The sequence below is a fragment of the Bubalus kerabau genome, chromosome 7 (assembly GCF_029407905.1).
Source record: "Bubalus kerabau isolate K-KA32 ecotype Philippines breed swamp buffalo chromosome 7, PCC_UOA_SB_1v2, whole genome shotgun sequence".
In the NCBI taxonomy this organism is placed as follows: domain Eukaryota; kingdom Metazoa; phylum Chordata; class Mammalia; order Artiodactyla; family Bovidae; genus Bubalus; species Bubalus kerabau.
The window spans coordinates 3662274-3806452 of NC_073630.1; the positions used below are offsets into that span (position 1 = coordinate 3662274).

The window sequence follows — 144179 nt, forward strand, 5'->3', positions numbered from 1 at the left end:
GACAGGAGGGAAGACAGGTGTGGCTCCGGGAGATTCCAGACTTCCATCTCCTGTGCAGCACAGTGTTCACAAAACCGTTGAGCAGAGCAGCGTGTGAGCCTGAGCACGCTGAGCTGGTGGTCGGCCCTGGCCACTCTGCAGACGTATGGGGTGTCCTGTCCTCGGAGAAAGGCCCTGTCTCCCAGGTTTAGGGACTCCTGCACATGAAGGCACCACCCTCTTCCCAGAGACAAGCCTGAGCAAAGCCCGGGCGGTCCTGCAGTGCAGGTGGCTCACAGTCAAGGCGGGGCTGCCCTGCCTCCCAGCAGGCCCCTGCTGAGTGAGCTCCTGGCACCTGCAGACCCAGGCCTTAGTGCTCAGGGCCTGAGCATCTGTGCTGGGCCTTGTTCAGCCCAGAGTCTGGTGACACGCTCACCTCTGCTTTAATTGGAGACACCAATGGTGCTCAGCTCCGAGCTGTTGGTCTGAGGCCTTTCTGCTGCAGGTTGTCTGAGGTGCCTTTGAAAACACTGAGAGCGGTGCAGACAGTGTTCCAGGCAGACCGGTGATTGTGATCCATGGACTTTATGCGGGGGAGGGAGGTCAGAGCAGGCGCTGGCTGAAGGGGAGGTGGGGTGCCAAGGGGAAAGCAGAGCAGGTGCAGGCTCTGCCCTGGGACCTGAGAGTGGGCTCCAGGGGGACCCTGGACGCCCCAACCCCAGACAGCTGATCCTGTCCTAGTCAGCTCCACACCCTCGCGTCAGGACTGCCTTCCCCACATACAGGAGTTTTCCAGCTGCTGGGGATGAGCCCTGAGTGTCTGTGGAGCAGCGGGTGGCCTGTTGCTATTGGAGCCAGGAGGGCAGTGCCCTCCCAGGGGCCCTTTTGCTGTGAAATTGCAGATCTTCCAAATGGACAGGCTTTGGCTCAACTGACAGAGTGAGCTCTCTTTTCTTCTAACAGCACTCTTCTTCCCCGTGTGTTTCAGCCGACCCCACTTGGTCAGCACCCCGGACCTCAGGTTCCCTGTGGCGGACCGGCTGGCAGACTCCTTGGGCAACGGGGCGGTGCTGCGGTGCCCCAAGAAAAGCCATCTGGCAGCACTGCACGACAAGCCATCCGAGGCAAGGACCCCGCCGTCCCCTTCCCATCCCTGGTGGGCACCTTGTGAGGCACCTGCCCCCTCACACTGTGGTCCTGAGGTGGGTTTGGAGCAAAGCGCTGATAGATCGCTTTACATCTTCCCATTTTCCTTTTTCTGGCTAAGAGTTTAATTTTAAGGCATGCTTTTTTTTCTTAACCAATTTTGATAACTTGTGGCCTACTGTGAGGCCCAGCATGTTACTAATTAGCACAGTTTTGAAATTGTCTTACGAGTAAATGGATACACATATCCATCAGCTTATAGTGAGAAGAATTCTCATTGGAAGTTTAAGTGCCTTTATATTTTCACCTCACTCATGGCCATGTATTTTTTCATACATGTCTGTGTTTTGAGCTTCCATATTCAGTGAGCAGTTAGTTTGGGCCAGACATGGTCAGAAGTAGGACTCCAGCAGTGAATTAAAAACCAGGTGTATTCTTTATCCACTGCTACATAACGAATCATTGCAAAGTTTAGTGACTTCCCAGGGAGCAGCTCACAGTCCACAGTGCCTGTGCATTGTAGCAAGCGGGCCTGGTTCAGGGCCTCCTGAGGGCACAGACATGGGAAGGCACCCCAGGGCTGGATCGCAGGCTATTAGACTCACCTGGCTGCTGGGGACAGGCTGAGGTCCTTGCCGTGTGGCTTTCCCATAGCCTGGCTTTCCTCGGAACACCCTCTGAGAGCAAAAGCGTGGGGTTTAGCCTGGGGCCTTTTGTGCCCTGGTCTCGAGGCCGCACACCTTCACTTATGTTTGCAAGAGTGAGCTGCTAAGTCCTGCCTCGCTCAGGGGCTGAGCAGGAGTTGCCCCTTCTGCCTCTTGAAGGGAGGAGGATGGAAGAATTTGTGGACCCCTTTTTAAACCCGCGCAGCCTGTCAAACAGTAATGAGCAGGGAAAGGAGACCAGAGTGCCTGAGTTGTCCAAGGAGGAGGGGATGATTGTGTGTGAACAGGGTGGCCAGCAAGGTGTCACCAGGAGGGTGACCTTGAACCAGAGACCTGGAGGCAGGAAGAGAAGTAGCCACTCAGAGATAGAAAAAGGGTCATGTCAACCAGCGAGGACAAGGGAGAGAGTGGGCCGCATCAAGGCAGGAGCCTGGGCTCAGGCTTGAGCAGCTCGAGGCCAGAGCCTGTTTCCTGAGGTGAGGAGGGCTGCCGGGGTGGGGAGCTAAGAGCTGGGCCTCAGCCCTGTTGAGGTGGACAAGCCCATGGGGTGTCCTGGGGACGTGTCAGGAGAACAGCTGAGTGTTCCAACCTGCATCCGGGAGAGGACTCATTCAGCTCAGGGTGGACTTGGGGTCGTGGGCATACAGATGGCATTTAAAGGCACGAGCATGGTAAAGTCACCAGGTGGGTGCCGGTGGAGAGAGATGGGGTGCAAAGGTAGAGCTGTGGGGCATCCCGCATTCCAAGGTTGAGAAGGGGTGCAAGGGACTGAGGAATAACTGCAGGGAGGGCAGGGCCTGGAGCCCAGGGAGAGACATGCTGGGGGGAGGGCGTGGGAGAGGGCAAGGAAGGGATCGGGATTGGTAACATGGGTTCCTTGAGCCCCCGGGGAATTGCCCTGCAGGGCGGGGCTCACCACCTGCTGGCAGAGAATTGGAGACTGGGCGGGGAGGGGGACCATAGTGGCTGCTCCCAGGGAGCTTTCAGAGATCTGCAGTGGGCGCTGCAGGGAGCCCTGGAGGAGGAATCTGCTGGTTCCCCTTGTGCGATTGGAAGGCGAGAGAAGGGAGAGGACATGCCGACCAGGCTGATGGGGGTGAACCCATAGGCATCTGGTTCACTGGAGCAGAGCAGGAATGATGGCAGGTGGTCCTGGAGCCAGCGAATGGGGTAGCCCAGCCCTGGGGCGGGGTCGTGACGAAGACAGGAGGCGAGGGCACTGGCCACAGGGGACAGGGAGCCAGCAAGCCAGCACCTCGAGGTTGCCCTTCAGTTCCTTTGAGGTCATGTCTGGGAAAGAAGGCAGGACCTAGGTGACAGTGTGGCAGGGGGGACGTTTTCAGAGAGAAGGGTGTGAGGTGTGAGAGCGGGAGGGCGGCATGGGGCCCCGCGGGCACTCTCCCATGGGTCTCTGATGACAGAGCCACCCTTGCGGTGTGAGGAGCCATCCCCCAGGACAGCCCGAGGGCCTGTGTACCGAGAGGAGACCCGCGGGGGGGCTGGCCATCCCGTCTCCTGGCTGCCCCTGCTCGTGCCTCTCTGTGGGTGTTCAGACCAGCCTGGGAAATGGAGGACTGGGACCCTGCGAGGACGGCACACTCTGGTGAACTGGTACCAGTGATGACCGCTGATAGGGACCCAGCGGCTGCCAAGCTGAAGGGTTCTTTTTTCTTATTTTCCTGCAGCCTGGCTGATGGAGGCATGGATGTATTTTTGTAATTTTCGGTTTCTGTCTCTGACTCTATCAGCACACCCTTGTGAATAACCTCATAGGATTGCCTGCCGTCCACACTGAGACCTGAGTGTCACCAGGCCATCTAGGAACTGGATTTTCCCCCTGCCTGTTTCTTGAGTCCTGCTCGCTTAAGAGATGGCAGTGTCTCATGAGCATGGCCCATTTATCCACAGTCAGGGCTTCCATGTAAAATTGGGTTTAGTTCCTGATAGACTTGAGCTGCCCTGAATGTCACTGATGAGACATGGTCCTCTCGTGCCCAGGTGCAGACCCTGAAGGAGCAGGACTGGGAGTGCGTGCAGCAAGCCAGCATGCTGGCCGATGTGGCCCAGGTGTTTGAGAGTGACGAGGGCGTGTCTGACTTCAAGGGCGACAGGGTCACCCTCTTCAGCTCGGCCACTCAGCTGTCGCCCAGCAGGCAGACCGATGCCAAGAGTCTGACCGTGATGATGCAGGAGCAGCTGGATGCCATCAATGAAGAGATCCAGTGGGTGATCCCGAACTCAGCTCCCCAGAAACTCAGTTTCTCTGAGGAGCTGTCTTCTCCTAGGGACGTCTGAGTGTTCCATAGTAAGAAACCTGACCTCAGGTCTATTTCAAGAATTTTCAGTTTTGAGATGGCCCTTGATTATAGAGCTCAGTCAGCCGGGGCGTTCTGTCCATGGTGTGGTGTGAGCACTTTGTGTGTGGGGGGGGCGTTGTGGGGTGTCCCCCCTCAGCTCTGAGCCCCAAGGTTGGTGAGGTGCCGAGGCAGTGTCCCCTGCAGCCCGTGGACCCTCCTGTGTCCTTCAGAGCCCCCCACATTCTGGTGAAAAGACACCTGGTGAAAGCTGGGGTTTTGGGGTTGGCAAATTCCCACTCAGATCTGCATTTTCTTTTTTAACTTAATACAGTGTGAAGATTGGCTTGTTGTAAGACAGTGGTCCAAGGACATGTGTTTGAGTTTTTCTCATCTCATCAGTATATTTAAGATGTTTTCTTTAGACACCGTCTTGGCAGTTATAACAATTTACAAAACAGGATAGAATCCAAAGGCCTGACTCGTGGTGAGCAGGGGGCCTTGGGTCTTGGTGCAGCCAGGTGGCTGGGGGCCCCGAGGCCTGCCTGGTGCCACACCTGCACAGCTATGCTCGTGTCCCAAGTCCACATTCAGAGGGGCCGCAGGCCGGTGACCCTGCACAGGACCAGGCAGAGCTGCTGCTCAGACTGTTCTCGTCACGTCAGCCCAGGCTGAGATACCCGTTCCTGTCGGCCGAGCGCGGGGGGCTGGGGGAAAGGCAGGGGGTGAATGGGACAACCAGCAAACGCAGGTGGTGCCGCCTGCCCATTTGACGCCAAGACAGACAGCTTTGTGGGCCGTGTTTGAGCATAGACGAGCTCAGAAAAATGGTCTTTCTGCATCCCCAGAGGAAGTATGGAACGGTTATATATTAATATTTTTATTTTTATGGCAAGTTGTCAGGTAAAAGTGATTTTTCCTTATACGACACGTTGACTTGATATAAATGGTAAATTCTGCCCATCAACTTGTTATCAACAGTGAAAAACTTTCAAGATGTATAAGTAGAAGTGAAGCTGGAGAGTTTACTTTCTGTAAGAATCTTGTATTTTAATTTGAAAATCATTTTATTTGCATAATCGTGTATTTAAACTGCCATATAAAATCATCCATCACACATTAGGGGAGAAGAGCTGAAACTGTGAATTCTAGGTTAATGCAGCACATTTACATGAATCCAGAAACTCACACAAAGCTGGTGAAGAACTTCATTGAGTGATGCGTTTGTACATATACAGCCTTCAAAAAAAAAAAAAGATCAACTCAGCACTTCATCTGGTCTGGAGACTTGTGTTTAGAAACTCCAGCTTGTTCTTGAATCACTGTTTTGATTGTACAGAGTTCCCGATTCCCAGTGGAAAAGACTTGAGACACTGATGTGCATCTCTGCCCTGAGAGCAGAGGAGGTAAAGGTTGTCAACTTGAGGTATCTCCTCACAGGGAGAGAGTCTCCACCAGGGCCCCTTCAGAATGTTAGAGTAAATAAGTGAAATCAAGCATGAATGATCAGGGGCCAGTAAGACTCAACGCTAAGTTATTCTAAGTTTGAGAATATTCAAAATAGGAAAAGTAGAACCTTTTGGCTGAGATGTTAATTGAGCAACTGTTTCTGGAATTTGCTAATCATGACACAGAATGCTAGCCCAAATTTGTTATCCAGACACATTCCTCTGCTGACAAAGGCAGGTGATGGGTTTTATTCTATTTTAGGTTGATAGAAGAAGAGAAGGAGAACACGGAGCAGCGGGCCGCGGAGACTGAGAGCAGGGAGGGCAGGGGGAGCTCAGGCAGCCTCCGTCGTTTTAAATCAGTGAGCTCCCTCAACCTGTTTCCTGCCTCCTCGCATGCCGGCTCCTGCCCGCCCCGCAGTGGGCACTCCATGCCCCGAAGGAGGCAGCACAGCCCAGCCCAGGAGGGAGACCGGCTGGGCATCATGACTTTGGTATGTGTCTGCCTCCTCCCTGCCGCATCCTTCCCCCAGGACACTGGTTTTCTTTTCTTTGTTTGTTTTTTTGGTTTTTCTCTTTTTACCCAGAAGAAAATCAGGTACATTTGCTATGCTCAGAGGTCTAAAATTTTTTAAACTACCTAGTCTTTAATCATTCTACAATGGCACAGTGACAAATTAGTCTGGATATTTGGACCACTACTTAGCACGTCATCATGAACTCAGCCAGAGCCTGCCTCTGTAACGTTGGGCCTGGCCTGTGCTGGGCACAGCAGCTGCAGGGAAGTTTCTGTTCTCAGGGAGCAGACAGCTTTGTGAAAGTAACCATAGGCAGCTCTCATGGCATGGGAAAGCCGTGCAGCACATTTTCCATTGGGGATGCCTGGCTGCAGGGTGCAGGGCATGCGGTGGGAACAAAACCAAGAATCTACACTGGTCTGCTTGCTGATGGACCTGGCCACGCGCTCAGGCCAGCTCTGCATGTGAAACCAGGTTAAAAGCCCAGGGCCCCAGGGCCCCAGGGAAGACGTCAGGCTGCCTCACTTTTCCGAGTCTAAAACTGGGATGACGACCTAGGTCTTTTGGTGACAGAGTGTGCAGCTCTAAAGCACATGTTCCAGCTTTCTTTTGTGCTTAGCTTAGGTTTTGTGAGTGCATTGATATTTACCCCATGAAATCATATGTACAACACTCTGCTTTGTAACTGGACTTGTATTATCTCTTTTTTCTGTTACCACCCATTTCATGTTAGCTGCATTGTTAGTCAGCTTAAAATTAAATTAACCGTGAATCATTTTAGCAGCCTGTGAAGTGGTAACTAGTCCATTTTGTGGTCTTTTGACACACTGTTTTTATAATTTGCATTATTAGCTAATTAGCTGATATTTAAAATTCTTTGACGATTTCTCTGTGGTTTCATGCTTGATTTCTTTCTGAATATTTGTAAAAGAACAGTTCTGTATGTTTTCCTTGCTGTTGAAGTTCTCTGACAGTGTGTCTGCTTTCATCATTGGTTTTGATTTCCTCTCTCATCCTGTTGTCTGCTTAGTCGTCATGAATCCAGATCTGCCCTCCCCCCAGCCCCCGAGGCTGTAGTTTACCCATCCATCTCCCCTCCCCCGTCCCCCCACTTGCTCTGGTCATAGCCGTGCTGTGGTCCACAGCGTGTGTCCCCTTAGTTGGGTTTGTGCTTTGTCTTCATGTCTCATTAAATGGTGTTTTTGCCCCATAGCAGTAAGTTGAATTGGTGTATCACTATGCAGTTACAGGAGAAGGCAATGGCAACCCACTCCAGTACTCTTGCCTGGAAAATCCCATGGACGGAGGAACCTGGTAGGCTGCAGTCCATGGGGTGGCACAGAGTCGGACAGGACTGAAGCGACTTAGCAGCAGCAGCATGCAGTTATAAGCATAATGTATGTAGATGGATCCTAAACTACATATCATGTGTAATTCATAAATGAGACTGTGCTTACATACAGAAATGATCCTCTTAAGTGTAGAATTAATGGACTTTTAGATATGCAGATGACATCACCCTTACAGCAGAAAGTGAGAGGAACTAACTAGAAAGCCTCTTGATGAAAGTGAAAGAGGAGAATGAAAAAGTTGGCTTAAAGCTCAACATTCAGAAAACAAAGATCATGGCATCTGGTCCCATCACTTCATAGGAAATAGATGGGGAAACAGTGTCAGACTTTATTTTTTTGGGCTCCAAAATCACTGCAGATGGTGACTGCAGCCATGAAATTAAAAGACGCTTACTCCTTGGAAGGAAAGTTATGACCAACCTAGATAGCGTATTCAAAAGCAGAGACATTACTTTGCCAACAAAGGTCCGTCTAGTCAAGGCTATGGTTTTTCCAGTTGTCATGTATGGATATGAAAGTTGGATTGTGAAGAAAGCTGAGCACCAAAGAACTGATGCTTTTGAGCTGTGGTGTTGGAGAAGACTCTTGATAGTGAGTCCCTTGGACTGCAAGAAGATGCAACTAGTCCATTCTAAAGGAGATCAGCCATGGGTGTTCATTGGAAGGACTGATGCTAAAGCTGAAACTCCAGCACTTTGGCCACCTCAGGTGAAGAGTTGACTTATTGGAAAAGACTCTCATGCTGGGAGGAATTGGGGGCAGGAGGAGAAGGGGACGGCAGAGAATGAGATGGCTGGATGGCATCACCAACTCGATGGACATGAGTTTGGGTGAATTCCAAAAGTTGGTGATGGACAGGGGGTCCTGGCATGCTGCGATTCATGGGGCCACAAAGAGTGAGCGACTGAACTGAACTGACACAATATCCTTTCTGTGTTGGTGCTTGTATTTAAGACTGTAAATCTCAACAGCTTTTGCACAGATAATGACTCTATTAGACTCGTTAAAAAAGTATCTTCTATGGTTAATAAAATGTAAAGACTGAACCTGCTATTATGCTAGCTTTCATTCTTACATATTTTCACAGGGAACTTGCTTTAATGAATTTATTTTGAGAAGTTTTAAATCAAATTCTATGTCAGGATTTTACATTAATGTCCAATAGGTGATTAGATTTGTTCAGTGTTAAAATAGCTATTATGGTAACTTCCTCATCAGTTAAATTACTAATTTAAAGTATAACATGTTTTTGTTAAGAGAAACTCACTTATAGAGAAATTTGGCTGGGAATAGACACCCACCTGTTAAGGCCGTTTGTTGTACAGAATGCTGTGCTTTAATAAATCATGATGTTGTAATAGAATGGTATCTTCCTGAGTAATAATTTATAGTGTTTCTCTAGTAAATCTTGAATAGCTTATTTAACTTCTGTGGTCAAAAAAAAAAATGTTCTGTTTCCAGTCACATGTTCTCTAAATCTTCATGTCACTTATATGTTTGTCATCATTTTTGCTTTACTGTATTTGCCTATACGGATTCTTGAAATTTTAGCTTCAAAGTCACAATAAATCTGGTTTCTCTTCATTTCTTTGCATGCATCTATCAGCCTAGTGATTTAAGGAAGCAGTGTCAAAAGGTAAACTATTTAGTAATTTAGCAGGCCTTTGTTTCTCTGTGAAGTATTGAAGAGTCCTTATCATTTAGCGTGAATGAACACTGTGTGGTTATATCCTGGTGAATAATTGATGTTTTAATGGAAGTAATGAAACTCTTCCACCACTTAAAATGTGCTGATGGTTCTGTTGGAAATAGGTCATTCGTTGGGACAATTGTAACAGTTTGCCTTTCTCCCACTTGTTTGCCTTCTGATCATCTCATGCTTGTTTATAATAGACATAGTATTATTTATTATTTTTAAAATTTTCTTTACTTATTTTTTTGGCCATGCTGCACAGCTTATGGGATCTTAGTTCCCCAACCAGGGATCAGACCAGTGTCCCGGCAGTGAAAGTGCCAAGTCTTAATCTTTGGACCACCATGGAATTTCTGCTTAGTGTTTTCAGATAAGAAATGACTGAATCAGAGCCATAGATGTTAGATTTGTGGGAAGCCAATTTAATGATGGTGGCTAGCAGTGTGCAGGAGACTCTGTGCGCCGGGCACGTGCTTTCTGAGTCTGTCATCTCATCCCCAAGTGAGGTCCAGTCTACTGCTATCCCCATTCAGCAGACATAGACACTGAGGCTTAGCGAGGCCGGGCACCCTGCCCAGGATCTCACACCCAGCAGCGCGGCACGGACTGGTCTGATCAGAGCCTGGACCTTGGTGCTGTCCAGCCCGCTTTCCTCCAGAGGCTCTCGTGTCCGTCACAGCATCCCTCATGGAGGGAGCATCAGAAGGGAGCTCTCTGCCTCTCCCCTCGGATCACTTGGATGAGCCCCTGTTGTTGGAGTCCAGTGCCCCAAGGGCTGGCCTTCCTTGTCCCTCTCCTACTCCCAGCCCACTGACCGAGCACTCCTGGGCCTTCCCACAGGACTGGGGTGGCCGTGCTCTAGTTCAGGCAGCTCAGTGCCCGGGAGCCCTTCTGCTGGGCACAGCAGAGCAGCACTGTCCCCCTGGAGTTGGTGACCTGGGTGTGCCGCTTGCCCGCTCTGTGGCCTGCTTTGCCCTCCTGTTCAGTGAGGACACAGCACTGCCCTTCCTAGCCACATGTGGCACCAGTGGGGCAGCTCCCATCCTGGGGGAGGGCAGCCAGGCTGCAGACCCAGAGGCCTTCCTCAGGAGGAGGCCTGGGGGAAGGGGCTGGCCTGGGCCCTGACTCTGAGGCAGGTGTTTGTCTCCACTGAGTCCTTAGTCAACCCAGGTGTGTCACTTCCCTGCTCTGTTCGTTGTTGTTTTCTGATTTTTATAAATGCTTATTTTAACTTGAATTTGAGATTGATCCTTGTTCAGTTCCATGTGGATAATTTCTAGCCTTTTTAGCCTTCTGTTGTCTGAGGATTCTTGTTAGAGCTCAGGGGAGGGTGCCCAGTTTATCCAGCTGCTGTTAAATGAGTTCAGCTGTATTTTGCACTAAGTTACTTTGTTGTCACCAAGCTCCTGTGGGGCTGCATGGGATCAGTATTCTTTACAGAATCCCACCAAAAAGGCACAGGTTAGTTGGTTAAAACAATACATTCATTGTTTATAACAATACATGTCATGCATGTTTCCTAAAACCTCCCCTGGTTTAACCACACACCAAAATGTATCAGTGAGACCTGTTTGGACCCTGCGGGGTTAATCTGTTCCCACATTGTCTTTCCTTTCCTCACATCCAGGACCAGCGGAAACGCTGGGAGTCCAAGAGAGATCATCTTCGTTTTTTTTTTGTTTTTTGTTTTTTTTTTTAATTAGTTTATTTTTAAATTGAAAGATAATTGCTTTACAGAATTTTCTTTTCTGTCAAACCTCAACATGAATCAGCCATAGGTACCCATATATCTCCTCCCTTTTGAACCTCCTACCGCTCTAGGGTGATACAAGATCATCTCTTAGTGAAGACCTGGGGGTGCCTTATGGAAACCACTGTGAGTGAATGACACTCGAACTGCGTGTAAGTACTTCAGTGGGTAGTCCGCAGTCTGTATGTTACCGAGAAATACGATCCAGGCACATGGTGTTCGCATGGAGGGGTTAGGTGCCTTTTCTGTGTTTCTCTTGTTGGCATGGGTTCCAGTAACCTGCATCATCACTACAAATGATCTTGGATGGTGGCACAAGCTGTGTCTTTTTCTCCTTCAAACAGAAAGGTCTGGACGGCTTTGCTGAGAGGTTTCATACTCTAGCTGTGGTGCTTCTGAGCAGCATCTGGCAATGAGCACAGTCCTTTCATCAGGGCAGTTCATGCCATGCAGGATTCATGGTGCCAGCATCGCTCTGCTGTCCTGCCCAGCAGGGCCATCTGGTCGCTGGATTCCAGGGAGGGCGGAGGCCGGCTGCAGGGAGGCTCCCGTTCGGGGTCTCTGCACTCAGTCAGATGCTCTCACTGCCCCATAGCCCCGCTTTTTTTGAACAAGACAGTCCTTTAAGATAGCATTAAGCTATAACAAGGGTTTTTTTTGTACTTGGGGGAAATCATAGCTAATAGATTTTCAAATAAGTTTCTGGTTATAATGTAAAGTCTGTGTGATTGCCTTTTTCAGAACAGTCTATTGTTAGCCAATTTGACACTTACCTCACTCCCTCAGCTGCCAGATTTACGAGAAGAGGTAGGAGATGACAAGACCGCCATCAAATGTGAAACCTCGACCCTCGCCTGGCCGCGGTCCCTTCAGCTGGGCCGCCTGCACACGGGGGCGCTGCGCACAGCCACCCATGAGGACCTCAGGGACGCCCACAAGTAAGCGGCCTGTGTGCATGTCGTCAGTTTCAGGAGCCCTGTGCCTCTTGAAAGAGTTGCAAGGATGATTTTTAAGGAATACCACTGGGTTCGGTGCCTGTGTTTAGTGGTGAACTTCAGGTGCTGGGGAAGAAGAGCTCAGTGACCTCAGTGATTTTAGAAAGCGTCCATCTCTACAGATTGACTCCTGTGGGAGCTTTCTTCCTGCTCTTGGTAGAGGTCTGCCCGGCCTGGGGCACGTTCCTGACAGTGACAGCCCCGTGCCTCTCGGGTTCGCTCTTGAGGGTCCCTCCCTTTTCCACAGGGATCTCCTCTCAAGAGACTCTGTCCCCTCCTGTGACTGACACTGTCCTCATTCAGACCACCACCTGCTGATCTCCCATCCTGAGCCAGGCAGCACTCGATGGAGGGCACGTGTGGTCACCTGACCAGCAGCCCTGCACGGTGACCGTTGCTCTCCTGCCAAGACTGGGGATGGTCACCCTGTGGGAGGCGGGGGAACTACCCAGAGCAGGGGAGCTCATCTTCTTCTGGAGCGTCATCACCTGCCGAGCAGCGACCCTAAGGGGGGGTCGGAGCGCCCTCTACACCAGCTGGCCGGGAGTCAAGCCCTCCTCAGGGGAGAGCTCAAGGCAGAGAATCTCAGCTTCCCTGTGCGGTTGTCTGAGGCCGGGAGCCTGCATTGCTCGTGTAGAGTGTGGTTGGTGAAGGAGACTCCAACTGTCAGCTGCGAGGTTGAGGCGCGGGTGTTGCTGGGTGCACGTTTCTATCAGTAGCTCTTGTGGAGGGGTGTGTGTTTGCACAAGCGTGCCAGTTAAAGGTCGTTTTCTCTCCCCGAAGCTCCACAGGCTCTCAGGACAGCCCCGAGAACAACCCCAGCAGCAGCACCAGCAGCCAGGGCTCGCTGCACAAAGCCCCAAAGAAAAAGGGCATCAAGTCCTCCATCAGCCGCTTGTTTTGCAAGAAGGAAAAGGGCCGGCCTGAACACCCCAGCAAGGAGGCGTTAGGACCAGGTGGGTGCTTCACCGTTCAGAGGGAGGATGGCCTGCAGGCATCTCCCTTCTGTGTCTCCCCTGTTGTCCCCACGAGGCTCCTGTCACTCACGCTGGGGGTCCTCCTAGGAGCAGGAGTGGAGGAGGCGTCTGTCTTCTCAATGGGTCTGAGATGATCAGATGAGTTAATGAGTGGACGGGTGGATGGATGGATGAATTAAGAGTGGAGGGATGGATTGATTAGTGAGTGGTGGATGGATGAACAGATGGCTGGCTGGATGGGTGGATGAACGGAGCATGGAATGAATAAAGCAGATGATTGTACTCCAGTGCTAGAAACATATTCTACGAAATTGATTGAGTAGGAGCTGGGCAATGATTGTTTCATCCTAACAGTGACATGTGTTTGGAAATGGCCTAAGTGCTCATCAGTGAGGGGTGAGGTACAATCTGTGGACACCCCACAAGGAACAGCCCACCCTCCTTCCTGCCACCTTCCCCATCCCCAGGAGCTCATCAGGGGTTCTGCCAATGCCCCCCACCCCACCCCACAGCCACACAGGTCCTCCTGGGGTCCCCTTATCACACAGGGTTATCATCAGGCCCCCATATCACTCAGCTTCCTCTCCTTGAGGACAGCATATGTTCCTGCCTCTTCAGCCACAAATTTGTTGAGTCTTGTTTGTGCTGGGTATGGGATTTACAGGGGTAAGTAAAGCAGATGTGGTCTGGAGCACAGCTAAGTGACAAGAGAGCAAAAGGAGCAGATTATTAAATGCTATCCCTATTATTAGTAAATACAATGCTGAGATGGATGGTGCATTGATTATATACCAGATGCTGTGTGTGCCCACTACCAAGCAGGTGCTGCCCCCTCCCGATTTACAGAGGAGGACACAGTGACAGTCACGTGGTTAGGGAGCGGTGAGGGCAGGTTCACACCCACCCAGTGGGACCAGGCACTTTGCCGAGCCCCAGCCACCTCTCTCGTGGATGAAACAGGAATGAGATGGCTCTATGGCATGATGATTCAATGGACATGAATTGGAGCAAACTCCAGGAGATAGTGAAGGACAGGAAAGCCTGGAGTGCTGCAATCCAAGGAGTGACAAGAGTCGGACACAACTGAGAGACTGAACTAAAACCTGAGTGTGTGCTAATCTGCTTCAGTCGTGTCTGAATCTGCAACCCCAGGGACTGTAGCCCACTAGCTCCTCTGTCCATGGGATTCTCCAGGCAAGAAGACTGGAGTAGGTTGCCATGCTCTCTTCCAGGGCATCTTCTCAACCCAGGGATCGAACCCACATCTCTCGTTATCTATTGCATTGGCAGGCATGATCTTTACCCCTAGTGCCACCTGGAAAGCCCCAGTGAACGCTGACAACTAGAAATGCAGAAAATAAGGGCCTCTCCTAAGTTAAACTGGAAGAGCAGCAAGCACAGGTTGTAAAGAGGAAAACACACGATGAGCGCCAACAGCACCAACAGAAACAAGGGATGTGTTCACCCACATAAAGAAAATATCTGTGCCATTCAGAAGAGGAGCCCGTCAGCCCTTGGAGGGAACAGTTGGAACCAGAATGAAAACCGAGGCCATGGTCAGCAGTGCCCACCACACGGCCTGGGTGGCGTGGTGTCACTCACCGGGCTTCCTGCATCCCTAGAGCTGCTGGCAGTAACATCTCTGAGTGCCAGGCCGGGCAGCGTCCCCGAGTGAGCTAAGGCATCACTGCTCTCATTCCAGTGCTGCTCCGGGGCCCTCTGTGGGTGGCCACCCTCATCCCCTGCCCTGCCACTCGCTGGGGCCCTGCTGTCCCCCTGGGATCCTTTCAGCCCTTGAGCTTGGGTGTTCCCAGCTCTCTGCCACACCAGACTGGGATGCAACTCAGGACTTGGGCTTGAGATATCAAGGAGAACGTGAATCTGGAAGGACACTGCCCTGGGGCCCATGAGAGAGCAGGAGAGCAAAGCCCCCACGGGGAGGAAGCAGAGCTGGGGAACGTGCCCACAGCCTCCACTGCCTCCTGCACAAGTGCCTTTTCTTTGTCTCTCCTTGACCTGAAACAAACCCCAGCTGCTGCTGCTCGGCAGGTGATTCCTAAAGATGCACCTCCTGCCAGAGCTATTGTCCTGCTGCTCTGGGGCTGCCTGAGTGTGCTCAGGAGTATCAGACAAGTAGGGCTGCCACACCTCATACTGGAGGTGGGAGGCCTGATATTGGGGAAGGGTTGGAGGTGGGGGGAGGGTTTGAGGGTGGGGGAGGGCCTGATGCTGGACTAGGGCCGAGACGCTGGACTGGGGTCTGATGCTGGACTAGGGTCTGATGCTGGAGGAGGACCTGATGCTGGACTAGGGTGCATCATTCGGGTCCCCATCAGGGTTGCCCTCGGACACCCCACCCTGTGACCGATGGCGAGCCTCGACACCTGCACTTTGTTCCCACCCTCGGCCCACTGCCCACGCCTCAGCAGCAGAGGGGCCCTGTCCCCGCAGATGCTGAAGTGATGGAGCCTCTTGTCTCCGGAGCCAAGGGCATGAACACACCATCGGTCATCCTCTAGGAACACCTATGCTTCCGCCTTCTGGCCTTTCCATTGTATCCATCCGTTTCTCTTAACAGAATGTCCATGTGATGACATGGGCTCCCATTACCAGCTCTGGTCTGTTCTCAGTGAGAGTACAGCTTACCCTTAGCACTCTTTATTGGCCCTGGGAAATTTTGCTTCAGTACTTTATTGAAAGAAAGCAATAAATAATACTGTGATAAAAAAATAGTTCAAAAGTAGACTGTACATACTTTGTCACATATTCGGGAAGTTCACAAAAGATTAATAGGAAAATAGAATGATAACAATGAATTGTACAAGTAAATTAAAGGCGGAACCCACATGTAAAGAGACATGCTGTCTCTGTGTACCAAGATACCAGCTGCATAATAAATATCACACTGTGACCTGAACGCATCTCTTGCTGGCTTTTTTAATGTGCCTCTGAAAAAGTAAAAGTTACATTTGCTACTTATACAATCCAGAATGGCTATGTCATCACAATCTAAAAATGTACGCCTAGGTCCATTCTTTAAACATGTTTACAAACAGATGTAAAAAGATGATTTACATAAAAATAAGGCCTTTGTCAGAGCTGCACTACCCTGTCTGTCTGGGAAGTGACACCTTCACTGTCCAGCTCGATGGCTCTGCAGCGGGTGCAGGGCATCATGATTGGTCCCCAAAGAATCTCACCGGAGAGGAGGGATCTGGGTCCACAGAGACTAGGTTACGGGAGAGATTTTCATAGTCTTCTTCTAGTCATCCTTTCAGCCCAAATTTCATTAGCAGCTCACATTTAACACCCAGTACTTTTAAATCACTTCACGCTGTGGACAAAAAGCATTTCTTGCTAGAAAAAGTACAGTTTAGGCCAGTCGTTAACATCCAAAATTGGTTGAAATTAAGTTTGCTTATTTCAGAGTGATTGTTGGAGAGCTTGGTTACATTCTGGAAGGATAATAATGCACACTGTGTCATGATGATTTTACAATCGCAGGAAAACCCCTTCTCTCATGGTTTAACATTTAAAAATTAAACAAGAATAATTACAATAAATGCATCATTTACAAAAGCCCTGTGTTTGTTCATAGGATTTATACAGACAAGCACTGCAGTACATTCATTTGAAAGACTGAAATCAGGTATCAGAACATGAATTGATCTGAAAGGATATTCATAGCCTGAATAGACAAGAAAAAGGAAGTAATTATATAAATGAAGTCATAAGTTTACATAAATATAAGAAACATTAAATTCTAAAATATTTTCTCTATGGTATTCATGAATTTTTCACTAATTAAAAACCCTGTAATATCTTCGGGTCCATGTAACAAGTATTAACAGAGTAAAGATTACATCGAGTTCAAAATGTAGTCTTTGTTGTATACTGGATGCTGTATAAACATCTGGAGAATTAGTGCAGGTAAACTGGAAACAAACACACAGACAAGTCAGTCCTGGGTTGGCAGCTGGTGCCCCAGCCCCTGCCCCTCCTGACACCCCCACCCCCCACCCCATTCGGGGCTTCAGCTGCTTTGAGAATTCAGAGAAACATGGAGGACCAAGCAGATCAAGGAGAGAACTCTGTGGCTGACTTTATTCTGACATATAGCTAAAAGCTGCTGGTAAAAAAAAAAAACAACCTCAAAAGCCCAATCCAGCTTTCTAGCTGACATGTGAACAGGACAGAGCAGACAGCCTCCTGCCCTCAGAGCTGCTCGAGCAGGGCTGGGCCCCAGGACCGGACCCACCAGAGGGCCACCCAGAGCAGCACCTGCATGGGAGGGTGGCCCCTCAGCAGCGGCCGAGCCCCAGATGCCAGTGCACCTCCGTGTGAAACGCTGGCACGGAGAGGCCCAGGGCAGGGCAGCCTCCTGAACCCTGATGCTCTGGGCCCTGTTCCCTCCGAGAATGTGCACACGGGGCGTGGCCGGCAGCACTGCTGCTGTGGGAGGGATACCCATGCATCCCTATGCGAGGGGCCTCGGCCATGCTCTGACCACTCTGGCGGCAGTGAGGCGCCAAGGTCACGTTCTATGCTGTGAGGGCTCTCCCAGGCTAACCTCCGGAGACCCGCTGACCCTCCACTCCCTGGGGCACGGGCTCCGAGCCCCCGCGGGACCAGGCCGGCCTGTACTCACCCCGATGCTCATCAGGAGCAAGTCCTGACTAGCGGAATCCAGCCCCTGCATTTCCATCACGCTGCCTGGTCCCATGAGCGCGGGAGGAAGGGTGCAAATACAGAGTGTGGTTAGTCATGCAACGTCACATGGGGCACGAGGACACACAACACACACCCTCAGCAGCACCCACTCCTACTGAGGGTCTGGGGAAACTTCTAGAAGGTGGATGAGCTGGAGAGAGCGAGCCTGGGGGCTGCCACGTGGGGGTCCCTGCCACGCAGTGGGGGGAGGGCAGTCAGTGGCACATTTGATGACGTAAATGCCATCGTGGGGACAGATACTCCACGTCAACAGCTGCCAGTCTCTCCTTAGACCTACGGATTCACAGAGCTCCAGATTCACAGATTGCACACAGTCTATTGTTATTCCGTTTTACACTTACCTCATTCCCTCAGCTGCCAGCTTTATGAGAAAGAGGTACAAGATGACAAGACCACCATCAAATATGATACCTCGAGATCAGACAAGATCAGGCGCGTTCAGGGTGGTATGGCCATTGAAGGAGGCGGCTGCCACCGGGCGCCCTAAGAGCCGTGCGCTGTGCCTCCCTTTCGCTCAGACCTGCCGGTCGGGCCAGCGGGCCGCACCTCTCCACGGGGGCGCGCGCTGTACTTGAGCCTAACGACCCGCGACCAGACTCCGGCCAGCCAATGCCGCCACGCCCCCGAACACCGCCACCCCGCGGCCAGCAAACGCCTGGCCAGGTTCGGCCGCCCGGAGGGCTTCCGGGACCCCCAGCGGCATGCCGGACGTGCGTGCCTGCAGGGCCTGGGGGGTGAGCTGAGGGGCGCGGAGGTCTCGGCGCCCTCCCACCCCCGGCCTCTCCGGGCCTCCCCCGATCCCGTTCTCTGCTCAGGGCCATGCGGCCCGGAGGTGTCTGGCTTTCGGCCCCGCCGCCTGCCGACCCCCGAGCGGCCTGCGGGCCTCTGAGCCTCCTGCGGGCCTAGGCGCAGCCCAGCCAGGGTCCTGAGCGCCCATCCTGCCCGACACCTGCCCAGTGCCCAAACCCACCGGGAGCCACGGAGGCGCGGTCCACCCAAGCGCCTCAGCCCCTCCCCTTCGCCCTACCAAGGTCCCCCCTCCCTTTCCCCCATGCCGCCGGCCAAGCCAAGCACACGACCTTCCTGAGAGAGCAGACGAGCGACAGGCAGGCTCACGGACAGACACACAGACAGTTGACAGCCCGCCCTCGCAAGCTCGTCAGCCAGAGCCATAGCACCTGTGAGAGGCCGGGGCCAGAGGAATGGAGGGGCTGCCGGGTGTCAGGAGACACAGAGGCAGAAAGAGATGAAAGTTCAGAGACAGACTCCAAGACTGCGAGAGGGAGAGACAGATGCGCGTGCGCGCGCGCACACACACACACACACACACACACACACACACACACACATACACGGAGGCAGAGACAGAGGGAGACACAGAACGAGTGACAGAGAGACAGCAAACAGGAGACAGGGGAGAGAGGATGGCATCAGATCTGAGACAGACACACTGGTACAGTCCGTGACGCACCTCAGAGGAAGGCCACGTGGAAGAAGCAGCTTCCCCAAGGGAGGGGGCGTCAGCTTGGGCCAGGCCCCGACCCGTGGGGACTCCAAGACTTCCTCCAAGCTGAGGTCTCAAAGGTCACCTTAGGCCTGGCTACCTAAGGCGAGACCCAGCCCCCACCCCCAGGCCAGAGGGTGAGTGTGTGAGAGTGTGTGTGAGTGTGTCGGTGGGTGAGGGTGGGGTCGGGTCGACTTGGGGTCGGGTGGATACCCAGAGTGGAGGGGGGAGGGTGTGGAGGCCGGGGGTTGGGAAGCTTTCATGTCCTCTTGCTGTCTCTCTCGCCCTCTTTCTCCGTCTCCCTTACATGTGGTTTCTAGCTTTTGACCTGTCTCTGTGGCAGGGTGTGTGTGTGTGTGTGTGTGTGTGTGTGTGTGTGTGTGTACCTCCAAACCCAAAGCAACTTTCTATGGAGACATAGTGAAGGGTAAATGCACTCTTACTCATCTGATATATCCTAAAACACTGGACATGTCTGGACTCAAACTTTCAGGGCCGCCTTCCTGCCACCTCTGGCAAGCATTGATGGTGCAACTGTAATCCTCTAAAGGACCAAAAGTCCTGTACAAGTCCAGACATCTGCTCTGTACAGTCACTTCCTATAGTACAGAAAAGTATAGAACAGAATGACACATTCTTTTTTAATTGTACAGATGAATCAGCTGCTATCTGCTGCCTAGTCAACATGGTCAACACGAGGGAGTCAAGCAGGAGTTCCAAATCTCTTGAATGTGGTCCTTGGAAATACTTCTGTTCTTAGTTGTTCAGTTGTGCCCAACTTTTATGCTACCCATGGACTGTGGCCCATCAGGCTCCTCTGTCCGTGGCATTTCCCAGTCAAGAATACTGGAGTGGTTTGCCATTTCTTTCTCCAGGGGATCTTCCCGACCCAGGGATCAAACCTGAGTCTCCTGTAGGCAGATGCCTTCCCATCTGAGTCACGATACAGCTAATTGCCTAGTCAAAATACAAAGAAAAGAGCTAGTGTCCTACTAAATGGAAAGATGATTTAAGAAACAGAAGCTTTCCTTTGTTGGTATATTTGAATCTTTATTTAGTTTTATTTTTACAATTAAGGCTACTTGAACAAGGCAATGGAGAAACCCCAGAGTTGAAAAGCAATTGACTTTTTAAAAGAAACATGTGGCAGGTGAAACTTTCTTCATTTTTTAGAGTTGGTTCAATGCAAAATCTTTATTCAACAAATATGACTCTTGTGAACTTTATTTCAAATCTCCACAATGAATCACTAAGGCATCAAGAAGAAAGGAGTAGAGGTGGAGAAAAAAAGAGCAACCTTTCCCCTTGGCTCCATCTCAACCAGCTGCTTAGTTCCTTCATCTCATAGACTACGATCTGGGATTATCTTGTTTGTCTGATTTTTGTTTGGGGACCGTTTCTAGTCACAAGGCTAGAAACAGTGGAGGGGGGAAGCCCTTCTTTCCATTCCACATCAGACCCAATGGACAGTCCAGGCCCTGCCCACTTCATTGAGTCTGTAGCAACAGAATCACCAGTGATGCTGGTTAACAATGCATATTCCTGGAATCCACTCCATTCGCTACTGATTCTTTGAGGTGGTGGTCTGGAACCTATATCTGGAAACTTTATTGATGATTCCAAATCACACCAAAGTCTGAGGACTATGGAAGATCTTCACATTTCTGGAAGAGCCACACACCTACAGAAGGAACCACAAGAGTTACCTGAAATGGTAAAGGTATAAGTATTGGACTGAAAGTTGGAAGGTCTCCACCTTTGCTATGTGAGTAAAATGATCTTTCTTTGAAATGAAAATGGATAATACTAAAAGTTCACATTGTTCTAGAGCATTAAAAAAAAAAAAAAACTAAATTACAGAAATCTGATGTACGAGTTCCTGGAAAGCAAGAACCTATATTTATTGATATGTCTTCATGCCTTAGATCGTGCCTTGAATATAGTGTGCACATCAACAGAAGAAAGAAAAGAACTGAATCAACAAAGATACAAAGAGATCAAAAGTGCTGAGCCAAGTGAAAAGTTGAGGCTTCACAGAACTTTTCTGTCTTTCACACACTGAATAAATATTAAGCACCTACTAAGAGCTAGTAGGCATGTAATATGTTTCTGGAAATAGAATGCTGAGAGAAGAAGACACACAGTTCCTTCTTTCACTGAGACTAATCTAATGATAAATAACAGGCAGATACTTTGAGAACTTCTATAGGGGCCTCTTCCCTCACCAAAAACTGGATGTCAGAGAAGGCTTTTCAGACTAATAATTGAGTTGAGATCCATAGGTTGAACCAACGTAAACCAGGGTTGAGATGCAGGAAGAATTTCAGGCAGGTAAAATAGCATCTTGGAAGGCTACGTGACAAGGGAACCTTAGTACATTCAAGAAATGAAAAATGTCCTATGGGATGGAACCAAAAGAGTGCAGAGGGCAATTCAGTGAAAAGAAATCAGAGAAGAAAGAGGGGACCAAGCAATGAAGGGATTTGGTCATATATTAAATATGATGGGAAAATACAAGAGCAGTTGGAGCAGGGAGGTGATAGAATTGGATCTGCATTTTAAAAGGGTCATCTTGCTCAACATCACTCATGATTGGACAGACTCAACTCCAAACTACAACGAGGTACCACTTCACATTAGTCAGAATGGTCCTCATGGAAAAGTCTGTAGATAACAAACGCTGGAGAGGATGTGGAGAAAAGGGAACTCGCCTCCACCATTAGTAGGAATGTGAGTTGGTAGAGCCACTATGGAAAAGAGTATGGAGGTTCCTGAAGGAACTAAAACTAGAAGTACCATATGATTCAGCAGTCCCACTCCCAGGCATATATCCACCAAAAGTATAACTGAACAAGATACATGCACCGCCTGTGCACATATATCTGTGTGTGCGCTCGGGCATTCGCCTGCGAGGATGGGGGTGGGGCTGGGGGTAGGGCTGGGGCTGGGGCTGGAGCTGGTGCAGCCCTGGGGATTGCCTGAGGCACGCCAAGGGAGTCACAGACGGAGACCTTGGTTTCCTGGAAGCCAAATGCGGAGGGGCTCGCGGGCTGCGCGGAGGCAACCCAGGTCTCCAGCGGGAGTCGGTGCCCCGGCCACCCACCCTCCAGGAGGGGTTGGGGCTGCGGGAGCCCAAGAGTTGGGACGTGGGGCGGGGGCTAAAGGAGAGGGAAGGCAAAGAGCCTACAGCACCTGGTATTCCCAGGCGGTCTCCCACCCAAGTACTAACCAGGCCCGACCCTGCTTAGCTTCCGAGATCAGACGAGATAGGGCGCGTTCAGGGTGCTATGGCCTTAGAGGCTGCTGCCGCCCGGCGCCCTAAGAGCCCTGCGCTGCACCTCCCTTTCGCTCCGACCTGCCGGTCAGCCATTCTGTCTACAAGTAATTTTACTCCCTCCGCTTTCTCTCCCTGCTCACTAAGAGTCTCTCTCCTTCCGTACTTGATGGTGTAATGAACGGATGCCTTAGATCATTTTCCCTCAACATTTTTTTCTCTTTATTTTTACATTGATTTCTATGAATTCATCTTCAAATTTATGGATTATTTCTGCTAGCATCTCAAATGTGCTATTGAACCTATCAATTTTTCATTTCAATTATTTTAGTTTTCAAATCCAGAATTTATGTTAGTTTCCTTTAAAAAAAAATAATTTGTAGCTCTTCATTGAGTCTCTCTGTTTGTTGACTTAGTATCATACTTTCATCTAATTCTTCAAACATGGTTCCATTATTTCATTTTGTAGTTATCATTATTTTGATATTTTATCTTTTGACCTTCATACTGAATTTATAAGTGATATACTTATATGAGTTATCAGTGGTATGTTATACAAATGCTTTACTCACCACCATTACAACATTAGAGTTTTCTGATTTTAACTGTATACTTCCCTGTCCCAGCAGGTTGATAAAGAGTCCAAGCCTAAAGCCCCTTTAAGGAGGAGGCAAGCTTGCTTTCTTTTTCACATTCTTTTGCCTAAGACAAGTAGGCATTGTAGGGAGCAGTATATCAGGTTCAAGGACATTCCTCTTTTTGAGCTTTGGATGTATGTTATAGGAAAGGGTCTGGGAAAAATGCTCACATCCTTGAATTTTTTTTTTGTCTATTTTCAGAGGCTAGTTGAGAAGTATATATGGCCCCACTTAAATTAGTGAGGTGGGTACACTCCTACCCCCTTCTGATGTCTGTGTCAGAAGCTTTTTCTGTCACCTTCACTTTAAATAAAATATACACAAAGCTCTGAGTGACTGAGACTGTCTTTGGCCCCAGAGTAATATCTTCTTCTTCAGACACCATGAATCCAGTGGCATCGGTCACTGTTGACTGCTAGGTTATCATCTTGGGGGCTTGTCCAAGATCTTCAAGACAAGATAAGAACACTCAGAGTTGAGATTCTTTTGCTCTTTTACTGTGGTCTCTACTTTACTACGGAGAATGCAATGGCACCCCACTCCAGTACTCTTGCCTGGAAAATCCCATGGGCAGAGGAGCCTGGTAGGCTGCAGTCCATGGGGTCGCTAAGAGTTGGACATGACTGAGTGACTTCACTTTCCCTTTTCACTTTCATGCATTGGAGAAGGAAAGGGCAGCCCACTACAGTACTCTTGCCTGGAGAATCCCAGGGGCGGGGGAGCCTGGTGGGCTGCCAACTCTGGGGTCTCACAGAGTCAGACACGACTGAAGCGACAGCAGCAGCAGCAGCAGCTACTTTACTAAATCAGAAGCATGTGGACTGAACTTCTTTTCCCCAGTCAGCTTTTCCTGGTCCCTCTGACCATTTCATATCTGCTTGGGGAATTAAAGTTATTAACCTTGTGTGTCGGATTGTAGACTTTCAAGGGACTTGCAATCCATGCTGTTATTGTGTTTTTCTAGCCAGGCCCCCGTTCCAAGTTTTACAGGACACTGCAGACAGGAGCACTTTAGTGAGCTAGCTGGAGCTCTAGCTCCAGGGACATCTCTCACACTGGAAATCACCATCCTGACCCCACAGACACACAGGCAAGTTCTTGTCATGGCTATGCCTCTGGACTATATGGATTGAGGCATTGCTGGTGAGCATGAGATTCCTGAGGACACAGATTGTGACACCCCAGATTTGGGCAGATTGAAAATGCATCAGGCTTCTTCCCTTAGTAGCGCTAGCTCTTAGCAGAGCAGACAAAGCCCTCCAGTGGCTCTTGTCTCAACTCCTTAGGTATTCTTTTTGTATAGTCTGATGGACAGGAATAAAAGGGATGATGTTGGCACTCCATGAATATGAAGGATTAGTTTTTCCTCACAGGCGGGCCCTCCATCCCTCCTTTGTTATTAAATAGACTCGTGTGGCCACTCTCAGGAGGATGTCTTGGGTTTTCTGTTCATCCCTTTATGACTTGCCACTTATACTGTTATGAGGAATGTGTGCAGGTACACAGAAGTTGGGTGCTTCCCCTAGTGGTCTTGGCTTGGCAAGCATCTGGAAAACTACTCTGTTCCACCCCAGGTGGTGCCAGAATAAAAGGGAAATCAAACCAAGGTTTTAATGGTGAGGACCTGGACATCAATCTGGGATGCCATCAGGTCTAACCCTGGTGCATCTCCACCATGCCCGAGTGGTAGAACGAGGGGGGTTGGGAGTAGGACACCTTCATCTGTAAGAGACAGGTTAGCTCTGGCCAGGGAAGGAAGCTTAGGTGGAAAATCAGTCTCCAACCCCGTCTAGAGCAGGGCAGACACCTTTGGTAGAAAAAAGCCATCGCACTGGGCACTGCTTTTTTCTCTCTTACAGATGGGGCCTAACAGTCCAGAACCACCCCCCTTGAATAATATCTTGAAAAACTGGGATAATTTTGATCCTCAAGGCCTAAAAATCCCTTATATATGGGGTTTCTTTGCTTTAAGAGAAGACCTCACCTGCCCAGGGAGATAATCCCTGCTGGGACATCTTATCAATCAGTCTACTGCTGTCATCAGAGCCAATTTGAGGACACTCTGGTTTAAATTTTAGCTATGAAGCTATGACTACATGAAGGAGAAATGACATTTTAAACCCTGAATGGCCATGTGTATTCTTTAGACTCCGGAGAAAACTAGTTAAAATGGAATCTTTTTGAAATTGCAAAACTGGTTCTTTTTGCACATGTAATTACTAAAAGTTTGACTTGTGAAAATACTCTTTTGGGGAGCTCTGATCCTGCCTGAGAAACAGAAACATGCCTGGGGAAAAACCTGAGTTAACTCTTATCATGTCCTTGAGATACACAGCCCACTCTATCTGGGACTCCAGCCATGAGCTGGAACTCAAGCCAAAAAAATAAAAGGGACAAAGAGACATTTTAAATTTCAGGTGGAAAAGTGTGAGGTTTCTGTCTGCCCAGATTTGTGTGTGTCTCGGTGTATGTCTCCATCCTTGGAAAAAATTGCTAAAGGCTAAGTGGTTCAATGAGCTGTAATTAATTGGCCTAAAGAGAAGTAAGTGCTTACAAATCAAACAATTCTAAATTCAAGAAAATTAAAGTAAATGAATTTGAGGCTTGTGTGAACTGGGAAATAATCATTATTGAATTGATACATTGCCGGGAGCCGGCGAAAGACATGCCACTCGTGACAAAGGTCATGAGGAAGGAGGCTTGGCATACACAAAGGCGGGATCGAGCCTCGGGAGTGCCCCCGGATATTCTTGAGCATCTACCCCCAAAAACCAGAGTCTGCCTACTTTATTGCTTTGTGCTCTCACCTCTGACTTTACTGGGGGCTGTCCCCCACCACCATCTCACTCTCTCTGTCAAAGAGTTAACTTACAGCTCCAATTAATAAAGTTCCTGGGCAATTAGGAGTGTTTAAATCCAAACCCCTCAGATGGCTCTCTAACTCACCTGACAAGTTTATCCAGACACCTACAGCTATGCATACGATTGTTTACAGTCTCCCAGCCTCGAGAGGCACGGGAAGCTTAAGATATTCAAATAGCTTAGAGCCTTTCAGAGAGTTAGAAACTGTCAGAATAAAACTAGTAAAAGATTTAATTGATGAGCCAATGTTTGTTGCCAAGTTTCCACATCCCCTGAATTGTATCCTTGAATGTGTATTAATTAATATAGTTGGTATGTAGAAAAAATTAGTAGTGGCCTTGGTGTTAGTAACTTTAGACCCTTAAGGTAATAAATTCTTTCCTTTGTAAACCCATTACACATCCGCCCTATAGGAATACAATTTTATCTTCGAAAGATAGTGCCAAACTTTAAAATAATTACTCTTAGAGAAAATAAGTCTTTGTTGATAAGTCCTTGCCAAGAGTCATAAAATGTTAATAGGCCTTCTGGCCAGAAGATGATGTAAATCACCTAAACCATTTGTATACAATAAATTTGCAGGAAAGAAACCCTGCTTTTTGATAAGCATCAAAGACTGTTGACTTTGCATCCCCTATTATCCACTATGTGTAACTTAGGGTATAAAAGCCCCTGTTAAAAATAAAGCTATGGGCCTTGCTCACCAACGCTTGGTCTCCCCATGTCATTCTTCCCCTCAATTTTCAGCTGAGTGTCCATCTGGAGCGCGGATATCCTCTGTGATCATTTATTTGCTTGGGCTTCTAAGGCCCACTCAAGAAGGTGTCTAAGGTGGGGCACCTTCCACTATTCGAGAGGGCGCCTGTGGCCTCCGTGGTCAGAGCTAACCTGGTGTCATGGGTTATATTGATTTTCTGTGTAAACCAAGCCACTCAGCTTCTTTTCTCCACTGAATTTTCCTACTGAGCTATCCTCTTTTTATTACTCTTTATATCTCTAATTAACATTTGAATAGGTTGCCTAGCCGTCTCTCCTTCGAATACCCTGGATCAGCCAGGGCTGGACCTTGGCAATACATGATATTGATGTTTGTTTATTGATCTAATTAACAGAGACATTGTGAAGATACTTTTATAAATGACATAACTTAGGGTGATTTATCCTTACCAATCTACAGAATGATGATGTAAAGTTCAAGTCATGGTTTCTGAAGAAAAATAAGATGTGTGTTTTTAATAAAAAGTAATAAGGAATGGAATTACATTCTATTAAGGAAAAGCAAAATAAGTCTAAACGTACAGGTGGCTGTCCTCTAAATGGACAAATGAAGTGATGAATACAGAAAGTGTAAAAAGGTGTGTTGCAAGTGAAAGAAGAGTTTTGTACATGGTACAAGTTTGTTAAGACATTAAGCTGCCTTTGAAGTCTTATTGTTACTATGACTAAGTGAATAACTATTGTTTCACAGTGAATATAAGCTGTTACCAAACAGGAATTTGGTTTTCTCTCACTGATTAAAAGAACAAAGTTTTCTTGGAATGTGGCTTTTGATAACAGACTACAGCACATATGAACAAAGCTCATTCTGCTTCTACAAAAGTTAACACCTCTTCAGGGAATTTAAAATGGATTAAAAATGGCCATAAACCAAAGATTTGGGGCTATGAGAGGTCCAAGATGGCCACTTGGCTTTTCCTGGCTCCCTGACAAACCTCATTTTTATTTGATAATGCCTTTCCTGGCTTCAGGATTAATACCTCAGAATAGAAAAAATGGTTAAAAGGTGCTTTCCACAATCTCCAGTGATCAGGGCACCCACTTTGCTGGACAGGTCATACAGACATTCACAAAAACTTCATGAGTTTCTTCGAGACTATTGCTTTCACTGCAGTCCTTGGTCATTGGGCAAGACAGCAGAACAAAGGGATCAATTGCATGGGATGGAGTAGACTGCTAAATATGACCACAATTTTCACGACTTTTTGTCTGACATATTGTTGACTTTTAATCTGTGTTTTCAGATATAAAGAAGCATTTCTCCTCGAGTTACTGATCATTTAAAACAATCTAGTGATTTACTCCTATGGGTAAAATTATACCTTTTTTCTCTCTGCCTCATCCCTCCAGAAACTGGAGACACTTGGGTTCTGAACAGCCTTATCAGGTAAATAAAAAGACTGTCTGCCAACATATACAGAAATCTCAACGTATACTGGGGAGCTCTAAAAGAAAAATCCACCTAACTGATGTCAGGCCTATGGCATCTATTATGTTTCACTGAATATTAAGTTCCAGTTTTTTTAATTAAGGTCTGTATTTACTAAGACTCACTCCTTAGATAGTTCCTTGTGGTTATGTTACATTGCTAAGAGGTTTAATTAAGTTGTTAAAAAGGACATTCTGAGTTTGTTTCTAAAGCTTATCTCAATAACCAGTCTTTGAATAAAGATCAGATGCTCAGGATCTACAACCAGGAGATCAACAGCAAGCTATAGTCATTTAGCAAACTAAGTCAGATGACATGGAGATGTCACTGGGCTACACCTAATAGAAGTTCTTGACTTAACTTCTTACTTATGATTCTACTATTACTGCTATTGTTTTCTATATTGCCTGTTTCAAGAAGTGTTGTTCCTTACATTATCAAGTGTGTGACTGAGCCACTAAGTGAGTCACTGTATGACTTAGCTGTAAAAAGAAGAGAAGTGAAAAGCAAAGGAGATAAGGAAAGATATAAGCATATGAATGCAGAGTTCCAAAGAACAGAAAGGAGCGATAAGAAAACCTTCCTCAGTGATGAATGCAAAGAAATAGAGGAAAACAACAGAATGGGAAAGACTAGAGATCTCTTCAAGAAAACTAGAGATACCAAGGGGACGTTTCATGCAAAGATGGGCTCGATAATGGACAGAAATGGTATGGACCTAACAGAAGCAGCAGATATTAAGAAGAGGTGGCAAGAATACACAGAAGAACTGTACAAAAAAAGATCTTCACGACCCAGCTAATCACAACGGTGTGATCACTGAACTAGAGCCAGATATCCTGGAATGTGAAGTCAAGTGGGCCTTAGAAAGCATCACTACGAACAAAGCTAGTGGAGGTTATGGAATTCCAGAGGAGATATTTCAAATCCTGAAAGATGATGCTGTGGAAGTGCTGCACTCAATGTGTCAGCAAATTTGGAAAACTCAGCAGTGGCCACAGGACTGGAAAAGGTCAGTTTTCATTCCAATCCCAAAGAAAGGCAATGCCAAAGAATGCTCAAACTACTGCACAATTGCACTCATCTCACATGCTAATAAAGTAATGCTCAAAATTCTCCAAGCCAGGCTTCAGCAATACATGAACCGTGAGCTTCAAGATGTTCAAGCTGGTTTTAGAAAAGGCAGAGGAATCAGAGATCAAATTGCCAACATCTGCTGGATCATGGAAAAAGCAAGAGAGCTCCAGAAAAACATCTATTTCTGCTTTATTGACTATGCCAAAGCCTTTGACTTAATGGATCACAATAAACTGTGGAAAATTCTGAAAGAGATGGGAATACCAGACCACCTGACCTGCCTCTTGAGAAATCTGTATGCAGGTCAGGAAGCAACAGTTAGAACTGGACATGGAAAAACAGACTGGTTCCAAATAGGAAAAGGAGTACATCAAGGCTGTATATTGTCACCCTGCTTATTTAATTTCTATGCAGAGTACATCATGAGAAACGCTGGACTGGAAGAAACACAAGCTGGAATCAAGATTGCCAGGATATCAATCACCTCAGATATGCAGATGACACCACCCTTATGGCAGAAAGTGAAGAGAAACTAAAAAGCCTCTTGATGAAAGTGAAAGTGGAGAGTGAAAAAGTTGGCTTAAAGCTTGACACTCAGAAAACGAAGATCATGGCATCTGGTCCCATCACTTCATGGAAAATAGATGGGGAAATAGTGGAAACAGTATCAGACTTTATTTTTCTGGGCTCCAAAATTACTGCAGATGGTGAGTGCAGCCATGAAATTAAAAGACTGTTACTCTTTGGAAGAAAAGTTATGAACAATCTAGATAGCATATTCAAAAGCAGAGACATTACTTTGCCAACAAAGTCCATGTAGTCAAGGCTATGGTTTTTCCTTTAGTCATGTATGGATGTGAGAGTTGGACCATGAAGAAGGCTGAGCACTGAAGAATTGATGCTTTTGAACTGTGATGTTGGAGAAGACTCTTGAGAGTCCCTTGGACTGCAAGGAGATCCAACCAGTCCATTGTGAAGGAGATCAGCCCTGGGATTTCTTTGGAAGGAATGATGCTAAAGCTGAAACTCCAGTACTTTGGCCACCTCATGGGAATAGTTGACTGATTGGAAAAGACTCTGATGCTGGGAGGAATTGGGGGCAAGAGGAGAAGGGAACGACAGAGGATGAGATGGCTGGATGGCATCACTGACTCGATGGACATGAGTCTGAGTGAAGTCCAGGAGTTGGTGTTGCAGAGGGAGGCCTGGCGTGCTGGGATTCATGGGGTCACAAAGAGTCGGACACGACTGAGCAACTGAACTGAACTGAACTGAACTGACATAACATAAGAAATCCCCACGTAATAGGAATTAAAATCAATATATGAGTTTTCTCATACAGTGTGATTTACTAGCGAAAAGCAACCACCACCCCACAACCTGAACTGCTCATGAATCCAGACTGAATAAGGCAGGCAGAATAATGTCTTATTTTAAGCCTCATTCAGACAGAGAGAGATTTGTATGAATGATGTCTCTGTGAAAAGAAGCAATATGTTCTGGCCTCTTTATTTCCTAGTACTTGTATTTATTAACAAGAGAGATAAGAATTGCATATATTGTAAGCATCTTTTTTAAATATTCCTCACCCAACATATCTGGTATTAAACTCTGTAGTTCATGGCTGAAGGTCATGGATTATGGTTTATGCTTAATTTACACACAAAGGCAGAGCTGAGGTCTCTATGGAAGGCTATTAAACACTATAAGCAAACACAGAGATGGGGATATTGAAAAATATCAGTTATTACCAGATATTCGCAACTACCTGGGAAGATTAATGGATGATCTTTATGAAAATGTAATTCCAAACAACTGATCCACTTGAGGAGATAATTCAATTGGGAAAATAAGTAAGATTTGGTTAATTTACATTATTTACAACATATTCATTCAGTTACTTTGATAACTTCTGCCTCCTTAAGATTATTATTTACAATTCTGAAACACCATTCTTTTTTGACATTTAAATATTAAGCAAATATGCAAAATAATATTTGAAAAGTATCTTGCAAGTACAAAAATAAGACACATACATATTCAGTTCAGTCCCTCAGTCGTGTCTGACTCTTTGAGACCCCATGTACTGCAGCATACCAGGCCTCCCCGTCCATCACCAACTCCCGGAATCCACCCAAACCCATGTCCATTGAGTCAGTGATGCCATCCAGCTATCTCATCCTCTGTTGTCCCCTTCTCCTCCTCCCCTCAACCTTTCCAAGCATCAGGGTCTTTTCAAATGTGTCAGCTCTTCTCATCAGGTGGCCAAAGTGTTGGAGTTTCAGCTTCAACATCAGTCCTTCCAATGAACACACAGGACTGATCTCCTTTAGGATGGACTGGTTGTATCTCCTTGCAGTCCAAGGGGCTCTCAAGAGTCTTCTCCAACACCACAGTTCAAAAAGCATAAATTCTTCAGCACTCAGCTTTCTTTATAGTCTAACTCTCACATCCATACATGACTGCTGGAAAAACTATAGCTTTGACTAGACAGATCTTTGTTGCTAGTAAAGTAATGCTCAAAATTCTCCAAGCCAGGCTTCAGCAATACGTGTACCATGAACTTCCAGATGCTCAAGCTGGTTTTAGAAAAGGCAGAGGAACCCGAGATCAAATTGCCAACATCTGCTGGATCATCGAAAAAGCAAGAGAGTTCGAGAAAACTTCTATTTCTGCTTAATTGACTATGCCATAGCCTTTGACTGTGTGGATTACAATAAACTGTGGAAAATTCTGCAGGACACACACACATAATATAGCCAAATATTAATATGGCCTATCTTTGTGTGGAGAACAGTTAACAAAATTTTTATGACATATTAATAATATGATTCTTTAAAATTCATAATCTGTCCTATTAATTATAAAAAATATTACATTATTTGAGAGAGAAAGATTAGAAAATATCCTATTACCTAAAGTAAATCTATAGTATTAAATATAGTTTAACTCATTATATAGAATACAAATCTATACTATTAATAGTTACATTTTATATCCAAAACTATGCACATTTTCATAAGAAAATGTAGCAATCTTAAAAATGTATTTCAAACAAAATGTATATTTTGCACTAGAAAACCATGAAAATCCTATAGGTATGGATGTATACACATTAGATTTCCCTGGTAGCTCAACTGGTAAAGAATCCACCTGCAATGGGAGACCCCTGGTTGATTCCTGGGTCAGGAAAATCCCCTGGAGAAGAGATAGGCTACCCACTCCAGTATACTTGGGCTTTCCTGATGGCTCAGTTGATAAAGAGTCTGCCTGCAATGTGGGAGACCTGGGTTCAGTCCCTGGCTTGGGAAGATCCCCTGGAGGAGAACATGGCAACCCACTCCGATATTTGTGCCTGGAGAATCCCCATGGACAGAGAAGCCTGGTGGTCTACAGTCCATGTGGCCACAGAGTCAGAAACACCTAAACACAGCAGCAGAATATATATATATTCCCATCACTGAGTCTGATCTATATTTTGTCAAATGTTATTTTAGGATTATTCTACACTTGAATTTAGATAGTAAGTGAAAGTCTTTTACTTTGAGATAAATCATCTATTTTGAGGAACTAAAGGATTTATATTTTCTTCTTTTTTGTAGCAAAGTCAGTTGTAGTTTATTTATTCCTTGATCATATATACTTAATGTCAAACCCAGTTAAAATAGCATGAGTTTGTATATATATATAAACACATATATTTTCCCCAATACTTACAATGTTACTTCACAAACAGATCACGCAGTGACTTGCTTTTCAGACTGTAAGACTTGCGAGGTAGACTATAAGGCTGGACTTTACACTATGTTGTATTTAGATCTATATATTCTTTTCACTTAAGTAAAATAATAGCAGTTCACAAATACACACAAAAAATCTCTAGTTACTTGATTAAAAGAAATCTAGAGTTGTAGAATACGAGGCTAGGTATATAGTTCTGAAAGGAGCTTGCAGTATGTGATTGTTCTTATTTTCCTATAACTTTTTTTTTTTTTTTTTTTAATTTTATTTTATTTTTAAACTTTACATAACTGTATTAGATTTGCCAAATATCAAAATGAATCCGCCACAGGTATACATGTGTTCCCCATCCTGAACCCTCCTCCCTCCTCCCTCCCCATTCCATCCCTCTGGGTCGTCCCAGTGCACCAGCCCCAAGCATCCAGTATCGTGCATCGAACCTGGACTGGCAACTCATTTCATACATGATATTTACATGTTTCAATGCCTTTTTGTTTTTGTTTAGTTACTGAATCATGTCCAGCTGTTTTGCATCCCCATGGGCTGTAGCCCACCAGATTCCTCTCTCCATGGGATTTCCCAGGCAAAAACACTGGAGTGGGTAGCCATTTTCTTCTCCAGAGGATCGTCCTGGCCCAAGGATTGAACATGTGTCTCCTGCATTAGCAGGTGGATTCTTTAACTGTCTTTTACCTTTTAACATATTATTACCTTTTATACCTTGAGGCCAAGTATTTTGAGAGCTAGGTCTCCCCCAGGTTTAGCCTTCAATACAGGCAGGATTGTATTCTATTGTATTGTATTGTATCCAGATTTTTCAGTGTGTTTTTACTCTGTAAAAAGTTTTTTCTTTTTTTTTTTAACAAAGGGGATTATTAGTGAAAAGTGAAATCAAGGAAAACTCATTGAGAGGAAAATAAAGAAGGAATGACTGAAGGCAAGCTGTTGTTGGAGGCTTGGCTTTTACACATTCTGACTGATTTTCCCATTAGCAGGAGAGAATCAGCAACAGAGGGAGTGATGAGAAGACAGTCACTGGTGTCAGAGACGAATGACCTTCAGATCATTAACCTCTCTTCCCAGAACCTTTTATTGCACCAAACTCTTCTTATGGAATGTTTCATCTCCATGTTTCTAAGTGTGTAGATAAGCAGGTTGAGCATAGGGACAATAATTGTGTAGAACAGCATAAACACTTTATCTTCTGGTAATGTTGTGGCAGGTCTAATGTAAACAAAGATGACAGGTGTGAAAAAGAGGGTCATGGACTGTGATGTGGGAACTACAGGTGGAAAGTGCTTTATGGTGGCTTTCTGCAGAATATGTGCACACATTATACAGAATCAAAATGTAGGAAGCCATCAAAACCACAAAGAGCACCAGTCCCATCAAGCCAGAATTGGCAATGATAAAAAAGCCAATTTTGTGTGTATCAGTGCAGGCTAGTTTCAACAAAAGATATGCATCACAGAAATAGTGATCTATTTCACTGGGGCCACAGAAAGGTAAAACAATCGCAAGAAGAAAGAGACCTAGAGAATGAAGAAGTCCCCCTGCACACAATGCTATGAGAATTGAGTGACGTTTTTGCCTGTTCATGGTGATGGCGTCGTAGGTTTGCTGACGGCCACATAGTGGTCACAGGCCATCCCTGTGAGGATGAAGACCTCAATTCCCCCTCCAAAGAAGTGGGTGGTGAAAAGCTGTGTCATGCAGTTTTTATAGGAAATGGCCTTTTTCTCCATCAGTAAGTCAGTCATGAGTTTGGGTGTCACAGTGGAGGTGTAGAAGAGATCTGAGAGTGCAAGGCAGTTAAGGAAGAAGTACATGGGCTGGATGATTAGCTGACTGCATGTAATAGAAATCACAATGATCAAATTCCCCAACCAAATAGCCAGGTAACAGAATAAGAAAAATAAAAAGCAGAGGATTTGGACTTTCTTGTCCATAGAAAGTTCTAAGAGGATAAATTCAGTAACATTATTTCTATCTTCCATGATCTGATGTTCAAGAAAGTTATCTGAAATGACAAAACCAATGAAAGGAATCATTGATGAGAAAATGGAAACCTAATATCTACTTAAAATGGCACCAATGCCTTTTAAAGACAAGTTATTTTGAGACCCACTGAAATCATTTTCATTTAATACGAGTCTTTTGAATATCTAGTACTGATATTCTTCTAAGAGCTAAGAATACAGTGATAAATTAGACAAAGTTCCAGTTTTTATATAATTTTAAATTATTTTGTGAGGAAGCAAGGAATTATATTTGTCAAGAATTAAAAAAAAAGAGATAATCTTAATAGTGTTAAGTAGGGTGACATATAATGTGCCAATTTAGGATGTAAAATAGAGGTAACTATAGAATTTGCTTGATTAAGTGGTTTCTAATGAAATCACAAAATTGGTATAGGGTGTGTGGGTGGGTTTTGCAGTGCTGGCACAGAGTCAATGTTAAATAAATATCAATTAAGTAAAAATCTGGAAAGTGGACAATGTGCTATAATTTTGAAGGAATAATACAATAAATAATCATCCTTTAGTCAGGTAATTCATGATAAAACTGAAGAACAAATCATTTTTATGAGTGGACTCATAATCCTTTTTGACTTTTAAGTTAGTTAGGTTGCTCAGTAGTGTCTGACTCTTTGCGACCCCGTGGACTATAGCCCACCAGGCTCCTCCGTCCATGGGATTCTCCAGGCAAGAATACTGGAGTGGGTTGCCATTTCCTTCTCCAGGGGATCTTCCTGACTCAGGGATCTTCTGCAAAAAGAAAACCCAGGTCTTCTGCATTGCAGGCAGATGCTTTAACCTCTGAGCCGCCAGGGAAGCCCTTTTGGCTTTTAAGAGGAAATAATTCCTTCATGTGAAATACTCCATGAAACTTTCATATTTCTTAAACTTTATTTGTAGCATCTCTAGGTTAATATATTTACAACTCTGCTTTTCCTATTTGTCTATATTTATCTTGCAAGATTATTTCCTCTTTCAAAATAAATTAACATTCAGAAGTTATTTGAGTTACATCTTATCAGACTGTAATTATAGTTGCCTAGTTTGGAAATAATATACTGAGAAATGGGCTCCTCTAATTCCAAAATAGTTCCCCCAAACACAATACAATAAACAAGATGTAGCACTTCTTCCCTTAATTTCTTAGAGAATTCACCTACACTATCTGCATGACTATATAGAGGAATCTCTTCGGTTCTCTAAAATAGAAGCAGTTATACCTGTATTCATGTAATCATCTGGTAAATACACTATGTAAGTAGGCAAAATAGCTAGTTTTTTTCCTCCCACTTTGTTGCTTAATTGCTCATTCCCTGGGATCCCAGGCTCCCATTCATAAAATAAAAGTGATTAGATAATCTCTGAAGATCTCCCCAGATTCCAATAATGTGTGACTTCTGATTCTCCATTAATTTGGGGAAGACATCTGTTTACCTCTCTCCTGCCTTCCCTTCTCTGCTTGATACATTGAAACTATAAAAAGTAACAAATACAGTGGCAATTTCATTACAATTCCTGTGCCTCAGTTTACTTCTCTGTAAAATCAAGGTAAAGATAATATCTCTTTATATGGTGATTTTTTGAATAATTAGTTTCTAAATATGAAATTTCTTAAAGCAATATCTGGAAAGTACTATATATTTAATAGTTATTGGCCATCCTCAACAATTACTAAGGGCTTCTGTGGTAGCTCCGATGGTAAAAATCTGCTTGCCATGAAGGAGACCAGGGTTCAATCCCTGGGTTGGGAAGATCTCCTGGAGAAGGGAATGGCTACACACTTCAACAAATATTTTTGCCTGGTGAATTCCATGGACAGAGGAGCCTGGTAGGCTACAGTCCACGGGGTCACAAAGAGTCAGATACAACTGAGCAAATAACACACACATGATTACTAACTGTAAGATCAAGGCCCCAGAGAAAATATAAGTACTCCATCTCAGGAACTGTACCTTGTACTATCCTTCCCTGAACAAGATAGGAAATATTATTAATATTAATATCAGAAACTTCAGAAATAAGAGTTGTGTTCAGACACAGCTCTGATACTCAAATGCAAGAGCCTTCACCTCCTTAAATACTTTTTCCTTCTTCCTTAAAATAAGCATGCAGTGCCTAATTTACAGGATTACTGTGGAATGTAAATAAGCTTACATATACAGAACTTGATGCTCAAAAACATGTTAGTTTCCCCTCCTTCCTCTTGGAACCCCCATAGTGTTATACATTTAGGAGGTCCTCACACTATTTGAGTGGTAGTAGATTCTAGTAATTAAGGTTATGAGTTCTGGACCTACATAGAATGAGATACTGGCTCCAAAATTCACTTGGAGCATAATCACAGATAAAATATATAACCTCAGCTTCTTCATCTATAAAATGAATAATACTGTAATTAACTCTGAGATCTGCTGTAAAGATATGATGAGTTCACTTATATAACAGCTTAAGACAGAAACTGGTATATATTAAGATAAAACATTTAGTAAATATTCATTGTCATTGACATTATATTTGTCCTATCAATGGGTACACTGTATTATTCTTACTATATATTTTGAATCGCTTATTTAAAATATGTAATATTGTAACATGGGATAAATATGGATAAGACATAGCAGAGTTTCCCTGCCATAAACAATCTGCTCTTTCTTACCTGAAGGCTGGGGTTGCTCACTGTGGGGAAACATCCTGTCATTAAGCCAAATCGTTCTCTTTGGTCTGGGTTGAGCTGACTTTCCACATTTCTGAAGATAAATATACTGCTTATTTCAGCCAGTTAATACTTTTGTATTCTTTCTTTTGAATTAATTAACCTTATTGATGGACAGGGAGGCCTGGCGTGCTGCGATTCATGGCGTCCTAGAGTCGGGCACGACTGAGAGACTGAACTGAACTGAACTGATCTGAATTAGACAGATAATTATGTTCCCCTTTGATAATTTTTCTTCATCTCAACTAAGGAAAAAGAAACCTACCACTTAAATACTATCCATCCAAATAGCTTCTTTGAAAATTTCATCATATATTTTTGCTTCTGCATAATCTTAGAAGCATACTTGTGTTTTGATTTTAATTTTTTTAATATATCTTCAGTTCCTTCACTGCAATACTGTCCACTTATCTGCTGGGCCAGTGCATTCTTCTTCATATTAAATTTTTTTCCATAATGGAATCCAAAGAGCTAATAATATGATTAAATTTTTGAAATATGAAAAGACAAATAAATCTAGCAATATTTTGAGAGCTGCTGAGAGACATGGCACTGATAATTTTAAGAGCTCATGTACAAATCACAAGTCATGATAGTTGAAGCCAGGTTTTCCCAAATAGTAAAAATGGCATTTTAAAGTTTCTGGAATTTTTCAAAGGTTAGTGAGAAGGCTTAGATCATAAATACAATCAGAATGATTCAAATATTCATTTTAAGGAAAATCACTATTATAATTACGAACTGGATTTAACTTACCAGCTGCTTAACTCATCAGACAGATTTCTTATAAGATGAGGCTTCACACCTAAGATAAAGTCAGAATTTTAAAAACTGGAATTTCCATGCAGTAATCCATCTCTAATTGCATAAAATCTTACAAGAGAACTTGTGAGTTCCACTGTTACAGATATGTTTGGTAAATTGAACTAATTTTGAGATTTTTTTTTAGCATGCAGTTTTTCCACTTCTAAAAAATAAATATGTGTCTCTCTGATATTTTGCCTTTGTCTCTATAGAAAAGTGACATATATACATATATATGTATCAGTTCAGTTCAGTTCAGTTGCTCAGTCGTGTCTGATTCTGCCACCCCATGAATCGCAGCACGCCAGGCTTCCCTGTCCATCACCAACTCCCGGAGTTCACTCAGACTCACGTCCATCGAGTCAGTGATGCCATCCAGCCATCTCATCCTCTGTCGTTCCCTTCTCCTCCTGCCCCCAATCCCTCCCAGCATCAGAGTCTTTTCCAATGAATCAACTCTTCTCATGAGGTGGCCAAAGTACTGGAGTTTCAGCTTTAACATCATTCCTTCCAAAGAAATCCCAGGGCTGATCTCCTTCAGAATGGACTGGTTGGATCTCCTTGCAGTCCAAGGGACTCTCAAGAGTCTTCTCCAACACCACAGTTCAAAAGCATCAATTCTTCGGCACTCAGCCTTCTTCACAGCCCAAGTCTCACATCCATACATGACCACAGGAAAAACCATAGCCTTGACTAGACGGACCTTTGTTGGCAAAGTAATGTCTCTGCTTTGGAATATTCTGCTTGATGTTAAATTGGCATTTAAGGAGAATTCTGACACAATGTGTAATATAGAAAAGGTCTCAATATCTCTAAAAATATAGAAATTTCCCATCAGTATACTTTGCTAAAGATGTAAATCATAGCTTCAATTTCTCAATTTCTACCTAATAAATAAATATGCCAAAGTTCTTAATTATATTTCCCTATTGCATCAACATCCAAAGCACTGAGATCAGACATGGGACATGGAGACTATGAGGAAGTGGAGTATATAATGACTATGGACATGGAGTATATAATGCTCATTTGTCAGGACAGGGCAGAATCAGTTAGCTAAGGGAGACTGAAGTGAGCTGCCATGGGAAATATTGAGAACCCTACAGCTAGAATTAAAAGTTCAGCGAGTAGACCCAGGATTTAAGACAATTCTTCCTGGGGAGGAAAAAAATAAGCTTGTTAGGGTATTATAATTTCTGGCTGATGCCTGGAAAAGACTCCTATGCTTTTTTTTTTCTTTTTCCAGGAAGCTCACATAACCCCATGGAGCATCTGTGCATCTCTTGCAGATGTGCAGACAATTTCCCAATTTATCTTTATAAGGCGAACTCCTTTGTAAAAAGATATGCTTTTTTTCTGATTGAATTTTCCATATGTATATTTCAGAAAATATATTTTAGAAAGAACTATAACAAAAATAAAATGGTCTCATAAATTTATTCATATAAAAATATTTACTATGTCCTAATTCTAAAAGGTCTGACTTGGACAAAACTTACTATGGAGAATGCATATGTTGTTGTTTAGTCGCTAAGTTATGACCCACTCTTTGGCAAACCCACAGAATGTAGCCTGCCAGGCTCCTCTGTACATGGAATTTTCCAGCAAAAATATTGGAGTGGGTTTCTGCAATATGTTTCGTTCTCCAAGGGAACTTCTTGACACTGGGATCAAACTCACATCCCTTGCATTGGCAAGTGGGTTCTTTACCGTAGAGCCACCAGGGAAGCCCTTGAGAATGTATTTAGTGGTGAACAAAACAGCCTTTGTCCTCAGTGAGGCTGGAGACTAAGGAAAGAGACAGACAATGAAATAAACAAGAAAATAAGCAAATGTATAATTACAAATAGTATATTTTAAATAAAGGATACATTTTAAAAGAGAATATTATTGAATTTTTATGCAAATGATGAATGGACACATGTCAAAGATTCTATTGAATTTATTATTAATATTTAATATAGAAACCAGTAAGATGTTACCATCAGTTCAGGCAACAGTTCACCACATATTTATCGTCAGTAAGGGGTGCTAAAATGAATTTATAAGTTGATGCAAAACTAGTCAAATATCCAAAGGGCTATCATTACTTGCATTTCACCTGACACAATTTGAATTTCTATGGCCAGACATTGTTGACATTGATATTATTTTGTGTGAGTCAACTTCTCTATTTTGAGTTTTAAAATGTCTTAGCCAAAAATAATGAAAGATAGGTAATAACCTGAATGCAAGAACTAGTAAAGTCACTCACTAAATTACAGAGAATCTCACTGTTCTTTCTTGATATTATATGTGCTATTAATGACCCAACTGAAGAGAGAAATATGGCTGATGCTCTTGAGAAGCTGAGAAGGGAGGAGATCACAGTGCAAAAGTGAAGGAGTTAAATCATAACTCCCTAGTTAATGATTAATATTGACAATGAAGTGTTTGCTTGCTTATCTTATTAAACTATAGTTTATTTACAATGTTGTATTGGTTTTGGGTCATGTGATTCAGTTCATATATATGTGTGTTCATATGTATGTATATTTTCCATCTCAGATTACTTTTCATTATAGGTTATTATAAGATATTGAGTATAGTTTCCTGTGCTATACAATAGATCATTGTTGTTTATCTATTTTATATTTGGTAGTCTGTATCTGTTAGTCCCAAACTCCCAATTTATCCCTCCCCTCCCCCTTTTTCTTTTGGTAACCATAAGTTTGTTTTCTGTGTCTGTGAGTCTTTTTCTGTTTTGTAAATAAGTCCATCTGTGTAATTTTTTTTATAAACCACATATAAGTGATTATATATATTTGTTTTTCTCTGTCTGACTTACTTTACTTAGTAAGATAATTTATTGGTCCATCCATGTTGCTGCAGACTCCACGTATTTTAATAATCCACATTCACAACTTTTGTTCCAAGAATAAAAGTAAAACAGAAACATTTGTGTTAATTTTTGAAGTTTTATTTGTCAATAATACAAGTCTGGTTGGTTGGAGGATAGGGCTTCTGTCGCAGAGGGAAACTTTGAGGGTTGGCTGGTCTTATTAAAAACCCTGCTTATTTCACACCAGAAAGTGATCTTTCACTTTCCTGCTCTGTTATGTTCTCTGACATGTATACTGTGCATGCCCTATCCAGGAGTTTTCAGAGAGCTGTCAAGAAGTAGGTTTAAAACAACAACAAGCAAATATGTTAGGATCTTTCTATAAGAATTTCTAGCACATAATATTTTTAGGTTTATTTGTTGGGCACTTTCAACTGAGTCATAGAACTATGCTATTTTTCTTTTTTATATTATGAACACATTTTAAGAATCCTCAACATTGACAACTCATTTTTATCTAACCTGCCTCTCTCTACAACTTGAAAATAAATTCTCATGCAAGTACATCATATCCACGAAGTTTTTTAAAGACTTTTGAGATTCTACCCATTCCTAATCAGTTATCTAGTGGCCTGATCTTACTCCTAGTCATATCTGACATTGGGCAAAGGTGCTCCAGGATGACCTTAAATTCCTACTGGAAAAACTGCTATTGACTTGAACAGTGCCAAAGATGTGATCATTGACTTTGTGTGATATTCTCCACTTGCCCACTCTAAGAAAAGATTAATTTCAAGAGTAATAGGTGCCCATTGCACACTGTGCTGTGCTTAGTCACTCAGTCATGCCCTACTCTTTGTGACTCCCTGGACTGTAGCCTGCCAGGTACCTCTTTTCATGGGGATTCTCCAGGCAAGAATACTGGAACAGATTGTCATGAGCTCCTCCAAAGTATCTTCCCACCCAGGGATTGAGCCCAGATCTCCCACATTGCAGGTGGATTGTTTACTGTCTGAGCCACCAGGGAAGCCTAGTAATAGGAGCATGACATTAATATGAGCCCCATTCTCACACCCTCACTGCTGCAAAGGAAAGTTATTATCAGAAGGGTTACATTTCTGATTCATAACAGGAGACTGGGCAATAAAATAGCTCATACGTGTTGAGCACTTACTGTGTGACCAAGCAGTGTTTCAGTCCTGCACATATCCTCACTAGACTGTGTGCTGGGCTATTATTATCACTTGATGGATGGTTTGTTGAGCATATGTCCTAGTCCTCATAGTTAGTAAGCAATTCTGGGTCCAGAACACATGCCCATAACAAATATACACTATCAGGTGCTAGAATTAGCTAGAGTTGCAGTTCACATTTACATGGACAGAGTTGGGAAACACGGTTCCTTTGAACAAAAGAAAAGAGATTGCTGTGGGACTTAGGTAAGAATACTGGTGTTGGACATATGAGAAGCTCCAGATCACCGTTGGCTACAAAATTATCAGAGTAGAAAGCTATATTTTTAAGAAATATAGTTGCAGGCCCAAAATTTGGTCTTTTAGAATACTTTTTAAATCATGCAAGTAAAATGTTGGAATTATCTTCTAAATCATTGCTACCTGGGATTGGCTTTATTGACTAAAGTCACATACAAGAATGGGCTGTATAGGTTCTCAGTGTTGATTTGTATTACATGATGTCTTTGATAGTCTACTGCTAAATATCTAAATTGATTACACAGCCAAAAGATCAGAGGGGAAGAGGAGATATAAATAAGAAAACAAGAAAACTAGAAAAGAGCACAGCAGAGTCTGGATAAATCCAGGGAGTTGTAAGCTTTCGCTCGTACTTAAATCTATATATTGCTAAAACAAAATGAAACAAAAAGAAACATATAAGGCAAGCGTTATACATTTTAAAGTCTTCATTGTAGAAAATCCATATATTCAACCAAGTTCAGCGGTGAAAATCAGAGGTATCTTTTAGTTCATTTCCTTTCTTACTGCGATATGGCACCAGAATTTCTTTATGTCATTCTTTATCTCCAAGTTTCTCAGTGTGTAGATTAGAGGATTGAGCATGGGAGCAATGATAGTATAAAAAAGAGCGGACACTTTGTCTTCTGGTAAAGTAATTGCTGGTCAAATGTAAATGAAGAATAAAGGAGCAAAAAAGAGGACCACCGCAGTGCTGTGGGAACTGAAGGTGGAGAGAGTTTTGCGGCGATTCTCTACAGAGTAGGACCTGACAGTGGACAAGATCACAGTGTAGGATATCAACAAGTCCACAGAAGTCACCAGGCCCATGAGGCCCGAGTTGGCAATGACAAGGAGACCAATTCTGATGGTGTCAGTGCAGGCCAATTTCAGCAAAGGATACACATGGGCCACAGTAGGGTAAAAAGATGGCCAGGAGAAACTGACCGAAGGAACGCAGGAAACCCCCAGCGCAGCAAGCAGCGATCATGGCAACGCACTTCTGTCTGGTCATGATCAGAGTGTAGAGTAGAGGTTTGCAGATGGCCACATAGCGGTCATAGGCCATCCCTGTGAGGATGAAGACCTCAATCCCCCCAAAGAAGTGCATGGTGAAGAGCTGTGTCATGCAACCGTGGTAGGAAATGATCTTCTTTGCTGCCAGCAAGTCAGCAATCAACTTGGGGGTCACAGTGGAGGTGTAACAAAGGTCTGCGAGGGAGAGGTGACTCAGAAAGAAATACATGGGCTGCTTCACAAGTTGACTGGAGGCAATAGAAATCATGACAAGTAGGTTTCTGATCAGAATTGCAATGTAACAAAGTAAGAACAGTAAAAACCAGAGAATTTTTCTGAGAAAGTCCTAAGAGAATAAATTCTGTGATGTTATTCCTATTTTCTATGACTCAGAGCAGTTTGTAGCCACTTGAAATTAAATAGTTATCAATCTTTACAAATATGTAAATACAATGATGTATATTATTCCTTGTCATGGGCATTTTAAAATGGAAAGCATTCAAAACTTGAAGAAAAAGATTTGATTTTTATTTTGAAAGGCTTTCCTTGCATTCTTTTTGTCCCTCTCTGGAAAATATTAATTCCTGATAAACAACTTTGATACCTGATTTAAAAACTAACCCTGTAGAATGCAGCATATTTATGCAACCATTCTATTAGCATGTATTATCAAACATAACTGGATAATATGCCCTGGTTGAATTCAAGAAATGGTACTGTAGAAAAAAATCAGTCATCCCTTTCCTATTCTATTTGTTATTGAGAAAATAGACACAGAAATGAAACCTTGAGAGAAAATAAAAAAGCACTAATATGTGGATAATGTTATGTGAGAAATTTCCTTCCATCTATCCTAGGTGGAAATGTGATAAATAGAAAAAATCAACCAATTTGGAATCATGAGGTATATCAGTTCAGTTCAGTTCAGTCGCTCAGTCGTGTCTGACTCTTTGAGACCCCATGAATCACAGCACGCCAGGCCTCCCTGTCCATCACCAACTCCCAGAGCTCACTCAAACTCACGTCCATCAAGTCAGTGATGCCATCCAGCCATCTCATCCTCTGTCATCCCCTTCTCCTCCTGCCCCAAATCCCTCCCAGCATCAGAGTCTTTTCCAATGAGTCAACTCTTCGCATGAGGTGGCCAAAGTACTATATACATGGCCAAAATCAGCTATATATCTGTTGTACCTAACTTACAAATATTATTAATTTACAAATGTGCTTAATTTACAGATAGAATATTATATTTTATAGTCAAACAAAAGGATAACAAGCAAAGTATAATTACCTCTATTTTTTCAAAAGGTATCACCTCAAACTTTAAAAATATTTGTTTTTTACGTTCAGTAAGGCATTTGAGGTTAATAGTAGGTTTCACTTGAATTTTAGTCTCATACAGTGTCTTACTCACTTGCATAAATTGGCTTATTTCTAAGCGATGTCCTCAAGCTGTTCAACTCTTCCTAATAATCAGTCATCCTGAAAACGTTTGCTTCTTTCTGTTCCTATATCACATGTCTTAGTATCCCAGGCTGGCTTTTCTCTCTTCCATTCCTATTATTTTTACCTCCTCCTCCTTCTAGTCACTGCTGTAAAGTAATGTAAAACCAGCTCTAATAATATGCTCATAACTATTATGCCTTTGAACAAACCAATACCTTTCTCCTGGCAGAAGTTCAAGAAGCATAGACTAGGGAGAACTACTGAGAATTAATCATTCCACTAAATCACACCAAAATTCTCTATTTCAACTATATAAAACACAAGGCCTTAGTATTTAAAATATTTTATTTCATTTACTCCAAACTTCAGAACCAATATAGTCACAATTTATTTTCAAATCTGTAATGCTCCTCTCCTTATTTTTCATTTTCAGTGAAATTGCCATTCAAATCTGTGTACCAAAAGTAGGGTTTGGAAGAGAAAAACTGCAAATCTATCTAGTATATGAGAGTCAACATCAGTGGCCACAAAATGACGTTTAAGTATGTAACAACTGAATAGTGAAGAGAGGATATTTGTAGTGGTCAAATAAACCATCTCATTCAACTAACAATTACATTTTAGGCTTTTAAAATAATTCCTAATAATTTAAAAGAATGCAGGGCTCTATTCTAACTTCTCCCCTAAATTATATTCTTCTGATTTGGTGGGAAACACTGTAAGTTATATATTCAATCACAGATTATTCTTTATTTAATACTTGACTTACTGCATGAATTGATCAATTAACTTATATCTTCTCAGCGTCTTTTCCCTTACTATTTGTCTAAAATCCTACCTCTGAGATTCTTTATCAGATAGCAGGTCAAATCATATTTGAAAAAGACAATGTAAATGCCATTTTGGTAAGTGCATTTGCAGACTAAAAGTGGAAAATCAATGAAATGATCATGAATTACCAAGAAAATAAACAAAAGCTTTTAAAATGCAGATTCTTTTGTCTTACCAATACTTGAATATTTCAGACAAATTGAAAATTATTTTAAAAATTTTAATCTTGAAAATGCACTCAGCCTAGGCCATTAGAAAGAGAGGGAATATGTGAAAAATACCTACAAATTAATTTGCATTTAAAATATAAAAACTGCTTAATGCATGACTCAAAACCATAATCTATATTCCTGAACAACTTGAAAGCATTTTCCCTATTTTCAGGTATTTCTATGGAAGATAAGAAAGCGTGCCTCATATGTCTATAAGCGTCATTTTCATATTTAAAAAAATTAATAATTATATCAACAGAAGGTATTCTTTAAAATACTGGACTATTTGGAAAATGAAGCAAAATATTGTCTCCTTCATCTCGTTGTACTATTTTCTAACTTGTTGGCACGAGTATACCACATCCCTTTTTTGTATTTCAGTTTAGGCATCAATAAGCAATGGGAGTTAAACTATATGTTTAAAGATCTCTGCTGGACCCTAACTCCTTGTCCATGGTTCCGACGTAAATTTTGAGGAGTCAATAGCTGGATGTTGATGACTATTATTTTCCAAACAAATTAGAATAAATTTACAACTCCCTTCCAGGTTATTGTTTCTCATTTCCTTTCAGATTAACTGATCCAGTCTCAGAAAGAAACACAACTCCTCCAGCTTTCCTTTTCTTTGGATCCTTTATAGCCTGATATTTTAGATTCCTTTTATCCAATCCAGGTATATAGAAGGCTCCATCATCTATAGTTCAAACTTAAGTATTCTTCTCTGGAATCCCTAATGATTCCCTGAAGTAGTGAACCTGGACTAGCAGTTTCAAACCAATCTTTGCTCAGTACTATCACAGTGTATTAAACTCTGTGAAATCTACTACTTCCAGGTAGATTTCACTAACTACAGCCCACCATGCTATGGTTATTCAAATATTCTAAGTCTTGTGGTTCTTAGAACTATCTACCTTGCTTCGTATTTTTTTTTCTAATAATTACCAGATACTGTTAAGTGCTTTAGCTTATCTCTCTAAAACAATCTTATCTTGGTGAGAGTTAGGGCCAATGCCTCATTTTCTCCCTAACCTGGACATAATGAAAAACAAAACCAAACAAAATTTATGCCATTCAAATCTATGTTGAACAGTGAATGTTTGACTTTGGAACAGATTATATAAACTTTCTGAGCCATCTTACTTGTTTAATCTCTAAAGAAAGGAAAATAAAACTCATCTCTTTTGGATGAAGGTTCGTCAAGTCAAGGCTATGGTTTTTCCTGTGGCCATGTATGGATGTGAGAGTTGGACTGTGAAGAAGGCTGAGCGCCGAAGAATTGATGCTTTTGAACTGTGGTGTTGGAGAAGACTCTTGAGAGTCCCTTGGACTGCAAGGAGATCCAACCAGTCCATTCTAAAGGAGATCAGCCCTGGGATTTTTTTGGAAGGAATGATGTTAAAGCTGAAACTCCAGTACTTTGTCCACCTCATGCTAAGAGTTGATTCATTGGAAAAGACTGTGATGCTGGGAGGGATTGGGGGCAAGAGGAGAAGGGGATGACAGAGGGTGAGATGGCTGAATGGCATCACTGACTCGATGGACGTGAGTCTGAGTGAACTCCGGGAGTTGGTGATTCACAGCGAGGCCTGGTGTGCTGCGATTCATGGGGTTGCAAAGAGTCAAACATGACTGAGTGACTGATCTTGGATGTGGGAAAAGTTATTAACCAGTTATTAATTACCATGTGTCAAGAATTGTGCGAGGTGAAAAAAAGACTAAAATCATCCAGGAGGCTTTATTGAATTTCTCATTTAGTAAGTTAGTTATCTAGTTCTCCCATAATAAGATTGTGACTGGATAATGACAAATTATGAAGGATATGATGAATTAGATTATACAATACATTCCTCATTTAATCAATTATATGGGAGTGTGTCTCATCATGAATTAAATTATTAATTCTGTTGGCTTTCCCATTATATCCTCACTCTATACTTTGATTATTTTAAGTATTCAGTATGCATTTGTCAAATAAATTTTATTTCAATATTTGATAGAATGAAATGAAAATTCATTTTAATTACATGTCATTATCATTATAATTATTTTGTCATGTATTTAAGAGACATAAAAACACAGAATGCTTATAATAAAATTTACTTCAGAATGATAGAGACTCTGAAAGATCATCTTAGATTTGCTCTCTAATTTTTCCTAGTATTCTATTAGAAAAAATCATTTGAAGGTCACATAAATCCATCCCTGTAACCTTCCCCCACTTCTCACTCCCTTGGCTTACTGTGGAGACTAGACCTTTAAGAGTAGTCTTATATATTAAAACTCAGTCACTTGCCCTAAAACCCTGGTTGTCTCCAACCTGGGTGGTCTCCAAACTGTACAGAACTAAATCTTACCATGCACTATTAGCCTCTTTCATTTATTCTGAATATTTATTCAGATCATCTTCATTAACCTCCTCTTTTAATAGACAGCCCTGTCTTGGCCAACTTGTAATAGAATAAGTGGTGTTTTTAAATACAGGAGTGAGAAACTCAAGCTACAAATATGGCACATTCAGGCAATTACTAGTAAGTAAGTGCAGAGTGATTTAACATACTTTGTACTTCTTGAGTTTTTCCTTAACAGATTTTCTGTATCCTTTACTGGAATTTAAGTCACAGACTTTCTGCTTTACTAGCTTCCCTTTAACATTCCCCAAGTTATGAAAAAATGTTTATCACTGCCATTTTTATTACTTTATGCAATTGACATAGGAAGGGTAAGTTATCACACATGAGTTGTACAAAAAATGTGTAGCCATGAAAGAGATGCTCTGTGTTACCAGGTAGATAGAGCAATAGTTTCAAATGTTGACTGTATGAAAATGTGGTTAAAGTCTCCTAACAAACATTAGCCAAGGGGCAAATGATCATTAAATTATATTTAAATAATAAATTCTAAAATAATATTGATCTGATTAATTGTGGATTGATTAAAGAAAAGTTAATTCATGTCCAACTCACTTGGCTTAAATCTCAGGTACATGTAATATTTCACAGTACCATAATGTAAATTAACCAGTAAATTCTATGACTATGAAGTAATACATCTCATTATACAAATAATTCTGTAGAAATCTGAAAATAGAAGTTACCTGCTCTCTAAGGTAACGTGTCCAGTTTTTTTCTTAAGCAAATTCAAAAGGCTTTTCCCAGTTTTATTTTAATGTTTAAGAGAACAAAATGGTGCCATCATTTATGTTGGCAACTATTCTTTATTTCTCTTTAAATAGCACTTTTATTATATTCTATGGTGAACATTAAAACAAAGACAACATAAGGTTCCTATCTGATTTCTAAGCAACTTTACCAGGGAGATATTTAACTTGCAGACATTTATTGAAGTATCTCTGTGAGTTTGGTAATTCCCTTTGGAATAATGTGACCAAAGTGAAGCTGAACTTTTCTGAACATTATTCAAAGACCTAAAAATAATTATATTGACTAAATTATATTTTCCCTATGTGTATATGGAAACTAAGTACAACTTTCATTGGGGGACTATTGTGAGAAAACTCAGATGACCTGGAAAGAAAGCTCATAATACGCACACCTCAGAAAGAAGAGGCAAAGAAAGAGAAGGAAACTCTTTCTTTGTTGCAGGTAAAAGGAAAACATTGATGCTGCCTCAATTCAGTTTGTGGAGCGTGCTGGCTATTCCAGCCTGCATATCCTGTAGTCTATCAATAATAAAACCACTTTGAAAAGTTACCACAATCTGTTGTCCATTTTTCCTCAATGTCTTTCACGGTTGATTTTTCTGTCCACAGTTTACCCAAATTGCTCCCTTATATACCTCATCCCTGTAATGGAAGGTAACACCAAGTCTTTTTGTGGTTACTTACGTTTTTCTTATTTCTCAGTAACATTTGGAGACAATATTTTCTCTTCTCTGACAGCATTTTATTCAAGCTCCAGAGACCATATTCCTCAAATGTTCACATTTTTTAAAAATGACACTTGTAACAACTTTAAGTGCACAACTCAGTGGCATTGTTTATATTTACAATATTGTTTAATTGCTATATATTTCCAAAACATTTTCATCACTCCAAACAGAAACTTAGCACCCATTAAGTAATAACTCCTCATCCTCCTTTCCCTCTGCCACTGATATCCTTTAGTATACTCTGCCTCTGTGAATCTTCTTCTTCTATTTCATGTAAGGGAAATCATGCAATGTTTGTTTCTCCTATCTTTTTTTTTTAATTACTTAGTTACCTTGGCTGTATCAGGTCTCAGCTGTGGCACAGGGATATCTCATTGCACTGCCTGGGCTCTTCACTGCAGTGGGGGGTGTCAGTTGCTCCTCCACAGGTGGGATCTTAGTTTCCAACAAGGGATTGAACCTGTGTTCCCAGTGTTGCAAGGTGGATTCTTAACCATTGAACCACCAAGGAAGTCCCCTATCCCTTTTTTTCTACATTGCAATTTAACCTTGATTTCTCACAAAATTCTTTCTTTTTTTTTTTTTTTTTTACAATCTCTTTCTTGAGTCCAACCAACTCTTTTTTGGCATAATCTCTTTTTTATATTCATGTCTTATTTTATATTTATGACATATTTTTAATATTTCCAAATAATATTTAAGGAGATTTTCATGCAAAGATGGGCTTGATAAAGGACAGAAATGGTATGGACCTAACAGAAGCAGCAGATATTAAGAAGAGGTGGCAAGAATATACAGAAGAACTGTACAAAAAAGATCTTCATGACCAAGATAATCATGATGGTATGATCACTGACCTAGAGCCAGACATTCTGGAATGTGAATTCAAGTGGGCCTTAGAAAGCATCACCACAAACAAAGCTAGTGGAGGTGATGGAATTCCAGTTGAGCTGTTTCAAATGCTGAAAGATGATACTGTGAAAGTGCTGCACTCAACATGACAGCAAATTTGGAAAACTCAGCAGTGGCCACAGGACTGGAAAAGGTCAGTTTTCATTCAATCCCAAAGAAAGGCAATGCCAGAGAATGCTCAAACTACCACACAATTGCACTCAATTCACACGCTAGTAAAGTAATGCTCAAAATTCTCCAAGCCAGGCTTCAGCAATATGTAAACCGTGAACCTCCTGATGTTCAAGCTGGTTTTAGAAAAGGCAGAGGAACCAGAGATCAAATTGCCAACATCTGCTGGATCATGGAAAAAGCAAGAGAGCTCCAGAAAAACATCTATTTCTGCTTTATTGGCTATGCCAAAGCCTTTGACTGTGTGGATCACAATAAACTGTGGAAAATTCTGAAAGAGATGGGAATACCAGACCACCTGACCTGCCTCTTGAGAAATCTGTATGCAGGTCAGGAAGCAACAGTTAGAACTGGACATGGAACAACAGACTGGTTCCAAATAGGAAAAGGAGTACGTCAAGGCTGTATACTGTCACCCTGCTTATTTAACTTATATTCAGAGTACATCATGAGAAATACTGGGCTGCAAGAAGCACAAGCTGGAATCAAGATTGCCGGGAGAAATATCAATAACCTCAGGTATGCAGATGACACCACCCTTATGGCAGAAAGTGAAGAGGAACTAAAAAGCCTCTTGATGAAAGTGGAAGAGGAGAGTGAAAAAGTTGGCTTAAAGCTCAACAGTCAGAAAACGAAGATCATGGCATCTGGCCCCATCACTTCATGGGAAATAGATGGGGAAACAGTGGAAACAATGTCAGACTCTAATTTTTTGGGCTCCAGTATCGCTGCAGATGGTGACTGCAGCCATGGAATTAAAAGACACTCCTTGGAAGGAAAGTTATGACCAACCTAGACAGCATATTGAAAAGCAGAGACATTATTTTGCCAACAAAGGCCCATCTAGTCATTCCAATGGTCATGTATGGATGTGAGAGTTGGACTGTGAAGAAAACTGAGCACCGAAGAATTGATGCTTTTGAACTGTGATGTTGGAGAAGACTCTTGAGAGTCCCTTGGACTGCAAGGAGATCCAACCAGTCCATTCTAAAGGAGATCCAACCAGTCAATTCTAAAGGAGATCAGTCCTGGGTGTTCATCGGAAGAACTGATGCAAAGCTGAAACTCCAATACTTTGGCCACCTCATGCGAAGAGTTGACTCATTGGAAAAGACTCTGATGCTGGGAAGGATTGGGGGCAGGAGGAGATGGGGATGACAGAGGATGAGATGGCTGGATGGCATCACCAACTCAATGGACATGAGTTTGAGTGAACTCCGGGAGTTGCTGATGGACAGGGAGGCCTGGCGTGTTGCAATTCATGAGGTCTCAAAAAGTCGAATATGACTGAGGGACTGAACTGAATAAATGATAATTTTATTATTAAAATTATTGTGTTTTACTTATGGGCTAAGACATAGTCAATTTTTAAAACTTCTTAAGAAAGATTGGAAAAAATTCTATTCCTTATTAGTAGATTTCTGTGATATAATGTAATTGTGTCATTTGGGATTATAACAGAAACACAATCATATATATATATATATAAATATATAATATATTGTTTTTAGTTTGAATTTAGAGTCTTTTTATTTCTCCTCTCATCTCTTATAGTTTATGGCTTGTTAATATTTTTGCTTTGTCACTGAATTATATATATGTTAATAACATTATAAATTCATTATGCATTCTTGTTTTTGTAATATATTAATAGTATTTGCTTCTGTAAGGATTTTAATATTTATACTAATATTTGCACATATTATTAACCCTGTTTTTGTGTATTTACTTCTTATAAAATTAATTGAGATGAAGTGTTAACACTCTTCATTACCTAAACTATGTGATTATATATCACTCCTAGTTCAAAAATGAAAATTGGAAAAACAAAGATAAAAATCAAAGGTGAATTGCTGCTTGAATGTGATCTAGTAAATTGCCATCTTTGAACACTGGTTTCCTTATTCCTAAAAGAGACATGAAATTACTAATGGGCCAAAAAAAAAAACAAACAACAACAACAAAAAACAAAAACCTAAAAACAAAATTATTTTTTATTCTATGGACTTAAACCTAGAAAATAAGTGGCTTCCCTGGTGGCTCAGATAATAAATAATTCACCTGTAATGTAGGAGACCCAGGTTCAATCCCTAGGTCAGGAAGATCCCCTGGAGGAGGAATTGGCTACCCACTCCAATACTCTTGCCTGGAGAATCCCATGGACAAAGGAGCCTCGTGGGCTACAGTCCATCGGGTCACAAGAGTCGGACATGACTGAGTGGCCACGCACACACAAACCTGGAAGACAACTTCTCAGTTAGTTCAGAGAAACTGCTCTGAAAAGGGAAGGGAGGAGTCAGGATGTATATGCATTTTTGCAACAAAATCCAGGTAGTCAGACCATCAGAAGATTATCAGAAATTAAAACCATAAAGCTCACGTTAATGAATTTAGGGCTTTCTGTGCCTGGGAGAGGGAACAGTCTGGGCTCCTTGAAATCATCCCTTTGAGCTGAACCTTGACTACTTAGGGCCAGTGCCCTGCTCTTTTCTATCCTGTGCTCCCTCAGGGTGCAGCTGTGCTCCAGAGTTCCTCAGGGCTCAGCAGCCTGAGCGGGAGGTGGGGGTGCAGGAGCCGTGCTGATGGCCTGGTGGCCTCAGCATCCTCTGTCGGTCGACATGACAGAGCACATTTTTCCTTCATGGAATAAAATGTTTTCAAAGTTATATTTAAACCACGAACATCTTGCTTTCTATCAGTTTCTGCTACTTTCTCTAAAGCAATCAATCAATGCACATTATTTGTGCCTTGATTTAAATTACAGTGTCACTCTGCCATCTAGTGGATATGCTATTTGTATCACTTGTTGCTGCTGCTGCTAAGTCGCTTAAGTCGCTTCAGTCATGTCCGACTCTATGCGACCCCATAGACTGGGCTATGCAGCCCACCAGACTCCCCCGTCCCTGGGATTCTCCAGGCAAGAACACCGGAGTGGGCTGCCATTTCCTTCTCCAATGCATGAAAGTGAAAAGTGGAAGTGAAGTCGCTCGGTCGTATCTGACTCTTAGCGACCCCATGGACTGCAGCCTACGAGGCTCCTCCAGCCATGGGATTTTCCAGGCAAGAGTACTGGAGTGGGGTGCCATTGCATCACTTGTTAGGGAAAGACAAATTCATACTCTTTGCTACTAATTTGCAGAGGGATTTTATGCTACTTAGGGCTCAGAAGGTAAAGGATCCGTCTAGAATGTGAGAGATTCTGGGTTCGATTCCTGGATTGGGAAGATACCCCGGGGAAGGGAACGGCAACCCACTCCAGTATTCTTGCCAGGAGAATTCCAGGCAGAGAGGAGCCTAGCGGGCTACAGTCCACAGGGTTGCAAAGAGTCAACCATGACTGAGCTATTAGCACTTTATACTCTTAGATCCTATGAAAAAATTCTACCAATTACTATGTAATTTTGTGAGAATGAGACCACAGATAGATAATGTAGGGTCAAACTGGGAATGTTGGGGAAAATAAAACCAACATTTCCTTCCCATTGTGTCAAACTAGTATTTAAACTGTATATAAACTTAAGTGGAAAAAATAACCTCTTGTGTAATAAGAAATAATACTGCACTGAGACTATCAGATTTACTTTAATTCTTTAATCTTTTCTGAATATGTGCCAGACTGGAGCCCCAGACCAGATCAAAGAAAGATAAATAAAACTGCCTGTGTGCACACTAGACACCAGGGTGCCCGTGATGGCCTGCACTTCATACTTGCCATTCTCAGAGGTATCTACACATAAATACATGCAGGGGAAAAAAGTGCAAGCACTAGTTGCTCTGTCGTGTCTGACTCTTCATGACCTCATGGACTATAGCCCAACAGGCTCCTCCATTCATGGAATTCTCCAGGCAAGAATACTGGAGTGAGTAGCCATTCCCTTCTCCAGGGGATCTTCCCAATCTAGGGATAGAAGCCAGGTCTCCTGCATTGCAGGTCAAATCTTCACCATCCGACCCACCAGGGATCTATCTAAAATTATGTATTTACATGTCATACTGAATTTAGGAGGCTCTTTTGAATTGAATTTCTTATTTTTTTTAAGCATGCTTTCCATATATACACTTATAGGAATGATCTCTTCAGTTATGTGCTGTGCTCAGTCACTCAGTTGTGTCTGACTCTTTGCAACCTCATGGACTAGAGCCCACCAAGCTCCTCTGTCAGTGGGAATTCTCTAGGCAAAAACACTGGAGTGAGTTGCCATTCCCTCCTCCAGAGGATCTTCCCAACCCAGGGATCAAATCTGGGTCTTCTGCATTGCAAGAGGATTCTTAACCATCTGAGTCACCAGGGAAGCCCCTCCTCAGTTATAGACAAAGATTAATAAAGTTTGTATTTAATTCAATCCTTATGTATTAAGGTGGTTAGAATGTACTACTTAGTTATAGTAATAGATTTTTTATCAGATGGAGTAGTTAAGCCAACCTGTTACAGATGTGTAAATTATGGATTTTGAGAATTATACAGATAATTTTAAAACAGTATTTTGGGAACACCAAGCAAAAAGTGATCTTAGTGAAAGCTCTAGGCCATTGTGAGGACCAGTCACAGAACATGGGAAAGGTAGAGAGACACTGTGGAGTTTAATATCTTGTCTGCATTCTTCCAGAAGAGTATCCCCCTTCCTTTTGTTTAAATAAAGTTTCTGTCTCTAGAGCCCCTTCTTATATACTTTTAGTGAAACTGGGCAACCCAGAGACTCTGAGTCATTCACACTATTCTGTTCATTGACACTGGAGAAAAAAAAAGAAAATTATTTTATTGTTGTTGGTCTGAAATTAGCTTCCTGCAGCTTTTAAAAGTTAATTCATTTAAAATTAAATTTCTGCCCTTAGGACACAGAAAAAAGGTCAGTGTTTCTTTCATATTGTAGCCTTGAAATATTTGAAGACAGTGGTAAGAGTCTCCTTTTGTTTTCCCTCCGTGTTCCAGATGTCTTCAGGCCTTTGGTTTATCAGATGCTCTAGCTCCCACATTACACCTCACTGTTTACTACTTCTCATTGTAGGTGCCTGTGTAATTATTACTAGCTTCCAGGAATCACTGACTCGTCTGCAATGAGATGCTGTCAAGAACATAATGTTTGTTTCTAAAACAAAATTAAAGTGGGAGAAACAAAATGAAAGTGGGAGTTACTTCTTTCTGTTTACATCAACTACTAATGCAACTGCATTGAATGCCATGATTATAATATTGAAACTGAGTCCATTTCATTCCCATTGTCAACACTGTTTTACAACCACATTCTCTTCATTACTACATACGTGTCCTGTGGGCATAGAACTCTATTTCAACTCTATTCAGCAATCAGTTTAGTTCAGTCTAGTTCAGTTGCTCAGTCATGTCCGACTCTGCGACCCCATGAATCCCAGCACGCCAGACCTCCCTGTCCATCACCAGCTCCCGGAGTTCACCCAGACTCATGTCCATCGAGTCAGTGATGCCATCCAGCCATCTCATCCTCTGTCGTCCCCTTCTCCTCCTGCCCCCAATCCCTCCCAGCATCAGTACTAATCCTAATTGCATTGTTTACACGATTTAGATTCTCTGGTCCTTTGATCGTATCTCATACTTTTTGTTGTTGTTCAGTCTCACAGTCATGTAAGACTCTTTGCAACCCCATGTCCTGCAGCATGCCAGGCTTCTCTGTCCCTTGCCATTTCCCAAAGTTTGCCCTGCATAAACTCTACTTCTAATTGAAAACAATTTGAACATTCAAATTCCTACCTTGGTTCAGACTGTCTTCTCTGCTTAAAATGTCTTTTGTTTTTCTTTCTTATCCCTTCAATCTATCTTAACACTATAGTTTGACTCAAAGTTCAAAGTCCTATTGTGATTTTATTGATCAGAAAATATCTTGATCATTATTCAAGTATCTCAACATGTGAAGAACACTCTTAATATGCTTGACAAAAGCTTAATGAAAAATAAATAAGCAAAACACAAAAATATGCACAGTGGCAATGCAGAAAAGTGTAGTATTTTTTAAAGCAAATTATTATTTCTCTCACTACATTATAATTATACCATAACAATCCCACTGTTGAACTTCCCAGGTGGCGCTAGTGGTAAACAACCCAACTGTCAATCCAAGAGAGACAGGTTTTATCCCTGGGCTGGGAAGTTTCCCTGGAGGAGAGCACTGCAACGCACTCCAGAGTTCTGCCTGGAGAATCCCATGGACAGAGGAGCCTGGTGGGCTTCAGTCCATACCCTCTCACAGAGTCAGACACCACGAAAGTGATTTAACACACATGCACCTAGTCACATTATCATAAGCCATAATTGAGAACAAGCTTAAGTCTCTGCATTGCCACTCAGAGGACATCTGCCTACTGATCTGGAAATAATTTTAGACTTGGAACAATCACTAAATGCCTTCTATTGCATACGTTGACAAGATGTGATCTGCAAACCAAATCTGTCCTACTGTCTTTTATAAATAAAATTTTATTGGAACAGAGTCATGCCTATTGATTTATATATTGCCTACAGGTGAATCCATGCTGCGAGATACAAAAGTGCATAGCTGAAATTGAGACTATGTGGCCCACAAAGGCTAAAGTATTTACTGTACAGCTTTTTCCAGAAAAAAGTGCTGCTCCCTGTTCTGTTAAACTGTTATTGGAGTTGAGATGTTTATATGTTAAGATATGGCAGCTTCTTAAATAATAAATATACTATACTTCCCATAAACCTAGACTATAAACTGAAAAATAGAATACCAGCTTTTTTGCAATTTCAATAATAAATGTAAGAATAAAAAAGAATTGTGCTCATATTTGTAATAGTAATGCAAGTTGTATTATCTTAAGAAAACCAATGGTTTTTACAGAAAATGAAACTCACAATGCAATGTTAAAGAAAGGGTAAAAAACACTATAATATGATTCATATTGTATAAGTTTTACATCCAAACACATCAATATGTCCCTCAGATACAGAGAAAGTGAAAGTCGCTCAGTTGTGACAGACTCTTTGTGACCCCATGGCCTGTACAGTCCATGGACTTCTCCAGGCCAGAATAATGGAGTGGGTAGCCTTTCCCTTCTCCACCGGGTCTTCCCAACCCAGGGATCAAACCCAGGTCTTCTGCATTGCAGGCGGATTCTTTACCAGCTGAGCCACAAGGGAAGCCCAAGAATACTGAAGTGGGTAGCCTATCCTTTCTCCAGGGGATCTGCCTGACCAGGAATTGAACCGGGGTGTCCTGAATTGCAAGAGGATTCTTTATCAACTGAGCTATGAGGGAAGCCCACAGATACAAGGGAACAACCAGAAATTCAACAAAAATTAAGAATCTTTGGATTGTTACCCAATAGTTGATTTTGCTTTTGTGTATTTCTGCATTTTGCAAGTATTTAAAGGCAAAAATGTAGTGTCTAGTTCAACATTTTTAAAAGATCAATGGACTAGAGTGCATGATGAAATTGTTCCCCAAACTTTGGAAAAAAATGCATATGCAACCAAAGTATCACAAGGGCATTATTTCATCTAATTGCCCCATTTGTGGTCTCAAGGCAATAGCTAAATAATATTCTCTAAGGTTAACCTCCTTGGGGTTTTGGTGGCATATATATGTTATAGTTTGATGTTAGGGTTCAGCTTTTTTGGTTTCCTTTTTTGGTGTCCTTTTCTCAGTCCTTTTCAAGCCTGAATATATTTTTAATACATTATAAGAGAAATTCATTTTCTGAAATATTCATTGCAATATACTCTAGATTCCTGTTAACTATTTTTAAGACTTATTACTATATTAAAAAAAAATGACTTCTAAGCATAAATTTTTCTGGAATCCATTGAACTTAGAAAAGAAGCTTTATTAAATGAGCCAGTCAAATTCTTCTACACTCAGGTGAGTTGATTTTTATTTCACTTTAAAAGGAATATAATATATTCCTAATATACTTCATTAATCTTTGCAGGAGGCAAACAAGCATGTGCATAAATCTAACTGCCAGGTTACCTGTTTAGTTGACTAGAAGTCTTTGATTATTTATCTTTCACCACATTTATTATTGTTCACCATGCTACATCACAAGGAAATTTTTTTTTCTGGATCACAATATTTTCATTACCTTTATACATACAAACTTTAATAATAAACAAGAACTATAAGTTGTCATTTGTGCTTATATGGATTATATCCTGGAATAATGCTCTAAGAAACAAATTAAGGCTGAGATTTTATAATTTTATAGTTTCTAAAATGCCTGTTACAGGACTGAGCACATAGTGGGTCTGCAATGGGAAAATTATTCCAGGGTAATTGCACAGAAAAGAAGATAAATACTATGCACAGCACCTGTGCTCACAGCTGAGCATGGCTGACACTTCCTGGACTACATGGGTGATTGGGAACATTGGCCACAAGCCTGCTGACAAGTACAGAGTGTGGGAGGTGGAGTGAAAAGCTACACGTGTGGAGAAGGAGTGTGGGGAAGAAGGAACAAGTGTGCATAAGAAATTGTATTCATCTTTGGTGAAGATTTCCCTTTCAACCCTGGACTATTCAAACTTTGTTACCATAGACATAGGGAACACATCCTGACTTTTTGAAAAAGTGTTTTCAGTTAGAGAATATGTGCTCTATGATTTGCATGTTAAATTGAAACAAATTTCAGGGAATCAGGAATTAATCACATATTTAAGAATGTAAAGGAATAACTGAAGAAAAGAGTGGGGGAATATGTGAATGACATAGTTATACATGTACAGGAAATCTTGAAGTGTTATATGTGTTCTCAGAGTATAAAGTTATAAAACCTGAGTGAGAATAACAGAGTGTTTACTGTCAACTCCTAATGAGATATAGAATTTTTAGAGAAGTCTATGTGGAATGACTTCCCTTTATACTGAGTACCATTTCAGGTTTTGCTAAGAATTTAGGAAGTAGCTTTGAAAAGAATGAATTTAATGTCAGAAAACGACAGTACAGGCATTTTGGAGGGAAAGAGGCTAATTAAAAAAATAATAATTCAATGCACTCTTTTTCCCCATAAGTACTCTCATTCTATGCCTAGGTCAGGAAGATCCCCTGGAGGAGGGCATGACAACCCTTCCAGTGTTCTTGCCCAGAGAATCTCATGGACAGAGGAACCTGGCAGGCTACAGTCCATGGAGTCACAAAAACGTCCTACAATACTGAGGGAATAACATTACATTTCATTCAAATTTTGCTTCAGATTTCTCTGAATCAACTTTTATATTTTGTCCACAGGAACCAAGAAAATCAGAGTGCTGAAGTCACTTTCATTCTCTTGGGCTTCTCAGAATATCCAGAACTCCAGATACCCCTTGTCCTGTTATTCTTAACCATCTACTCTGTCACTGTGCTGGGGAACCTGGGCATGATCCCAAGATAAATGATATCAAGATAAATCCCAAACTCGACACCCCTGTGTACTACTTCCTCAGACATTTGTCCTTCGTTGATCTTTGTTACTCAAACAGTAGTTAACACCCAAGCTACTAGAAAACTTGATTGTGGAAGACAGAACCATCTCCTTCACAGGATGCATCATACAGTTCTTCTTTGCCTCCATATTTGTGGTGACAGAGACATTCCTGTTGGCACTGATGGCATATGACCGATTTGTAGCCATTTGCAACCCTCTTCTCTACACAGCTGTCATGTCCCAGAAGCTTTGTTCCTTATTGGTGGGTGCATCATACTCTTGGGGTACAGTCTGTTCCCTGACTCTTACCCACTTTTTATCTGAATTGTCCTTTAGAGGAAATAATATCATAAATAACTTTGTGAACACGTGGCCATTGTTGCTGTTTACTGCTCTGACCCCTACATTACCCAGGAGATCATTTTAGTCCCTGCCACGTTTAATGAAATAAGCAGCCTGATAATTATTCTCACCTCCTATGTTTTCATTTTTATCACTGTCCTGAAGATGCCTTCAACTGGGGAGCGCCACAAAGCCTTCTCCACCTGTGCCTCCCACCTGACTGCCATTACCGTCTTCCACGGGACCATCCTTTTCCTCTACTGTGTTTCTAACTCCAGGAGTTCATGGCTCATGGTCAAGGTGGCCTCTGTCTTTTACACAGTGGTCATCACCATGCTGAACCCAGTGATCTACAGCCTCGGGAACAAAGATGTGAAAGAGACTGCTAGGAAGCTCATCAATACCAAATTATTATGTCAATGATTGTAAAACGGCTTAGGTTTGCTTTTTCATTTACAAGAGTACTGTGGAGAACTGTCCAAGTTTTGTAGCATTTTTAATACCATTTCAAATTCCAATTTTTAGGAAGGAAAACAGTGCACACATTTAACGTAATTCCCTTGTTGATACATCGTTCAACCACTTTAGTAAACTGTAGAGACTTAGCAATAAAATAATAAATAACACCTGATTAAAGCCTAGACTATTTAAGTCTCTAGATAAAGTGTTTGTCATGTAAAGATTTCTGAGTAAAGACACATTACCATTTGGCTGTTCAGGTGAGTCTTCTTTATTTCTTTTCTTTAAGTCATAAGTCATGAAAGAATAGATTTGAGTTGTCATGAAAGTTTATAGTTAACCATGAGGGAGTTACATGAGTTGAATCATAGTAACTAAGAATTGTTCAACACTAAGACACTAAAGTTAAAAGACATTCCTGTGCTTAGTTGCTCAGTTATGTCTGACTCTTTACAATTCTATGGGCTTTAGCCTGCCAGGCTCCTGTGTCCATGGAAAGAATACTGGAGTGGGTAGCCATTTTCTTCTCCAGGGGATCTGCATGACCAGTAATCAAACGTATGTCTCCTGCATTGCAGGCAGATACCATCTAAGGTACCAGGGAAGTCTAAATTTAAAGGATATATTTATTTAACACCACACAGAAAGAATTGGTACATTATAAATGCAAAGATGGAGAAGGCAATGGTACCCCACTCCAGTACTCTTGCCTGGAAAATCCCATGGACGGAGGAGCCTGGTAGGCTGCAGTCCATGGGTCGCTAAGAGTCGGACACAACTGAGCGACTTCACTTTCACTTTTCACTTTCATGCATTGGAGAAAGAAATGGCAACCCACTCCAGTGTTCTTGACTGGAGAATCCCAGGGATAGGGGAACTTGGTGGGCTGCCGTCTATGGGGTCACACAGAGTCGGACATGACTGAAGCGACTTAGCAGTAGCAGCACTAAGTGCAAAGAAGTCATGTCTCTGCCCCCACAAAGTCCTGAATAAGATTTGGTAAAATTCTACTTGTTAATATAAAATTTATTTGTTCTTTGTACATAAATCATCAAAAATAAAATTAAGAAATGCACACTTCAGAAATAGTTCCAGCTAAATCTAAAATAGTCTTTCATGTCAGTCAAATTACATATAAAATAGCTATTGCTGTACAATGATAACATAACAGAGAACTTCGTTGGTAAATAACATTAATGGATTGAATGGGGGCCCTGCTGATACCAATTAGAGCATCTTGGTTAACTTGATTTAATTTTGCCCAACTAGTAAACTCATGGACTTCCCTGGTGGCTCAGATAATAAAGAATCTGCTTGCAATGCAGGAGACTTTGGTTCTATCCCTGGGTGGGGAAGATCCCCTGGAGAAACTGAGGGCAACCCATTCCAGTATCCTTGCCTGGAGAATCCCATGACAGAGGAGCCTGGTGGGCTTCAGTCCATGGAGTTACAAAGATTCAGACACGACTGAGCAACTAACACACTTCACAGTAAACTCACATCCAGTCTAAGGAGTGAATTCTATATGCTGTGGTGCTTCCCAGGTGGCACTAGTGGTAAAGAACCTGCCTACCAGTGCAGGAGATGTAGGAGACATGGGTTCAATCCCTGGGTTGGGAGGATCCTCTGGAGGAGGGCATGGCAACCCATTCCAGTATTCTTGCCTGGAGAATTCCGTAGACAGTGAAGCCTGGTGGGCTACAGTCCATAGAGTGGCAAGGAATCAAACACCACTGAAGTGACTTAGCATGCACACACCTTGATATCAGGTCTACCCAGACCCTCCTCCCTAAATAGACTCTACTATCACATAAGATATATATTATCTGCCAGAAATTGGGGGAAAAGCCTAACACCTCTATGTGAAAAACTATTTTTTCCCCTGCTAAGCATTTTGTCTAATAGTAATTCTATGTTCATCCATGTGAGAAGAACCGCCAAACTTATTCTGTACGTCTGTAGCAATTCCCTGGTGGCTCAGACGGTAAAGCGTCCGCCCGCAATGCAGGAGACGCGGGTTCGATCCCTGGGTTGGGAAGATCCCATGGAGAAGGAAATGGCAACCCACTCCAGTACTCTTGCCTAGAAAATTTCATGGATAGGGGAGCCCACTGGGTCATGAAAAGTTGGACACGACTTCAATAACTAAATATGTTGAGAATATTTTCACATGCTTGTTGGACATTTGTAAATTTTGTGTTGTATCTGATGTGACTTTTTGTCTTTATTGTTTCTTTTCTGTACCTTTTCTTTTCACTTTATTGATAATGTTTTTAATATACAAATATTTTAAATTTTGAGGAAGTTCAATTTAGCAATTTATTTATTTTTGTTGCTTATGTTTTTGTTCCCCTATCTAAGAATCTACTGCCAAATTCAAGGGCATTAAATGTAAGGCCTGTGTTTTTCTTGTAAGAGTTTTATAGTTTATGCTCTTTCATTCAGGACCTTGTTCACTTTCTGAGTTAACTGTTGTATATAATATGAGGCAAGTGTCCAATCCCAGAATTTTACTTGTGAATGCCCAATTGTCCTGGCATCATTTATTTGAAGAAGAATCTATTCTTTCTCCAGTGAATATTAAGAGAATCATAACCTCAGAAGCACCATGATGATGGTGAGGTACAAGTTGGGAGAAATCAGAGCCCGTATAGGGCACAACTACCCAGTTAAATGTATTTTGAATCTTCCACTAGTGAGAAATAAGCTTGTTGTTATTGTTGTTCAATCACTAAGTCGTGTCCGAGTCTTTGCCACCCCATGGACTGCAGCACGCCAGGCTTCCCTGCCCTTCACTGTCTCCTGGAGTTTGCTCACACTCATGTCCATTGAGTCGGTGATGCCATCTGACCACCTCATCCTCTGCTGCCCTCTTCTCCACTAGCCTTCAATCATTTCCAGCATCAGGGTCTTTTCCAGTGAGTTATCGCTTCATGTCAGGCAGCCAAAGTACTGGATTTCAGCTTCAGCATCAGTCCTTCCAATGAATATTTGGGTTTGATTTTCTTCAGGATTGACTGGTTGGATCTTGCTGTCTGAAGGACTCTCAGGAGTCTTCCCCAGAACCACACTTTGAAAGAACAATTCCTTGGCATTTTGTCTTCTTTATGGTCCAACTGTCACATCCATACTTGGATACTGGAAACACCATGGCTTTGACTATATGGACTTTTGTTGGCAAAGTGATGTCTCTGGTTTTGAATATGCTGCCTAGTTTTGTCATAACTTTCCTCCCATGGATCAAGTGCATTTTAATTTCATGGGTGCAGTCACCATAAAGCAATGATTTTGGAGCCCAAGAATGTAAAATCTTTCACTGCTTCCACTTCAGCTCCTTCTGCATCAAGTTATTATTATTCTTAACCTGTGTCCTTAAAGCCAAGATGGGTAGTTACCAAAATTAGTGAAAATATAATCCTTTTCATAAACAGATTTTTTAGAAAACATATCATCCAAAATTTCATTTTAGATTCAGTAATAAATATAAACATCTGAGAACATTCTATATTTTAAAATCCAATGGAAGCTGTTTTCTATCAATAGAATCAATAGTGTAAATATAAAATAAAGTTTATAGTACAAATATTGTAAAGTACAAAATAAACAGTATAATTATAGTTTAGCAGCCATATGTTTAGAAACATAAGAATATATATATACCTTCATAAGAAAATTTTAAAAATTAAATATGGATTAATAAAAGATAAATCTATTGGTGTATAATTTCCCTTTGTGGATTTATGTATTTTATATCTACATAGATTTTTTTTAATGGTGTTTTTTATTTTTTAAGATTAAATGAGTAAAGTTGATAATACAAATGCCTTAAGGCTTTAGGGAAATAATATACAATCAATATACCACCTGGGACAGAGTTCAGAGTTAAAATGTAATTAGTTGAATTGCAGTCATCAAGGCAGTGCCTCAGTTACATTCTCTAGGTTTCACATCCCTAAGGTCATGATGGCATATATTTGTGATACAGTTTGGTGCCAGGATTTACTTTTCAGGCTTGATCTTATCTTTGGTATCTCTGAGTTTTATTAACAGGTTGGAGAATTGTGAAGTATGAAATAATTAATGAAAAATACTGGGCACTTTTACTACCCTTTTCAGGTGTGTTTCTACTAAGTCCTAAGCAGCAGCATTGCTGGAGTTTATTAATGTTAGCAAAGAGTTCTTCACTAAATGACTCATTCAAGTTCTTCTGTATTTAGGTGAGTTGACTCATGTCTCTCTTGTTTTACTTAAAAAAGAAAATACAAAGATCCAGTAATATCTGTAGGAGACAGACACACGTGTAGAACAAGGTGTGCACAAAGAACCACGTTTTGGCTGAGAAGGTTTATGGAGTCATATTCCAATTCTTTCTTTCAAATAATTTGTATCCTAGTTTTCTCATTAGGTATCAACCATAAAGTCGGAAATGGAGAATTCTCCTTTTGGCAAAAGGAGGAGGCCCACAAAGTGGGCCTTGTCTTCAAGATTTTCCTGTAATTTTCTAGAAATAAAGTGACAGTAACTACCATATTTATAAATAATAGGGATATAACCTACAGTAATTGTGAGTGATAAATATGCAAGTTTGTCTGTATACAGAGGGGATGAAACAATGAGTCATGTCTATAAAAGAAGGTGGTAAAATAAAGTAAACATCATAAGAAAGAATAAAATGGGGAAATAAATTATAAAGAAATAGGCATGTACTATATAGCAGAGGTTGATAAATCCACCTTCACTAAGAAGGATGTATTAAGTGATAAAGAGGTTGAATGTATAGATCCAAGCAGTTTTTGGAAAAGTCATACTGAATAATGTTAATGTCCTACATTTGCTATTAACATTTATTTGGAATCTTAAAGTCACTGTTATATTAAACAATCATGGAAAATTATTCTCATAACTTGCACAGAGCATTTTAAATCGAAGGAATGTGGATGGAATAACAGTCATAATCAATCTTTGCTGTGCTGAGACCTTACAAAGTTTGTTACAGAAGATCCGTTGTGGACATGGTCTTTGGAAGATATCTTTCTTACAAGTTCATCATGTGGGAATCAGAGAGAGCTATAGTGTGGTGAGAAAACCTAGAGGAAAACAAGGAAACATGCATCTTAAACCAAGTGTTCTAATGAAATTCTAATATATAAAAAAGTAAATATCTGTTCTACCATGTCTTACAGCTTTTAAATTCATTATTGAAGTATCTAGTTCCAATCTAGTGATTTAAAATTTATATTACTATTCTTATCTTACTATAGAGGAAATGCATTGTGATCAGTAATAATAAAGAAATATTCTGGTGTCCCATTTGAAATAGGTGTTTTCCAGCCACTTTTCTTTGGAAGAATTAAAAACTTAATTCAAAATGGCAGAGTATATATTTGATCCATTCTGAAGCCTATATGCTTTCTCCAGTACTTTCACCGTTCTTATTTTTGTCACCCAAACTCCAAAATCTGCTACTATGGAAAAAAAAATTAAGAGTTTTCTGTTCAGTATCGTTTCAACTATTATCACAGGAAGCATATCACATATTTTGTTTTGAAACTTCTGATAAATAATACAATTTGCTATGGAGAATACATTTAAACATTTTCAAAATTAATTCAACATAAGTGAAAAATTTTAGTATGTCTTATAGCATAGCTCCAGAATGGGTTGAGAATTTGGAATAACTAGGAATAAGAAAGGAATTGAAAGGAGGTACAACAACCAAGAAAATATTATATTAACTGTTTTGCAGAGATGTTGCCATTATACAAATTAGCATATAAGTTAATTGTCTCATAGCTCAGGAGGTGAGGCAGGTAAGAAACTGTGGAACCTAATGACATGTTTTTCTCCAATACATGTAATTGGATTGTCATATCAGGTGTTTTCACAAAGCTCAGAGTTACACAAAGACAATGTCTCCTGAAAGCAGCTGATAATAATGAGTTTTATTATTTGAAATAAGGCAGGACCTAATCTGTTTTAGTTCTTTGTTTCTGAATATCATACACAATGAAAATTATTACTGGCTGTATAATTGACATACAAGTGAACATTAGCATTTGAAATAAAGCAGAAGTATAGCATTTACAGAAACACTGTAAACAGAGACCCAGTGAGCTTCTCATCACATTTTCTATTCTCTTGTCTATTTCAAAGTTTAGTTTTTACTCTTCTGGATCAACATTGATATTTTTTCCACAGGAACCAAGCAAACCAGAGTGCTGAGGTCACTTTCATTCTCTTGGGCTTCTCAGCATATCCTCAGCTCCAGCTGCCCCTGTTCCTGGTCTTCCTGACCATCTACATAGTCACTCTGCTGGGGAACCTGGGCATGATCCTGATCATCAAGTCCAGTTCCAGGCTCCACACACCCATGTACTTCTTTCTCAGCCACTTATCCTTCGTTGATTTCTGTTACTCAACAGTAGTTACACCCAAGCTACTAGAAAACTTGGTTGTGGAAGACAGAACCATCTCCTTCACAGGATGCCTCATACAATTCTTCTTTGTCTGCATATTTGTGGTGACAGAGACATTCCTGTTGGCAGTGATGACATATGACTGATTCGTGGCCATTTGTACCCTATTCTCTATACTGTTGTGATGTCCCAGAAGCTTTGTTCCTTGTGGTGTCTGCATTATACTCTTGGAGTATAGCCTGTTCCTTAATATACACATACTTTTTATCAACGTTATCCTTTTGTGGGATTAAGTTCATAAATAACTTTGTCTGTGAGCATGCGGCCATTGTTGCTGTTTCCTGCTCTGACCCCTACATTAACCAGGAGATCATTTTAGTCTCTGCCACATTCAATGAAGTAAGCAGCCTGATGATTATTCACACCTCCTGTGTTTTCATTTTTATCACTGTCTTAAGGATGCTTGCGACTGGGGGGGGGGGTGCCACAAAGTCTTCTCCACCTGTGCCTCCCATCTGACCACCATTACCATCTTCCACGGGACCATCCTTTTCCTCTGCTGCTGCTGCTGTTAAGTCACTTCAGTCATGTCTGACTCTATGTGACCCCATAGACTGGACTATGCAGCCCACCAGGCTCCGCCATTCCTGGGATTCTGCAGGCAAGAACACTGGAGTGGGTTACCATTTCCTTCTCCAATACATGAAAGTGAAAAGTGAAAGTGAAGTCGCTCAGTCGTGGCCAACTCTTATCGACCCCATGGACTGCAGCCCACCAGGCTCCTCCGTCCATGAGATTTTCCAGGCAAGAGTACTGAAGTGGGGTGCCATTGCCTTCTCCATCCTTTTCCTCTATTGTGTTCCTAACTCCAGAAGTTCATGGCTCATGGTCAAGGTGGCCTCTGTCTTTTACACAGTGGTCATCCCCATGCTGAACCCAGTGATCTACAGCCTCAGGAACAAAGATGTGAAAAAGTCAGTGAAGAAATTAATCAATATTAAATTTTTCTGTGATAAAATGTAAAGCTAGAAAGATTTTTTGAGAGTAAGAGTTTCTCAATAACAAATCGAATCATAAACCTATTTTAACCTTGCAATTGACAGGCCAATTTCTGTTCACTCTTTTATTTTATTAAAGTAACTTTAAAATTACAAATAAAAATAGAAATAAAAGACTACTTCAACTAGAAGTTTGATACAAACACTGAATTGTAATTTTTTGTGTGTATAGTATCTGACCTTGTATTTGTCCTGGTTAAATTTCAGTTTAATTCAAGTCATGTGAACTGAAGGACTTTTAAAAGGATTTGAAGAGTTATAGCCTACAGTAAGGAAGTTTACGTCTTAATGTAAAAGTAGTACATTGAGAGCTGCTTAGCATAAAACTCTAAGTATCTTAAGACTTTATTAATTCCATAAGAAACACTTTGGCTTTGGAAGATTCCCAGGCAAACAAAGATGAATTTGAAATATATCTAACTTAAATAGTTCATAATATGGTATAGTTTAAATATAATTGATAATATAACCAGATATAGATTATTTTCTATGTGCTAGTTGACTGTGTGGGTCACAATAAACTGTGGAAAATTCTGAAAGAGATGGGAATACCAAACCACCTGATCTGCCTCTTGAGAAATATGTATGCAGGTCAGAAAGCAACAGTTAGAACTGGACATGGAACAACAGACTGGTTCCAAATAGGAAAAGGAGTACATTAAGGCTGTATATTGTCACCCTGCTTATTTAACTTATATGCAGAGTACATCATGAGAAACTCTGGGCTGGAAGAAACACAAGCTGGAATCAAGATTGCCAGGAGAAATATCAATAACCTCAGATATGGCAGAAAGTGAAGAGGATCTCAAAAGCCTCTTGATGAAAGTGAAAGTGGAGAGTGAAAATGTTGGCTTAAAGCTCAACATTCAGAAAATGAAGATCATGGCATCCGGTCCCATTACTTCATGAGAAATAGATGGGGAAACAGTGCAAACGGTGTCAGACTTTATTTTGGGGGGCTCCAAAATCACTGCAGATGGTGACTTTAGCCATGAAATTAAAAGACTCTTACTCCTTGGAAGGAAAGTTGTGACCAACCTAGATAGTATATTCAAAAGCAGAGACATTACTTTGCCAACAAAGGTTCATCTAGTCAAGGCTATGGTTTTTCCTGTGGTCATGTATGGATGTGAGAGTTGGACTGTGAAGAAGGCTGAGTGCTGAAGAATTGATGCTTTTGAACTGTGGTGCTGGAGAAGACTCTTGAGAGTCCCTTGGACTGCAAGGAGATCCAACCAGTCCATTCTGAAGGAGATTAGCCCTGGGCTTTCTTTGGAAGGAATGATGCTAGAGCTGAAACTCCAGTACTTTGTCCACCTCATATGAAGAGTTGACTCATTGGAAAAGACTGTGATGCTGGGAGGGATTGGGGGCAAGAGGAGAAGGGGACAACAGAGGTCTCTTTTACTAGAAATTTTACTTAGGTAATTTTCAATTCATTTTAAGTTACAGTATCTTTAAACCAGTTCTCCCATGATAGTATAATATACCAACCAACAAATTGATTGATTTAGTGTACAGATTTCAGTAAAGCATTAGCCATTTTTTCATGAAAATGAAACATTTATGAACTCCAGTAGGTTGCAACAACAGCTATTTTTGAAATAGTGACTTTACTGAGGCAGCTCTGCTGATATGAGGCAGGACACTCGAGCTTCAAGTCTGAGCTAATGGACCAACTTATCTTCAGTCTACAGACCTGTATGTAAATCATCCTCCTTGGACCATTCTTATGTTGGAAGCAATCAAGTCCCCGTTTGGGTCTCATCTATGTTTCGGTCAAAGTTAAAAAAAAAAAAAAGGCTAAACTCAAAGGCAAGGTTTGAAAATTTTTGCTTCTTGTAGAGCTGTTATGTTTTAGGTCAGGGGTATAGGGTGACATGAAGAAGCTGGCTCAATATTTGTGCATGTGTGATGCATGCCTTCTCAGTCAGGTCTGACATTGTGATGCCATAGACTGTAGCCCCTCACGTTCCTCTGTTCATGGAATTTTCCAGGCAAGAATACTGGAGTGGGTCTCCATTTCCTCCTCCAGGGGAACTTCCCAATACATGAATCTAATCCAGGCCTCTCAGGATTGAACCAGAGTCTCTGGCATTTCCTTCATTGGCAGGCAGATTCTTTACCACTAGCGCCACCTGGAAAGCCCTGGCTGAATATTCACTAAATATTAATTAAAACATTTACCTCATCAAAGATATTCTTTCTTGATAATTCCAGGTAATTCTATAGCAAATAGCAGAGAATCCATGACTATGACTGATTTTACCAAAGGTTTTAATAATTGATGGGTCATTGGATTGCTTTAGGGAAATGACTGATTGAGATTAAATATAAGAACTTGCCTTTCCTATTTGTGTCTTACTAATGGGCTTCCCTGGCTTCCCTGGTGGCTCAGACGGTAAAGTGTCTGAATGCAATGTGGGAGATCTGGGTTCGATCCCTGGGTCAGTAAGATCCCCTGGAGAAGGAAATGGTAACCCACTCCAGTATTCTTGCCTGAGAATCCCATGGACCGAGGAGCCTGGTGGGCTACAGTCCACCGGGTTGCTAAGAATCGGAAATGACTGAGCAACTTCACTCACTTCACTTAACGGGCTTCCCTGGTGGCTCAGATGGTAAAGTGTCTGACTCCAATGCGGGAGCCCAGGGTTCAATCCCTGGGTTGGGAATATCCCGTGGAGGAAGAAATGGCAAACCACTCCAGTACTCTTGCCTGGAGAATCCCATGGACCGAGGAGCCTGGTGGGCTACAGTCCATAGGGTCGCAAAGAGTCGGACACGACTGAGCGACTTCACTTCAATCATGATTAAGGTTTATAAGCAGAAAGTAGGGAGGGGCCGTGTGTTATAGTTATAATTCAACATATTAAATATTACATTTCCTTCCATGATTTAGAGCTTTCCATGAAAATTAAATATTTACCATAGTGCTTTAAATGCACTAAATCATATGTCTTTTATTGTTTAAGAATATACAGCAAAATTCCCGACCCTCTTTACGCATGGCAATAGAGATAGGAATTTAACTTCTGTTTGTCATCCAAGGGTCATAACCAAATGTTCCTATCCAGTACAGGGAGCCCAGTCTGGTGGTCTGTGATTAGTGGGAGGAATGGAATGAGGAGAGGGAAGGGAGCCTAGGAAGGGAGGGGATGCATGTATAATAAGCATTGTTGTATGGAAGAAACCAACACAGCATTGCAAAAATTAAAAAAAAAAAAAAATCAGAAACAAAAATAGTGTGCTGTGTGTTTGTAGTTTAATAAAGATCTGTTACTAACACAAAAATGATTTAGAAAATTTGAGAATGCATCATGTAATATCTGACATATTCAGTAATATTTTAAGATAAGAATTAAAATATACTGTTTTAAATATCAAATTTGAAGTTATGTAACTTATTATTTGGTTCTCATTAGATTTTATATTAAGTAGAAAAGAAAACAAAAGAGAAAGGATCAAATAGTTGCAAAATCCTTTTAGTATAGATTATTTTTGCTTGGTAAATGCTCTTGAATAGGCAATTTATTTATATAAATGCAGTGCAAAGTCTTTTCCAAAAATTCTTAGGTTGCACTTTCAATCTAAAAGTAAACATTTTAACTACGAAGCTCAATGCATTGATATGTTAGATAACATAGGTTAGTTCACTAATGGTTATATTAAGTAACATTTATGAACTACTGTTTCTATAGATGGATTTATATGCTACTTATCTTTAAAACTTTTGGATGTAGCAAGTATATATATAACTTTTCTTCCTTGAAAGACTATGACAAAACGGTTGCTGAGGATACATACAATACTGCTAAGAACTGTACAGTTCAATGTTCACTTCTTTCTGGAGCAATAATTACAGAACCTGGATCTGGTGCATGATGTATATATGCCAATATTAATATGTTGACTAACTAAAGAAGGCAACAGCCAATATACTGATTGGGCACATATCTTACTATATTATTCTATTACAAGACATTTTCCTTATATAACTAAAGCCAAAGTGTGTTAGTTGCTCAGTCATGTCCAGCTGTTTGTGAGTCCATAGACTGTAGCTTGGGCTTCCTCTGGTGGCCTGGTGGCAAAGAATCTGCCTGCTACACAGAGGACACAGGAGACCTGGGTTCAATCCCTGGGTGGAGAAGATCCCCTGGAGGAGGACATGGCAAGCCATTCCAGTCTTCTTGCCTGGAGAATCCCATGGACAAAGGAGCCTGGTGGGCTACAGTCCACAGGTACACAGAGTCATATACGACTGAAGCGACTGAGCACGCATACATGGACTGTAGCCCGCCAGGCTCCTCTGTCCATGGAATTCTCCAGGCAAGTACACTGGAGTGGGTAGCCATTCTCTTCTCCAGGTGATCTTCCCCATCCAGGGGTCAAACCCACATCTCCTGCATTGAAGGTAAATTCTTTACGTTCTGAGCCACAAGGGAAGCCCTTACATAAGGGAAATTCAGAATCAAAAAATGTAAAAAGTTTAAAAATATAAAATCTACTAGATTTAGTGAGAAATTATTAAAAGAGCTTTTGATTCACGTTTATGAAAAGATAGTTTCTTGATCTGTAATACCTATCTGCATTCTTCCATATTCTACTAACACAGCATCTCCAGTCCTGAACATGGTACTCTTCCAGTGTGATCATTATTGTGCAATATCTTGATTCAATTTTTTCTTTTTTTTTTTAAATCAATTCTTCAATACTTTAAAAGAAGCATTTTCCTCTTATAACCTTCTAGTGAGGTTTATGTTTTCCCAAAGAAATTCAAGCAAGAAGTGGTAAATTGGGGGAAGACTTTCAAAGATGAGTTTTTGGACAATATCTTTAGCCTTAAACACAGACCAAACATCATGTGAATAGAAAATTGGATTCCAATAATCAATGGTCTGTAGTAATGTTATGGTTTATAAATTATCCTTTGTGGATGACTGTAATAGAATGTTAACTGAAACAAATGTCTTGAAAAATTGGGTGTCTGCTGAAGAATACTGTCATGAAACAAGTTGTGGTGATCACAGGAAATGGGAGAAAATGAGGTATGGGTTCTTTTGATTGTCCTGGGGAGCTTGCAATAGGAAATGACAAAATTCTGGGTATCAACACTTGGGCAAAAATTACTTTGAAAGAAGTTGAAATATCTTATGGTAGCCCTAAAAGAATTTTCTTTTTTATTAAGCCACTAGGAAAGTTCCCTAAATTTCTCAGTGGGAAAAATTTCTAAATTTCTCAGTCCCTGTGTCAGGGACTATATAGTCCTCAACATAATAAAATAATTTTCTTTATCACATGATCTGTGGCATTCTGCAATATTGTTGGCATTCCAGTCTATTTTGATATTTTCCCCCAGTTTCTTGTTGGTGTCTGTTAAGATACAGTCTGATTTTGTATCAGACAAATGAAACACTTCTCCCTTTGAAAAAGTTTTTTCAACAATCTGTCTGGGTCCATTAACAATTTATGTTAATATTTCTCTGGCTTAGACTCTTGAACCTTAACATTTCTCCTGACAAACATTTTCCTGTAGTTTAACTTGTCTTTCTTCTAATTTTTCTTTTGTTTTTCTTTCTCACTGTACTTGTTGTAGTTGTTTAAAAAATAACAAATTCTGTAAATAAAACCATTTAGTTATTTATTCCTTAAATGAGTATTTGGCACTTACCACTTTCACAAATCTTTAAATCTGAATTTGAAATAATTCTGTTTTTTTAACAAAAAAGATGCCATATCACAAATAATTAAGACATCCATTTTTTAAAATGTATTTACATAATGCAATCCTGACCTCTCTGTGGGAGCATGCACAATCTGGGCTTCTCTGTCTAGAAGCACTGTCAAAGCTTATGAAATTAAGGTCTTCAAGCTTTAACTAAACTACATATTGGAGGATAAATACACTGTTTCGATCCCTGGTCTGGGAAGATCCCACATGTCACGTGGCAACTAAGCCTGTGCACCATGACTACCGAGCCTGTGTTCTGGAGCCATGAGCCAAAAATAAATAAATAAATATTTTAAAAAAGAAACAAGTTAGTATCATATACACAGTCCTCGCTTTAACTAAAACTAGCATGCAATTCTGAACAAAATTTGGAAGAAAGGAATTTAGAATTACAAAGAATTACAAAAAAAATTCTATAGAATTAATAAACTTGTTGCACTAATTATCTTTGGTCTACATGGACTTCAACTATCTTTATCATTTATATTTGATTTACTAATAAAAAGCATACTAAGAAATCTGTAAAATAGCAAAAAAGTAAAAAACCAAAAACCTTCTATTTCAAGTGATTCTCTTTTAGAATGCTCCTTTGATTGGATTTACAAGCATGTCTGTTGATTCCATCCCTGACAAAGCTTCAGTGGAAATATCAGGCCAACAGCATTGATGTCGTGACAATATATGCTCAAACAAGTAAGCAGATATTTTCTTTATTTCTTAACCCTATATTAAAAATAGCTTACACTTGTTAATGGGAACCTCAATTAGCTGCTGAGTTATAGGTTGTCCATTTGGCTAAATCTTCCAAAATTAGCTGCACCAGAATTGTCAATCACACAAGAGAAGACTCTATACATGGACATCACCAGATGGTCAACACTGAAATCAGATTGATTATATTCTTTGCAGCCAAAGATGGAGAAGCTCTATACAATCAGCAAAAACAAGACCAGGAGCTGACTGTGGCTCAGACCATGAACTCCTTATTGCCAAATTGAGACTTAAAATGAAGAAAGTAGGGAAAACCACTAGACCTTTCAGGTATGACCTAAATCAAATCCCTTATGATTATACAGTGGAAGTGAGAAATAGATTTAAGGGCCTAGATTTGCTAGAGTGCCTGATAAACTATGGAATGAGGTTCGTGACATTGTACAGGAGACGAGGATTAAGATCATCCCCATGGAGAAGAAATGCAAAAAAACAAAATGGCTGTCTGGGGAGGCCTTACAAATAGCTGTGAAAACAAGAGAAGAGAAAAGCAAAGGAGAAAAGGAAAGATATAAACATCTGAATGCAGAGTTCCAAAGAATAGCAAGAAGAGATAAGAAAGCCTTCTTTAGCGATCAATGCAAAGAAATAGAGGAAAACAACAGAATGGGAAAGACTAGAGATCTCTTCAAGAAAATCAGAGATACCAAAGGAACATTTCAAGCAAAGATGGGCTCGATAAAGGACAGAAATGGTATGGACCTAACAGAAGCAGAAGATATTAAGAAGAGATGGCAAGAATACACAGAACAACTGTACAAAAAAGATCTTTATGACAAAGATAATCACAATGGTGTGATCACTGACCCAGAGCCAGACATCCTGGAATGTGAAGTCAAGTAGGCCTTAGAAAAATCACTACGAACAAAGCTAGTGGAGGTGACAGAATTCCAGTTGAGCTATTCCAAATCCTGAAAGATGATGCTGTGAAAATGCTGCACTCAATATGCCAGCAAATTTGGAAAACTCAGCAGTGGCCACAGGACTGGAAAAGGTCAGTTTTCATTCCAATCCCAAAGAAAGGCAATGCCAAAGAATGCTCAAACTACCGCACAATTGCACTCATCTCACATGCTAGTAAAGTAATGCTCAAACTTCTCCAAGCCAGGCTTCAGCAATATGTGAACCATGAACTTCCTGATGTTCAAGCTGGTTTTAGAAAAGGCAGAGGAACCAGAGATCAAATTGCCAACATCCGCTGGATCATGGAAAAAGCAAGAGAGTTCCAGAAAAACATCTATTTCTGCTTTATTGACTATGCCAAAGCCTTTGACTGTGTGGATCACAATAAACTGTGGAAAATTCTGAAAGATATGGGAATACCAGACCACCTGACCTGCCTCTAGAGAAATTTGTATGGAAGTCAGGAAGCAACAGTTAAAACTGGACATGGAACAACAGACTGGTTCCAAATAGGAAAAGGAGTACGTCAAGGCTGTATATTGACACCTTGTTTATTTAACTTATATGCAGAGTACATCATGAGAAACGCTGGACTGGAAGAAACACAAGCTGGAATCAAGATTTCCGGGAGAAATATCAATAAACTCAGATATGCAGATGACACCACCTTTATGGCAGAAAGTGAAGAGGAACTCAAAAGCCTCTTGATGAAAGTGAAAGTGGAGAGTGAAAAAGTTGGCTTAAAGCTCAACATTCAGAAAACGAAGATCATGGCATCTGGTCCCATCACTTCATGGGAAATAGATGGGGAAACAGTGGAAACAGTGTCAGACTTTATTTTTTTGGCGGGGAGGGGGGGGGCTCCAAAATCACTGCAGATGGTGATTGCAGCCATGAAATTAAAAGACGCTTACTCCTTGGAAGGAAAGTTATGATCAACCTAGATAGTATATTCAAAAGCAGAGACATTACTTTGCCAGCAGAGGTCCATCTAGTCAAAGCTATGGTTTTTCCTGTGGTCATGTATGGATGTGAGAGTTGGACTGTGAAGAAGGCTGAGCGCCGAAGAATTGATGCTTTTGAACTGTGGTGTTGGAGAAGACTCTTGAGAGTCCCTTGGACTGCAAGGAGATCCAACCAGTCCATTCTAAAGGACATCAGCCCTGGGATTTCTTTGGAAGGAATGATGCTAAAGTGAAACTCCAGTACTTTGGCCACCTCATGAGAAGAGTTGACTCATTGGAAAAGACTCTGATGCAGGGAGGGATTGGGGGCAAGAGGAGAAGGGGACGACAGAGGATGAGATGGCTGGATGGTATCATTGACTCGATGGACATGAGTCTGAGTGAACTCCGGGAGTTGGTGATGGACAGGGAGGCCTGTCATGCTGCAATTCATGAGGTTGCAAAGAGTCGGACACGACTGAGCAACTGATTTGATCTTGAATAATTTGTGTAATCTTTGTTTCCAACACCCCTTCATATGTGTATATCATTTCCTACACAGGAAACTATGTGTATGTGTGTGTGTGTGTGTGTGTGTGTGTGTGTGTGTTCAGCTGTGTCTGACTTTTTGAGACCCCCTAGACTGTAGCCCTCCAGGCTCCTCTGTCCATTGAATTGTCCTGGCAAGAATACTGGAGTGGTTGCAATTTCTTCCTCCAAAGAAACTATGTAGTATCATCTTATTGGGTCAATATTTTATATGCCCTTTTTTTTCTTTCTTGATATGTGACATAAAGGAGTAGGTGCAGGGATCACATGGATGAATTAAAAATATTCGTGCTATGACCTCTGTGACTGTAGTACAGAACTATAGCTGGATCTATGGGAAACAGTAGAAAGAGTGTCAGACTTTATTTTGGGGGGGGGCTCCAAAATCACTGCAGATGGTGATTGCAGCCATGAAATTAAAAGACGCTTACTCCTTGGAAGGAAAGTTATGACCAACTTAACATATTCAAAAGCAGAGACATTACTTTGCCAACAAAGGTCCATCTATGGTCAAGGCTATGGTTTTTCCAGTGGTCATGTATGGATGTGAGAGTTGGACTGTGAAGAAGGTGAGCGCTGAAGAATTGATGCTTTTGAACTGTGGTGTTGGAGAAGACTCTTGAGAGTCCCTTGGACTGCAAGGAGATCCAACCAGTCCATTCTAAAGGAGATCAGTCCTGGGTGTTCTGAACTGATCAGCAGTATCATCAATCAGTCAGTCAGTTCAGCTGCTCAGTCATGTCTGCCTCTTTGTGACCCCATGGGCTGAAGAATACCAGACTTCTCTGTCCATCACCAACTTCCGGAGCTTACTCAAACTCATGTCCATCGAGTCAATGATGCCATTCAACCATCTCATCCTCTGTTGGCCCCTTGTCCTCCTGCCTTCAATCTTTCCCAACTTCAGGGTCTTTTCCAATGAGTCAGTTCTTTGCATCAGTTGGCCAAAATATTGGAGCTTCAGCTTCAGCATCAGTCCTTCCAATGAATATTCAGGACTGATTTCCTTTAGGATGGATTGGTTGGATCTCCTTGCTGTCCAAGCTAAGATCATGACATCTAATCAATATCCACTCTACCAACCCATAGCTGATGGTACTCATACTCAGGGCATGAATAATAAGCCTAACTGGCTAAATGCAAAAAATATGTATAGTATAATGTGCTGTGTTTTGTACAGTGTAATGTTGTGTGTTTTCATATCAATGTATGTAGAGATATGTAAGACTAAAAAGCACATTGTATCAGCCATAATTTGGGTTAGGTTCATTGGAAAATATACTAATGTAATTTTTCATGATTTTAAGAAGTATAGCCTCTGTATGGTCTTCCCAGTTGGCACTAGTGGTAAAGAACCCTCCTGCCAATGCAGGAGACATAAGGAGACAGGGGTTCAATTCCTGAGTCAGGAAGATCCCCTGGAGGAGAGCATGGCAACCTGCTCCAGTATTCTTGCCTGGAGAATCCCATGGACAGAGGAACTTGGTGGGCTACAGTCCATGGGGTCACAAAGAGTCCAACACGACTGAAGCGACTTAGCATGCACAAACACAGCCTCTGTATGGAGGTGAATTATTTTTAAAAGCTTCTTCACTATGGTTTTTCCAGTAGCTGTGTATGGATATGACAGCCGGACAATAAAAAAAGGCTGAGTGCCGAAGAATTGATGCTTTTGAACTGTAATGTTGGAGAAGACTCTTGAGAGTCCCTTGGACAGCAAGGAAATCAAACCAGTCCATCCTAAAGGAAATCAGTCCTGAATATTCATTGGAAGGAGTGATGCTGAAGCTGAAATTCCAATACTTTGGCTTCCTGACTCAAAGAGCCGACTCATTGGCAAATATTCTGATGCTGGGAAAGTTTGAAGGCAGGAGGTGAAGGAGATGACAGAGGATAAGATGGTTGGATGGCATCACCAACTCGTTGGACATGAGTTTGAGCACACACTGGGAGTTGGTGATGGACAGGGAAGCCTGGCATGCTGCAGTCCATGGGGTCGCAAAGAGTCAGACACAAGTGAGTCACTGAACTGAACTGATATATAAAATAGATAACTAATAAAAACCTACTGTATAGAGCAGGCAATTTTATTCAGTATTCTGAAATGACCTATATGGGGAAATAATCTAAAAAAAAGTTGATATATGTATAACTGATTCACTTTGCTGTACAGTAGAAACTAACACAACATTGTAAATGAATGATACTCCAATAAAAATTTTAAAAGGAAAAAAAAAAGCATCAGCAATAGGTCAATGACAAAAGAAATCATACTCTAAATTACAGAAGAGGAATTTTCCTTTAGTTATTCTGTCTATAGCTCATGACAATAAACTCTGTAAGAATTCTTCAAGGTTTTAGTCCCTAGGGTTAGGTAGTTAGATATAAAACAAATTAAAACACCATCATGAAGTATAATTTTTAAGTCTGCCTATTACTCAAAGACATGTTCATTCTGCAATTTCTTGACTGTTGCAAAAATAACAGATTATATTTCTTGCTATAATTATTAACTATATTTTGCAAGAATCATCAACTTTCTGATTAAAGGACTGGAAACATTTAAACAAAAATTTCAATTTTGATACAAAATGTGTATGCAGCATATTAGTGTTAGCAAGGAATCCATCATAGAAATACACCAAAGATATGTGGCATTTGGTGAGTTGATTTAACCTAGGATCATCCTTTCACTCTGATCTGAGGGATATGGAATCCAGAAGATTTTTGGCAGAGGAAACCTATATGAACTGAAAACAGCAATATACAGGCTAAATTCCACTTTTATTAGTCTCAGGACCATCGTGCCTGTGCAGTTATATGTTTAACCCCAGAGAAATTTACTATTATATTTTTCTTTATGTGTTAAAAATGTTTAATCTTTCCTAGGCCAATTCTGCTGTTATCATATGACTGCCATAACCCAATGAATGATTTGTTTAGTTTTCTTTTCTTTTTTTAATTTTCTTCTATGTAGCCTGTGTTCTCATATAATTATATTCTATTTTGGGGATATTTAGTACTCTAAGCATTATATTCATTCAGGAATCATTTATATATAATACTACTGTTGATATATACTATCCTTTCTTATTTTCCAGATAAAGAAACTAAAGTTCTAAAGGATAAAGCTAATTTCCCATAATCAAATTTACTCAAGTTGTCAAGCAAAGACTTCAGCCCGACACTTCAGAACATTCCTGCTTCACTAGCTTAGGTTGAGCAATCTTGAGATTCTTTCACTCCACCTTCTCATGTTTCATTGCTCAATTTTTAATTCTTTAATTTTATCTTTTAAATCAAGATCCATGGTTCTGAGTGAAGGAGATCAGAGCGCTGTGATCATGTTCATCCTCTTGGGCTTCTCAGAATACCCGCACCTCCTGGCACCCCTTTTCCTGGTGTTCTTGACCATTTACACAGTCACTCTGGTGGGGAACCTTGGCATAATAGTGATCATAAGGACAAGTCTCAAACTCCACACACCCATGTACTTTTTTCTTAGCCATCTATCCTTTTTGGATATTTGTTCTTCCAGTGTATTTACACCCAAACTCCTAGGTATCTTGGTAGTGGAAGACAGAATTTTCTCTTTCAAATGATGCATGGCACAGTTTTTCTTTGGCTGTGCATTTGTGATTATGGAGATGTCCATGCTAGCAGCGACAGCCTATGACCAGTTTGTGGCTGTTTGTAACCCCCTGCTCTACACAGTTGCTGTGTCTCCTAAGCTCTGCAGCCTCCTGGTCGCTGGGACTTACACGTGGGGTATAATGTGTTCCTTGACAATCACATGTTCTCTTTTGGAGCTGTCCTTCTGCAGTTCTATGTCATACATCACTTTGGCTGTGAGTATTCTGCCATCACCTCTGCTTCCTGTTCTGACACCCATTTCAGTCAACTGATGTGTTTCATTTCTACACTCAATGAGGTGTGTGTAGCCTCCTGATTATCTTCACCTCCTACGTTTTCACAGTTGTCACAATCATCAAGATGCCTTCAGCTGCTGGACTCCCCAAAGCCTTCTCCACCTGTGCCTCCCACCTGACCGCCATCACCATTTTCCATGGGACTGTCCTGTTCCTTTATTGTGTACCAAACTCCAAAAGCTCATGGCTCCTTGTCAAAGTAGCCACTGTGTTTTTTACTGTCATGATTCCTATGCTGAGCCCCCTTATCTATAGCCTTAGGAATAAAGGTGTGAAAGAGACAGTCAGGAGTTTGAGAACTATGAAACTGCTTTCTCCATCAATATAATTCAGAAGTCCAATAGGACTGAAAAACCACTTGAATTAAAGTCAAGATGTGTATAACTCAAATAAATATGTTTATGTTCATATTATGCCTAATAATTTTCTTACATATTTCTGATGCTAGTTTACCTTTATTTTAAGTAAATGTATAACTATGTTTCAAATAAATTGTATGTTGCATTTTACATTTTTTTAATGGTCAGGATGAGCTACAATTATTTCTGAGTTAATATAGAAATAATATATTATGGAAGTCAGAGTGACAAAAAGATATATATTGTTAGAGACTCACTCCTTATGCTATTGTTTATGTTGAGATTTGTAACACTGCTGCAAACACAGATGATGACTCTGTTTAGTGTCAGGGTTAAGGTTAGGGTTAGGGTTAAATTTGCACTCAGGTTCTCATAACTAACTCTTTTGATTCAGTTCTATAAAATGCAACTTTTAGTTTTTCTCAGAACTTTATTTTACTCCAGGTAAAATTAGGACTTTTGAGTTTGCATTATAAAAATATTACCTGATTTTAAGCAAGAAGATCCTGAAAATAGCTAGTCTCTGTATGCATCAGTAAGTTTTTGAATACCAGTATAATATAGTTCAATAAAAGGTGTTTAAGATAATACTGAATACTGAGAAAAAGTTAAATGTATTTCTAAGGCGATATAATGATTACCCAGTGATAAAGCCCAAGTTAAGAACTGCTCTTTTTTCTCTTCTTCTGACATATATACTCGTTCATGTCTCAGGTTTGCACTCATAACCCAAAGAAGAAATGCTTTTTATCAATAATGAAGTATGAAAAAATTATAATAGATTAACAGAGATGTTTTTGAATAACTGGACCTAATCATGAATCTACCTCATTCGGTTTAATAAATCTGTCTTATATTCCTTTGAAGTACCTGCCATTACCACATATTCTTTATGATAACTTTGAAGTAAATCTCACTATCCATTAGAGCAACTTCTGACATCTTTTCTTCCCTGTAAGTGGATCCTGTTTGTCCTTGACTGTTTCATTTTCATACAGACTTCAGTATTTATTTTGTTCATTCTTTTAAACCCTGAGACTCTTAGGGGCTCTAAAATTTACATCACCTGTTCTTTAGCTCTGTGTGTTAAAGCATGCTTGACTGTAGCCATGCCCTCTCTGCTTCTTCATCTATACTCCTTCATAATGATAAGATCATATTAGCTGTTTTTTATTTTACCATTGTTTTAATTTATTTATTTTTATTTTTGGCTGTGCTTCACAGCATGTGAGATCTTAGCTTCCCAACCAGGGATAAAGTCTGTGCTCCCTGCAGTGGAAGCAAAGGATCTTGACCCCTGGACCACCAGGGAAATCCCACCATTGTTTTTATTGATGTGACTTTGCCATTTGATTTATTTCTCTTTATCATTACTATGATTGATTCGGTTTCTGAGGGAAAAGAGAGACAACAAAGGCATGTTATATATTGAATTTGACATACTGAGTTAAAAATAATCCAAACTTTATCTCTTTCTTTACTGATTAGGGAGAAAAATGGGCATAGGTAAAATTCTACAGGCATGGCAGATAAGAATATATTGTGAAGAATCATTATTAAGAGATTATAAATCTTAGTGAAATAAACACCTTCCTTGAAAAAACATAGCATTCAATCTTATACAATAAAAATAGAAAATCTAGGTAAAGTCTTATCTATTAAAGTAATGAATGTCTGTGTGTGCTTGGACATGTCTGACTATTTGTGACCCCATGGACTTTAGCCTGCCAGGCTTCTCTGTCCATGGGATTTTCCTGGCAAGAATACTGGAGTGGGTGGCCATGCTCTTCTCCAAGAGATATCCCTGACCCACGATCGAACCCCCATCTCCTGTGTCTTCTGTATTGCAGGTGGATTCTTTACCACTGAGTAACTGGGGAAGCCCAAAGTAATGGAATTTGTTTTCAAAAACTTCCTAACAAAGAAATCCTATTCCCTGTTTATTATGTTGGTGAATTTCTCGAAACATTAAGAAATATTGTCAATCATGCACAAATCTTTCTAGAGAATAGATTGAGAGGATACTTAATAATGCATTATATTCACTGAGTTTTTAACAATCAATTCAAACAAAGCTATTATAAGAAATAAATTTATAGATCAATCTTTCTCATGAGGTTAGGTAATGAATATTCAAGACAGAATATTAACACACTGGGTTTTATTCCAGAAACTGAAAAGTGGTTTAACAGTCATGAATTAATAGCCACAAATCAAGATATTAAAGCAAAAGGAAAGATATATCATTCTTGCAATTTACAGTTCTAGAAAAATAATTTGGTTAAATACAAAACTCATTCCATTCTGAATGGATGACTTTTCTCAACTCACATTTAATAAAATTGTTATTAGCTATAAGAAACTTTAAGTAATCCTCATATTAACTACTGAAATTACTGTGATTAATTTTAAAATACTTTGGCTGTAATACTATGTATATATCTAAACCTGCATCTCCCCAAGAATGTACAAATCCAAAGGCAGTCCCCTAGAGTTTTAATTGAAAAGTTCATACTTCCTTGATGGCTGTGACAAATATTTCTAGTATCCATGTGTTGAATAGAAATTAACCTCTTCCTGATAAGAGTGTGGGCTTCTCTGGTGGCTCAAATGGTAAAGAATCCACCTGCAATGCAGGGGACCTGGGTTCAGTCCCTAGATTGGGAAGACTCCCTGGAGAAGGGAATGGTCAGCCATTACAGCAGTCTTGCCTGGAGAATTCCATGGACAGAGGAGCCTGGCAGACTACAGTCCATGGGGTCCCAAAGAATCAGGCATGGCTGAGTGATTAACACTTTCACTTTCTTGTTAGAGTATAGAATGTCAGAAATAGGCTATCATTGTGAAAAATACGGCCTGGTGACCATGAATACTAGAAATGGCTTGCCTTTGGTGTAATTAAGGTATTCAGGGATTACAGCTTAGCTATCAACAGTTTATTGATAATCCTTATGCTTGCAGGAGACCTGCATTCGATCCCCGGGCCAGGAAGATCCCCTGGAGAAGGAAATGGCAACCCACTTCAGTATTCTTGACTGGAGAATTCCATGGACAGAGGAGCCTGGTGGGCTACAGCCCATGGGGTCGCAAAGAGTTGGACATGACCGAGAAACTAACACACACACTTACATGCATGCATGAATAAGTCTTGCAAATTATACTTTAAAAAGTCATTTCTATTTGCTCACCATTAGAATACAATGATGCAATTGATATTTTTATATATATCATTTATGCACCACCACTGCATTCTGTTATTATTTTTTCATATTTTGGGTGCAGTTTCCTTAGAACTTTCTATATACAGAATCTAGCTGGCAAATAAAGACAGTTTTACTTTCTACTTTCCAGTAATTATAATTTTATTTCCTTATTCAGCAAAAATTTAAAATAAGCTGTTGAATAAAAGTGGTTGAGGACATTAGTTTTTTGGTTGTTTTTATACACAGGGTTAGGAGAAAATCAAGTTATTTTACTTTATGTGGGATTTCTTTTGTTTTCTGTTTTTACATTAAACATAATGCTAGCTAGAGGTACTTTTGTAGATGATCTTTATCAGATTGAAGGAATTTTCTTATATATCTTGTTTGCTGCTATACAGGTAATTATTTTGGTTCCTCCCCTCCCCCCCCCTTGAGTCATTATTTATTTTCCTATCATATACTGTGATATTTTATTTTCTAATATTTTATTCAGTATTTCTGTAATGAAGTACATTAGTTATCTTGATCTTTTTTCTTTATTTTTACAACATCTTTGTCTGGTTTTGTTGTTGATGGTTGTTAGTTAGTTACTAAGTCGTATCTCTTTTACAACCCCATGGATGGTAGCCTTTCAAGCTCCTCTATCCATGGGATTCACCAGGCAAGAATACTGGGGTGGATTGCCATTTCCTTCTCCAGGGGATCTTCCTGATACAGGAATAAAACATGTTTACTCTGCCTGTCAGATGGATTCTTTACCTCTGAACCACCAGGGAAACCCATGAAACACCAGAGATGTCCAAAAGCTCAGAAAATGATCAGAAATATGGGTGGTGGCTCCTCCTCACTGTAGGGGACACCCACACCCTTTCTTTCCTGGTGTCCCTCTCTGCCTTGCTTCAACCTTAACTAACAGTTTCTCTGCCTGCTCTCCCACTTGTTGTGCTATGTCTCTAAAAATAAACTCCGTACCATCATTTACAATTTTTGCCTCCTTGAGAAATGCATTTTTTTACTGGGGACAAAAAATATATATATATATATATATACTGATGGTTGCCAGTAACCCCGGAGAAGGCAATGGCACCCCACTCCAGTACTCTTGCCTGGAAAATACCATGGATGGAGGAGCCTGGTAGGCTGCAGTCCATGGGGTCGCACAGAGTCAGACACGACTGAAGTGACTTAGCAGCAGCAGCAGCAGCAGCCAGTGACCTGCATGTCAGCTATCAGTTTTTAAACTATAGAGTTATGATTCACACATTCTAAATTAATTAATCATTTTCAGGTTTTGCACTTTGTTCATTGAATTGTCTTTACCTCTTCAACCAAATCCTGAGCTCCCGAAGGTCAGGAAGCAGGCCAAAGAATTCTATCATTGTACTTGCACAGCGCTGGGTTCTAGATATTTGTAGCTGAAAATCAAATCCAGAAATCTTTGGTTTCTACCATAGAGGTCTCTTAGAACCTCTGTCAGAATCACCTGGGAAATCAGTTGAACTCACAGATAGTTGGCAGAGAAACCCAGCAATGTTCATTTTAAACAAGCCTCTTGGAATATTCTTATGTACATGGATGTTTGGGAATTAGTACGCTGTCACATACAAATAAACACAATTCTAAGTACATGTTTCACACAAGGTATAGGCAAAATAGTAACAGCATCAAGTTTAAATAACATTTCCAGTCTTATTTCCTCCTCTAGCACCTCCTCCCCTTCCTGTCTGAATCCTCCTCCTGGAGGATGATTCTAATCAAGTCCTTCCTTCAACCAAAACCTTCCCAATTGTGAGACTATAAAACCCATGACCATAAGCTTATGCTTTAAGAATCTTTATGGCCCAGTTGCAATCAAATGACATAACTTTTTAACTAAGAGCACAAATTCTGGGGCCAAACTGACTGAATTCAAATCCCAATGCCTCCAGTTTGAGTATGAGCTATATTAATGGGATGAATAAAAAGTTTGCATATATCTCTTATTGCTCTGTTTATTCAAATATCCATGCATGTTTTTTGGTGCTATTTGTTACTTAAATGCTTCACAGAATTTACCATTTAATAATATGGGCCTGGGGTTCTCCTTGTGGGAAGATTTTTAACTGAAAATTCAATTTCATAAGAAGATAGAGGCTATTCATATTTTGTATTTCATCTTTGGTAAGTTTATTTGTATGGTTCAAATTATTTTCTACATCAACTAAGTAGTCAAATTTTTTGGAAGAAAATTATACATAATACTCCCTAATTATTTTTTCTACATTGACAGCATATGTAATGAAGTCCAATTTTTTTTTCTTGAGTAGCAATTGTGTTATGATCTGTTATTTTTAATCAATTTATCTATCAGATGATTGATTTTATGTATCATTTTAAACATCAGAATTTTAGTTTTGCTCAATCCCTTATTTCTATTTCACTATTTTCTATTTTTGATCACCATTCTCATCTTTTCCTCCTTCTATTTATTGTGAGATTAAAAACTATGTTTGCTTTCTTATCTTCTTGTAATGGAATCACAAATCATCAAGATTCTTCTCTTAAGTAAAACATTCAGGCAAGTAGGTACTATTTTAAATAGAATGAGACATAATGGAAAGATTACAAAGATGTTGACCTCATGAGTGACAAGTAGAAGTCTAAACTAGTCCTTAAGATTCCCCACCATTTGGTGCACACATATCTTCAACTAGCCATTCAACTACACATTAATCTTGGAGCTGCTGGCAAATAATTTCAAATTATAACTAGTTTTAAATCAGTTGATCATGAGAAAAGAAGACTATCCTGATTGGTGAGTCTCATATAATCCGATGATTTGTTAAAAATGCTTGAATCCCTCTTTAAAGAGATGTATGAATTATAAGAGGGTGTTGAAAGAGAGATTTGAAGTGTGAGAGTGACTTGAGAGGAGAAAACAAAGCAGACACCTAGGAGTGGATTCTAGGAACTGTGAATAACCCCAAAACAGATATCAAGGAAACAAGACCTTATTCCTACAACTTCAAGGAACTGCATTATTCCAACAACATGAAATGAGCTTGGAAGAGAACCAGTTTCTAGATGAGAAACTTGATAACACTTTGATTTCAGCCTTGTGGTAACTTGAAAAGAGGGACCAGGTGTATTGTGCCTAACTTTGGGCATACAAAATTGTGAATTAATAAATGAGTATTTTTCAAGCCACTGAATCTGCAGCAGTTTATTATGATGAAATAGACCATTAATATACCACACAATTCAGCAAACCTATCAATTGCATTATTGAAAAATGTATATTCAACAAGTTTTAATAAAACAGGAAAACATTGAGATACAATAATAACTGAAAATGCCAGAATATCATATTTCTATTCAGTGTGATATTGAATATGTTTTTTACAAATATAGATGTTCAAATAAGAAAACTTAGAGGAAAGACTTGAAATAAACATAACACTATGCTTGGTCTATGGGAACAACACTATGCTTGGTCTATTGGACAGTAATTGTGATTTTCTCTTTCTGAATTTTGGAATTCACGTCTTCCATGATAAATATAAACAGGTTGATTGCTAGTGTTATTTTTCTAAGATGAGAAGATAAACATGCTCAAGCTTCCTATATGATTTAATGATTTAAAATAAATTATATTTGAAATAATAAAATACAGGAATACAGGATTTTCTTTAACTTGTCTTGTTTGTAGCTCATGGAAAACACCCCAATCAAAATTCTCTGGGGCGTGAATCCCCAGGTCACTCAGGTAGACATAAATATACAGCATGGTCCCTAAGTTTAGTTTGCAAGTATTGCTTACCCTTGAGAGTGTCTCTATTTTTTAATGAGAAAAAAATGTAATTTTCTTGATGACTTTACTGAAATATACTTTGGAAGAAGTTACAATACTCTTATTACAAGCTACCACAATTTTAATTAAATGTAAGTATTTTTTAAAATACTTTTCAAGATTCTTATTTAAATTAAAGAAGTCTTCAGTAAATCAGTCTATAAAGACTATATGGCTTCTGGTGAGTTGTGTGAGTGATTTACTTTAATTCTGATGTGGGAAACTCTGAAATTAACCATAATTTTGGCAGAGAAGTACCTATGCAACCCCAGTAGCAATGAAATGGTACTCATTTAATTTATTAAAGGGTAAGAATACAAGATATTGAACTTATTTCTTATATCTTTAATATTCATGGGATGCATTTAGTTTTGAACTTTGCTTATATAGCTGAATGATGTCCTTGGTGGACATTCAAGTAGTAGTATTTGTTTTCAATTAAAAATAATTAAAAAAATAGGGAAATATTAAAAAGAAATCTGTAAAACTGTAGAGGAATATGCCAGACTTTGCATTAATTTTTTTGAGTTTAAAATCATTCAGGTGAAAGCAAGTTGGAGCAGTACAGCAAATTTGAGTTCTGAATTAAACCCCAAAATAGTCTGAAATATGTTGCCTGGTATTTGATATTAAAAGGTAATTATGCTTTTATATACCAAAATGTGTGTATTTTGTGCACAAAAATAAAAATTCCTGTGTGAGTAAAATGAACAAAGTAGCTATCAAGCAGTCTAGGTAATGCAGTGATACTGTGCATGCTAAGTCGCTTCAGTCCTTTCTGACTCTTTATAAACCACCCTATGGACTATAGCCCGCCAGGCTCCTCTGTCCATGGGATTCTCCAAGCAAGAATACATATACTCCTCCAGGGGATTTTCCCAACCCAGGGATAGAACCCGTGTCTCTTATGTCTGCTGCATTGGTAGTTTAGTTCTTTTAGAGACCACAGAAATCCAGACAGAAGCATTCAGTTTGCAGGTAATTTGTATGGAGATGATTTTGAATATGGGTAAGCATTTGAGCATGATTTTAAACTAAAATTGAATGAAAATTAGTCCTGAAGGATGGCTGTAGGTAGGCTAAATAAAGATAGCTGCTGAGTAGATGGGTGGTAGCTAGCAATAAAGATGGGAGTGTATTTTGAAGAATATGTTCATTTTGCCCTAATTACATTTTTCACAGCCTTAACCTTGGATGGAAAAGAAATCATAGAGATACAGACAAGGACAGGGAAAAATGGACAAAACGAAGCTTATCCCTTGATGGCTTGAGACATTAATGGAAATGTGCAGAAATTAGAAATTAGAAAATAATTAAGTAAGAAAAAGATTTCCTCTGTGTATGCATTTTTTTCTACTTCTTAGTCACTATTTGCACCATTTCAGACTTTGTAAAATTATAGGTACTGCTACATTGTAGAATATTTTGAGGTCAAATATTTCAAATTAAAAGCAAACATGAAAAACAGCATTAGAAATACAAGAGAGGAAACTAAATTTGGTGGGGGCCATTTATTACATGTGAAATTAAAGTCTTAAATGTTTTAGAAAATAATTAAAGTTGAACTCCCCTGATAGCTCAGCTGGTAAAAAATCCGCCTGCAATGCATGGGACCCCAGTTCGATTTCTGGGTCGGGAAGATCTGCTGGAGAAGGGATAGGCTACCCACTCAAGTATTTCTGGTCTTCTCTTGTGACTCAGCTGGTAAAGAATCTGCCTGTAATGTGGAAGACCTGGGTCCAATCCCTGGGTTGGGAAGATCCCCTGGAGAAGGGAATGGCTACCCACTCCAGTATTCTAAACTAAATTTGGTGGGAGGCATTTATTACGTGTAAAATTAAAGTCTTAAATGTTTTAGAAAATAATTCACTAATTTAAGTTATATTTTATACATAACTGTGTAGTAAAAACAAATTCTTAGAATTATATTCTATAGGTAAGGTTTCAGAGAGCTTAACTTGTCAGAGACATATTAATAAGTGACTGCGGTTAAATTTGAAGGCAAGTTGACTTGATTAAACAGTCTAGATTGTTAACAAGACATCATTCATATTCTCTAGGAGATACAATATGTGACTTTTTACCAAGGTTTGGCCAGTTGGTGAAATCATTAAGGGAATGTAAACCTGAGGCTTCTCTGATGAGGTGGGTGCTGAATCTCTCAGTTGTGTGACTGGCGACTCCATGGCATATAGCCCTCCAGGCTCCTCTGTCATCAGATTTCACCAGCAAGGATACTGGAGTGGGTTGCCAGTTCTTTCTCCTGGGGATATTCCTGACCCAAGGATTGAACTCATGTCCCTTGCATCTCCTGCACTCTCAGGAGGATTCTTTACCACCGCACTACCTGGGAAGCCTCTCTCTGATTGGAGAGCACTAAGGAAAAGTGAGAGGAAAACAGAGGACATCTTGAACAGTTAGAATGGCCTGAACAAACATAAGAATTTGCAAGTGCAATCAACAAGTTCAATTAAATGAAGCTAAAGAAAGGAATTCTCCAAGTGGAGAAAAGGGAGACAGAGCTGAGAAGGTTGAGAAAATTCAAACAAGGACATATTCTGAGTCACCGTGACACTCATCTCTTCCCAGTCCATCCTCTCCTTGCCCCTCCATCAGAAGCTGACTTGCACTCTCCACACCTGTAGACACACAGTATACCATTTGGGCTCCAACTGTGTCTTATTCGTATTCCTGGGAAATCCCAGACTTCACCACTGCAGACCAGTCCCCTGTTCAGGCTGGGGGAAAAAAAATACCCTCTATTTCTGTCATGTCTGGTTGCTTAGGGTGAACTCTGGTTTTCTCTGGCAGAAACCATAGTGATGGATGAGAGAAATCAGAATCACCTTCATCCTCTCAGGCTTCTCAGAATACCCACAGCTCCAGGTGCCCCTATTCTTGGTCTTCTTCACTGTCTATACAGTCTCTGTGGTGGGGAACCTGGGTATGATTGTGACCATCAGAATCAATCCCAAACTTCACACCCCCATGTAATTCTTTCTCAGCCATCTCTCCTTTCTTGATTTTTGTTACTCTTCTATAACCACACCCAAACTCTTAGAGATCTTGGTTGTGGACACAAGGACTATCTCCTACATGGGTTGCATGCTGCAGTTCTTCTTTGATTGCACACTTGTAATTACGGAGATGTTCATGTTAGCAGTGATGGCCTATGACCAGTTTGTGGCTATTTGTAACCCCCTGCTCTACACAGTTGCTGTGTCTCCTAAGCTCTGCAGCCTGCTGGTCACTGGAACCTACACATAGGGTGGAACGTGGTCCTTGACAATCACATGTTCTCTTTTGGAGCTGTCCTTCTATGGTTCTAACATCATACATCACTTTGGCTGTGAGCATTCTGCAATCGTCTCTGCCTCTTGCTCTGACTCTTACTTCAGTCAGATGACATGTTTTATCATTTCTACTCTCAATGAGGTGTGTTGCCTCCTGATTATTCTCACCTCCTATGTTTTCATAATTGTCACATCATCAAGATGCCTTCAGCTGGTGGGCTCCAAAAAGCCTTCTCCACCTGTGCCTCCCACCTGACTGCCATCACCATTTTCCATGGGGTCATCCTTCTTCTCTACTGGGTACCCAACTCCAGAAGCTCATGGCTCTTCATCAAAGTAGTTGCTGTGCTTTTCACAGTAGTCATCCCCATGCTAAATCCCCTATCTACAGCCTTAGAAATAATGATGTGAAGGAGACCATCAGAAAATTAGTCAACACCAAAATCTTTTCTCACCTAATGTAATTTTGAACGAGAAGAGAGATAGAGGAGAGCACTTTCTTAAATGTACTTTATACAGTGTGTTGATGGTTATTACATTTTTCTTCAAATGTGTGCTTATTTGCTGATTAGTGTGATCTTTGAGACCCCTTCTCTGTCCATGGGGAATCTCCAGGGAAGAATACTGGAGTGGGAAGAGTGCCATGCTCTCTTCCAGGGGATCTTCCCAAGCCATGGATGGAACTCATGTCTCCTGAAGTGCGTGTTGATTCTTTAGTGACTGAGACACAATGGGATACAATCTCTTGTGTGTGTGTGTGTGTGTGTGTGTGTGTGTGTGTGTATAATATGAATACAATGTGATTTTTACACTGCAATGTGATTTTAAAATATCACCTTCAGTTTAAAAGAAAATAAGAAATAAAATTATGTTTATGTCTCACTTTTAGAGTGTTATAGGCTAAATAACGATCATCTAACACTGTCCATGGGCTTCCCTCGTGGCTCAGATGGTAAAGAATCCCCCTGCAGTATGGGAGACCTGGGTTCTTTCCCTGGGTAAGGAAGATCACCTAGAGGAGGGCATGACAACCCACTCCAGTATTCTTGCCTGAAAAATCCCCATGGACAGAGGAGCCTGGTGGGCTATAGTCCATGGGGTCACAAAGAGTCAGATAAGACTGAGCAACTAAGCACAGCACAGCAAAAGGCTGCCCACATCCTAAAATCCTCAGAAAGAATTCGCAAATGATTTCTGTTCCATGTCTTCTTTTTTTTTTTTTCCTCTTCCTTTCCTTTCTCTTTTTCTCACTCTCAAATTATGAAATGTGATAAATAGATAGACAGGTAATTCTGTGTAATCATCCTGTATGTTGCTTTCTCCAAGAAATTAAAGACATTATCAGCTCTTTACAGCATTTCTGTAAGCATTTTTCTAGTCACTGTGCCTCTCTGATGCCTCTAGGAGCAAACTTCATTGCTGTGTTCAAAACTTTTTCTTCTAAACAGAGAATAGGTTATGAGAGTTGAAAGTTAACTTTGTCGCTTTTGAAATTTGTATCATTAAAATTTTGGAGTATATTCCCTTACAGCATTTTTTTTTCAAAAGAATTTTTAAGTGATTGACTGTAACAGTAGTTCCATTTTTGTTGCTGAAGGATGTTCCACAAAATAAATATATTGATATGATAATATGTTTATTCATACTACTACTACAAATGGAATTTGGCTATTTACTCTTCTTTATTGAAGTATTATTTATTTACAGTGTTATAATAATTTTATATGCACAATATAGTGATTCATTATGTTTTTAGACTATACACTATTAAAACTTAGTGGCTCAGTGGGTAAAGAACCTGCCTGTAATGCAGGTGATGCCAGAGATATGGGTTTGATTCCCGGGTGGGGAAGATCCCCTGGAGGAGGGCATGGCAACCCAATCTCATGAGCAGAGGAGCTTGGTGGGCTACAGTCCATGGGGTCACAAAGAGTTGGACACAACTGAAGTGACTGAGCACAGCACAGCACACAAAGGATAATAGCTAGAACTTATGGCACTAGACAGTGATATCCTTGTTGCTTATCTATTTTATACAGAGTATTTTGTAGACTTTATACTCCTAAATTGCCCCTCCTCCTTTCCTTATAAAGTCTGCAAATAACAATTTTTGGAGAGAATTAGAATAAAAAGAAACCTTGTGCATTGTGGGTGAGAATGTAAATTGGTAGAACCAATTGCATACTGTATGGAAAACAGTATGGAGTTTTGCACACACATGCACACAAACACACACACACAAGCTAAAAATAGAACTACCATATGAGCCAGCAATTTCACTCCTGGTTATTTCACCTTTTTTGTCTTTAATGTAAATGCTGCATGAACATTCTTACACAAGTATGTGCTGCATTGCACATGAGCACTCACTGGGTGAGGTATGCCCTATCTCTGAATGTTCTGGATCAAAGGCGCTTGTTTCTGATCTTTTGCTAGGTGCCATCAAATAATTTTCCAAAATAGATGTATTAGTTTAAATTCCAACTATATTGCATGTGGATTCTAATTATTGTCCATTCTTGCCAACATTTAATACTGTCATAACAGACATTTTAATATTTTCAGGTTGGTGGGTGAGTAGGGGTACTTCATTTTGGTTATGAATTCAATTCCACTTTACTAATGTGGTTGAATTCTTATAATTTAGTTATTAGTTATTTGACTAATTATATAATTTTTAATTTAAAAAATAAATTGCAAAGATTTTTCAGAGTTTTCTTCACACCTCACTGTACATTGTTAGTAGGAATGCAAAATGTTGAAGCTGATGTGGAAAATGGTATAGAGGTTCTTTATTAAGTTGAAAGCACATTGAATTGTACATGATCCAGAAATCTTGCTTATGGGTATTATCCTACAAATTTGAGGTCAAGCTTTCAAAAATATGTTAGTGTTCCCACACTCACTGTAGAACGACTCACAATAGCCAGGGAGTGGAAACAACTGAAATATCTATGGACAGATAGTTGGATAAAAGGATGCTGTGCATATGTGAACAGTGGAATACAACCTGACCTTTAAAAAGAAGAAAATTGTGTAATATGTGACTACATGGATGAAACTTGAGGATATTATGCTAAATGAAAATGTCAGTCATAGAAAGACAAATACTGCAGGATTCCACTTATGTGATATATCAGAATCAAGGACTGGAATGGTAGCTACCAGAAGCTAGTGAAGAGGGAAGCAGGAATTTACAAATCAATGGTCAAGAAGTTTCAGTTTAGCAAGACACACACAGCTGTACTGTACAAAATTATATGTGTAGTCAACAGTACTGTATTGTACACTTAAAAATATCTTAAGAGGGTAGATCTCATATTGCGTTTTTACCACAGTAAAATAAAATTTAAGAGAGAATTAATGGTACATTATGATGACTAAAATTTAAATTTTATTTGGATTCTATCCAGTTTGTTTTTTCCCATTAATACATTCTTTTCTTTCTGAGATATAATCCGGGTACCACATTGGATTAGTTTTCACATCTTCGCAGTATCCTCTGGTCTGAAACAGTGTTTCACTCCTTTCTTGTTTTTTCTTGACTTTGACAATTCTAAGGAATATTGGTGAGGTATCCTGAAAAATGTTTCCGGATATGGGTTTACCTAATGATTCTCTCACATTAAACTGGGATTGTAGATTTTCGGTATGGTTTTATCACAGAAGTGAAGCTTTTCTCACGACATCGTCTCAGGGTGAATGATATCCACATTACATCACTGGAGAAGACCATCTTTATCTTTTGCCTAAGGCAGAGCTGGCCAAGTTTCTCTACTCCAAACTTGAATGCTGGATTTGAAATGCAGTTAATAACAATTATTTCTATATTTTTTTCCATATTCCAAAGTCTATATTTCATGTTTATTCAATGAATACCTATTATTTTAAAAGTTCAATATCAAACAAGTAATTAATGGGATAAATGTGGTTATGTAATTATCTTTAATGATGTAGAAGAAAATGCATCTACTAAAATGACACAAGAGACAGTGTTTCACATAATTAAATGGTTTGTGGTCCACTGAGTAATACTCCAATTACAATTCTGTGTACTTCATATATTCATGATCATGGGGGGAAATATAAGACCCAGGGTTTGGCAGAATTTAGACTGTGAATTCAGCTTTAAAATTTTTCTTTGTATTTTTTGATATTTCTAATGTCCCTGGAAATAAAATACCATTTTACTTGCATGCTTATTGAAATATACTATCATTTTTGCAAGCCTAAAGTCTTTTAATATCTTAAAGAATGTTTGAATACTGAGAAGAAATATACTGAAGGTTCATTAATCCTAAAAAGAAATTCTCAGTAAATTAATCAAGAACATCTGGTTTCAGGTCAGTTCATGTTTCTTTCTGTATCTTGCAAATTAAGTGGAAAAGATGGAGCTACCACTTGTATAGATTATTCCACAAACTATAGATGATCCCTTTCTATGATCAGAAACATTTTAATTTGCACTAATATGGCATGAAGTGGTTTTCACAATTAAGATTTGTATTACTGAAATTGGCAGCAATGAGCAATAGGGAAATTGAAAAAATACAGAGAATTCTGTAATTCCATAAACCTAGTTCCAATTTACAGAGAAGGCAATGGCACCCCACTCCAGTACTCTTGCCTGGAAAATCCCATGGATGGAGAAGCCTGGTAGGCTGCGGTCTATGGGGTTGCACAGAGTCAGAGACGACTGAAGCGACTTGGCAGCAGCAGCAGTTTCAATTTGAATATAAACCTACCATTAATCCACTGATTTTGTCCAAAATCATTTGAAATTGCTAACGTTGAACACCAAATCAATTTTCGGTCTCTTTTGTTATTGATATGAGTATTGCATCAATAAACTAAAACAGTGGTTCCAGTCTTCCTAGTATACCAGGATGTTGGTAATATTTTCAAATGTTGAAGGAAAGCCATTTGTTAAAATAGCCTGAATAATAATGGATATTTACAATGTATCTGCCCAGTCCCTCCTGCTATTGGAAAAAATATTCTGATGGCATATTATTTACATCTAGGGTTGTTTGTTGTAGATATCAAGTAGGCCTTCATGGAGCTGAGCCTGACACTTGATCTGGACAAAACTAAAATGAAGCAGACCATCCATCTAATTTTACTAAAGTTTTATGTCTGTATCTAGGGGCTACTCATTTTAAGGCATTGAAGCTCTTGCTTCCCCATCGTCTCCAAGTTTGCCTCATCATAACAGAGGTTTACTCATTGGTAGAAAAAATTTGTAATTTTCGCTGTATCTTGAATGCATTTTGTATAAAATTATTGTTGGTAAATATAATAATTAATTATATATAACTATATATATTTTACCCACTCCAGTGTTCTTGCCTGGAGAATCCCATGGACGGAGAAGCCTGGTAGGCTGCAATCCATGGGGTCGCACAGAGTCGGACACGACTGAAGCGACTTGGCAGCAGCATATATAATTTATAAATATAAATTATATCATTTTGTTTCTCATAACATTATATATAACTTATATTATATATTTAATTATATATTGGTGGCTGAAACAGTAAAGAATCTGTCTTCAATAAACCTGGGTTTGATCTCTGTGTTGGGAAGATCCCCTGGAGAAGGCAATGGCAATCCACTCCAGTATTCTTACCTGGAGAATCACATGGACAGAGAAACCTGGTGAGCTACAGTCCATGGTTTTTCAAAGAGTCAGACAAGAGAAAGCAACTAACACTTACTTATAATTTTAGATATATATCAAAAAACTTTAGCTGCTAAGTCATACTGGAGTGGGTTGCCATCTCCTTCTCCAGGGGATCTTCCTGACCTAGGGATTGAACTCAGGTCTCCTGCATTGCAGGTGGTCTCCTGCATTGCAGGTGGATTATTTACTGACTCAGCCACCAAAGAGGCCCACAGCAATATTGAGGTGGGTTGTCATTTCCTTCTCCAGGGACTCTTCCCCACCCAGGAATTGAACCTGTGTCTCCTATGTCTCCTACATTGAAGATAGATTATTTACCATTAAGCCACTATGGAAGCCTTATATATTAAAATAGATGATCTAAAATCACATTTACAAATAATTAATATAAGTTAATTAGATTCAATTAATGAATGAATCAGTGTTAAGCAAAATTTCAATATAAAAACCCCAAAATTATCCCAGGAGGCAGTATAACATTAATGGAAGTTTTGATGGAAGGTACATGATTATTTCATGAATAAGATTTTAGTGGTTCTCATAATTTATCATGCATCAGAAATCACCTGGAGGGCTGGATAAATCACAAATTGTGGGCTACATTCCAGAGTTTTTGATTTAGGAAGTTGGAGACGGGGCTTGAGAATTTGCATCCCTAACATATTTTTTGGAGAAGGCAATGGCACCCCACTCCAGTACTCTTGCCTGGAAAATCCCGTGGACGGAGGAGCCTGGTGGGCTGCAGTCCATGGGGTCGCTAAGAGTCGGACACGACTGAGTGACTTCACTTTCACTTTTCACTTTCATGCATTGGAGAAGGAAATGGCAACCCACTCTAGTGTTCTTGCCTGGAGAATCCCAGGGACAGAGGAGCCTGGTGGGCTGCTGTCTATGGGGTTGCACAGAGTCAGACACGACTGAAGTGACTTAGCATAGCATAGCATAACATATTCTTAGGTGTCCCTGATGCTGCTGGTTTGAGGACCATATCTGGAGAATATATACCAGCTCCCCAGAGACATATGAAGCTTCTGCCTTCTGTGTTTCTCTTTTCTTCATTTCTAGTTTTCAGGAATAATGTTTGGCCCTTTGTTCAACAGGAATCATTCTGCTATCAGAAGGAAGTCAGAGTATCAAACCCATGTTAATTCTCCTGGGTTTTTCAGAATATCCAGTACTCCAGATCCCACTTTTCCTTGTTTTCTTGTCTATCTACACAGTCACTGTAGTGGGGAATTTAGGCATGATCATAATCATCAAGGTCAATTCAAAACTCCACACGGTCATGTACTTCTTCCTTAGTCACTTATCCTTTGAGGATTTCTATTTTTCTACTGTAGTTATACCCAAACTGTTGGAGAATTTGATTCTGGAGGACAGAACCATTTCTTTTTCTGGTTGCATTGTGCAATTTTGTTTCACTTGCCTATTTGATTTAGCAGAAACTTTCATGTTAGCAGCAATGGCCTATGACTGCTTTGTGGCAGTCTGCAACCCCTTGCTCTACCACTGTGGTGTCTCCGAAGCCCTGTGTTCTCTTGGTGGCTGGCTCTTACTCATGGGGTGTAGTGTGCCCCATGACACACATATTTTCTTCTTGTATTATCCTATTGCAAGTGTAGCACCATAAATAATTTTATCTGTGACCACTCTGCAATTGTTTCTGTCTCCTGCTCAGATCCCTATATCAGTCAGATGTTATGTTCTATTATTGCCATATTAAATGAGGCAAGCAGCCTGGTGATTATTGTGATGTCCTATATATTTATTTTTATCACTATTATGAGGATGCCTTCGGTAAGTGGGCGCTGGAAAACCTTCTCCACCTGTGCTTCCCACCTGACAGCCATCAGCATCTTCCATGGAACCATCCTTTTCCTTTACCGCATTCCTAATCCAAAAACTTCTTGGCTCACAGACAAGTGACTTCTGTGTTTTACACAGTAGTGATTCCTATGCTGAACCCCTTGATCTACAGTTTGAGGAACAAAGAAGTAAAAAATACATTCACAAGATTAGTTTTCACAAAACTGCTTTGCCACTCCATGTAATATTTTTAAATTCATTATTTTATTTCTGAAAAAAAATGATATCCTATGCTACAGATTGTTCAGTTCTTGTGGTGTAATTAATGATTCAAGTCTTTTGATAAATATAAAGCTTTAAGTTAATATATCTATGGCAGGATAGCATTTTATCGATCATTATTGATTTTTGCATACATCGGTGTTTAGTAAAATAGCTGTAAACCATATGTAAACCAATTTTTTTAAAAAAATGACTGCTTTTTATAGTATTTATAAATTATTATTGAGTGAATTCAATTGTATTAAAAGTTTATGGGTATATGATGAAATAAGCTATTTTTTTTCTGCTTTGGACAGTTGGCATGTACCTCATAAGAAAAATGATTAAGGAGAAAGTTCAAGCTTCTTACAAAGAAGGCATAAACTGTTTATGATATCCTCTTCAAAACACAATTCTTGGAAAATTAAAGACAGGAGGGCAAAATGGACTCCAATAACTAATCAATCAAACACACAGTAACAATAAAATATGAGTAACCAATCAACAACCCAAATATTCCAATCATACAATGACCAAGTATTGTCTTAGACTAAAGTCTTTAGTCATGCATGACAGCAATCTGTCCTTCATTATATCACAGAGTTTGCTCATACTCATGTCCATTAAGTCAGTGAAGCTATCCAACTATCTCATCCTCTGTTGCCCACTTCTCTGCCTGCCCTCAATCTTTCCCAGAATCAGGGTCTTTTCCAATGAGTCAACTTTTCTCAACTGGTGGCCAAAGTGTTGGAGCTTCAGCTTGAGCCTCAGTCCTTCCAATGAGAATTCAGGGTTGATCTCCTGTAGGATTGACCTGGTTTGATCTCCTTGCTGTTCAAGGGACTCTCAAAAGTTTTCTCCAGCACCACAATTTGAAAGCAACAATTCAGCACTCAGTCTTCTTTATGGTCCAACAGTCACATCTATAGATGACTATTGGAAAAACTATAACTTGAACTATATGGACCTTTGTCAACAAAGTGATGCCTCTGCTTTTTAATACACTGTCTAGGATTGTCATAGCTTTCTTTCCAAGGAATCATAGATGAATGAATCATAGATGTAAACATAAAAATGAAACTGAAAAATATTTAGCATAAAACAGAAAAAATCTTTCCAAAGTTAGGATGATAATTCTTTGAATGAACATAAAAAGTATGGATCTTTAAAAAACAATAAAAGGAGCTTCATTGCCATTAAAAATGTTTGGTAAAAGTTTCTTAAGCATAAATGACACCATTAATAAAGTGAAAATACAAGCCATAGATTGTGAGTAAATATTTGCAAAACTTATATTTGATAAGTGATTTCAATGTAAAGCATACAGAGGAAGTCTTTATACTTAATACAAGAAAAAATCCTACTTAAAGTTTTGATGAACTATCTGAGCACACATTTGACAAAACAGAACACACAAATAAACACATGAAAAAATAGTAAGTATAGCTAGTCATCAATGACATTCTTATTAAAATTAAAACTTAAACCATAGAGAGAAGCTACTGTACTTCATTTAGAATAGCTAAAATGAATAAGAGTTTCAAATACTGGTGAAAATGTGGAGCAAGTTAAATGCTTATGCATTTCAGATAAGAGTACAGGGTTAAATAACCTTGAAAATAGTTTAGCAGTATCTTATGAAGTTATACAAGCACTTCCCAGACTATTATGCTACAGAAACTGTGATAGCAATTGATGGCAATTTGTTGTGCAGCATGGAAAACTAATATCCAACTAGGCTGCTAGCTCTGGTTGACCAGGGTGATAGATATTGGCTTCAAAGCTAGTCCAGGGTACAGAGGCGTCAGCAAAGGGGGGAAGATGCATTGTGGAACTCAAGCCTATCTCAGTGAGAAAATAACCATGTAGACTTGTGGGATTTTGGATCAAGACCATACTATGTACAATAATTCTGTGCCTGGTGGGAAACAGCCTCTGGTGTGTTATGGCTTCCTGGTAGAGTCTGGCAAGTGTCAGTCAGGTTGTCAGGAGCCTAGGGAAAGCATTTGTTGCTGCTGTTTAGTCACTAAACTGTGTCCAAATCTTTTGCGTATACATGGACTACAGCCCACCAGGCTCCTCTGTCCAACAGATTTCCCAGGCAAGAATACTGGAGTGGGTGGCCATTTCCTTCACCAACTGTTATTCCTGAATCCAGGCAGGGATAGAACGAACGTCTCCTGCACTGCAGGTGATTTTTTTTTTTTTTTTTTTTTTTACCACTGAGCCACCAGGCAAGCCAGTGGTCTAATTGTGTGATATTTCATTGTAGTAGAACTAGTAGATTGATTGACACTCAGAAGTTTTAGAGACTTAAACATGTTTCCAAAATGCACTTGCCATTTTTAAGAGACTGTATTATTTAATTGTATTAATATAAGCTAGGAAGTGTGGATTGCTTATATTTAGAAGAAAACACAATTTAGTTTCAGTAAAGAACATCACTGTTTCTGAAGACAATAGTATTTATTTAGGTTAAGCAACAAAATCGGAGACCAAGTTATATGGCTTATACATCTCAAAACCCATGCACGTCATACACAGAATAGGAAAGAAAAATCACACAGTAAATATATACAATAGCAGTTAATATCTCTTAACAGTTGCATTTTAGCTTATTTATCTTTCATTTTGGGTTTTACTGTAGTCATCAAGTTTTCTTATTCAGTTCATGTATTTTTTTATAATTATTTTTAAAAGAAATTCATGAAATAGACTGAGGTGCCATCTCCAGTGATTCAGAAAAATAAACTACCTTCTTGCAAATTGCCACATTAAAAAACATTCAAGCTAATTTCTTGAATGTGATATAAAAATAAATAGCTCAAGAAATATTCTCTGGGGTCTAAATCCCCAAGGTCATGGAAGCATACATAAGCCCTGCATTTTGTTCATAGGAATCAGATTCAGCTTCCAAATCTCTCCCCCCTCCACCCTGTTTCTTCCTTTCTCTGAGTTTTTCTGAAATTAAGAAAGAAGTATATTCCAGTCACATTAAATTTTTGTGAGCTCCTGATATATTGATTAGCTCCTTAATGTTTTACATGATGTTTGAATTTTGAGTGGGAACTGCCCTGGAGACAATTAATAGTAGAAATGGGATCTTCAGGTGAGTTGGTTTCAGATGGGATGATCAATCTTGTTTCTTTTCTCTCCTTTGGCGAACTCTGAGATCCTGAAACCTCTAAAGCAGTGGACACTCTTTGTCAGTCTTTGTGTGATAATGTCTCCTGAGTCCATTTTCCTGAGGGCTGAGCTTTGATATCCTCCCCCTTCACTGGGGAATCATCCTGATTTTGGCTCTGAGGATATCCAGACTGTGTTTAGCAGAGTAGACACAATGAAAATTTTTAAAAAGAATATTATAATGCCTGGTAATTCCTCAACACCTTAAAATTGAGTCAAAAGAAGATAAGAATCATATGTATAAAATAATAATAAACACAATAATATACAATTCCATTTTTCTGACAGTAATGACTGCAGGTATGTCAAGGGTGTGGAAAATATGGCTGAAGTAAAAAGGAAAAGTGTCCTGATAGTAATTTTCATGAAATGCTTTATATATTGTTCAAGTGCTGCTGCTGCTGCTAAGTCACTTCAGTCGTGTCCAACTCTGTGCGACCCCATAGACAGCAGCCTACCAGGCTTCCCTGTCCCTGAGATTCTCCAGGCAAGAACACTGGAGTGGGTTGCCATTTCCTTCGCCAATGCATGAAAGTGAAAAGTGAAAGTGAAGTCGCTCAGTCGTATCGGACTCTATGCGACCCCATGGACTGCCGCCTACCAGGCTTCTCCGTCCATGGGATTTTCCAGGCAAGAGTACTGGAGTGGGGTGCCATTGCCTTATCCATTCAGGTGCTACATCAGTATGTAAGAAAAAGAGGAAATTACAGGCCTTATATTCTGAGAATACTGACATGAGCAGAGAAGGTTGAAAACTGGAGAATACAGCGAGGATAATAGGATAATACAGTTTAAGTAAAACTGAGCAGATAAATTTAGATTTGATAAATTAAAGTTTTTAATGCATTGGAGAAGGCAATGGGAACCCACTCCAGTGTTTTTGCCTGCAGAATCCCAGGAATGGGGGAGCCTGGTGGGTTGCCGTCTATGGGGTTGCACAGAGTCCGACATGACTGAAGTGACTTAGCAGCAGCAGCAGCAAGAGTCAGAAACTGTCATAACAACCACAGTAATCAAGAAAAGAAGAAGTTGATTTTCTCACAGTGTAGGTTAGCAGCATCACAGGGAAGTTGGCTGAGCCTAGGAGACCATGTATATTGTCACCCTGCTTATTTAACTTATATGCAGAATACATCATGAGAAACGCTGGACTGGAAGAAACACAAGCTGGAATCAAGATTGCTGGGAGAAATATCAATAACCTCAGATATGCAGATGACACCACCCCTATGGCAGAAAGTGAAGAGGAACTCAAAAGCCTCTTGATGAAAGTGAAAGTGGAGAGTGAAAAAGTTGGCTTAAAGCTCAACATTCAGAAAACGAAGATCATGGCATCTGGTCCCATCACTTCATGGGAAATAGATGGGGAAACAGTGGAAACAGTGTCAGACTTCATTTTTTTGGGCTCCAAAATCACTGCAGATGGTGATTGCAGCCATGAAATTAAAAGATGCTTACTCCTTGGAAGGAAAGTTATGACCAACCTAGATAGCATATTCAAAAGCAGAGACATTACTTTGCCAGCAAAGGTCCATCTAGTCAAGGCTATGGTTTTTCCTGTGGTCATGTATGGATGTGGGAGTTGGACTGTGAAGAAGGCTGAGCGCCGAAGAATTGATGCCTTTGAACTGTGGTATTGGAGAAGACTCTTGAGAGTCCCTTGGACTGCAAGGAGATCTAACCAGTCCATTCTGAAGAACATCAGCCCTGGGATTTCTTTGGAAGGAATGATGCTCAAGCTGAAACTTCAGTACTTTGGCCACCTCATGCGAAGAGTTGACTCATTGGAAAAGACTTTGATGCTGGGAAGGATTGGGGGCAGGAGGAGAAGGGGAGGACAGAGGATGAGATGGCTGGATGGCATCACTGACTCGATGGACATGAGTCTGAGTGAACTCCGGGAGTTGGTGATGGACAGGGAGGCCTGGCATGCTGCGATTCATGGGGTCTTAAAGAGTCGGACACAACTGAGCGACTGAACTGAGGTTACCATGAGATTAAAAAGGGATGATTAATAAGAGTCAGATAATAATGAGAAAACAAAGTGGGAACAGAGCAATTTATTGAAGGATAGTGATTGATTAATTAACATGAACAGGGCCAAGAGGAAATTCAGGAAAAGAGTTGAGCTACTCTTTGACACCACAAATTGTTCCTGTGGTTTTGTTGCTGCCAACCTTGATCCTTGATCTGTTTCTTAGATTGTTTAAAATAATATATGTTTAAAAATAATACCAATTATTCAGAATATTAAGAATTAAAATTGATGAGGGTGGGAAAACCTATATATTTTGAACTGCATAACTGTCAGACTTTGTGCTAATTATATTAATGTTGTTTTCTAACTTAATATGTATACACCTGCAATATATATATTATCATGTCATTATTACTGATAAAGAACTTGAGGCTCATAAAATCTGAGTGATTCACCAAAGATTATACAGTAAATATCAAAGCTTGGAACTGAATTTAAATCTATGTTTCCAACTCCTTGCTTCTTTCATTGTGTCAGTCTGTCTGTCGCTAACTCTTTTCCACTTCCCACCCATTCCCTTTTCTGCATATAGGAAATACATTTTTTGAGTGTCAAAAGTACCATAAAGCTATTCAAGAAATAATTAAGTATTTCTCCCTTCACATGGTCAGACAAAATTAAAATTACATCTGTGTTTATGAGAGTCGAACTAATAGTCCTTTTATTAATGAATATTTCAGATGTGTGCTTGTTATTGGTTAACTTATTTTAAAATCTTTGCTAAATAAATATTCTTCTGTTGTTATAAACTGCTTACCAGTACAAGATGCTTTTGCTTTCTCAAAATAACGTATACAAATAATGATTGTATGACTCAAAGCAAGATTATCACCTGTAGTTTTAATCAAACTCAATATTCCTGTCACCAGAAGTTTTGAGGGTGATAATTTAACCACTTGTGTTTGTTACTGTATTCTCTGGTTTTCTTGAGAAACAGTATAGAATGTGAAAGAATTGAGCAAAATACATTTTAAGTTACTCTGTAATTCAGATATTCTATAAGCATTTAATTCTATAATATTCTTAATAAATTTATTAGATTAAAAATATTGATAGCAAGTTAAGAGATATTGATCAAAAAATTTAAAAGACTATATTGAGAGCATCAGTGGCACTATGTGAGAGAAGTGATAAATAGTCAAATAGGAAAGAAAACAAAAGTGAGGATACTACAAATTGTAATACAACTTCATTACTTTACCAGGTCTCTGCATTGAACACAAAGCCAATAATTTTAGCATCAAACAAATCATTGGAAAACTTGAAGATAGAGCTTTTTTTCCTTCAATGTTCATTTATGTTTTCCAAAATGTGAAAATTCTTGTGGTGACTCATGACTTCTGCCTTTTTGATGATCTTTAGTTTGAACATAATGATAGAAGTACTATGGCCTCTAAAAATATTACTCCTCCCGCTTTTTAAAATAAATTTGAATGCTATGTTTTCATTTATTGTTATATTATTCCCACTTAACAGCACAGACCTTCAGAATGGTGGAACTATGAAAAGTATGTTTTTCTACAACACTATAGAAAATATTTGTCTCTAACTCTACACTAAATTCAATATCTGTCACTCATGATCAACTTCAAATCTAACTCATCACTAGCAGGCTGTGTTAATTCAAACAAGTGTCTTAACTCATATATGCTTCCATTTCCTTTGTAAAATATGAGACTGGTTGTTTTTAAATTCAAAGTCTTATTTAGTGGTCAAAACTAATGTACCAATATTTTAACACAATGTCTGCCACACAATAAATGAGATATCCATGGACTGTCATCATTATCATTGCTATCATTTTATTATCACTATTTAAGATTCTCTCCAATAACAATCATGTGGTTTGCTGAAGGAAATCAGAGTGCCAGGGCCACGTTCACCCTCTTGGGCTTCTCAGAATATCCCAACATCCAGGTTCCCTTGTTCCTGGCTTTCCTCACCGTCTATGCAGTCACCGTGATGGGGAACCTGTGCATGATCACCATCAACAGGATCAGTCCCAAACTCCACATCCCCATGTACTTTTTTCTCAGTCACTTGTCCTTTATTGATTTCTGCTACTCCACCACAGTTACACCCAAACTCTTGGAGAATTTGGTTGTGGAAGACAGAACCATCTCTTTCACAGGATGCATCACGCAATTCTTCTCGGCTTGTGTGTTTGCAGTGGCAGAGGCATTCATGTTGGCAGTGATGCCCTATGACTGATTTGTGGCCATTTGTAAGCCTCTACTCTACACAGTGGTCATGTCCCCAGAGCTCTGTGCATTGTTAGTGGCCTGTCCCTACATGTAGGGTGTAGTTCTCCTCCCTGACACTCACCTATTTTCTTCAGACATTATCCTTCTGTGGGTCTAACATCAAAAATAATTTTCTCTATCAGCACTCTGTCATTGTCTCCGTCTCCTGCTCTGACCCCTTCATCAGCCAAGTGCTCTGTTTTGCCATTGCCATATTTAATAAGGTGAACAGCCTGGCAATTATCTTCACTACTTATATTTCCATTTTTGCCACTATCATAAAAATGCCCTCTGCTGGGATTCACCAAAAAATCCTTCTCTACTTGTGCCTCCCATCTGACCACCATCACTATGTTCCATGGGACTGTCTTGTTCCTTTACTGTGTACCCAGCTCCAAAAACTCATGGCTTATGGTCAAAGTAGGTTCTGTGTTTTATACAGTGGTGAGTCCCATGCTGAAACCTCTGATCTATAGCCTCAGGAACAAAGATGTGAAGGAGAGTGTCAGGAAATTAATGAATCACTAAATACAATTTGGTTGAAGATCTGTATGTCCAAAAGAAATTTGATCTATTACATAGTGTTGATTAAATCTTCTTGTAGAGATGATGACTCAAATTATGTAGTCAACTCACTAGACCATAAATTTAGAGTCATAAATTGGCTGTTTGATCTCTTAGTTTCAGTTCAGTTCAATGTAAAATAAAATAGCTGTGTATCATGTGTAAAATGATGTGTGTTGTGGGTGTATGAAAAGTAAAACTGTGAGTTGTTCAGTCATGTCTGACTCTTTGCCACCCCATGGACTGTAGCCTGCCAGGTTCCCCTGTCCATGGAACTCTCCAGGAAAGAATAATGGAGTGGGTAGCCATTGCCTTCTCCAGGGAATCTTCCTGACCCAGGGATTAAACCTGGGTTTCCTGCATTTCAGGGAAATTCTTCAACTTCTGAGCCAACATGGAAGCACTATGGGTGAATAGTGTCTTCCAAATATCCATGTCATCCAGAATTCAAATGTCACCTTATTTGGAAATAATACCTTTGCAGATGTAATTAAGGTAAGAGTTAAGATGAGCTTAAAGTGAACCCAAAATCCAATGAGAGTGTCCTTATAGGAGACAGAAAAAGATACACAGAGACACACAGGGAAGGAGGGTGTGTGACTTCTGCTTCTCTCTGTTTCCTCCTAAACCACACACAATTCTTAAAAAAAAAAAAAAAAAGAAGCAAAAAAAAAAACAACTCATTTTTAGTATTGTTGGTACATAACTGCTTCCTGGCTGTTTGTAAAACTGAACTTTACATAGCTGTTGTGCCCCAGAAGCTGTGTTCCATCTTTCTGGCTGGTGCTATAGCTGAGCATAGACTGTTTCTTATACTCATCCTTTCAGTTGTATTGCCTACTGTGTGTCCATCATAGTTAACATATTTTGCATGAATATTCTGCTGCCCTTTTGGATCTTGTTTTACTTTAGCCCATTCAATGAACTAAGAAAGTTCAAAGTCATCATTTCCTAGCTTTCCCTTCTGTCACTATTTTAAAGATAGTTTCTACCTGTGGGCATCACAGAGCCCTGTTTACCTGTGCCTTCCACACATCATCATCCTTTCTCTCTATAGCACGTGCGTGCTGTGTGCTAAGTCACTTCACTCGTGTCTGACTCTTTGAGACCCTGGACTGTAGCCCACCAGGCTCCTCTGCCCATGGCATTCTCCAGGCAAGAATACTGGAGTTGGTTGCCATGCCTTCCTCCAGGGGATCTTCCAGACGTAGGGACTGAGCCAGAATCGCTTATGTCTCCTGCAAGTACCTTATCACTAGTGCCACCTGGGAAGCCTTCTATAGTATGCTCAGTTCCAAATGCTCATAAGTAATTGTTCAAGTAGAGTCTGTTTTATACCATGCCAATCCTCACACTGAACTCAGTGACATACAGTATACATACGGACATACTCACTGACATAATAGCTTGAAATATAAAAAAACATGAAACACCTTGTAAGGAAGTTAATAGGCTCCAAAATATTTTAGTGCTCAATCCAGTGTTAATAAATATATTTCTATTAAATCATGTATGTGCCTATTCAAATACCACCTTCCAAGAAAATTCTTTTCTGAAAATCTAATATAATGAGATAATCACTCTTTATCCCATTAATGATATATTTTTTCTTAAAAACAGATGATATGTTAAATACATGCAATAATTTATTTGTCTCATTTCCTTCTCCTTCTATACACTCCAAGAGAGTAGAATTTTCTGGTATTATTATTGTATCTTATATCTCTAATGCCTATAAAATTACCTAGAAAACACATTTGGACTTCAATGAATACTTGCTGGATGAATAAAAGATGAAAAGAAATGAAAATTTCTGACTAAATTCATATTTAGTACTGTGCTCACCTAGGTAAAGGAGCTTCTGTGGTGGCTCAGATGGTAAAGAATCCCCCTGCAATGCAGGAGATCCAGGTTCGATCCCTGGGTCAGGAAGATGCCCTGGAGAAGGAATGGCAATCCACTCCAGTATTCTTCTCTGGAGAATCCTATGGACAGAGCAGCCTGGCTACAGTCCATGGGGTCACAAAGAGATGGACACGACTAGGTGACTAACTCTTCACCTGGGTAAGACTTTAGATGATGTCTCCTTAATGAATATAGTTGTCACATGAGATTTAAAAAGCTAAAATACCATAAATATTACACTCAAAAACTTATATGAGTGCTTTTATTGCTGAATACTCTACCTTGGAATATGTTTCTTTGTCTAATTTTAAGTCTTTAGATGTAGCTGCATATTCTATAAACATTTGACTCTTTTGCAGTTTTCAGAACCACAGAAATAACACTTCCATTATCAAAAGGGTCTCTCATGAATAGTCCTTGAATGTAGTTTATTAACACTGGTCATGTTCAATTTAGAGATCTTGTCCTTTCTAAGCTAATACAGATTTCAGAAAATCTGAAGAGTTTATTTAAAATTCCCCAAGCCAGGCTTCAACAATATGTGAACCATGAACTTCCTGATGTTCAAGCTGGTTTTAGAAAAGGCAGAGGAACCAGAGATCAAATTGCCAACATCCGCTGGATCATGGAAAAAGCAAGAGAGTTCCAGAAAAACACCTATTTCTGCTTTATTGACTATGCCAAAGCCTTTGACTGTGTGGATCACAATAAAATGTGGAAAATTCTGAAAGAGATGGGAATACCAGACCAGCTGACCTGCCTCTTGAGAAACCTGTATGCAGGTCAGGAAGCAACAGTTAGAACTGGACATGGAACAACAGACTGGTTCCAAATAGGAAAAGGAGTACGTCAAGGCTGTATATTGTCACCCTGCTTATTTAACTTCTATGCAGAGTACATCATGAGAAACGCTGGGCTGGAAGAATCACAAGCTGGAATCAAGATTGCCAGGAGAAATATCAATCACCTCAGATATGCAGATGACACCACCCTTATGGCAGAAAGTGAAGAAGAACTAAAGAGCCTCTTGATGAAAATGAAAGAGAAGAGTGAAAATGTTGGCTTAAAGCTCAAAGTTCTCCTTTTTAATTCCTTGGGGTATCAAAGGTCTAGCTTTTTTTTTTTTTTTTTCCCCTTAATGTAAGCATTTTTTCACTACAAACTTTTCTCTTAAAGCTGTGTTGGTTGTAATTTGTTATTATCCTCTAATTTTGGGCATATTTTTCTATTTCCATTTGTCTCAGGATATTTTTTAATTCTTTTTTTATTTCTCCTCTGAACTACTGGTTGTTCAGGGATATGTTTAATCTCCATACATTTGCAAATTTTTAAACTTATTTTTTTAACTGATTTCCAGTTTTATACTGTCTTGGTTGGGGAAGTGTTTGATATGTTTTAAATTTTCTGTGACATTCTTGAATGAAGGTCTTACTGTCTGTGAGAGTCAGATGATCTGGAGACATGTCAACCCTTAAAGTGTTAGTCACTCAGTTGTGTCAGAGTCTTTGTGACCTCATGGACTGTAACCTACCAGCCACCTATGTCCATGGAATTCTCCAGGCAAAAATACTGAAGTTGGTAGCCATTCCCTTCTCCAAGGGATCTTTGTGACCCAGTGATCAAACCCAGGTCTCCCATATTCCAGGTAGATTCTTTACCATATCCCTAGGGTAGTCACAAAAGCTGAGTTATATCTATGTGTATAAGTTTCTTCCAGGGAGATACTGGTAAGTTGAGGTAAGAGGCCTTCAGACAATTGAATAAGTCAATTTTAATTTTATAATTCCATTTATAGGACTTAAAATATTCTTGCCTTTAGTTCACATCCACTAGATCTCATAATAACAGTCAGTATGTAGATCAAATGAATCTTTAGATGCTCTGATACAGGGCAGTCAAAAAGAGAGAGATTACCTAACCAGATTACACATTTATATTCTCTAAATTAGCAACAATCTACCAACACTCCATTTTTCTTGGACAATATATCTCAAAAAATATTTCTACCATATTTCTGCTCATAAATAACAGTTCTAAAATATTGTGTGTAAATTGAGTAAACATAGCACAAGTGAAAACCCTTGAAGTCTTTTATTAAAAAAAAAAAATCTTCATAAGTTCTTTCCAGTATGATTCTGTGTAAGAGGTCAGTTTCTCACAAATGCCCCCTGTGGAAGCCAGAGAATCTTCTTGGGCTTTAATTTCATTCTGAAATGTTTTTGCACAAAGACACTCTACAATGATAGCTAGAAAATCTAAGAAACAGTGGTTTTTTAACTTTTGCAACTGTAATGAATAAGTACATGAATTTTATATACTTCTTCAAATATATCTGTATTGTCTAGACATGCTGATTCAGTGCTTTAGCATGAGATTCTAGAGCAGAAACTCACAAAATACACATTAATTACTTAAAAATATATCAGCTGTGACCGGCGCATTTAGTGCTGCCAAGAGGAGATACCCCACGTCCAAGGTCAGGGGCAGAAGCCAGGAGGACCCCATGCCTGAGGGGAGGCGACCAAGAGGAGTTACCCCATGTCCGAGGTCAGGGGCAGTGGCCGAGAGTGCCAGGCTGTGATGGCGCAGGAACGGCTGAGAGGAGCTACCCCATGTCCGAAGTCAGGGGCAGAAGCCAGGAGGACCCCATGCCTGAGGGGAGGCGACCAAGAGGAGTTACTCCACGTCCGAGGTCAGAGGCAGTGGCCGAGAGTGCCAGGCTGTGATGGCGTAGGAACGGCTGAGAGGACCTACCCCATGCCCGAGGCCAGGAGCCACGGGCCGGAGGAGGAGCAACCCCACCTCCAAGGAGCGGTGGCTGTGTGGGCTCAGGAGGGACTAGAGGAGCTATTCCCTGATCAAGGCCAGAAGGGGTGGAAGTGAGGAGATACCCCTCATCCAAGGTAATGAGCAGCGGCTGTGCTTTGCTGGAGCAGCCATGAAGAGATACCCCACGTCCAAGTTAAGAGAAACCCAAGTAAGACGGTAGGTGTTGCAAGAGGGCATCAGAGGGCAGACACACTGAAACAATACTCACAGAAAACTAGTCAATTTAATCACACTAGGACCACAGCCTTATCTAACTCAATAAAACTAAGCCATGCCCATGGGGCCACCCAAGACGGGCAGGGTCATGGTGGAGAGGTCTGACAGAATTGTAGTCCACTGGAGAAGGGAATGACAAACCACTTCAGTATTCTTGCCTTGAGAACCCCATGAACAGTATGAAAAGGCAAAATGATAGGGTACTGAAAGAGAAACTCCCCAGGTCAGTAGGTGCCCAATATGCTACTGGAGATCAGTGGAGAAATAACTCTAGAAAGAAAGAAGGGATGGAGCCAAGGCAAAAACAATACCCAGCTGTGGGTGTGACTGATGATAGAAGCAAGGTCTGATGCTGTAAAGAGCAATATTGCATAGGAACCTGGAATGTCAGGACCATGAATCAAGGGAAATTGGAAGTGGTCAAACAAGAGATGGCAAGAGTGAATGTCGACATTCTAGGAATCAGCAAACTAAAATGGACTGGAATGGGTGAATTTAACTCAGATGACCATATTATCTACTACTGCAGGCAGGAATCCCTCAGAAGAAATGGAGTAGCCATCATGGTCAACAAAAGAGTTTGAAATGCAGTACTTGGATGCAATCTCAAAAACGACAGAATGATCTCTGTTCATTTCCAAGGTGAAACATTCAATATCACAGTAATCCAAGACTATGCCCCAACCAGTAACACTGAGGAAGCTGAAGTTGAACGGTTCTATGAAGACCTACAAGAACTTTTAGAACTAACACCCAAAAAAGATGTCCTTTTCATTATAGGGGACTGGAATGCAAAAGGAGGAAGTCAAGAAACACCTGGAGTAACAGACAAATTTGGCCTTGGAATATGGAATGAAGCAGGGCAAAGACTAATAGAGTTTTGCCAAGAAAACGCACTGGTCATAGCAAACACCCTCTTCCAACAGCACAAGAGAAGACACTTACACATGGACATCACCAGACAGTAAACACTGAAATCAGACTGATTATATTCTTTGCAGCCAAAGATGGAGAAGCTCTATAAAGTCAACAAAAACAAGACCAGGAGCTGACTGTGGCTCAGATCATGAACTCCTTATTGCCAAATTCAGACTGAAATTGAAGAAAGTAGGGAAAACCACTAGACCATTCAGGAATGGCCTAAATCAAATCCCTTATAATTATGCAGTGGAAGTGAGAAATAGATTTAAGGGCCTAGATCTGATAGATAGAGTGCCTGATGAACTATGGACTGAGGTTCGTGACATTGTACAGGAGACAGGGATCAAGACCATCCCCATGGAAAAGAAATGCAAAAAAAAAAAAAAGCAAAATGGCTGTCTGGGGAGGCCTTACAAATAACTGTGAAAAGAAGAGAAGTGAAAAGCAAAGGAGAAAAGGAAAGATATAAGCATCTGAATGCAGAGTTTCAAAGAATTACAAGAATAGATAAGAAAGCCTTCCTCAGTGATCAATGCAAAGAAATAAAGGGAAACAACAGAATGGGAAAGACTAGAGATCTCTTCAAGAAAATTAGAGATACCAAGGGAACATTCCATGCAAAGATGGGCTCGATAAAAAACAGAAATGGTATGGACCTAACAGAAGCAGAAGATGTTAAGAAGAGGTGGCAAGAATACATAGAAGAACTGTACAAAAAAGATCTTCACGACCCAGATAATCACGATGGTGTGGTCACTCACCTAGAGGCAGACATCCTGGAATGTGAAGTCAAGTGGGCCTTAGAAAACATCACTACGAACAAAACTAGTGGAGGTGATGGAATTCCAGTTGAGCTCTTTCAAATCCTGAAAGATGATGCTGTGAAAGTGCTGTACTCAATAAGCCAGCAAATTTGGAAAACTCAGCAGTGGCCACAGGACTGGGAAAGGTCAGTTTTCATTCAAATCCCAAAGAAAGGCAATGCCAAAGAATGCTCAAACTACTGCACACATGCACTCATCTCACACTCTAGTAAAGTAATGCTCAAAATTCTCCAAGCCAGGCTTCAGCAATATGTGAACCATGAACTTCCTGATGTTCAAGCTGGTTTTAGAAAAGGCAGAGGAACCAGAGATCAAATTGCCAACATCCGCTGGATCATGGAAAAAGCAAGAGAGTTCCAGAAAAACATCCATTTCTGCTTTATTGACTATGCCAAAGCCTTTGACTGTGTGGATCACAATAAAATGTGGAAAATTCTGAAAGAGATGGGAATACCAGACCAGCTGACCTGCCTCTTGAGAAACCTGTATGCAGGTCAGGAAGCAACAGTTAGAACTGGACATGGAACAACAGACTGGTTCCAAATAGGAAAAGGAGTACGTCAAGGCTGTATATTGTCACCCTGCTTATTTAACTTCTATGCAGAGTACATCATGAGAAACGCTGGGCTGGAAGAATCACAAGCTGGAATCAAGATTGCCGGGAGAAATATCAATCACCTCAGATATGCAGATGACACCGCCCTTATGGCAGAAAGTGAAGAGGAACTAAAAAGCCTCTTGGTGAAAGTGAAAGTGGAGAGTGAAAAAGTTGGCTTAAAGCTCAACATTCAGAAAATGAAGATCATGGCATCCGGTCCCAACCCTTCATGAGAAATAGATGGGGAAACAGTGGAAACAGTGTCAGACTTTATTTTGGGGGGCTCCAAAATCACTGCAGATGGTGACTGCAGTCATAAAATTAAAAGACACTTACTCCTTGGGAGGAAAGTTATGACCAACCTAGATAGCATATTCAAAACCAGAGACATTACTTTGCCAACAAAGGTTCATCTAGTCAAGGCTATGTTTTTTCCTGTGGTCATGTATGGATGTGAGAGTTGGACTTTGAAGAAGGCTGAGCTCCAAAGAATTGATGCTTTTGAACTGTGGTGTTGGAGAAGACTCTTGAGAGTCCCTTGGACTGCAAGGAGATCCAACCAGTCAATTCTGAAGGAGATCAGCCCTGGGATGTCTTTGGAAGGAATGATGCTAAAGTTGAAACTCCAGTACTTTGGCCACCTCTTGCGAAGAGTTGACTCATTGGAAAAGACTTTGATACTAGGACGGATTGGGGGCAGGAGGAGAAGGGGACGACAGAGGATGAGATGGCTGGATGGCATCACTGAATCGATGGATGTGAGTCTGGGTGAACTCTGGGAGTTGGGGATGGACAGGGAGTCCTGGTGTGCTGCAATTCTTGGGGTTGCAAAGAGTCGGACACGACTGAGTGACTGAATTGAACTGAACTGAGGCTTCAAAATCACTCCAGATGATGACTACAGCCATGAAATTAAAAGATGCTTGTGCCTTGGAAGAAAAGCTATGATTAACCTAGACAGCATATTAAAAAGCAGAGACATTACTCTGCCGACAAAGGTCCCTCTTGTCAAAGCTATGATTTTTCCAGTAGTCAAGTATGGATGTGAGAGTTGAAGTATAAAGGAAGCTGAGCACCAGAAAATTGATGCTTTTAAACTGTGCTGTTGGAGAAGACTCTTGCGAGTCCCTTGGACTGCAAGGATATCCAACCAGTCAATCCTAAGGGAAATCATTCCTGAATATTCATTGGAAGCACTGATACTGAAACTGAAACTCCAAAACTTTGGCCTCCTGATGCGAAGAACTGACTCATTGGAAAATATTCTGATGCTGGGAAAGAGTGAAGGCGGGAGGACATGGATGAGATGGTTGGAGGACATCACTGACTCTATGGACATGAGTTTGAGTAAACTCCAGGAGTTGGTGATGGACAGGGAAGCCTGGTGTGCTGCAGTACGTGGGGCCACAAAGAGTCAGACACTACTTAGTGACTGAACTTGTCACCTTAACAATCATTTTATTAACTCTATCACTAATGAGTGGTGCCACAATACAGATACATTATATTTAGAATCATTATATTCAGATTATATTTGATACATCATATTCAGATACAGTTCAGATACATATATTCAAGTAGCTAACTAAGTGAAGAAGAACTAAAGAGTCTCTTGATGAAAGTGAAAGAGGAGAGTGAAAAAGTTGGCTTAAAGCTCAACATTCAGAAAACTAAGATCATGGCATCTGGTCCCATCACTTCATGGCAAATAGATGTGGAAACAGTGGCAGACTTTATTTTTCTGGGCCCCAAAATCACTGCAAATGGTGACTGCAGCCATGAAATTAAAAGGCCCTTACTTCTTGGAAGGAAAGTTATGACCAACCTAGACAACATATTAACGCAGAGACATTACTTTGTTGACAGAGGTCGATCTAGTCAAGGCTATGGGTTTTCCAGTAGTCATGTATGGATGTGAGAGTTGGACTATAAAGAAAGCTGCTGCTGCGGCTGCTGTTAAGTTGCTTGAGTCGTGTCTGACTCTGTGAGACCCCATAGATGGCAGCCCACCAGGCTCCCCCATCCCTGGGATTCTCCAGGCAAGAACAATGGAGTGGGTTGCCATTTCCTTCTCCAGTGCATGAAAGTAAAAAGTGAAAGTGAAGTCACTCAGTCATGTCTGACTCTTAGTGACCCCATGGACTGCAGCCTACCAGTCCCCTCCATCGATTTTAAAGCTGAAACTCCAATACTTTGGCCACCTGATGCGAAGAGCTGACTTATTTGAAAAGACCCTGATGCTGGGAAAGGTTAAGGGCATGAGGAGAAGGGGACAACAGATGATGAGATGGCATCACCGACTCAATGGCCATGAGTCTGTGTGAACTCCAGGAATTGGTGATGGACAGGGAGGCCTGGTGTGCTGCGATTCATGGGGTTGCAAATAGTCAGACATGACTGAGCAACTGAACTGAACTGAATTAAGGTTTTCTCCAAAATACATGATGCAACTTTGTTTACTAGAGGTGAACATTTTTATTTTAGTGAAAAGAAAAAAAAAAAAAAAAAAACTGAGAAAAAGTAAAATATTTCTAAGAAACTCATACTGCAAAATATTAGTACCTATGACTAAACTCGTGGTGTTTTCTTGGGTGTGGTTCTATCCTACAGCACATTCAATGTTGTCTCTGGAATAATTTAGGGTATATTTCTATGTCTGTGTCTGAGCTCTGGATTTTTCAATTATTTTGTTCTCAGAAATATGTGACAAATATGCTAGTGGTAAAGAATCCACCTGCCAATACAGAAGGCACAAGAGATGTGGGAAAGATCCCTAGGTGGGAAAGATCCCCTGGAGGAGGAAATGGCAACCACTCCAGTATTCTTGCCTGAGAAATCCCATGGTCAGAGGAGACTGGTGGCTTGCAGTCCATGGGGTCACAAAGATTAGGACACGACTGAGCGACCGAGTATAACCCCGTTTCATATGTGGGGTTATTGAGACCAAAATATAGATTTTCCTATTATTCTTTTGTCCCTATCTCTTCAGAGTTCAGTCCTATACTTGATTCAATTTTCCCATTCATCCAACATTTATCACATATGCTTAACCACCTCCAATAAAGGCACACTTTTGTAATTCCATAATAGTGCAAACACAGAGATGCACAATATACACATATGCACATCCATTAAATTTATTGTGAATTAAAAATTCTATATAAATATAGGAAAATCCAACTTGACTCACACTGCTCAGAGAGGACCATGTATTCTTGTATAAAGTCAGATTTTAAACATAAAAAAGACCTTAATAAACACATTTACATGTAAAATATTCTGAACAGAGGCATTATGTTCCTTTCCTTTTATGTATATTCATTTATTCATTCATCTACTGGTTTATGTACAGTTATTCATACTTATGTTGCTATTTTCAATGTTAATTTAGTGGAAAGAGGTACTGTTTATATACAAAAATGTATATTCAATTATTTATATCATAAACTCTAAAATGAATGATTGTGTGTTTACATAATTTCTCATATCCAGGGTCTCTTCATGGAAATCCTTAGAAGTGGACTTGAGGGGCAAGAAGAAAACATTTTGGAATTGTTATATACTATCTATGTTACTAGTATAAAATACCACATATCTAGTATGTTATCTCATTAATTGTAAAGGATGTTAAACAAGATGTGTCAGGCATATACTAGATTATGCTTGAAAGACTTCAGGCACTTCCCTATTTATTCAGAAATCTCACCTGGCAATTTGGAGGTACATAGGATTTCTTTACATTTGTTTGCTTTCATTGTCTGTTTCTTCTGCTTGCTGGTTTGTTGCTGTCTTTCTCCATTGCTTTCCATAAAGATAGAATGCTCATCAGACTAAAGTCACTGAAATTGGTATATTTCTAAATTTGAAAAAAGGGATTCCTACAGATGAATTTTGATGGATTCTATATTTCATTTGTGTGATGATCCCAGTACTAAGATACCAAAGTGCATTCTAGTGGGGGATATTCTTGAGGCAAAGCTCAAACCATGTAACTAATTGCTAATCATTGTGCACAAATTAAATTCAAGAAACATGCATTTCTGTTACTCAAGTTCTTTAATACCACTGTTGACTTCTCTGGTACATATTTTGAGGATGTCAAGTTTTCCTTGTTCCTGTCCTGATTCCTTTCAAATTAATTATTCCATCAGGTTTTTCTGAGTTTTCATGGATACAAAAGTCCCTTCGGTTACATTTTGTTTAATCAAGACATAACTTTAGCTTCTTAAACAAGGCTTCTCCTTCAGATCATGTAGACTATCTTCCCTTCAATGATTTAAAACTGAGTCTTTGAAGCTACACTGTTATTACAAATTATGTAACCTAGTTTATCTCTCAATGGATTTCTGGTCTCATTAAGAATGGCATCCTTTAATAACTAGAAAAATATGTTTTTAGGAGAAATTCTATGCAACAGACTCAAGCAAGCAACAATAATTCTTCTATATTTATAGATTTGTAGGTACCCCTGATGTCTTCTGTGGTAGTTAAGGTGATAAAGAAAACCTGTGCAATGCAGGAGACTGGAGTTTGATCCCTGGGTTGGATAAACCTCCTGGAGAAAGGAATGACAACCCACTCCAGTATTCTTGCCTGGAGAGTTCCATGGATTGCAGAGCCTGGTGAGTTACAGTCCATAGGGATGCAAAGAGTCAGACACAACTGAATGACTAACACGACACTAACTGATAACACTGAAACAATAGTACTGAAGCAAGTGTCCACCCAAAAGGTCACATTCTTAGAGTAGCCATCTGTCCCTAAAAAATTCAATATTGTGACACAGATTTTAGTTCATTACGTTTTTTCCCAAGTACACTGTTTCCTTGGTGCTGTAGGAAAGATTAGAAGGGCATGTAGGTGAATAAAGACATTTTTCAACATGAAGTGATGATAGAAGTATTGATTATTGATAATTAAAGCACAATGATATATTTTTTTCAAGGCACTTTCCATTGCTCTTTATAACCTAACCATTTGTATTTTTCTTTTTTTCCCCAGTTTTATTAAGATGTAATTGACACTATTGTTTTCCTTAAGGTGGATAATGTATATTTTGATAATAATATGTGAAATGATAACAGCTATAAGGTTAATAAATAGATCTATTACCTCATATGGGTTTTTCTGGTAGCTCAGTGGTAAAGAAAATTGCCTGTCAATGTAGGAGTTGCCTGTTCAATCCTTGGGTTGGTAAGAGCCCCTGGAGTAGGAAATGGCAACCCACTCCAGTATTCTTGCCTGGAAAATTTCCTGGGCAGGGGAGCCTGGCAGGTTACCATTCATGGGGTTGCAAAGAGTCAGACATGACTGAGCACGAATGGTCAGTGGTTATTCTCTTAAGTTATCTAGTTGTTAAATGCAGTTTATGTAGCAAGAGATAAGTGGAACAATGTGCAAAAATAAATCAGAGAAGCAAGCTTTTGAATATATATATATAAATGCATGTATATTCAAAGATTGAGGGGAAATATTTGAAAACTATATATATATATATATATATATATATATATATAGAGAGAGAGAGAGAGAGAGAGAGAGAGAGCTATAGATATAGATATGACAAAGAACTTGTAGCCAACGTATATGAAGAATCGTCACATATAGTAAGACAACAAACAACCTAATAAAAATTGAACAAATAATTTGAACAAATTGTCTCATCAAGAAGATATATACAAAAAAAAAAAAAAAAACCCACTTCAAACCTAGAGATGCATACAGCCTGAAAATGAGGGGATATAAGAAGATATTCCATGCAAATAAAAATCAAAAGAAAGCTGGAGAAGCAATACTCATATCAGACAAGATAGACTTTTAAATAATGAATGTTAAAAGAGACAAGGAAAGACACTACACAATGAACAAGGGATCAATCCATGAAGGCATAATAATTGTAAATATATATGCACCCAACACAGGAACACTTCAATATATAAGGAAAGTGCTAATATCTATAAAAGGGGAAATTGGCAGTAACACAACAATAGTGGGGAACTTTAACACTCAAATTATACCAATGGATGGATGACCCAGGCAGAAAATTAATAAGTTAACCAATTCTTAAATGACAAAATAGACCAGATAGATTTGCTATTTATAGGACATTCCATCTGAAAGAAGCAGAATACACTTTCACATCAAGTAAACATGGAACATTTTCCACAATAGATCATATCATGGATCACAAACCAAGACTTGGTAAATTTTTAAAAATTGAAATAGTAACAAGCAGTTGTTTCCAATGCCAATATGAGAAATCCACTACGAGATAAAGCTGTAAAAATCACAAACATATGAAGGCTAAACAATATGTGACTAAACAACCAATGTCACTGAAGAAAACAAAGAGGAAATAAAAAAAAAATACCTAAAGACAAATGACAACAAAAACATGACAATCCAAAACCTAAGGTGCTCAGCAAAAACAGTTCTAAGAAGGAAGCTTATTGCAATACAATCTTACCTCAGGAAACAAGAAAAATCACAAATAAACAACCTTACATTACATCTAAAGCAATTCAGTTCAGTCTCTCAGTCATGTTCGACTCTGCAACCCCATGAACCACAGCACACCAGGCCTCCCTGTCCATCACCAACTCCTGGAGTCCACCCAAACCCATGTCCATTGAGTCGGTGATGCCATCCAGCCATCTCATCCTCTGTCATCCTCTTCTCCTCCTGCCCCCAATCCCTCCCAGCATCAGGGTCTTTTCAAATGAGTCAGCTCTTCTCATCAGGTGGCCAAAGTATTGGAGTTTCAGCTTCAACATCAGTCCTTCCAATGAACACCCAGGATTGATCTCCTTTAGGATGGACTGATTGGATCTCCTTGCAGTCCAAGGGACTCTGGAGAGTCTTCTCCAACACCACAGTTCAAAAGCATCAATTCTTCGGTGCTCAGCTTTCTTCACAGTCCAACTCTCGCATCCATACATGACCACTAGAAAAACCATAGCCTTGACTAGATTGACCTTTGTTGGCAAAGTAGTGTCTCTGCTTTTTAATATGCTATCTACGTTGGTCATAACTTTCTTTCCAAGGAGCAAATGTCTTTTAATTTCATGGCTGCAGTCACCATCTGCAGTTGACTTTGGAGTCCAGAAAAATAAAGTCAGCCACTGTGCCCACTGTTTCCCCATCTATTTGCCATGAAGTGATGGGACTGGATACCATGATCTTCGTTTTATGAATGTGGAGCTTTAAGGCAAGTTTTTCACTCTCCTCTTTAGAGAAAGAATAAAGAAAACTTGAAGTTAATAGAAGGAACCAAAACACAAAGATCAGAGCATAAATAAACAAAAAATATAAAGAAAATAATAACAAAAGATCAGTGAAACTAAAAGCTGTTTCTTTGAGAATATGAAGTTGATAAACCTTCAGTCAGACTTATCAACAGAAGCAAAGAGAAGACTCAAGCCAATAAAATTAGAAATGAAAGATGAGAAGTAACAACTGACATTACAGATATTTTCCATCAGCCATCAATAATGTGTAAGAGGGATGTGCTATGGAAAGAAGAAGGAAAGTTAGTGATGAGGACTGAAGTAGACAGCCTAGAATACATCAGTCTTTTCATACGCTGTTCACTATTTTTGTGGAATTTCAAGAATTTTCGTGGAATTGAAGAGTCTTTCCATGCCATTGCCACAACTTGGATTTGAATTGTGAATTTCCTAAAAAACACTCAGTTCTTCTTTAAGTTATCCAATTCTAAACAAGGAAGCCTATTTTAATCAAACGTTGTCTGTTGCAATACTATTTTTGACTTCCATTTAATGGGCTTAATTTTTTTTTCTTTTTTTCATATCATATTTATTCATTCCAATAAAATGGACCAATATGTAGTTCAAATCAGTCTTTAGATGCTGTAATATACATCTGAAGTTTGAATGGAGACAAATTAATTAGATTACATGTTTATTTACTGAACAATACCTGCCAATCCACTGATGGCCTGTTTGTCTTAGACTTTAATTTTCAGACAATATTTTCAGTTAGGCTTACTTTTATGAGCAACAGTTCCAAAAGAGTTTTGTGAATTGATAAAATATGGTAGAAATAGAAACCTATATATCTTTTATATAAAATAAGAATTTTATAAGTTTACAGCTTTATCCACAATGAAAGGTTTTCCTAATATGCCATAATGTCTCACAAATGCCCTTAAATTTTTTATCCCATGATGATTTTGTGGCTCATTTATTACTAAACAGCTTAGTTCATTAATGTCTACTACTAGTATCAGCTTAAATTCATTATTATAGACTCTATAAGATGTACTATAAAATATAAAAACCCCGAGTTCTAAAAGACTGCTCAGTAAATGTTTGATTTACTTTATGACAAAACCTTTGAGACATTGCATAAGGTTTTAGTGAGACTGAAATAATGTTTGAATGAAAAATGAACAAAAATTAGCATAAGTAGAAAAGTCAAAAGGTTTTTTAAAAAATCGTAAGTGCCATATATAGACCCTGCCTACATACTGAGCATGATATCTGAAGAAACCTGCAATATTTTTTATCAGTGAACCTGTGCTTAGTCACTAGTCATGTCTGACTCCTTGTGACCCAATGGATTGTAGCCCACAAGGCTCTTCTCTCTATAGGGATTCTCCAGGCAAGAATACTGGAGTGGGTTGCCATTTCCTCTTCCAGTCTTAACAATGGAGTTTAATACAAATAATCATTCACTTAGGAACTTGAGAAAATTGTTTCTCATGTATCATGCCATATAATTTTAATTACACATTTACTATATGTGTGTGGTTGTGTGTACATATGCATAATGCAAATATTTAAAAATATAGTTTAGCTTTCAATTTTACTAAGGCCTCTTTTACATCCTTATTCCATAGGCTAAATATCAGAGGATTTAGCAGGGGAATCACAAGGGTGTAAAACAAAGAGGTCATTTTGTCTTCATCTAGAGAGTAGGATGAACTTGGCCTGAAATACATAAAGAGCATAGCTCCCTGGAAAATTGACACTGCAGTTAAGTGGAAGGTGCAGGTGGTAAAAGCTTTGACTCTCCCCTCAGCAGAGTGGATCTTCAAGACTGGAAGGATGATATAAAAATAAGAGCAAGGACTCCTGAAATAGTACTCATTTCAATAGAACCCAAAGCAGTGAATATCACTAACTCATTGACCTCTGTATCTGAGCAGGACAGAAAAAAAAAAAAAAAAGCAGAGATAAATCACAGAAAAAATAGTTAATTACATTTGACCCACAGAAGCATAAATGGAATACTAATGCTGTGTTTATCAGAGCATCTGCCATCCCCCCCAGGTAAACCCCAGCCACAAGCAGGGAGCACACCCTGCTGGACATACTGACCACATAGAGCAAGGGGTTGCTGACGGTCTTGTACTGGTCATAGGCCATCACTGCCGACAGGAGACACTCAGAATTGACAAAGATACAGAAGACCAAGAATTGCAGAGCACAGCCATGGAAAGAGATTCACTTGTTCTTGGCAAGTAGGGAGAAATATCAATAACCTCAGATATGCAGATAACACCACCCTTATGGCAGAAAGTGAAGAACTAAAGAGCCTCTTGAGGAAAGTGAAAGTGGAGAGTGAAAAAGTTGGATTAAAGCTCAACATTCAGAAAACTAAGATCATGACATCTGGCCCCATCACTTCATGGCAAATAGATAGGGAAACAGTGGTAACAGTGGCTGACTTTATTTTTTGGGGCTCCAAAATCACTGCAGACAGTGACTGCAGCCAAGAAATTAAAAGATGCTTGCTCCTTGGAAGAAAAACTATGACCAACCTAGACAGCATATTAAAAAGCAGAGACATTACTTTGCCAACAAAGGTCCATCTAGTCAAGGCTATGGTTTTTCCAGTAGTCATGTATGGATGTGAGAGTTGTACTATAAAGAAAGCTGAGTGCCAAAGCATTGATGTTTTTAACTGTGGAGTTGGAAAAGACTCTTGAGAGTCCCTTGGACTGCAAGGAGATCCAACCAGTCCGTCCTAAAGTAAATCAGTCCTGAGTGTTCATGGAAGGACTGATGCTGAAGCTGAAACTCCAATACTTTGGCCACATGATGTGAAGAACTGACTCATTGGAAAAGACTCTGATGCTGGGAAAGATTGAAGGCAGGAGGAGAAGAGATGACAGAGGATGAGATGGTTGGATGGCACCACTGAATCGATGGTCATGCCTCTGGGAGATGGTGATGGACAGGGAGGCCTGGTGTGCTGCGGTCCATGGGGTCTCAAAGAGTCAGACATGACTGAGTGACTGAACTGAATTGAACTGGCAAATAGGTCCACCAACATCTTGGGGCCAATGGCTGTGGAATAGCAGAGGTCAAAGAAGGAGAAGTGACTGAGGAAAAAGTACAAGGGTATATGCAGCTAGGGATCCATCCTAATTAAAATAATCTTTCCAAGATTTGTCAGAATGTTAATGAGATAAACAACAAAAACATGATAAACAGGGTCACTTTATACCCAGAATTATCAGTAATTCCCCTAAATATGAATTCAGTTAAGGATGAGCAATTTTCTCTTTCCATTCTTTGGTGTTCTTGTCTAAAGTTTTGAAGTAACATAAGATGAGACTCTCACAACTAGAGTGGAGCCATGAAAACTAGTGAGGAGACCCAAATGCCACAAATAGAGAGAACATCCTCCCCACAGAGAACCCCCAGAGGAGGCAAGACAGCAACTAGAAAGGAGCCACGAGTCCCCTCCTGAACTTGAAAAGAGGCTTATGCCATAACTCAAGAGAAGCCCATGGCCACAACAAGAGAGGAGCCCACCTGACAATACTGGAGAGTGACCTACCACCACAACTGGGGAGGAGACCCTGGACATTGCACTTCAAGAGGGTCCCCTCCACCCCAAATAGAGACACACCACCTGTGCCAGTCGAGTAGACCCCCCTACCACCATCAGAGAAGAGTAACCTCGGCACAAGTAGAGAGCAGCCCCTTGAACATCACCACTTGAGAGGAGCATTCCCATACAACGCAATTACACAGAAGCCTCCTTCCTCAACTAGAGAGGAGGCTCCCATGCCATGACTAAAGAGGAGGAGCTGTGCCAAAATTAGAGAGCAGGCTCACAAATATTGCACCTGTAAAGAGTGCCTGTGTACTTCACTACCAGAGAGGAAAGCCCCTCCACAATTTGAGAGGAACATTCCACTGCAACTCTAGAGGTGCCAGTCACACACTGTAACTAAAAAACTCAAGAGGATACTGCACACCAAACTATACAGAAGCTCATCTAACAGAAGTAAGCGTTGACCCCCCACACCAACTAGAGAGGAGCACCATGCCACAGGTTGTTTAGCCATCCACACATAGCAACAAAACAGAAGCCACCCTGAACATTGCTACTAGAGAGGAGCCACACCTTCACACTACCACAACTAAAAAGAGACCCCACTACCACAACTGGAGAGAAGTCTGCAAACAATTAGAGAATAGCTATCCCACCACAAATAAAGAGTGGACCCTCACTGCAACTAGAGTGGAGCCTCATGTCACAACTAGAGAGTAGCCTCTGGCACATTGCAATTAGACAGGGGCCAGACTGCACATCAGTACTAGAGAGGGTCTGCCCCACTGTAGCTCGAGAGGAGGCTCCACCATAAGTCTGAAGGAACCCTGAGTCAGCTGCTACTACTCAAGAGGCAATTTGACAGGAGATCTAGGCTGTAAGAATAAAAGGCACCTCTGGCCAATGTGACAGAGGGACTCCCTGATCAAAACTTAAGCAGATTCCCCCAGATAAACTAGAGTGGTGTCCCCCAGGATATCACACCTAGACCTTCTGCCTCCAATGGAGATGAGCTCCATGAAGTAAGTCGAGTGGAGTCCCTCACACCTAGAGCAGCAATCCCATTAATATTGGTGAGGAACCCCCTGGTACCAAAAGTAAAGAGGACCTCCCCCTTGAAGATGGCCACACCCCAGCCAGAGAGGACACAGCCCCGCACCTGGAGAGGAGCCCACCACCACAACTCGAGAGAAGCCACTGCTGGACATGACACATAGATAGGAACCCCTCTGCTGCTAAAATAGATGAACCTCACACCAGAAGTAGAAAGGAGCCTGGACACCACAACTAGAGAGAATCGAAACCATCACAGCTACAGAGTTGACCCTGACCAGAATGATAGAGAAGTATGATGTCAAAACCAGCGAGTAGCCATCCAACATTGCAGCAAGACAGAAGCCACCCTGCACATCCCTTATAGAGACAAATTGGGCCAAGAGAAATAGAGAGGAGGCCCCAGTGCAAGTCGAGAGGAAGCCTGAGTAACCCCCAAGTCGAGAGGAACCCCAAGTTCACTGCCATGGCTACAGTGGAACCATAGGTCCCACACTGCAACTCAAGAGGAACACCGATTTCTCATTGCAAATCGAGAGTACCTCTGACTCCTCGCTGAGACTCAAGAGGAACCCTGAGTTTCCCCCTTCAACTCAAGAGGAGGCCGGACTCCCCAGAAGTAACTTGAGAGGAAACCTGAGATCCCCGATGCAACTCAAGAGGAACCCCGAGTTACCTGCCTCAACTTTAGAGGAGGCCTGACTCCTCAGTTGCAACTTGAGAGAACCCCAAGTTTCCACTGCAACTCAAGAAGTACCCTGACTTCACCACCTCAACACGACATGAGGCCTGATTCACCTGCAGTGACACAAGAGGAACCCCTAGTTTTCCATCACAACACAAGTAGAGATACTAGCTCATTGATGCAACTCCAGAGGATTCCCAAGGGGAGCTTGCTGCTGCTGCTGCTGCTAAGTCACTTCAGAAGTGTCCAATTTTATGGGACCGCATAGACGGCAGCCCACCAGGCTCCCCCATCCCTGGGATTCTCAAGGCAAGAACACTGGAGTGGGTTGCCATTTCCTTCTCCAATGCATGAGAGTGAAAAGTGAAAGTGAAGTAGCTCAGTCGTGTCTGACTCTTGGTGACCTCATGGACTGTAGCCCACCAGACTCCTCCATTCATGGGATTTTCCAAGTAAGAGTATTGGAGTGGGATGCCATTGCTTTCTCCACAAGAGGAGCTTTAGTTAAGTTCAGTTCAGTTCAGATGCTCAGTCGTGTCCAACTCTTTGCGACCCCATGAATCGCAGCATGCCAGGCCTCCCTGTCCATCACCAACTCCCGGAGTTCATTCAGACTCAAGTCCATCGAGTCAGTGATGCCATCCAGCCATCTCATCCTCTGTCCTCCCCTTCTCCTCCTGCCCCCTATCCCTCCCAGCATCAGAGTCTTTTCCAATGAGTCAACTCTTTGCATGAGGGAGCCAAAGTACAGGAGTTTCAGCTTTAGCATCATTCCTTCCAAAGAAATCCCAGGGCTGATCTCCTTCAGAATGGACTGGTTGGATCTCCGTGCAGTCCAAGGGACTCACAAGAGTTTTCTCCAACACCACAGTTCAAAAGCATCAATTCCTTGGCACTCAGCTTTCTTCACAGTCCAACTCCCACATCCATACACGACCACTGGAAAAAACATACCCTTGACTAGACGGACCTTTGTTGGCAAAGTAATGTCTCTGCTTTTCAATATGCTTTCTAGGTTGGTCATAAGCAGTCACCATCTGCAGTGATTTTGGAGCCCCCCAAAATAAAGTCTGACACCGTTTCCCCATCTATTTCCCATGAACTGATGGGACCAGATGCCATGATCTTCGTTTTCTGAATGTTGAGCTTTAAGCCAACTTTTTCACTCTCCACTTTCACTTTCATCAAGAGGCTATTGAGTTCCTCTTCACTTTCTGCCATAAGGGTGGTGTCATCTGCATATCTGAGGTTATTGATATTTCTCCCGGCAATCTTGATTCCAGCTTGTGCTTCTTCCAGCCCAGCGTTTCTCATGATATACTCTGCATATAAGTAAATAAGCAGGGTGACAGTATACAGCCTTGACGTACTCCTTTTCCTAATTGGAACCAGTCTGTTGTTCCATGTCCAGTTCTAACTGTTGCTTCCTGACCTGCATACAAATTTCTCAAGAGGCAGGTCAGGTGGTCTGGTATTCCCATCTCTTTCAGAATTTTCCACAGTTTATTGTGATCCACACAGTCAAAGGCTTTGGCATAGTCAATAAAGCAGAAATGGATGTTTTTCTGGAACTCTCTTGCTTTTTCGTTGATCCAGCAGATGTTGACAATTTGATCTCTCGTTCCTCTGCCTTTTCTAAAACCAGCTTGAACATCTGGAAGTTCACGGTTCATGTATTGCTGAAGCCTGGCTTGGAGATTTTTGAGCATTACTTTACTAGCGTGTGAGATGAATGCAATTGTGCGGTGGAGCTTACCCCACCACAATTCAAGAGGAGCATTCTACTGCCACAAGAGAGGAAGCCTCAGACCACAACTAAGCAGGAGGCATGCCCTGCCACAAATAGATAGGAGCTTCCTGCACATCGCAACTAGAAAAAGTGCCCCTTCTCATTACAACCATAGAAGAGTCACTCTACTCCCAGTTTGAGAAGAGCACTCTATCACATCTAGAGAGCAGCCCAATTACCACAATTAAAGAGGAGTTCCTCTGCTACAACTAAAGAGGTGGCTGAAAATGAAAATTAGAGACAAGCTAACCCACAGCAAATAAAGAGTGCACCCCCACTGCAATTAAAGTGGACCCATACTGCATCTAGAGTATAGCCTCCCACACATTGCACTTAGACAGGGACCAGCCTGCACATCGCTACTAGAGAGGCTCTGTCCCACTGCAGCTCCAGAGGAGTCTCTTCCACAACTCCAAAGGAACCCTGAGTCACATGCTGCAACTCAAAAGGCACCCCAGGTTCCCCGCTGAAATTTCATAGGGGAACAAGAAAAGGGGCCACTGGACCAGATGACGGAGTTGCTCCCATGCCAAAACTGAAGCAGATTCCCCAGGCACAACTAGAGTGGTGTCCCCCAGGAAATCACACTGAGAGAGAAGACCTTCTGCCTCCAATGGAGATGAGCTTCCTAAAGGAAGTCTAGTTGAGGCCCTCACAACTAGAGAACAGCAATCCCACTAATATTAGTGAGGAACCTATAGAGCCAAAAGTAGAGAGGACCTCCCCCTTGGAGACATGCACATACTAACCAGAGAGGACACAGCCTCGCCCCTCAGGGTGAGCCCTCCACCACAACTTGAGAGGGGGCCACCGGACATCACACAGAGAGAAGAATCCCTCTTCTGCTAATACAGATGAACCTCACACCACAAGGAGAGAAGAGCTTGAATGCCACCATTAGAGAAAATTGAAACCCCTGCAACTACAGAGTTGGCCCGGACCACAAGGAGAGAGTATTCCCTTGCCAGAACTGGTGAGCAGCCACCCGTCATTGCAACAAGATAGGAGCCACCCTGTACATCCGTGCTAGGGATGAGTTGCCCTAAGGAAACTTGACAGGAGGTCCCATCACGGGTCAAGAGGAACTCTGAGTACCAAAAAAGCTTGAGAAGAACTCCGAGTTTCCCACCATGATTCCAGTGGAATCCTTCATCCCACACTGGAACTCCAGAGAAACACTGATTTCCTGCTGCAATTGGAGAGGAGCTCTGCATTCCCTGGGGCAACTCTAGAGGAAACCTCGAGTTTCCAGCAACAACTAGAGAGGAACTCCGAGTTTCTGCAGCAACTCAAGAGGAGGTCCGACTCCCCTGCTGCAACTCGAGGGGAAACACAAGTCCCCCACTTCAACTCGAGAGGAGTCCTGACTCCCCTCTTGCCACTTGAGAGGAATCCAGAGATCCTCATCGCAACTCGAGAGGAACCCTGAGTTTCCTGCCACAAGTCGAAACAACACTGAGTTCCCCTCAACTCAAGATAAGGCCTGATTCCTCTGCAGCATCTCGAATGGAACACGTGACCCCAGGTGCAGGGTCTGGGGTGTGGCGTCCCCAGAGTTTGTGCAGGTGTGACCCCGGGTACAGGGTCTGGAGAAAAGTGTCACCCTAGAAACTGTGGAAATATGACCCCAGGTGCAGGGTTGGGAGGGGATCACGCTGGGAATGGTGGTTATGTGAACCTATGGGCATGGTCTGGGAGGGAGTCAACATGGAGATTATTGACGTGTGACTCCAGGTATAGGGTCTGGGAGGTGGGGTTACCCTGGACTGTGGATATGTGATCCTAGTTGCTCAGTCTGGTGGGTGGGGTCACCCTGGAGACTGTGGGCGTGTGACCCCAGGTACAGTGTCTGCAGAGGGGTGTCACCAATAGACACTGTGGAAATGTGACCCAAGATCCAGCGTTAAGAGGGGGTCACCCTAGATACTGTGGACATTGACCCCAGGTGTAGGGTCTAGGAGGTGGAGTATCCTAGAGACTTTGGATTTGCGACTCCAGATACAGAGTTTGTGAGGTGGGATATCCTAGGAGACTGTGTACACATGTCCTCCATTACAGGTTCTGGGAGGTGAGTTCATTTCTGGGACAGTGAACATATGACTTAAAGTGCAGTGTCTGAGGAAGAGGCTGACCCTGGAGACTGTGGACTTGTGACAAAATGTATATGGTCTGGGAGGGGGTAACCTTGGAGGCTATGTACATGTGACCACAGGTGTAGGGTCTGGATGGGGGGGGGGGTTCACCTTGACACTGTGGATGTGAACCCAGGTGCTGGGTCTGAGAGCTGGAGTAACCCTGGAGACTGTGGATGTGGGATCCCAGGTATAGGATCTTGGTGGTGGAGTCACCATGGGGACTGTGGACATATGACCCAAAGTGCAGTGTCTGAGGAAGAGGCTGACTCTGGATACTGTGGATGTGTGACCTGAGTATATGCTCTGGGAGGGGGTCATTGCGGATACTGCAGACATTTAATACCAGGTATAGGGCCTGGGAGGGGGTTCACAATGGAGACTGTGGCCATGTGACCCAAGTACAGGGTCTGGGGAGGGTTGTCATCCTGGGGACTGTGGATGTGTGACCCCAGATGCAGTATTTGAAGGGCGTCACCCTGAAGACTGTGGACATGTGACACTAGATGCAGGGTCTGGGAGGGGATCACCCTGGAGATTGAGGAAATGTGAACCCAATACTGGGTCTTGGAGGTGGGGTAACCCTGGAGACTATGTATGCAACCACAGGTGCAGGGTCTGGGAGGTGGGGTCACCCTGGGGACTGTGGACATGTGACTCAAAGTGCAGCATTTGGGAAGGGGACTCTCCCTGGAGACTGTGCACGTGTGATCCAAGGTGAGTGATCTGAAAGGGGATCATCAAGGAGACTGTGGGCTTGCAACTACAGTAATTGGGTCTAGGAGTTGGGGTTACCCTGGAGACTGGAGACATGTGACACCAGGTCCAGAGTCTGGGAGGGGTTTACCCTGGGCCATGGATGTGAGAACCCATGTACAGGGTCTGGGAAGGGAGTCACCCTGGAGAATGTGGACGTGTGACCCAGGTACAGGGTCTTGGAAAGGGCATCATGATGGAAACTGTGGCTGTGTGACCCCAGGTACAGTGTCTGGGAGGATGGTTACAGTAGAGACTGTGGACATGTGATCCCAAATACAGTACCTGGGAGGGGTCACCCTGGGAACTGAAGACATGTGGCGTCAGGTACAGGGTCTGGGAGGCTGTCATCCTGTAAATGGCGGACGTGTGACCCCATGTGTAGTGACTGAGCGGGAGGTTACCCTGGAGGCTGTGGACATATGATCCCAGGTGCTTGAACCAGTGTTGTGGGATCACCCTGAAACCCATGGATGTGTGACCACAGGTTCAGCGTCTTTGGTGGTGTCACCTTAGAGATTATGGACTTGTGACCAGATGTTCAGAGTGTGGGAATGGTGGTCACCCCAGAGACTGTGGAGGTGTGACCACAGGTAAAAGCTCTGATGAGGTGGGGTAACCCTAGAGACTGGACATGTGACCCAAGGTACTAGTTCTGGTGAAGTGCAGTCAGCCTGGAGACGTGGATGTGTGACCCCATGTGCAGGGTTTGAAAGAGTTACCCTTGAAACTGAAAATGTGACCCCAGAAACAGAGTCTTGGAGGGGAGTCACCAAGGAAACTCTGGACATGTGACTCAGGTGCAGGTATTTCGAAGGGGTCATCCTGGAGCCTGTGGACATGTGACACCAGGTGAAGGGGCTGGAAGGTGAGGACACTGGAGAGTGTAAACAGGTGTAGGGTCTTGGGAGAGGGCTTTCCCTGGATACTGTGGATGTGTGACACCAGTTACAGGGTCTGGGGAGAGGGGTCACCCTGGAGACTGTTGACATGTGACCCCAGGTGCAGAGTTTGGTGTTTGAGATCACTGTAGAGACTGTGGAGTTTTGGGAGGTGGGTTCATGCTGGAGATGGGACATGCGACCCTATGTTCATAGTTTTGGAAGGATGTCACCCTGAATATGGTGGACATGTGACCTCAGGTACATGGTCTGTTGGGGGGAGGTTTCACCCTGGATAATGTGGCCATGTGACTCTAAGTACAGGGTTAGGGTTGGGGTGTCAGCCTGGAGACTCTGGACATGTTACCCCAGGTTAGGATCTGGAAGGGAGTCAACCTGGAGATTCTGAACATGTGATTCCAGGATCAGCATCTGGAGATGTGTGTCACCCTATAGAGAGTGGAAATGTTGCCCCAGGTGCAGGTCGGGAGGGGGTCACCCTGAAGACTGTGAATGTGTGACCCCAGGTGCATGGTCTGCAAGGTGTGGTCTCCCTGGAGACAGTGGACATGTGACCCCAGGTAAGGGGTCTTGGAGGTGGGGTCACCCTGGGGAATGTGGACATGTGCACAGGTGCAGGGTCTGGGAAGGATTTACCCTGGTGACCGTGGATGTTAGAATACAGGTACAGGGTCTGGGAGTTTTGGTCACCCTAGAGACAGTGGTTGTGATACCCCAGTACAGGGTCAGGGAGATTGGGTCAGCCTGAAGAATGTGGATGTATCTATCATTACAGACAGGATGTGGGGAGGATTGTCACCCTGGAGACTGTGGACATGTAACCCCACATACAGGGTCTGGGAGCATGGTCACAGTCGAGACTGTGGAAATTTGACCCCAGATGTAGTATCTGTGAGGGAAGGTTACCCTGGAGACTGGATGTGTGATCCCAGGTGCTCGGACTATAATTGTGGAGTCACATTGAAGTCTGTGAACATGTGACCACAGGTTCAGTGTCTTGGATGGTGTCACCCTGGAGACTGTGGATGTGTGACTCCAGGTACAGGGTCTGGGAGGATGATCACAGTAGAGACTGTGGAAATTTGACCCCAGGTGTAGTATCTGTGAGGGAAGGTTACCCTGGAGACTGTGGATGTGTGATCCCAGGTGCTCGGAATATAGTTGTGGGGTCACACTGAAGTCTGTGGACATGTGACCACGGGTTCAGTGTCCTGGGCGGTGTCATCCTGGAGACTATGGATGTGTGACCAGATGTTCACTGTCTGGGAGTGGTGGTCACTCTGGAGACTGTGGAGGTGTAACCATAGGTAAAAGTTCTGATGAGGTGGGGTCACACTAGAGACTGTGGACATGTAACCCAAGGTACAAGTACTGGTGAAGTGCAGTCACCCTGGAGGCTGAGGTGGTGTGGCTCCAGGTGCAGGGTCTGGGAGGTTAGTGTGACCTCAAGTGCAGGGTCTGGGAGGGGAGGTTACTGTGGAAACTAGAAATGTGACACCAAGTCATGGTGGGGTGTCACCAAGGAGACTATGGACATGTGACCCAGGTGCAGGTATTTCGAAGGGGTCACCCTGGAGCCTGTGGACCTGTGACCCTAGGTGAAGGGCCTGGGAGATGGGGTCACCCTGGAGACTGTGGATGTGTGACCCCAGGTTCAGGATCTGGCAAGAAGATTCTCCCCAGAGACTGACATGTGACCCTAGGTGCAGGGTTTGCTGATGTGTGACCCCAAGTATAGTGTCTGGGAGGTGGGGTCATACTGGAGACTGAAGTTTTGAACCCTGGTATAGAGTCTGGGGGGCGAAGTCAGGCTGAAGACTGGATATGAGACCCCATGTATGTGGTCTGGGAAGGGAGTCACCCTGGAGATGGTGGAGATGTGACCTCAGGTACAGGGTCTGCGAGGAGGTTCACCATGGTGACTGTGGCCATGTGACCCCAGGTACAGGGTCTAGGGTAGGGTGTCAGCCTGAAGACTCTGGATATGTTACCCCAGGTGCAGGTTCTGGAAGGAGGTCACCCTGGAGATTCTGGATGTATTATTCCAAGTACAGCCTCTGGGTACATGTGTCACCCTATAGACAGTGGAAATGTGACCCTAGGTGCAGGTTCAGCAAGGGGTTACCCTGGAGACTGAATGTGTAACCCCAGGTGCATGATCTGAGTGGTGTCTCCCTGGAGACAGTGGACGTGTGACTCCAGGCACAGGATCTGGGAGGTGGGGTCATTTGGAGACTGTGGACATGTGACCCCAAGTACAGGGTCTGGGAGGATGGTCAAAGAAAAGACTGTGGACATGTGACCCCAAATACAGTGCCTAGGAGGGGTTGCCGTGGGGACTGAAGACATGTGACTTCAGGTACAGGGTCTGGGAGTGTGTCCCAGGAAACTGTGGACATGTGAACCCAGTGCAGGATTTGGTGGGGTTCACATAGGAGATTTTGGATATGGGAACCCAAGTGCTATGTTTGGGAGTCTTTGCCCTGAACTGTGGATGTGTGACCCCAGGTTCAGGATCTGGGAAGGATGTCACCCTGGAAACTGCATATTTGATCCCTGGTGCAGTGTGTTTGGAGGTGGGTCACCTTGGAGACTGTACCCTACAGGTGCAGGGTTTGTAAGGGGTGTCATACCAGAAACTGCAGATATTTGACCCCAGGTACAGAGTCTGGGTGGGGGTCACACTAGAGACTGTGGAAGTATGATCCCAGGTGAAGGGTCTGGGAGGGAGATAATGCTGGAAACTGTGGAAATGTGACACCAGATGCAGGATTGGGCAGGGGTGTCACCATGGATATTATGAAAGTGCGACTCCAGGTACAGAGTCTGGGAAAGGGCATCAGACTGGAGACTGTGGACATGTGACCCAGGTACAGGGTCTAAAAAGGGTGTCAGCCTTCAGACTGCGGATATGTGAACCAGGCACAGGGTCTGGGAAAGGGCATCAAGCTGGAGACTGTGGATGTGTGAACCAGGTACAAGGTCTGGGAAAGGGTGTAAGCCTGGAAATTGTGGACATGTGAACCTAATTTCACTGTCTGGGAGGATAATCACAGTACAGACTTTGGATGTGTGACCTCAAGTACAGTGCCTGGGAGAGGACATCCTGGGATTTGAAGATGTGTGATCTCAGGAAAAGAGTCTGCTGCTGCTAAGTCGCTTCAGTCATGTCCGACTCTGTGCGACCCCATAGATGGCAGCCCACCAGGCTCCCCCATCCCTGGGATTCTCCAGACAAGAACACTGGAGTGGGTTGCTATTTCCTTCTCCAATGCATGAAAGTGAAAAGTGAAAGTGAAGTCGCTCAGTCGTGTCTGACTCGTAGCGACCCCATGGACTGCAGCCCACCAGGCTCTTCCATCCATGGGATTTTCCAGGCAAGAGTACTGGAGTGGGTTGCCATTGCCTTCTCCAGAAAAGGGTCTGGGAGGGTGTCAACCTGGAAACTGGACATGTGACCCCAGGTGTAGGTCTGTTAGGAGTGATTACCCTGGAGATTGTAGACATGTGATCCCCAGTGCTCGGACTGATGTGGTGGGATCACCCTGAAGTCTGTAGATGTACAGAGCCTGGGGTGGGGGTGGTGTTACTCTGGAGACTATGGAAGTGTGACCACAGCTAAAAGTTCTGATGAGGTGGGTTCACCCTGGAGCCTGTGGACATGTAATCCCAGGTAAAGGGTCTGGAAGTCAGGGTCCCCCCTGTAGGTTGTGGATGACGTGTGACCTCATGTACACATTCTCACCCTGAAGAAAGTGGATGTGGGACCACAGGTACAGTGGCTGGGCAGTAATGCCACCATAGAGACAGTGGAAGTATGACCCAGGTGCAAGTTCTGGAGGGGATTGCCCTGGAGACTGTGGATGTGTGACCCCAGGTACAGAGTCCTGGGAAGTGGGGTCACCCTGGAGACTGGACATGTGATCCCAGGTACAAGGCCTGGGAAGTGAGGTCTCTCAGACACTGTGGATATGTGGCCCCATGTGCAGAGTCTGGGGAGGGGGCTCATCAGAGACACTGTAGACATATGTCCTCAGGGACCTGGTGTGGGAGGTGGGGTAACCCTGGAGACTGTGAACATGTTACCTCAGGTGCAGGGTCTGGGAGTGGTTTACCATGGAGACCATGGACCTGAGAACCCAGGTGCCAGGTCTATGAGGTTTGGTCACTGCAGTTGTGATACCACAGTACAGGGTCAGGGAGGCTGGGTCACCTGGAGAATGTGGATGTGTAACCCTATGTACAAATCTGGGGAGGACTGTCCATGGTGGACTGTGGACATGTGACCCTAGATGCAGGTTGTGGCAGGGGGTGTCGCAATGGAGAATGTGGATATATGACCCCAGGTGCAGGGTCTGGGAGGGATGTCACCCTGGAGACTGTGGACTTGTGAATTCAGGTTCATGGTCTGGAGGGGGTTCACATAGGAGGCTTTGGATATGTGAACCCTGTGCACTGTTTGGGAGTCCTCTCCCAGAAGATTGTGTATGTGTGACCCCAGGTTCAGGGTCTGGGAAGGGGTGTCACAATGGAGACTATGGACATGTAACCCTAGGTATAGGGTCTGGGAGGGGTTCACCCTGGAGACTGGACATGTGAGCCCAGGTGCAGGGTTTGGGAAGTGGGATCACTCTTGGGATTGCTGACAGGTTACCCCAGGTGCATGGTGTGGGAAAGAGTCACCTTGTAGACCATGGACTTGCAATCCTAGCTGCAAGGTCAGGGAAGTGCTATCACCCTGCAAACTGTGGCCATGTGACCCCAGGTACTGGGTCTGGAGGTGAGCTTATCCAGTCAACTGTTAATGTGTGATCCCAGGTAAAGTGTCTGTGGTGGCTTGTCATCCTATAGACTCTGGACATATTACCAATGTGCAGGGTCTGGGAGTGGGTCACCATGGAGACTGTGGATGTGTAACCCCAGGTACAGGGTCTGGGAGGGGTAAACCCTGGGGACTGTGGACATGTGATTCCAGGTGTAGGGACTCAGAGGTGGGGTCACCTTGAGACTGGAAATGTGATCCCAGGTGCATGGCCTGGGAGGAGGTCACCATGGAGACTGTGAATGATTCCAGGTATACGGCCTGGGAGGCGGGGTTACCCTGGACTGTGGACATGTGATCCCAGTTACTCAGTGTGGGAGGTGGGGTCACACTGGAAACTGTGGATGTGTGAGCCCAGATACAGTGTTTGTGGAGGGATATCACACTAGACACTGGAAATGTGACCCCAGGTCCAGGGTCTAGAGGGTGTCACAATGAATACTGTAGACATGTGACTCCCAGTGCAGGGTCTGAGAGGTGGGGTCACCCTGGAGACTGTGAAAGTGGGACCCCAGGTACTAGGTGTTGGAGGTGGGGTCACACAGTAGATTGTAGACATGTGACCCCAGATACAGAGTCTGCAAGGTGGGGTCACTCCGGGGACTGTGGATGTGTGACTAAAAGTGAAGGATTTGGTGAGGCAGCTCTAGCCGGAGACTCTGACATGTGATCCAAGGTGAATGGTCTGGGAGGGGGTCACCATGGAGACTGTGGACTTGTGACTCTAGGTATAGGGTCTAGGAGTTGGGGTTACCCTAAGACTGTGAACATGTGATCCTGGTACAGGGTCTGAAGGTGGACTCATCCTGGAAACTGGAGGTGTCACCCCATGTTTATGGTCTGGGGGGTTACACTGGATACTGCACATATTTGACCCCAGGGACAGGATCTGCAAGGGGGCTCACCATGGAGACTATGCACATGGGACCCCAGGTACAGGACCTGGGAGAGGTATCACCCAGGGGACTGTAGACATGTGACCCTGATCCAGGGTTGGGGAGGGTGTCACCCTGGAGCTTGTGGACATGCAACCCAGGTTCAGGGTCAGGAGAGTTTCACTGTGGAGACTGTGGACACGTGATCTAGGTGCAGGGTCTGGGAGGTGGGTCACCCTGGAGGTTTTGGACGTGTGACCCCAGGTGCAGGATGTGTGGAGGGGGGTCACCTTGGAGACTGGAAGTTTAATCCCAGGTACAGGGTTTGGGAAGGGGGGTTACCCAGGAGACTGTGGATGTACACCAGAGTAGGTTCTGGGAGGGGTTCACCACAAAGACTATGGACATGTGACCCCAGGTGTAGAGTCTGGGAGCTGGGTTTACTCTGGAAACTGGAAATGTAATGCCAGATACATGGTCTGGGAGGTAGAACCACCCTGGAGACTGTGGACCTTTGACCCCAGATGTAGATTCTGGGAGGTGGTGTCACTCTGTAGAATGTGGACCTGTACAGGGACTTAAGAGTAGACATGTGACCCCTGGTATTGGGTGTTGGAGGTGGGTCACACAGTAGTACCTGGGGACATGTGACCCCAGGAACAGAGTCTGTGAGGTGGAGTCATTGTGGACATGTGGCTAAAAGTGCCAAATTTGGTGAAGGAGCTCTCCCTGGAGACTCTGATGTGTGATCCAAGTTGCATGGTGTGGAAGGGGGTCACCATGGAGACTGTGGACTTGTGACTTCAGGTATAGGGCCTAGGAGTTGGGGTTACCCTGCAGACTGTGGACATGTGACCCCTGGCAGAGGGTCTGGAGGTGGGCTCATCCTGGAAATTGTGGAGGTGTGACCCCATGTTTATGGTCTGGGGGGAGTTACACTGGATACTGCAGATATTTGACCCCAGGGACAAGATCTTCAAGGGGGCTCACCATGGAGGCTATGCACATGGGACCCCATGTACAGGACCTAGGAGAGGTGTCATCCAGGGGACTGTAGAAATGTGACACCAGGTGCAGGATCAGGAGCAGTCACACTGGAGACTGTTTAAGTGTGAGCCAGGTGCAGGGTCTGGAAGGTGGGGTCACCCTTAAGACTGTAGACATGTGACCCCAGTCCAGGGTCTGGGAGGATGTCACTCTGGAGCTTGTGGACGTGCGACCCAGGTACAGTATTGGGAGGGTTTCATCAAGGAAACTGTAGACATGTGAACCCAGGTGTAGAGTCTAGAAGGTGGGTTTACTCTGGAGACTGGAAATGTAATGCCAGGTACCTGGTCTGGGAGGTGGGTTCACCCTGGAGACTGTGGAGGTTTGAACCCAGATGTAGGGTCTGGGAGGTGGGGTCACTCTGAGGAGTGTGGAAGTGTAACCTTAGGTGCAGGGACTTGAGAGATTACTCACTCTGGAGTCAGTGACACCTGACCCCAGGTACATCATCTAGGAGGTGAGGTCACCTGGAGATGGTGTACATGTTACCCTAGGTGCAGGGTCTGTGAGGTAGGTCACACTGGAGACTGTGAACATGTGACACTAGGTGCAGTATCTGGATAGGGAATCACCCTGGATATTGGGGAAGTACGACAACAGGTACAGGGCCTGGGAGGGTTGTCATCCTGGAGACTGTGGACATGTGACCCATGTACAGTATCTGGGAAAGGGTATCACCCTGGAGACTGTGGATGTGTGACCCGGGTACAGCATATGAGAGGAAGGCCACAGAAGAGACTGTGGACCTGTGAACCCAAAGACAGTGCTTGGGAGGGGTCACCTTGGGGACTGAAGACATGTGACCTCAGGTACAAGGTCTGAGAAGTTGTCACCCTGGAAACTGTGGACATGTGACATCAGGTGTAGGGTTTGTAAGGGGAGGTTACCCTGAAGACTGGACAGGTGATCCCAGGTGCTCAAACAGGTGTGGTGAGTCACCCTGAAGTCTGTGGATGTGTGACCACAGGTACAGGGTCTGGGGGATGTGTCACCCTGGACACTGTGGACGTGTGACCAGAGCTAAAAGTTCTGAAGAGGTGGGGTCACCCTAGAGACTGTGGTCATGTGACCCAAAGTAAAAATTCTGGTGAGGTGGGGTCACCCTAGAGACTATGTATGTGTGACCCCACATGTAGGTTCTGGGAGAGGAGGTTACCCTGGAAACTGGAAATGTGATCCCAGGTATAGGGTCTGGGAGGAGTGTCATCAAGGAGACTGTGGACATGTGACCCCAGGTGCAGGTAGTTCTAAAAGTTCAACCTGGAGCCCATGGACGTGTGACCCCAGGTGAAGGGTCTGGGAAAGATTTACCCTGGAGACCATGGACGTGAGAAGCCAGGTACAGGGTCTGGGAGGATGGTCATCTGGAAAACTGTGGTTGTGATACCCAGTACAGCGTCAGGTAGGTTGGGTCACCCTGGAGAATGTGGACGTGTGACCCCATGCATACAATCTGGGGTGTATTGTCACCATGGAGACTGTGGATAGGTGACCACAGGTGCAGGGTCTGGTAGGCGGGTGTCACAATGGAGACGGTGGATATATAACCCCAGGAACAAGGTCTTGGAGGGTTGTCACCCTGGAGAGTGTGCATGTTTGGCCCCAGGTGCTGGGTGTATGGAGACGGGTCACCTTGGAGATTGTCAACATGTGACTCCAGGTGCAGGTTCTGGGGAGGAAGCTCACCTGGCAGACTGTTAGACATATGGCACCAAGTACATGGTCTGGGATGTGGGGTCATCCTGGAGATAATGGACATGTGACCCCAGGTGTAGGGTCTGAGAGGAGAGGTTCCCTGTAGACTGTGGTTGTAAGACCCCCGTGCAGGGACAGGGAGGTTGGGTCACCCTGGAGAATGTGGATGTGACACCATGTGCAAAATATGGAGAGTATTGTCACCCTGGAGACTGGACATGTAACCCCAGGTACAGGGTCTGGGATGGAGGTCATGCTGGAGACTCTGAACATGTGACACAGGTTCAGGATCTAGGCAGAGCTGTCACATAGGACATTGTGGAAGTGTGACCCCAGGTACAGGGTCTGGGAGGGTGTCACTTGGGAGGCTGAAGATATTTATTTCCAGGTACAGGGTCTGGGAGAGGGGTCACCCTAAAGACTGTGGACATGTGTCCCACGTACAGGGTGTGAGAGGGGGGTTCACACTGGACACTGTGGACATGTGACCCCAAGTGCAGGTTCTGTGAGGTGGTGTCCCCTGGAGACTGTACATGTGACCCTAGATACAGGGTCTGGAAGGTATGGTCCCCCTGAGGACTGTGGATGTGTGATTCAAAGTGCACAGTTTGGGGAGGGGGCTCTTCCTGCAGACTGTGGACATGTGATCCAAGGTACATGGTATGGGAGGGGGTCACTATAAAGACTGTGGACCTCAGAATCTAGATAGAGTGTGTAGGAGTTACACTGCTGATTGTGGACATGTGACCCCAGGTGCAGGGTCTGGGATGTGGGGTCACTCTGGAGATTGTGCAGGTGTGACCCTAGGTACAGGATCTGGGGAGAAGTGTCATCCCAGAAATTTTGGAAATGTGACCCCAGGTACAGGGTTGGGTGGGAGTCAACCTGGAGACAGTGGTCGTATGATCCCAGGTGCATGGTCTATGGAGTCACCATGGAGACTATGGATGTGTGACTCCAGGTTTAGGCTCTAGGAGGTGGGGTAACCCTGTAATGTGGATATGTGATCCTAGTTGCTCGGTCTAGGGGGTGGGGTCACCCTGGAGACTGTGGACGTGTGACCCCATGTACAGTGTCTGTGGAGGGGTGTCACCCTAGGCACTATGGAAATGTGACCCCAGGTCCAGGGTCGAAAGGAGGTCACCCTGGATACTGTGGACACGTGACCCCAGGTGTAGGGTATAGGAGGTGCCGTCACCCTGGAGACTTTGGGTATGGGACCCCAGGTGCTGGGTCTGTGAGGTGGGGTCTCCCTGGAGACTGAGTACACATGTCCCCCGTTACAGGTTCTGGGAGGTGGGTTCATTTTGGGGACTGTGGACATGTGACCCAAAGGGCATTGTTCTGGGGAAAAGGCTGACCCAGGAGACTGTGGGCTTGTGACAACATGTATATGGTCTGGGAGCGGGTAACCCAGACCATATACATGTTGTCACATACATGGAGTCACATATATGTGACTCCCGGTGCAGGGTCTTGGAGGTGGGGTCACCCTGGGGACTGTGGATGTGTGACCCCAGTTACTGGGTCTTGGAGGTGAGGTCACCCTGGGGACTGTGGACATGTGACTAAAAGTGCAGGGTTTGGGAATAGGCCTCTCTCTGGATAAGGTGATTATATAATCCCAGGTGAATGGTCTGGGAAGGGGTCACCATGGAGACTGTGGACCTGTGATGCCAGGTATACTGTCTGTGAGGTGGAGTTACCCTAGACTGTGGAACATGTGATCCTAGTTGCTCGGTCTAGGGGTTAGGATCACGTTAGGGACTGTGGACGTGTGACCCCAAGTATATGGTCTGTGGAGGGGTGTCCCCTAGGACACTGCAGAAATGTGTCCCCAGGTCCAAGATCGAGAGGGGGTCACCCTGGATACTGTGGACATATGACCCCAGGTGCAGGGTCTAAAAGGTGGGGTCACCCTGGTGTCTTTTGATGTGCAACCACAGATTCAGGGTCTGTGAGGTGGGATATCCCTGGAGACTGTGTATGCTTGTCCCCCAGCACAGGTTCTGGGACGTGGGATCACCCTGGGGACTATGCATGTGAGACACAAAGTTCAGTGTCTGGGGAAGAAACTGATCCTGGAAAGTGTGGACATGTGTCCCAGTGTACATGGTCTGGGAGAGGGGTCACCATGGAGACTATGAACATGTGACCTCAGGTGCAGGGTTTGAAAAGTGGGGTCACTCTTGGGGTTGTTGAGAGG

At 41.7% G+C, this 144179-nt stretch overlaps 10 pseudogenes; 6 read left to right on the top strand and 4 right to left on the bottom strand.

Moving 5' to 3' along the window:
• Window positions 1-22232: 22232 nt before the first annotated feature.
• Window positions 22233-22351, bottom strand: LOC129658202 (uncharacterized; annotated as a pseudogene).
• Window positions 22352-33908: 11557 nt separating this feature from the next.
• LOC129657361 (olfactory receptor 4P4-like) lies at window positions 33909-34847 on the bottom strand (annotated as a pseudogene).
• An 8338-nt stretch (window positions 34848-43185) lies between these two features.
• On the bottom strand, window positions 43186-49169 carry LOC129657362 (olfactory receptor 4P4-like; annotated as a pseudogene).
• A 10307-nt stretch (window positions 49170-59476) lies between these two features.
• Window positions 59477-61316, top strand: LOC129657363 (olfactory receptor 5D13-like; annotated as a pseudogene).
• Window positions 61317-61566: 250 nt separating this feature from the next.
• LOC129657364 (olfactory receptor 5D13-like) lies at window positions 61567-68791 on the top strand (annotated as a pseudogene).
• Window positions 68792-81029: 12238 nt separating this feature from the next.
• Window positions 81030-82147, top strand: LOC129657137 (olfactory receptor 1165-like; annotated as a pseudogene).
• Window positions 82148-90034: 7887 nt separating this feature from the next.
• LOC129657138 (olfactory receptor 1165-like) lies at window positions 90035-92798 on the top strand (annotated as a pseudogene).
• A 6462-nt stretch (window positions 92799-99260) lies between these two features.
• On the top strand, window positions 99261-99943 carry LOC129657365 (olfactory receptor 5D13-like; annotated as a pseudogene).
• A 7204-nt stretch (window positions 99944-107147) lies between these two features.
• LOC129657366 (olfactory receptor 5D13-like) lies at window positions 107148-108079 on the top strand (annotated as a pseudogene).
• Window positions 108080-124208: 16129 nt separating this feature from the next.
• LOC129657139 (olfactory receptor 5W2-like) lies at window positions 124209-125946 on the bottom strand (annotated as a pseudogene).
• Between the last annotated feature and the right edge of the window lie 18233 nt (window positions 125947-144179).